Source organism: Tympanuchus pallidicinctus, unplaced genomic scaffold (genome assembly GCF_026119805.1).
Source record: "Tympanuchus pallidicinctus isolate F22 unplaced genomic scaffold, pur_lepc_1.0 scaffold7, whole genome shotgun sequence".
In the NCBI taxonomy this organism is placed as follows: domain Eukaryota; kingdom Metazoa; phylum Chordata; class Aves; order Galliformes; family Phasianidae; genus Tympanuchus; species Tympanuchus pallidicinctus.
Window position 1 is genome coordinate 14,635,791 of NW_026294791.1, and position 109,983 is coordinate 14,745,773.

Below are 109,983 nucleotides of genomic sequence, written 5' to 3' on the forward strand. Positions count from 1 at the left end.
ACGACTTCCAGTTAAGCACATTTGTTGCTTTACACACAAAGAAACACTGTCGAAACACAGCTACTTTTCAAAGCTATTACAGTTTGAGAAGGGCTGAACAACTTCTGCCCTTCACTTCTTAGCACTCGGTGGAGAAGCAAAGCAGAGACATCAACAAAAATCAAGGAGAGGCTGTGCCAAGGGCAGGGCTGATTTTCTCAAGTCTGGAGATCTTTAGCAACAGTTACACAAATATTCAAACTGCTTTTCACCAGAAGTTTGCATTCTCAAGCTTTTGCTCAAGTCTTCCCCATTGCAAATTGCAGCTAACTGCATAAATTAAAGCCACACTAAAGATTAATCACGAAGGGGAGTCTTGTGACAAAATCTAAGCATGAAGCTAACTCTACCATTCCATGGTTTGCATTCCAGTTCTCCATTTGTGGAAAAGTATGTGTGTGTCAAATTGTAGTGACATCCACAAGATCGTAAGTGTTTTTGGAAAAGTTTATTTGGGAATTACATAGTATTTTCAATTTTCCAAAATACATTTTACTAGATCCCTACAAAAGAAATCTGAATAAGTACAATAATATGAAATTAAGTTTGTTGCAACAGTCATTAAATATTTACTTCCACTAATATATACATACAAAATGCCACACAATTAGCTTGTTTACCTTGGAATGTGTGCTGCATTCCAGCAGTTATGCTCAAATATCCATATCCTCCAGTTCCACAACATGAAGACTCAATATTAACACTTTGTACATCCTTTATTATAGGCAAGAATCTTTTTTTTTTTTTTGTTATTAGAAATTAAAGTAACCTTCAGCAACTTCACAGCTGTGGTAGCTTGTCTACTGGAGTATCAAACTTGAAATCTGCTGGGAAGAGATCAGGAGCTCGAGGATAGATGAGCCTGTATGATTGTCTGATCGTAACATCAGCCACACCAGCAATGTCACCAATTTCTAAGACAAAAAGCAGACAAATGAATAATGCTTTTTAAATTTTTGCCATTTTTACTGAATAAAACAGCATATGTTTGTTTGGTCTCCACTGCATGCCATTGGAACAGCAGCTTCCGAGTCTACAAAAAACATGAGTTGTCTTTTAAGCAGTGAGATGTTAAAGAAAGTTTTACCTTTTTGCGTCCTTTTCTCTGCAGAAGCTTGTGATGCCATATAAATAGCTGCAGCTGCTACAGAAATAGGGCTTCTCCCAGGAACCAAATCTAATTCCACAGCCTTACGGGCAATGTGTGTTGCTGCCATTTGTACTTGTTTGGGAAGACCCAGATTTGAACAGAATCTTGACATGAAGTCTCCAGTTGTAATCAGATCAACACTGGTTTCAAGAGCTTTCAGAATAAGTTTAAAACACCGACCTATTTCCTTCTTTGAAATCCTGGACACTGCACATATTTCTAAACAAAGAGGAAAAAATAAACTTCACATTTGACAGTATTTTCTGCCCGAAAATACCTGCATTTGACTATATGTAGGTTAACACCACAAAGCAGGCCAATGTGATGCAGGCCACTACACCACAAGCTTTGCACATTAATGAAACTTCTAAATCATGTAAGTCAGTTCAAACTTTCCATGAGAAGCTAAAGAATACAGATTACTTAATAAGGGAGATCTGATACTCTCAGTCAAAGTTGTCCCCTCAGGATCAGGGAAAAGACGCATATATTTACTGCAGAGCTTTTGGCAAAAATGCAGTTGCAAGAGTCCCCATCTCCATCAGATCAAGCAGCATCTTAAATATCACCAATACTCAGAATGAATCTCAAATGCCAATTTTAAAATATATTATCACCAAGAACCCATGCCTGAAAGCCCACTCGCATTATGAATGTAGCAAACTTTTTGCAGACCCCTCCTCTTCTCCCCAGGCCCAGCAAGGTGGGCTTTCACTGCAAACAACCAACTTGGCAAAGTCCAGACATCTGAAAACTAACATCCTATAATAACAATAACTAGACACTTGAAGGCAATATTGAATCTGTACCAGTGAAAACTTACCTTTAAATGTTCTTGGAACACCTTCTTGCCTACAAGCTATGTAGAGACAAGCAGAAGCTATAGCATCATTACTCCTTCCCTTCAGGCTCTTCTGCTCATACACTTGCTTGAATAAATTATTTGTTCGATCCTTCAAAGCAAGACGATTAAATTTAATTAACTCCAGGCCATTTAATTAGCAGCAATATCAAAAATTCATGTGCCCATTATATTATGCTAACTCAGTCAACGCCAGAACAATTTAAGACAGAGACATGAACTTACAACTATATTTCTAGGGAGGTTGATTCTGTCTGCCATGTTTGTAATTTCTTTAAAGGCGTTCATCATTGCACGATCAGAGCTACTCATCGTTCTGCGATTTTGGTACTTTGAATTCCCAAATTCATCAAAACTTGCTGCACCTGTGCCCTGAAAAAAAAATACATATAGTCAATGAAACAGTTAAGTTCTTCCTCATTTCAAGAACAAACATCCACCAGCTTTATAAATCCTAAGTCAAGGCAACACATTGGAACACGCAAGTACATGTGGCTGAAGTAAATCTTAGAACTGAGCCTTGTCCCAGACATCATGCTCTACATTCTGCACAAGTCTTAAAACACCAGCTGGCTTCCGAGCACCACTGATTATGTGAGAATGAAACATGAATAGCACATAGCCAACGCGTGTCTGTCAATATGCCTACTGCCACTGTCCAGGTCCAAGATTATGTTTCTGTATGTCAGTTAGGCTACCTTTGCATCACAGCAAATATAGCCAATTCAAAACAATTTTATGACCAACTGGAAACCAGCTGTTACAGTAACAACTCAAAAATGGAAATAAAAGCATAGACGAAGAGAATATCCAAACCAATGACCAATTCAAAACTAATGTGATGCGTTGCCTGCTGGCAGCAGTAAGCATTAGTTGTGGCAAGATGTAAAAATCCATATATTCTGCCTTTTCAATAAATCCAACAGCCTCTTAAAGGAAAATCCTTAAGTCCTCCTGATGAGGTCACATCCACCTCATAATCTGATGGCTACTTCTGTTGTTGAGACCCACATCTGGCACGTGCACACTTTGGTACTGCTGTGAAAACGTAAGACCCTGGCACAGAAATCCCTCTCACAAGTTTCCCTATAGGGTGGCTCTTTGAACAGGCCTATGACAGACACTAGAACCCAAGACTGTTCTTGGCTTTTTTCATACTCTTTCCAGCACGAGTACCAGTGAAAGAACCAGCTACAAACAACCATGGCAGCAGAGAGACTGCTGAAGGCAATCGTAGTGATTTGACTGGATGAATCTGTCCAACTACCCAAAAGTCACCAGAGAGTCTTAAGGAGAAACAAAGAGCAAGAAAGCACAGAAGACTTCAGTCCTCAAAGAGCTTTAAAAACATGCCTTCAGCAAGGTTTCCCTTTTAGAAACTATTCCAAAACAACATTCTTTGCCTAAGATACACACGTCTCAGGTCTAAAGGCTCCTTCCTGGTCATCACTCACACCCTGCTGCCTGCAATGTTCCCCACAGCACTCATGTGTATCGTAGCTTCCTGCACCGGCGCTATGCACAAATACTTAGAGGAACTGTATTTCCTCAAAATCCTTTAGCTGCCAAGGAAATGACCACAAAGGCCCATCATTTTTGACAGCAGGTTCCCAGACCCTGTGTTCAGACCTCACACTAGGTGTCCCTTCTTTTCCAGAAAACACTGCTCTGTTCTGAGGCCACCAAGCACTCCCCTCCACCACGCAGATTTTACTTTCCCTGGTCCATTATACACAGCACCTGGAAGATTTATTTCACTGTTTTCTAATTTTCTCCTACATCTCCTCATTTTTCACTTTCTTGGCCATTACTTTTTCCTTTGAATGTCTGCTTACACACATCAAACTACCAACACAGCTACACACAAGTACTGTTAGTCAGAGGATTTCACACTGCCAGCACCTTCCAAGAGCAACCCCAATATACAACAGCTCACAACTATAAAAGGGTTGGAAAATACTCTTCCATTTCAACTGCTTAAGTTAAACCACAGCAGTTCTCCTGCATTTGCTATTTAAATGCATCATCTACTTTCTTTCCAGATCATTCAATTGAGGGACAATGCTTTGTTGGCTTCAGTTCTTCACAACCATGTTAGGAAATACCTTTTCCTGCATGGAAAAAAACAGAAGCCCTATAGTTTTAACTGGTATATCCTCCCCCTTAAGAGCAGAAGGGAGAAGCTTCACCACCACCACTGACTGGAGGCTATCCACAGCATCAAGGAATGCACCCTCACCATGCAGAAGGCTTGCCCAGTACAGCCCGCTCTTTATGTGGTCTGGAGGTAACCATGGATCCTTTCTTCTTTTACATTCATCTCGCCACTACTTATCAATAACAGCACTTTCAGATACAGGCCACACAGTCTGACAACACCCAGCTTCCTCTCAGAGCCACCTGATCAAAGCATAGAAATTCGATACCAAAAGCATACATCAGTTTCCTTTTCAACCAACCTACATTCTCTCATAGTTGCAATCACTACAAAAAGGAATGAATTAACAATGAAGCATAACAAAAGACAACTTTTCCCACACGATCTGTAGCAGAACTGCAAGTTTTCTTTCAGATTCCAAGAAAATACACTGGTGTATAAGGAACTGGCTCATCTCTTTCTCTTGAATTTTGCATGAAATTACCATGATAGTTTGACAATTGAATCACAACTAATGCCAGATGTCACCACGTCTCCAAAAGATCTGCACTGTCATCAAGTGAGTTGCAGCATGCTATCTACTTGCAGAGAAGTACAGTTCTGTGTCAACACCCTTAAAATCCTCCTGAAGAATGCAAGCCACTTCCACCACAGCTAACTACGCCACTCAACTTCCCCTTCACAAATTAATCTTTCATCTAACACAACCTTTTGCTATCTCAGACAGATGGGTCTCTGGCACTAAATTGTACTAAATTGGTACTAAAACCAATTAGGAATTAATCTTTTTTGCACGGGCAAAAGAGCTTCTCTTTGGTTATTAGCAGGAAAAGAATGTATTTCTGCAGCAGAAAGGAGTCCCAGAGCAGTACCTCTCAGTTTCAAAGAGGAAACTATGAGAAGCCATTTTGCGAAGCAGAACTGACCCAATCCTTTCTTTCACAATTTAAAGTCCCGTTCTAACAGGCATGTGGTTTGGACTCCATCTTCATTTACATCCATCCCTATGAATGTAGGTGCCTTCTATAATATTCCATGAAAATAATTCACCTTCACTTTTGGATTTAACACAACATGAGTTTTATTTCTGTTGTTCCAGCTGGCATTTTAGCTCATTTGTTTAAACAATCCGAATAACAGCAGCTCTACCCCAAGCAGAAAGGAGCTTCCTATCCAACAGGAAAGGAATCTCGGGCACATAGATGCGGAGTCCCCTCCAGGCCATTCTAATTCTAATTGTTATTAACCGAGAAAATACAATCTCATCCTGCTTCACTGTGTGGAACTCATGAAGGCCATTCTTTATTGTTCCAGATGCCACTTATCTTCTTCATGCCTACACCGATCTCACCATTATTGAAACATCTCTTACTTCAAAGTTAATTCTCATGCCCAATTACTGTTGGCACTGACTTTAGAACACTGCTCAAGAAACTGGCTGATCTCTTGGTTCTGTTATTTTTGCTGCAGAACTCACATCCTTTGCACATGGATAGAAAATTTCTTCAGAACCTTTTGACAAGCCGTTCTCTTTCTTCCAAATAACTGAGGAAAAAGGCAGCTCCCAGCGCTCACAACATCCAGAGCTCCTGTTCAGTGGCAACACAAACACAGGAACTCTTGTCCAGAACACATCCTGGTTTGTCACAAACAACTTCCTGTAGAAAATAACGTCTGTTCTTTGGTTCGTTCCCTTGCAAGTGAAATACCTGCAGCAGGACAGATTGTCCTCTGAAATTCTCCCTGGTGGTTCTATGATTTGGACGTTTTTGCTCACGGTTCTCATCCGTTGTGCCTCACTGACAAGCCTGCAGCTTGCTATTCAGAGAATACAACCTGCTATAGTTACTTTAGCCCTGTCTACTCAAGGATATTCTGGTTAACAGCAAAGCTATTGCATTCAATGAATCCTTATCCCTGAAAATTTAAGTTTTTCATAGATGTTTCTTTAGGTCTTTAATTCTCTCCCTGGGACTACTAACCCTCTTATCCTAAATAAGGCACTGAACTTCAAACAGGAAGAGGGTTAACAGGTCGTGTTAGAATTTGTATCCAGCTGAACTGTATCTCCTGCTGAAATACCTTTTTTCTTTTCCAACATGCAGGTTCTAGAAGAGTTGAAAATGTCATCCTACTTCAGAATCAAACTGAGTTCCCAGAAACAAACCCTGTATTTGCACAGTTCCAAAATGATACAGCACGAATTTGGAATAAGCTGTCCATTTCTCCATTTATGAAGGTGCATTTCTAATCTTAATCGTAGCTTACCAAATCTGTAACAGAAATCCAAGTCCTGAGAATTACAATCCTCCTGGACCTATTATGGTATCACTAGAAGTCCAACAACTCCTAAAGCACTGCTTCACAGAGCTACTTAGCAACACCCATTTGTTTAATGAAGAAGTGCAGAAATTTGTTTGAAGGGAGGCCCAGTATAATGCATCCCAAAATCTGGTTGGAAAGCAACAATGCCAAGATTAGCTGCTCCTACCAGAGTTCACTAATGGTCATCCTCTCTTTGAAGAATTCCTAGCTGAGAAGTATGGTGGCACATTCTCCTATGTATACCCACATGTTTAGATATGCCTATTTCTTCATTTTCCATGGAGGACTGTTTTCTGTTAGGATTCATAGAAAAGAGGGATAGAATAATTCATCAAAAACACTAACAGCTCTCTAAGTATCCACATGATTGCTGTGAGTTAACTGCAGATTTTTTTTTCTAGGAATTTAGGAAATTCACTAAGTTAGTGAAAGATAACCCAAACTTCAAACTGTTTTCAAAAATCAACTCTATTTCTTTGGTTATGATTAAATATTACACATTTCCGATTTTAAGGGCTGCACACCAGCTCCCTGTTTAACACAAAAATGGAACAGACACTTTCTTAAAAATGAAGTGGAAATGCTGCACTGAAAACAGGCTACTGATTTCATTAAGTTATTGTGAAAGATATCAGATGACAATTGTCAAAATCAGACAGCATGAAACATTCAGGAAATCCACAAATATGAATCTGAATCCTGCATTAGAAAATATAACAAAGCACAATGAAAGCTTATCTGGGTCACTATTTCATTAAAGGGAGGGCATTTGTGTTATTAATCTTGCTTTCCCTTTCTCATGAACATCTGACATGGTTGTACCACAAAACTTCAAGCCAAACATCCACTCAATACTTTCTTCTGCAATACTTGCACCATAGAAGAATTCTGTATTTAGTGTTTTCATGTAACATTCACTGAGAGAGCAGGCACAACATGCATGTTGCTCTCCATGTCTCCAATACTAATCTGATTCAGACATTATTACAAAAAAGCTAGCTCATGTTGCAAATCAAAGAGTGGCAACTAATCCTACAGCACTGCAAACTTCTGTCTTGTCAAAAAATTCTTTCTTGCTGCCAGCCAAAAACAGACGCATTTTAGAGATTACTGAAAAGCAAGAGTTCAGTTTCAACTAAATCTCTTTGTAAATGCATTCTCTGAATAGCTTCCCTACGGACACACAAATATGTAGTAGACACAAAAATGAACAAGCTTAGTAGCATTTAACATTTAACATTTTACCTTTCCAATCATTGTACTCAGGTCACCGTCGCTCAACAAAGGATTCTGGGTATCCCCAACTCGAGATGGGTCTTTTGTTGCTTTATCATTGCTGAAAGTTCTCCACTCCGACCCTACATCTATGACACGATCACCTGTGGTTACAGAAAACAATTGTTTGTACCAACATAATATTGTGAAAAGCTTCTGAAACATTGAGTTACACAGCTGAGCTCCCAGTTATAAAATGCAGGCTGTTACCAAGCGCAAACAGGATGTAGCTGCAGGTCACACCAAACACACCAAAATTTTTAGGTTTTTCAATTTTAAGTAGAAAGCAATAACAGGAGCTGCAGAGAAGGTTTAAATAACTAGATAAATGAATCCAGAGAACAGTTGCAGCCATCCTTAAAGACTATCATAGGTTATTCAATACACAAAGAAGGAGCTCACAGTTGTCCATAAGCATTCCCAGTGACAGACAAATGAGTAAGTTATCTTACCTTTGACACTTAATAAAAGTACTCCTGAATTAGCTATCAAGCACAATCTCATCAAGCAGTAGCACATTGCTTTTCTGAATGAGCTCCAGACCCTTGGTACTCAGAAATGAATATGCCACCTTCTGAACCATCATAACAACCTTCTGCAGCTCTGTTTTCTTCCTTAAGGGATGCCTGACCCTTAATGAAAAGGACTTTCCTTGGGAGTCCTCTCAAATTCACCTAAATGTTTCCAGTAGCATCTATTCAGATTGAGAAATATCTCTATCCAGCATTAATACAGGCAAAAAGTCTGCACTAATCACAATATACAAATAACAATTAACAAAAAAGTTCTGTTTGTAGTGCAGTTCGTTCCACTCACAGGTCTGGTAAAACCAGCACCTCCAAGGCATTGACTCCAGAGCTGTACTACAGCACTACACAGAATTTTTAGGAACATGGGTAGAGAAAAGCATTAAGAAAAAAAGCATTACAGTTCTGTGCAGACTATCAGAAGTCAGTATAACTGTCACCTCTGCTTTGCTAAACCTGAGAGAAAGTTCATTATCTTCATCAATGTTTAAGTGTTGTGAATTCACAAAAATAAATGGCACTGACAGCAAGAAAAAATTGAAGTCCAAGTATGAAACAACAGAGGTTGCTTTAATCTAGTAAAAACGTAAGCAGACTGACAAAAGCACTCCCTACCAAACAATGATAACATACAATATGAAGCTGGAAATAAAAAAGTACAGGAGCAATGCACAGAGTGGAGGAACTTCCCTCTTAACACATGATGATGCAAGGAATGTGCCTGAAACTGAAAGGTGCAAATGAATCTAAGTCAGGCCAACTTGAAAGGAACAGATTTAAGACAGGAGTACTCTCACTAGTATTCATCCGACTTGCTCACGGCTATGCCCCACTCTTATCTCATACTCTAAAGAAGGCTGAGGGAGTGGAGGTGGAAGTAACATAAGTCAGAAGATTAAGAACACCACAAAGTAAAAGACAGCACAGATGCATTCTTCCTACTAGAGGCCGGTATCTTGCAAGCTTTCATTAGCAGACAGCATGCTCCTCTGGCTCCTGGACTCTTTGTAAATATTTGATTCAGTAATGCACCTTCTATGGTCTAGCAGTGACTTTAAGACAACCCCCCAATACTGTTTACAGCATCTAAAAAAAGCAAAATGTACTTAAAATTCTGGCATGGTATAAATAGAACACTGAGCACAGGGCAATGATGTAATATTTTTTTCCACAAGTAGAAATGACCTCAATGACTCACTCAAGGATCTGCCTCTTGTGAGTTATGAACCATTCCTGCTCTAACAAAAAAGTGTTGTATCACTGCCTGCTTTGGCAAACGTACTACAAACAGAGAATTGAGACTACTATTTCAAAGTGAGAAAAGATTAAGTAGAACAAATCCCTGAATATAAAGCATTTGTGGAATTAAGATCCAGTGTGTAAATACCTTCATGTTGCCAAGAAATCTGCTATTGCAAGAAAACAGTTCTCCTGGATAATCTTTACTTACAAAGGTCCACGGAATCACATTCCACCTTTCAAAAGCCTTGCATAGAAGCCTGACACAAGCTAGAAATAACAACAAAACTGGAACAAATAGGCCAAATGTTTCCACAGATGGAAAATATTCAACTGCAAGCAGCTAATTATCCTATCCCACACACAAAAGAAAGTGTAGCACTAAGTATTCTCTTAACCTTTCAAAACAGAAAAATCACTTCAGAACTGTTGCCTTGGTATGTATGCAACAAAGCCCCGCCTGTAAGCGACAGAAACAAAACCTTAAATCCCAAAGTCAGTTCTACAGAAAGCAGTGCGATATCGCAGCACTCGGAGATCAGCTTTGAACACTGGTTGCTAAGTTATCATTTCAAGCTCTGCACGGCATTTCCTGGCTCGTAGCCTACTGATGTGCTCTCCTAAATCATCTGGAAAATGCACCTGGGTGGCAAACAGTAGAGCAAGCAAAAGCTCCCAAAAAACACCATCTAAAATCCCTGCTTTCTCCCGTTGTTACTACATACGTTTGTCAACTGTATCCAGCTGTGATAGGGCTTGGGTCTGGTTGCACATCCACTACTTCCTTATGATGCCATCTTTTTGAACAGAAACAAACTTCACAAGACATGGTCACATTAAACATATCTTTAAAATCAAACGTGAGTTCATCCCTTTCTGCTCTGAAGTAGAAGCAAAACACACTTCAAGGACCAAATCTACACAGACACCCATCTCCAGCATGAAGCATCTTCATGAACACAAAGATTTTCTTCACTGCATTATTTAATTCAAAAACTCTTCTCCCAGTATATAACCAGTCTTTAAAACGCAGTCTAACTGACACGAGAACTGCAGAGCAAATACAACAAACTTCAGCAACTCAGTTTACATACCATCTAAAAATGCACAACTGCTGTTATTCAGAACAGAAGACCTCAGACCAGTTACTTTTCTTCGGAACCAATAAATACAATGAGCAAGTGCTCCAGAAATGAAAGAGTGAACTCAGCTTAGCATCAAAAATTAAAATACAATTTTCAAAAGTTTTTAGTAATTACCTTAGCATGACTATAAAACACAAATATTGCACGTTTATTTCATGCAAAAGTAGAAAGCAGTTTATTAAAGGAAACCACTCTTATTTGACAAGTTCTGCATTAACAATTACATGTTTTCAGACAAATAATACCAGCTCCTTCAGCAGCACAATCCACTTGAAATACCCGTGATGCATGAGTCCTGTATTCTCTGTTTGCATTTTTATTACCTCTTATATTAAATACACACACACACACACACACACAGCTGCAGACTGAGGAGGTTTAATCAAAACAATAAGATGGAATTGGAGCCTCAAATAATGTTATCTTCCTTATTCAGTCCTAAAACGTTTTCAAGATGATATGGCTTAATTCATTGTAGAGGAGCTATAATGGTAGATGTACACTGAGTCAAGCTCTGCATATGAACAACTAAGATTATAACCTCAAAATAAACAGTAAAATAATGCTTATTCACAATTTAAAACACCAAACAGCCACAGTTTCTAACAATGTTTGGCTCACTCTGACCATTAGTTAAGGAATCTGCTGCCATCTAGTGAGCACATACATGGAAACACTTTTAAGAACAACATGCTTAAAAACATACATAGAATTCTAATTTCAGCCAACTCCTTATCATGGAGAGCACTGAGGTGCTGAGACAAATTACAGTGAAAAATCCAGGTAGAAGATTCAAGCCAAGGAAAATTATGAAGCCATAACTGCACAGAACCAGGCTGAGTTGAGCCTTCCTTCAAAACTGAACGGTCTTCATTCACTCATACTGAGAATACACCTGCCCGTACATCACTTTTGTCACTTTCTGCTGCACTTGCTCCAACAAGCCGGAATATTTCTTGCACTGAGGAGCCTGTAGTTGGCCACGGTATTCCACACGTGTACACCCTGTCACACTCTGTTTATTTGCTTATTGTCAACAACCTGGGGGCCAACGTGGCCCACTTCTATGAGCAACGGTGTGAAGGGACTCACAGGCACACGGCCCGGGGAAAAGGGAAGGGAAAGAGAGAAAAAGGTAGAGAGATGGGCCTAAAAAAGGTAGAGAGATGGGCCTAAACAGCAGCAACGAGCCAAGGGAGAAAACTGATTTAATAAGGATGATATTGGAATCAAGACAATACAATATACTGCAATACAACTGGAATTGAAGCTGATAAATAAAATGCGTGTGTCCAAAAACCGAAGGCCTTACTCTAATGCTGAGGTGAGACGGCTGGACACTGCAAAGACAAGAAGTAAAAGAAGGGGACAGTCTCGTGACTTGTGAGCAGTTTTATCTTTCCCTCTGAACTGATAATGGAAACAGAACAGTGAAAGTCTTCTGGGAGATGTAGTTCTCTTCTGAGAACCTGGTACCTGGAAATATCAACAATCTGGCCTGGAGCATTAATTCTAACTGCCAGTGCACTACATGATGTTACGATGTGGAACACTGATAACAAAAATCATGAAACCGCGACACTTACGTATTGCCAACACAGTTACACTCAACTTCATTTCAGTTTTTAGCAAGCAAAATTACTTTCCTTGAGCTCAGCCACACAACATTTTAATAAATCTAGTATATTCAAGTTAACAAAGAATAATTGTTGTGAATAAACAAAACCAAACCCTAACTTCACAGTCGCGACTTCTTCTAGATGGCTCCCACAGAAGCCTTGATTAGGCACACAATCCTGTGAATAGCTTCAGATATCAACACCGTATTATTAGCAACATTCCCCAAACATTCCATGATTCAGAATGTAGATAATCATAATATTTAGTCTAATGGAAGTACTCTTCATATTGGCTCTGAACCATCTTTGGTTCCCAGCCTAGAACCTACAAACTGTAAAACCTTCCACATCCTTCAGGAAATATCATGCTAACAACAGTGACTGCAAAGCTTTGCCAAAACTGCCAGGGCTTCTGCTCCTCATGTCTTAGCAAAGACTAAATGATGACAGTCATGTCATGGCTGCACGACTCACTACTCACACCATCACTCAGGCTAGTGGATGGACAACGTTTGCCACTGCCTTATGAGATTTGGGGATCAGGCATCTTCAGCAATCCACATCCAAAAGACAAACACAGGCATTTGTGGAAACTTGTGCTGTTTACAGCAGATACAGAACTGAAGTGGGTCAGACTTAAGACAGAGATCATTTGAAGTGCTGACTGGAAAGACTTATGGGTGGCTCTTCTCATACAACAAATTGCCTATGTAAATTCAGCACCCACGAACACTCACACATTCAGCCACCCAAAGTTTCTGCAAGTATAAGCATATCTTGTAATTAGCTTTTCCATGGATGCAAAGAATTTTACTTGCAAGCACAAACTTTTATCCAACACTTTCTAGTACTCTGGGCACCAAGCATAAAAGCAGTAACTAACTATAAGGTGCTAATATACATCCATATCTAAAGCTTTTTGTCCATTTAATTAAAATCTAAAATCTCCAACTAAAATCTTAAGTGTAGAATGTTAACAGTATTTAGAGAAAGACGTAATCATCAACATACATACAGATACAGAAAAATGGATACATTTTTCACCATTTGGAGGTTTAAAGATTTTACAACAGCCACAAAAGCCCTCTACTTGATCAGAAATACTTAAGTACCTTCTTCACTTCCAGGATACTACCAAAAATAAGAGAAAAAAAATGAAATCATTGGTTTATTTCAGAAAAGCATCACATACGTAGAGATGCAATCAGTCTTGTCCCTGAATACAGACATAGTAATGGTCTGAGTAATGGAGTGACCAACAGATACAATTAGGAAATCCACTCCTAGTCATTTGTTGTATCATAATGAAAACAATATATGCAGAAAAGTTGAATCTTACCTATATCATATAGGCTGTACTTTAAGACTAGACATTTACATCTCAAACTTTTCAGAAACATTAGCCAACTAAATAACGCAACAGAACTTTGTAAAGCTCTGACCACAAACTATGGAATGTTTTCCCACAAACTCTGAACAGGTATACAGGAGATGGAACAAACATCTGCATATCGCTCATAACCTTATCCTAGTTTCCTGTTGTCTCAATCTTTTTCTGTTGCCTTTCTCTTCCTTTTCAGCTACATAACCTCTAAATGCAACGTCAGCCATAACAGTAATAACACTGATTTCATTACACACCCATAGAAATGACAATTGTCAAACTTTGGAATCAGTGTATCAGCTACTTTAACCAATAACATAAGGAAAAAAAAATAAGAAGAAAAATAAACTTTTCCTCAAAATACGTGATGTTTTAGTGCTCTGCCACAGCAAGCAGGAAAAACATCATGTGGAAATACATTAAGCTTTGTCAAAAACTCTTGGATCTCATTTCAGCCATCTTGAACAAAAACAGTGGCCAAGTCATGCCACTACAGACTTTGTAGCAGTGGAACACACCCATGTTCAGCATACACCATTCTGCCACTCTGGGACACAGGCAGTTCTGCAGACACCAGAACCACAGTATTTTTAAATGGAACTGTGACAGTAATTTGGCTACAGTCTTGCAGTTTCTTCCACTGTTCTAATGGGTCCCCCTCTAGTAGTAAAAAACTCATCAAATTTCAACCCAGCCCTAAACCCATGGTGAGTAACACTTGTACGTACCAGCTACACCTGTGTAAACTTAGGGAAATCAGAATGCAAATCTGTGACTGACTTCACTGTGTAGAAAGAAGTGAAAGCACTACTCTCTTAATGGGAACATATCATGCAACTTGCAACAAATACATACAACTTTGACCATTCAGAAACAAAATGTTGTCTACCCATTGTACATCCCTTTCTCCTCGCATCTCTAGAAGAAGAGACATAGAGAGTAGGATCTGATTTTCTCCTTCTCTCGATTTCCTAACAAAAGAAGGACTATTAAATATTCACACTGTTGTTTGGTCATGCACTCTTCAATTATTTATCTACTTGTTTTTCAAACTAGCTGTTGGATACTCAAGCTAATGAATGGAACATATGCAGGACAACTCAATTACTGAAGGACGGCAGAACAAAATGAGAACAATCAGCACAACAGTAAATGTTAGAATATTTTAGTGATAAATCCATGCAACAACCTGCTTAAAAAAATACACCATGCTTACAGAAAAAAAAAAAAAAACATTTTGCCCCAGCAGTAATGTTGGCTCTAAAGAAGACTAAGTTCAGTTTAAACATATTTTGAAAATGTAACTTGATGAAAGTCTGCATTAATATTCTAAGAATTTTTTTCTCAACTTTTTTTTCCCCATTTTAAATACTCTATTATAATTATCAATACAGTTTAGCCTCTGTAAGTTGCTGCCATGCATACAGTGGAGAAGAGATCAGGAGAAAACTGGTATTAATTTTGTGTGGTATTAAAAGACTTAGGAGAAGTAATTAACAAAAGCAAGTATTGGCAAGAATACAGAGAATCATCCTTCAGGACAGAAAATAACCACCAACCAGTGGGAAACAAGAGTTGCTCTGGATTTGTTTATGAAGCAGAATTTTTTTTTTATTTTACTAACTGGAATAACAAAATAACAGTCATAGTTAAAGACAGAATACTGGACTAGGTGACATAATATTCTAATTCAATTTAGCAAAATATTTCAAGATTTCAATCTTTAAAACATGTTTGTTTGTTTTTTCCAATTTTCCACAAGAAGTTTCCAGAAGAAAGGCTATTAAAAATAGCGTTTAGCAAAGAGATTGTCTTGTAACAAAACATTTAGGTATCAAGACAAAAAACTAAAGGCTCAAATTACATTCCCATGTTGTGGAGAAAAAAAAAGAAAAAAAAAAAAGAACAAAAAACCCATACAGATCTATATGCATAATGAAGGTTACATAGTAATTCACAGTAATATGAAATCCACTTACCTACTACTAGCCCACACTCTGAACAAATCATATCACCAGCTCTGTAATCCTCCACTAAAATGGAATCTGGATGGTTTGGGCAAGTCACCCTCGGAAGAGCATCCAAACTACAAAGAAAGAAAAAAGAATTAAATTGTTATCATCTCAGTCAAGGAGGGTGCATCCCAAAGCACGAGCTCACTGCTGAGAAGAATGATTTACGGTGATCTGAAGGACTTATTATTAACCTAAAACACCTGAATATCTTAAATTGCAACACTTTTGCAATTTATCTCATCACAGAAACATAGAAAGCTTCCAACGAGAGCATCCAAAACTTAAATGCAGTCAGGATTTAGCGTAGTCCACCTTGCAGTCTACCACTAACTGAAGTTCCTGAAGAACAGAGAGGTGATTACTTCATGCTAATGGGCATTTCCACTCATTCTTATCAAACCAATATAACTTATCAGGTCCTCAATTCAGGAAGCAGTGGGCACACATTTATTTGAGAACATATAATTCTGTCATTTTTTTCAAGGGTTAGAAAAAAAATGCCATCCTTAAGTTAGGTTAAAAGTAGAGCATTAAATTAAGCAATTCATTAGTTGTGAGATTGTAAAGGAGAAACTACCAGCTCATGAGAGGGATCGGGCAACAACTGCTTCTGAGGACTGGAAACCATCCCTTGTACACCATATATCTTCAGCAGCTACAAAAAGCTTCCAATAAAGCCTTGTTGTTGTTTAACATGTGCACATATACAACAGCACCAAAGCACAGCAACAACCAATTGCTTCTAACCAAACATTGTAACAGTAAATACCTCATTTAAACTAACAGTGAATGTCCAGTAACTCCACTAAAACAACTTTGTTTCAAGGCTAGAGTTGTTTCCGCTTACTATTCAAAGTTTTATATTCAACAGAGCCATTTAATCGAGCTAAAAAAGCAGCAGGTATGGCAGCTGATCACAGTAAAATAAAACGCTGCAAGCACTTCTCAGCCTAAATGTGACGGCAACAAAAACACCTGCTAGTCCTTCAAACAGGAAGCGAGCCTTTATAGGAGTTGAATTCATCCGAGTTTCCTCCTTTCCCACCAGCCTGTCACTGCAGCTTAATCTACACAGTCCCAGCTCAATCTTCATGTTTTGGATACACCTGATGCGTCAAAGGAAAATAAACGTAACATTCTAAACCGACGGCTGTTCAGAAGAACCTCTACGATTCAGAACGCAGATTAAGATTCACCGGCAGCGTTAACCTCCACAACCCCCGTGCAGAACACGCTCACACACGACCTTCGGATGCAAACCACGTTGGATATCAGACACACGCGCTCCCTCCCGGCCCTTCCTCCCTCGCCCAGCGGCTTCACGTGGCAGACACAAGTGTTGACAAAGCAAACAGGGCGCCCAGCTGACATTCGGCGTTACGCAAAAGGCCAGCGACATGCGGAGCGAAAGGAGGAAAAAAAAAAAAAAAAAAATCAAACGAGAAGCTCCAAAGAAAACACTCGTAGCGCGTTGCTGCAGACCTCTCTTTCACAAATGACCACACGACAACCATTTTTTCTACCCAGGATTTAATTAAGCGATGCAGACAGACGCCCGGCCCCGCTCGGGGAGCGGCACCGAGCTCGGGGCTCCAACCCACAGCAGCCGGCCGCCGCGGCCCGCACGGAGAAGCCCAGGAGGCCCCTGCCGCGGGACGGTTTACGGTCCCAAGAAGCCGGGGAGGAACGGCGAGCCGAGGCAGGGGGCGGCGCCGAGCCGGGGCCGGTTAGGAGCGGCGATGGCCGCCGGTTCCTCCCCGGGCGGCAGTGGAGGCCGACGCGGCCATTTTCTCTGCCGGGCCGCGGACGGGGAGAGATGGCGGAAGCCGCGCCGCCCGCTCCTGGGGGTGAACTCCTCTGCGCGAGCCCCCGCGGAGCGCCGGGCCTCCCTTACCGGCTCGTGGACGCCATCTCACTCCTCCCGGCGGCGGCGGCGGCGGCTGCGCGCGGTCGGGAAGCAGCTCGGCGCACCTCCTTATGTACCGGCCGCGAGGGGCGGAGCCGCCGGCAGCTCGCGACGGGTCGCGCGAAGGGACAGGCGGCTCCGCGAGCGCGCGCCCCGGGCTGATGCGCGCGCCTGCCGCGAGCCCCGCGCGGCGCGGGCCGGGGACGGAGGCGACGCCGGGCGTCTCGAGCTGCGCGCGCCCAGAACGTGGCGGTTGGGAACCGACGCCACGAGCAGCTGCGTGAGGTGACAGAGCTCGCGCTGGCAGCCGCTCGGCGTGGGGCCGCCTGCAGGCAGAGATCGATGCCGCGAAAGGGAAGGAAGGACCTTTTTCCGTCTGCGATGACGTTTACTCAATAAGACCAAAGGAAGAAAAAACAACACCTGCTTTTCAAGGGGAATAAAGCTTGTTGTATTATGCTTCCCTATGACCTTTGAGATGTGAAGTAGCACTGCCTGCAACAGCTGCACCACACCAGCACTCAGCCCCTGGGGGTTTGCAGGGTGCGCGGCTTCCACGGAAAGATCTCCCGCCTCCAACCAGTGCCATCGGCAGGTCTCCCCCCCCTCTCTGCTCACTAAGGGTTCCATTTACACTACACCGAGACAATCGTTTGCAGAACTGTTGCCAAAAAAAAAAAAAAAAAATACAGTGGACCGTGCTTTGTTTTCGTTCCCTGTCTGCAGCCATATTTCAAGCGCTTTCCCCCCAAGCAAAAGCGTTTGATGTGGTAGACGAGAATACCGCTACCAGCAGTCTTTACAACAGATCTTTCAAATAGCTTATGGAAAATCCACCTTGCTGCCCCCAGCTACACCTGTTCTTTCCCATCACTGTAGTTACAACAAGAATCCTAATTTTAAAATGTTACTTAACTGGGCACTCTGGAGTTTCTTAAAATCTAATCCAAAGTTGTTTCATGCTGCCTACCATCAGCGATAAAAGTCAAAACGCTGCAGTTCTCACATTAACATTCCAACAATCATTCAATGGGATTTCAACTGCCTTTGTAAACACAACAAACAGTACATTAATGACAGTAAGTCATCAGATCTTACTTGTTTGTCTAAAGATCCTTTGCAATTGTTTATTTAGCCAATGTTCATTTTGTTAAAATATCAGATGTCAGTCAAATGCCTCATAGGAGCAAAAGGAGGCAACGATCAACAGCCAGAGCAGCTGAATCACGCTTGGTATATCAATTCATTTCTGCAATGCACCTTACATGTCCAGACCTTTAACAACACAAAAAAAGATTAGCAGATTACATCAAGTGCTTTGGAAGCAATGAGGCTTTTGTTCACAAGGCAATATAAACACAGTAAAGGGAGGCAAGTAGCATCCTAACACCTTTCCGCTTTTGTGAGGATGCACAGCCTCATTACATGCATGTTCTCATGCTACCAGCAAGCTATCTCAGGGAAATCTTAGACTGTAAGAATAGTCGTAGAAGTACTCAGAGAACTGTGCTTTTTTGCAGTTGTATTTCAGACTAGCATGACACAATGATCTTTATTTAGAAGTCTCTTTTGATATTATTTTTATCATCACTGTATACATATTACTTGTAATGACTTCTTGAAAATTGCAACTAACCATTTTTGTGGGGAGATCTGGAGAACAACAGTGCAAGGCAGCTGAAAAGACCCAGCTACTAGGCTACTGATAAAGCAGCCTAGCAGATCACAGTCTGATTTCCATATGATTCTTTTTGTCCTTGTCCATAGTCACAAACCGCTGGGATTCAGCTGGATTCCAGCTCTATAACCACAGAATAAGTAGAATAGTTGCAAATCTAGCAACAGAATTTCTTTGAGCTTTCCAGCATAAGGTCTGTGGGTTGAATACCAAACGAATATGAAGAATACAACACATTTAAAAGGTTACATACTTGGATTGCTTTCGCTTGTGGAAATCCTACCCAGAGATTAAAAGATTGCACAGAGAGGAGACAACAATGAAAGAACTCTCCACATCTACCTCATCTGAACCTATCCTTTAGCCACTGAGCTAGGAATAGTCAAAGTTGATTTCCATCACAGAACTACAGCACAATATCAGGCCCATCTCCATGTTCCCACTTGATCTTAAGAGTTTAAAGTAGGATTGTTGTGAAGTTACCAGTGGCTTTTGTGGACATGAAAAGAGCAAAAAAGAGATCATAGGATTAATTCACCTGATGGAGATGCCTCTATAGTAAGTCCTTTTATTTTGCTTTGCAGATTCATTTATGGAGTAAACAAGAGTCTAGAAATAAAAGAAATCCTATTCTAAATGCCACCTGCATAATTTTATTGAGGACTGAATACCCTCAGAACAGCACAAGACTACTGTGTAAAAAACCAAATACTGATTATTCCTTTAGATCTTGCCTGTATAAACACATAATTGATTTAACTCAATCATTTTAGTTAAACTGATGCAATCTATGCATGGACAGAGTAGACAGGTACATAGAAAGGCACTGTGGTTATCTTCTCTGAGACATATAGCGATTTTCTACCACCTCATGCCAAAAAACTTAAAATACCTACAACAATTTTTTATTTTGCAGTTCTAGAACTCTTCACATTTCAGTAAGACAAAGACATGTGAAAATAACCTAAGTTGCATTACAAATATCAGTAAATCATTGTTTTAACTCCTCAGCAGGTGGCAGTACAAAGTTATTTACAATATCATATTAATTCTGTACTGTATTAAGTAATTTGTTCTTAAGTCTGCAACAAAAGCCCTGATGTAAGATAATTATACCAGACAGAAGAGTTAATTAAGAGAAAAAATTTAAAAAAAGAAAAAAAAAAATCAAGCTTTCTGCTTCTTCCAGTTCTTCAGGATCACTTCAGCTGCATCCAGAGTGCTGTCTTTCTGCAAAACAAGGAGTATCACTATTACTGCAAGTGTGGATTCTTGAAAACAGTACCAGTCATATTTATATCCCAAATCAATATTTGGCAGTGTCACTTGCAACCTCTTAATAACCCAATTGATCACATTGTCATTAAAAGTTATAGCTACAAATCTACACTGCACAAAAAGTTCTGATTCCTTGCAAAGATTTATTAGATATGTTTGTTCCAAAAATAACATTTTGTCTCAATATTAGTATTATCAAATTTCATAATTTCATTTAAACTGGATAGTCCTTAAGTAAATATTCAGCATTTACACAGTGACACATTTGGCTGCTCTATACTGGACCCTTGTTAGCATAGTTTCCTAATCTTTATGTGTATAGGCGGGTTTTTTAAAACTTCATGCAACCAAGCTGTGCTGTCTACTTAAACATAAACCCTCTGAATGCGAGTAACCCACTGATCAGTTGATGATCAGCATGACTTGGCTACAACACAATGAATCATACAGGTAGTGTTTAACTTGTCGTGATTAGTGCTGTCCATCCTTGGCAAGCCATATTAACTATCAGCAAGTTTCATTCTGGTTGTTACTGGCTCTGTTTGTATCACTGTCTTTATACCTCATCCTAAGAGCTGTGATAACATGAGCAGAAATTCCCATTCATTACTGGACCAAGCAAATGTACAGATTCTTATACTAAAACAGAGTTGTCACATTTCATTATGTTGACACTGTGACAGAGCAATACGAGAGACATCTTACAGCACCCAGATTACCAAAGATTATGTATGTACGTGTCCCCACAGCGTTTTTTTTCAAGCACAGATTCAAGAACTGGTTGAAACACTGGGAAGAACATGTGAAAATCAGGTGCTCACAAAATCACAGATTCATGATTTCTCTTTTCTTTAAAAAAAACAAAAAACAGAAAAACAAAAAAACAAAACAGAGATGAGATTCCTTCCCATGTCTTTGTTTCTTTTATAGTTTACAGCTTTGTTTTCTTTCATAGTCTGCAGCTTGTGTAAAACCCTTGGTAATTTCAAGTAAGCTAAACTTCAAGCCGATTTATGATTTTTGTTGCTGGACACTGAACAGACATGCAGTACTTCATGCATATCATTTTAGTATATCATTTTCCTATACGTGGGAATTATTCCTTATTCTGGTTATAGAATCCACTGTAAGTGATTGCATATCCACCTCATACATTTTCAGTGTCATCACTGGTCAATAATGCTTTCACAAATCAACAAAATATCTATTTAAAAAAAAAAAGACCTAACCACCCAGTTGGTAGCTATGTCATCCAGATTTCTGGTTTCAAGTCCCTTGGCAAAAAAAGACTGTTGAAGCTACTTCATGCTGAATTATACACCAAACTGATTTTCTGTTTCTAAAATCATCCAACTCAGACTGTGGGAAAAAATGTAGCAGTTGTCTATTGCAGTTTTTGATGCTGCATTGATTTTTGAGTTTTGAGTCTTCATGGGACACAAATTTACCTTAATGAAGCAAAAACGTATATATTTTTCAAATTGCCTCTTTGTCTCAGGCCCACAGAACGCTGAAAGCGGAATTGCTGAGAGTTTCTGAAGAATTAAACAAAAATATTATTATACATATATATATTAAAAACAGATTTAAGCATGATTTTCTAAAATCTTCCAACATTCAAGGAAAATACAAGGCTGAATTTTGTTCTGAGTAACTAGGCTTAAATAATTTCACATTACTTTTCTGAGACAAAATATTTCAAAGGTTTTTTGTTTGCTTGTTTGTTTTTTTACAACTAGCATTTAAGCAGAGAAACAATTGCTGGAACTTAACACAAACCTATAAAATACATTACCAGTATGCTTAGCACTATTTAAGCCACATCATTTCCAAAAGATAGCATGAATACCAAACAATATTTTGAGTAAGCATGGTTGCACTGCTTTGGATTTCAGTGAAAAAGCATTTCTAAAACTAGAATATAACCAGGACACCTTACCTTGGATGATATCATCCATCGGACAAATTTATAATCATAAGGTTGATTCTCATCTACATTAGAGAGATCCACATCTAAGGAAAAGAAACTGTATGATTTTCCAGGCTCCAGTAGGAAGGCATCATGAACAGCATTACACTAACACTTCAATAAAGATGTATGCTTTTATTAAAGAAATGTAATTCAGATTATACTGGAGCAGCTAACAAGAGATTAAGCCAAATGCTTGGCTCTCAAATCGTTTCATAGTCATAGACCGTTAAGAAATAGACTTTTTTATCCACAACCTTTGCCCCTCCTAAAACTTCGCCAAAGCTTTGCAAAACAAGGACAACTGTTACAACTGCAAACAAAGTTTTCCTCAAGCTCATAAAATCCACCTACAGGCTAAAGTCAGATGGAAAATTTAATTCCCAATTAGAATTTCTGACCATGTCATGCGAACAAGAAATGAGAAGACATATATATATATATATATATATATATATATATATATATATAAGCTTAAATATATATATATATATATAAAGCTTATATATATATATAATATTATTATTATTATTATATAACATGATATAAAATATATATATATTTTAAGCTTACTTAATGTAGAAACATCTACAATCATAAAGTATCCTCCTTCTGGAATGACAGGTGTCAGCCCAACTTCTTGAAGTAGCTGAGCCATCCGATCACGCTTGCTTTCCAGCTCTCGAGGCAGAGAGTAAAAATAGCAGTCTGGGTCATCCATGCGTTTATAGTCTACCCAAAGTGCTTGTGCCAAAGCCTCCTGGAAACGACAATGTTCAAAATACTCATGGACACTCACATGCTTCCTAATGAAATTCTGTAGTAGGATCTGGCTCTTATTAAGCAAATCAACAAATATAAATTACACAAACTGCATCCAGTAGTGTAATTTGCTTGTTAACTTGCAGCAAAACCCAAAGCACCAATTGCTCACTAGGCATTCATCACATACAAAAGCTCTGAAGCGTTTACAAAATGAACTGAAGCTGAGTTTAGTGAAATATAATCATAAAAATACTAAGAAGTAAACTGTAAGGTAAAGATAACTGTCAGTAAAACAAGACCCTACTTGTTCATCAACTTTTACTTACATTTGGCAGGAAACCCCACAGATTGCTATGAGTGGTGCTTTCTGCAAGAAGCAGCAGTTTGTGTGTCAAAGAAGAAAGAATCCGCAAGACTTCCTTGGTTTTGTTTTAGGTTGTTTTTTATGTTTATTTTTTAAATGTCTGCTCAGCTGATGAAGATTATCATCTTTTTCTAGCAACCCAGAACACATATTTTGACAATCAAAAATTAGTTGTTGTGATTATTGTTTTATCATGGTGAGGTCTACAAGTTTGCTATGCCAGAAAATAACTTCTTTGGCTCCATCTGTACGTACCTGTAATGGAGTTGGGCAAGTATAGAGTGTATTTTGATGAACTACTTGCAAATGCTTAATCAGATTCTGAGGGCCAATAGACCAACCAAGCTACGGGAAGAAAAACATGCATATATTACACTTACAGCAACACCATTACTTCAGATTAACAAAGAATTGAAGTTAGAAAATGTCTCAAGGTTTTCTTTAACAATTATTAGTTTGTCCTAAAGAACTCAGAATAGAGTTAGTTTAACTTTCCTCTACAATGCATTTTTAAAAAGTCTAGGTATGAGACAAGAATAACAGCTTCACTTAACACTTCTCAAAGAATATCAAGCAAACTTTTAATTCTCCATATAACAAGTTAGAAGATAAACAGATCCTTTATTAGGAATGAGATTGCCAATTGTTCTAAGTCCATCTCATAGGCACCCATGTCAAGGGTGGTTCGAGCATAAAACAAGAGGTCATTACTGGATCAAATCCACTCTCAGCCAGACAGAAGTCAATTGTCATGGTTCAGTCTGACCACGGGCGATAAAGAAGAAAGCATTTAGCTGCCAAAAGGTTATATATTTTATTTTCCAGTATGTATGTTGAAGTCGGGCAAAATATTATTATCATTTAATATTTTAATAGCATTGAAAGAGAAACTATTCCAAAAGGTATTACATAAATTTGAAAACATCACCATCACAATACTGGATAGCATCTGAGTCTTCTCCAAGAGTTTTGAACAAATCATACTGTGTTTATTTATATATTTTTTTCCTCATAAGAACTCACTACTCAACAGACAAGAACAAAACAAAAGAGTTCAAGTAGTTGTTCCAGCTGAATGGTATCTTCACTTTTTAGAGACACACAGATTTGCCAGAAACTTTCAAACACAGGTAACAAAAATGCATCCTGTTATTTACTTAACTAAACCCTTATGCTGATTTTCCTTACCTTCCAACCAGTTACACTGTATGTTTTCCCAGCGCTTCCTATAGTTATTGTTCTTTCCCACATACCTGGCAACGTAGCTGCATACAAAATAAAATTAATTGGGTACAAGTGCATTCACATATTCCATGTAGTTTGCTCCTAGCTAAGAACTACAATGTGCTGATGTTTAATTGTAGTGAGAATATTTGAAAACCATAGCAACCGTAACAAGTGAGAAAGAATATATGGACCAAAGATCTTGGCAGAAAAACAAGATTTGGATAAAAGACAGAAAATGAGGAGAGATATAGTTGGTGAAAATGATGTTAGTTTTCCCCAGGTGCAGAATTATTCATTAAAAAAAAAAAAAATCTAAGAGGCTACTTATTTACCTCATACGGTATTATTTCTGATGCCTAGTAAGGGCACTGTACACAACATTAAACCAAGCACTCCCAGCCATTTTAACAGAATTGTCCAGAAAACAGTTCAGTATCATTCAGTACCTCTTATCAGAAAATGAAAATAATTCGTAAGGTTCTGGTTTAGAAGTCAGAAACCCAGTAGAGAGTAAATAAATTACATTTTATTATACAATTTGCACAGCCCTGATATTGAAACGCAGTAAGAACTAGGTAAGGTGTCCGCAAGCATTAAGGGATACAAGGAAGCTTATCTCCATCTTTGTATTTGTATCTTGTAGGAGACCAAAATCTTTCCCTCCTTTTCAAAGTTGATGACAGGGCAAAGATCTCTTCTGTCAGCTTGCAATTTGCTACCAATGAATTTATCAGTTGTTAAATTCCCTCTCCAGAGAGATCAACAAACAGATTTTCCAAACAAACACTGACTTTCATAAGAAAGGTTTTGCCGCCATTACATTAATTAGGCATGGTAAAGGTCATTGCAACTCTTCAAAAATCTGCGTTGTATTCTTCTGAGCACACTTGCCAAGAAAAGAAACCAAACTAGCAGGAAAGAGACTTGTATTCTTATTAGCTCACCCTTATTCACTCAACTGCTCTGTGACCTTGAAAACATAAAAGCAGTTTGAACAGATGCATCTTGCAGCTAGCTAGGTCAAGAGTACACACTACTTCCTAAAGACAACTAACTTGCTCTCTGCAAAAATAATTGAATTTCAAAGCAAATGCCCTCTAGCAAGAAATTGTTTTGCCACATAGTCTTAGGAATTCAACCTTGGAGACAGAATGCAACAGCATTTTCAAACAACAGCAGCACCAAAAGAGCACAGGTGAAGAATCAGCTCCGTTGCTTTTTTACAAGTAGGTTTTAAATAAGCAAATCCTTCCGTGCTTCCATGCCAGATGGAAGCATCATTACATGACACCTTAAGAGACTTGGACTACAATTTACTATCAAAGTGCAAGCTAACACATATAAGTCTGTTACCTGGGCTGGCACTCAGCTTGCTGAGACGTCTGTTCTCAATCCTCAGTTACAATATGCTACCTCTAAATCCTAATCATTACTTAAAGAAGGTTCACTGTTCTTACAAAGTCGGATAATGATGAGAAACATGATGAAGTGCACCACACTACAGAAAACAGCCTTAGTGACAGCACAAAGACTGTACTAATTTTATGATCTGTGTTGAGCAACTCTTGTTAAATTATATTAAGGCACCACCACCAGACACTGTAAATTGATGCAATATCTATTTTGTATCTCTAGAAAGGAAGCGTCAGTGCACAGATGGAGTGTGGAAAGTTTAATATGAAAAGACAGGAGCTATCAAATAGAGAAATAGCACATGCCATTTTTTCTTACATTTTCTTTTTGTAGATTTAAAGAAGTCTAAGAAACTGAAGTTAAAATGAACAGATCTTGCTTCTTTTACTGAAGCAATGTTATTTCTCACAGTTTTATGGAAGTTTTATGATCATCTTAGCAATAAAGTTAAAGATGATGTAATGGGATTGATCATAGAGTACATGCTGAAATGAATGAAGCTGAGTAACCTTTCAGGCTTTACCTTTTCTCATAATCGCAAGGGATTTTTATTTTGCATGCTGAACTACAGAAAGTCTTCAGTTCAGTTGTAAACGTTTTGGTTTGAAGCATTAACATGACAATAATACCAATAAAGTTACTGTGTTTTAAGAACTCAGCACCTGTCCACTAAGACAAAGCACGACTGACAACATGAGTGTTCAAACCTGTTGCTATGGCAAAGGAAAAAAATGGATTACCTTACACCACCCACAGTGACTCTGGTTCTGAAGATGGCTATTTGCATGAACCACCTGCCAGATCTATGAAGAAAGCTATAAACTAAACTCATTTTACTTTGTAATCGGAACAGGATAAAGCACCAGTTACTGTGGTAACTTGGTACAATGCACTGACGCAAATTACAATCACATGAACCCAAAACATTCCATTTTCTCAGCATCTGAAGGTCTTCTAGAAGGTATCAGACAAGCGAAGAATCTGGAAGGTATCACCACAACAGCCACGAGGTTAGGCCACTTTCAAAACAGACTCACAGCCTATGCATGGCCAATGCAATTAACATACTAAGCTGTACGATCAGTAGCTGTGTAGCTGAGCTAATAAGCATTCCAAGGTCATTTACGTATAACTTCCTTTTCATTTTTTATAAGAATCAATTTCTACCATGATGCTTCCACTAGAGCCCTCATTAATGGAGTTTCTCCTATTGCTACTCTTGATATTTTGAGATAGTAAAAGCTTAAAGTTTGAACTTCTTCCAGCAAACATTATTTTAGGGGTAAGTTTGCAGTATCATTCCACAGCAGCTTCTAATAGATAAGTACCTATTTTTGTGTGTTTACTTCCCTTGTACACCAGCCATTCATACACCTCGTCACTGATGCACAGAGTATCATGCTTAATACAGAGATCAGCTATTATCTGGAGTTCTTCTCTGGTAAACACCTGGGATGCAAGAAAGTAAAGGCAATGCATTAGTCACAGTATTTAAGGCATACTCTGAAATTATAGCAGTGTTAAAGCAGGACTCTTACCTTGCCTATAGGGTTGTGTGGGGTATTCAGAATAATGGCTTTTGTTTTCAAATTAAATTTACTTGCAAGTTCAGCTGGATCTAAGACCCAATCAGCACTGGATGCAGAGTTTCCACCATTTTTCTTGGAAAAACAAATAAAAACAAAAAATGCATTACTGGAATGCAACTTGCTACTGCCTAAACTGAGGTGTCCAAGTTACCATCCTCAGACACTTTACTAACTACACATGACAACTTATCCAACCTGTTCTGCTTCCCTGGGAGGAGGTGCTCCCAAACAGTCAGGAAGCTAAGATCAAGACAAATTACTGTGACAATGGCAGTCTTGTCCTGCTTGACGCCTGTCTCACAGCTTCCCCAAGAACCAGTTTCCAGGATCTGGTTACTCACACATATAGTGTGTAATGCAGGAAGTGCAATCATATGACAGTAGAGTTTATGGCCTTCCCATACATTAGAACAAGTTATGTGTGTGCTTGGCTGGAAATCACCCCTAGACTAGGATTTTAGCTCCTTCCCTCCTTATCTATGAGAAAACAGCCAAAGAGTTAAAAATATCTACCACTGAGGCTCTGGACTTACACCCTCAGTGTACATGAAGATGACAGAAGTTTGGGTCAGTTTCTGCTAATATCAAAGAACATGGCCAACTAATTTTCTGATATATGCCTAGAAGGAAAGAAAAGCAGTCACTCAGCCCTCTCAGCAAGATCAACATCTTGCATCCATAAAAATCCATGCAACCTGCCAACACGATGCCAGAAGTACCAATATGCAACTTAACCATATGATAATTACTCCTTTTTTTACCAATAAATACCTCAGCTACCTCATAATCATTTCTTATTAAATAAGTGGATTTTAGAAAATAAATTCTACTCTGTCACTACATGAGTCACCAAGAGGATCAGAAGCCAAATATTCTGAAACACAACAGATACAGAATTTGCACTGGCATGACCATCCTTCCCCCATTTCTACTGAAAACATTTTCTGATCCCATCCAAACAAAGGAATGTTGATCAGCTTTCAGACTGCACAAATTAAAGTAAATGAGAAAATGAGAAACACTCTCCTACCTTTTCCAGCATCAATAAAATATTTTATTTGCTTTGGATTATCATTATCTCAGTCTTGCACTGCAACAATCAATTTCATTTTTGTATAATTGAATATTTTGAAACACTGCACAGAAAAGCATCTCCTATAAGGTTTTCATCAAATTGTATTAGGTATAGAAGTTTCATATAATAAACAATTTTTAAAAAGCTACTCACATATCTCAGTGGAATAAAAACAGGCTTTGCACCCGCCATCTTTACCATTGGTTCATAACAGTCATAAAATGGTTCTATTATTATTACCTGAAATTACAATAGCAATATCAGAAACAGAAAATCTTCAGTGCATAATACCATCATATTTCCAGATTTGCTTTGGTAATCTAACTGGATAATGTTTCTGGCACTCCATCCTGATTTAAAAAAAAAAAAAAAAAAAAAATCACAATGTTCTTCCTTTCCCAGAAGGCCAACAGCATCCTGGGCTGAATCAAAAGAAAGATGGCCAGCAGGGCAAGGAAGGCAATTGTCCCTCTCTACTCTGCCCTCTATGGGCCCCATATGGAGTACTGCATCCACATCTGGGGCCCTCAGCTCAGGAAAGATGTGGAGCTTTCAGAACAGGTCCAAAGGAGGGCCATGAAGATGATCGGAAGACTGGAGAACTCTGGGAAGACCTGATTGGGCCTTCCAATACTTAAAGGTAGCTTATAAGCAGAAGGAAAATCAACTTTTTACATGGGTAAATAGTGATAGGACACAAGGGAATGGTTTTAAACTAAAAGAGGGGAGATTTAGATTAGATGTCAGAGGGAAAATTTTCACTGAGAAAGTGGTGAGATGCTGGAACAAGCTGCCCAGAGAAGCTGCGTGTCCCATCCTTCCAGGTGTTCAAGGTCAGGTTGAATGGGCCCTGCGCAGCCTGATCTAGTGCCCGATTTAGTGGCTGGTAATCCAGCCTGCACAGGGGGGTTGGAACTAGATGATCTTTCAGGTCTCAAAAAATAAGAGCAAAAAAAGCTCATAATATAATAATGCCCTTAGACTAAGCATAATAAGCTCTACTCTTCTTATTCACAACACACACTGGCTGTTATTCTGTAGTTACAATGTTACAAACACTAACATATAACACCTGGAATGTTTGGGGCCTTGTTGCACAGATGTAAATGTGCAGGACAAAGATGGGAGATAACTACAGCAAGTTTTTGAACAGCACAGTGCCCTAATTAATGACATTCCAAGTGGAAGCAAGTATGCACTCGCCATGTCAGATGGAACGTATTCTTTTCAAAGACATGGATTCTACCTCCAACACAGAATTTCCAAACATCAAGGAAATCCCAAAGAATGGCCTGCAGTCTTTAAATTCCAACAGGAAAAAATTTAAATTGGAAAAAAGGACAAATTCAAGGAAAATTGCTGGGCAGAGGCTTGGAAATATGAAAAGAAAAAAACAAAAAAAAAACCTGCAACCACCAACCCAAAGAAAGCTTAGAGCAGAGAACTAAGAGAACTGTTAAAAAGACAGAAGTGAATACCAAAGCAACAAAAAAGAAATAGAAGATAGAAAAGTGAACACATTATTTAAGTGAAAACAACAAAAGGCTGAAAGCAAAATGTGCAACACAACAAAAGAAGCTTTTGCTCACTGCAGACCCAAAGAAACATTCTCCCAAACTGACATTTAGTATCATTACCAAAAAGACTGAGATGAGTAGTGATGAAGAACTTTTCTGCTTTTGTTGCCATAACTCAATGGTTCAAAATAGAACTTGACATACAGTAGCTTTTCACAGGCAGTACTTTGCATCATGCTTTGTTTTCTATTGCAGACAACAACCCAGACATTTTCTTAAATAAACATACAATATCATGTCATCTAACAATAACAGTAAAGAAACCACTACAGGTATTGCCAAGCATGAAAGAAAAGGGTCTGTAAGCTGGTGAACTGACAGGGAAGACATCCAAAGGATGCTTCTAGATCTGCAAGTCAAATATGCAGAGGTCTGAATTACTTCCTGTAACTTAAAAAATTACTAGAAATCAAAAAGAAGCCCAAACATTAAGTGGACAAACAGCTAAAAACAAACAAACAAACAAAAAAAAAAAAACAGTGAAATTCTCTTTTCAGTGCACATAAGTGAATGTTTCAAATAAAAACTTACTTCATCGCCTTCTTCAATTAAAGCCTGTATCGTACTAAAGAGAGATCCATAACCTCCTACTGTCACCAGGATATCTGTGAGAGGGTCAATCTTTCTTCCACAAACTCTCTCATATACTTTAGACAAGACTTTCACCAATGATGGATGCCCCTGTTCAAAGCAAAGAAATGCATCTGAAAGAGTTTACACACTGTCAGGAGCACTCCAGTGTTTTGGGGCGGAGGAAAGGGGGGTTGTTGCCCATCCTCCCACAGATCAAAGTAACATGTTTTGAAACAGAAAAATGTGAGATGGACCCTCAGTGTTAATATGTTTTAACAGGCAACATAGCTTAAAGCATTTGTACATTGGGTAAGCAAAGCTATTTTATTTGAATTTACTAGGAAATTCTTTTTGCATAGCTAATACTTTTGAATTTCTATCTTACCATCATATCTCAGGATAACTTTAGGTAGCCTGTAGGAGAGCTAGGACAAGAGACAGGAGGAGAGAAGGGAATAAACTGATACCAGTTAATCTTCCTTACTTCCTTCCTTATCTGCTTCTTACCCACTCATATCTCCATCTGAAGCACCTTTCATTTTCATTAACTTTCAACTAAAAATGTTTTGGCGCAAGGAAAATCTTTTTATCTTGGTTATATACTGCTGGTAAACAGCTCCTGTGATCAGAATGATAAGTCATATATTGCAAACCTCAGACCACCTTTTGCCAGTTGACACAGGTTCATGTACTCTTCCCAAAATGTGCAATGAACAAGAAAACAAACATAAAACGAAGACCATCTATGATACAGGAATAAAAAGGCACAACTCTGTTTACTCAGGAAGACTAGAGGTTTCCTGCCATGAAAAACCTTTTTTTCCTTCCTTTTTGGATACTTGATGAAAAGAGTGAAAACAGTTCTGGGAGAACATTCACCTACATAACAAATATCCTCCTCTAAATATTGAACACTGTAGCTCTGCACATAAGGCATAAAATTATGAACCTCTCTGTAAACAAAAACACTGCAATAATTTAAGACCTATAAGTCATTTTTGATTAAAATTACAGCCACTTCTTCCCACGAGTGTGTCAGCTACACAGCAATGCTGCACCAGCCGAGTTACTCCACAACCAACTCACGACCAAAGTGCTACAATACAAGTTACACACTGCATAGTGACCATCCTCCAGAGGGGAAACTTCCTCTTTCTAACACTTCCTAATCTCCACTCAGATCTGCTGATATCATGGGTGAATCTTTTCTTGAGGCACTGTCTCAACTGATAGTGTACTTTCTTCACTTACTGATCGTGACCTTTCTCATGCTAGTATTATCCTACCCAATTCACGTCCACGCTGACCAAATAAAAGGAAAACGTGTAATTTACAATCTTTTAATCTGTAAATTGATTTATATTGTCTTTAAAGGTCCATGCAATCTCATACACACACTACCATTTTGCTCTTGAGCAAGTATTCTGCCTTAAGGAAGACTGCACAGTCTGTTGTTTGGTAACAGATAAAACTTAATTTGAGACAGAAAAGCATGAACTACCAGTAAAACCAACTTAAAGCAAAGTCATATTTTTTTTTTCTGTGGCAAGTTCTCCACTGATCTCAACTCCTCAAGTTCCACAGTACTTACAAAGCCTCGTGTGTACTGGTTCAGTCTGTCAACTGCTGCTGCTTTTGCCAGCTCTTCTTTAACATAGCTGGGAGGGCATATATCAGGGAGGCCTTGACCAAGATTAACAATTGAAGGATCTGCTGCCACCTTTGTAAATTCAACCCTAACAGGAAAAAAAAAAAAAAATACACCTTCAGTTTAACATATCAGATAGAATTATCTTTCCCTTTAAGAAAATTAGAAGACAAAAGTATTTTGCTTTGCCAAATTCACAGTACTGGAAACAGTTTTTAGTAAAGTGCGTTCATGCTGAGAAATAGTCTGGGATAATGTTAAGTAACCACAGCAGTCAGAGAACCCAAAAAACAGTTAATTTATTCCCCACAGAATAACTTTTACCAGCAGAATGGTGCTCGTATGCACACACACACAAGCGTACAGTTTTTCTGCATAGAGGCAGAAGTGAAACAGTGCCCTCTTTGTAAAATGAAGTAGACCTGAATGAGAACAGGGATATCACATGATTTAAAGGCTAGATTTTGTCAAGTGAAGGGTGTCACTTAAGCTACCCAGTCCTCTCTGAGGATTGTAACTTCTTCTTTTTGTGACTTTAGGCAATGGATTGCTAGAAGCTTTTTGTTAACTGTTTCCAGTACCCTGTCAGAAACTAAGCTTAAAACTCTTGAACAACTTTGTTTGTATGGATGTTTTTGGGTTGTTTTTTTGTTTGTTTGTTTGTTGTCTTTCACTCTTGTTAAGATGTAGGTAGTCAGGAAAGGGCAAAATGCAAAATTTACCCAGGAAAAAAGGAAAACAAGCATCACAGTTCAATCAAAATTAAAAACAAATTGCTAACAAAAAAAGAAACCCCACCATCTGAGGCTGGATGACCAAAACAACATCGTGTCTGTATATATGCATACTTACACATACACGTACATACATACAAACATAAGCCCCAAGCTGTTTTCATTAACAAACAAAATCCCACCTTTACCAGTGATGATGATAGTGCTTTCTGAGCAATTTAATAACTAGCAAAAAGCATACTAAGAATAAGAACTTAAATTACAAAGACAAGCGTAATAGCTTAAAAATAAAGTCAAATTCACTTGGTAAACAAGAAGTGAGTATTACTGAGATAATTATTCAACTCAATTAACATTTAAAGTTGAAAGCCAGTTATTCTGCCACACCCAAGAGCTATAATTGTCTTATGTGGTTTACTAGATGCACAGAAGCCTGTGCCTAATGTCTCATGCACAGAAATAATATTAACAGAATTTGGATCATTGCTTCTTCTTTTAAGCAGGTAACAAATATATTTCAGCAGAGACAGCAAGAGCTGTGCACTTTCTTATTGGCAATAATTATCAACCTGGAAAGAAAATACATCAGCCAAAGGCCTTTTCTGAAATTAGCTGATATTTTCCTTTTACTTACCACACATTGCTATCAAGGCCTTCAATTCGTCTTGTGTTTTTGTGTCTAAAGGCCATTGTCTGCAAGATCAAAATATACAGATAGGAGGGCTTTGTTAAGAAAGACAAAGTACTACATTGTTGAATCCTGCATGACAAACCCTCCTTCATGCCTTCTGAAATATACCACTGCCAACTGAATTCAGTTCTTACTCAAAATTATAGACACGGTCTTTCATTAAAGCTTCTGTTAAAGCTTGAACACAGACTAAGAAGAAAATACATTAAATGCGTCAGAAATCCCCATTCGTCACGATCTAAAACTGAATTGGCAGCAAGGATGGATGAGGAGCATCGTTTAGCTCAATAGCTTCAAAAAATGATCTAAAAATAAAAATTGGAATAAATACATTCTTTGTTTTTTCTATAATACGCTAATATCTTAACAGCTGGTTTTCTTTCAAGCCCGATACAGCTTGGAAGTTTCTTTTTCAATGTAACTTTATTTTCGAATATGATGGTTAGCAAGAAAACCTTTCCTTGGAAAGGTGGTTCATATTACAACACAAACACATTAGAATGTGTCTTTTTGCTGTATATTAAGACCACTACTGAAGGTCTTAGGAAACTGCTCTAGAATAGACCTCACAGTTTTCCCTGTGAGGGAGGGAGCAGTGCATGTCCATTTCTGTCTGGAAATCAGCTTTACACTTGAAAAGCAATTCACATAGAAAATAAGACTCTTAGGGCCCCAAACACTACAGTTTCTTTGAGTCAGAATACTAATTTTACTACTTTACTAATTTTAGTGACTTTTACCACTGTTTGGTATTATTCATTTATGAAGGATTCCAAAACCATACTCCAGCTACCACAACTTTGAGAAGGACTAAATACCTGAGTTGCCATTACGTTTTAAGTTTCAACTTTGAAACAGTGGGATTGACTCACAGCTGTCATTTCATGCAGGTACGTGTTTGTCCTCAATCATTTTACAGTAATGAAGCTCCTACATGTGTAACAATTGGAAACATGGGAAAACAATTAATAAACTAACATATTTTGCTGCTCATTTGTTTTCTGCATGGATCTAATTCTGACCTCATCTGTAAGAAACAATCATCCAAAGAATAACACATAGGAGGACATCTTTTGTTTATCCTCAGGCAGCAAACAGTAACTAGACAGACATACACCATAGTTAAGAGTGAGTTTTGACTGGGTGATCAGTACTGCATCTATTAAAAATCTATGCAGTTTAGAGGATGAATCCAATTTTACGTTTGTTTTGGTAAATACGATTAATGTCTGCCAGTACTGTATAAATACCAATAATACAAGTTAAACTGAGCCCTTCTCCACATACACTTCCTTTTTTGTTCCTCTCCACATGCAGCACTACTATTCACACTATAACAAATAAGAAACATTCTTTGAAACTTTCCAGCTAAAAATGAGAATTCTGTACAGTGCCATAGGAATTCTATTGATCAGCTCCTCCTAAAATTGTCTCAATTCACTAAAAGTCTTTCCACTGTAAGACTTTATCCTCAACTGTAACATAGATCTTAACTTCAGTAAGTAATTTCCCATAGCTAAAAATATGTAGGCAAGTAAAGTAAGCCTGTTACAGTCCTCACGCTACCTTAAGTTTAAACTCTTAGTACTTCAGGTCTACTTTTTTTTTTTTCTGCCTTGAAAATAGCTTCAAAACAGAGCAACTAAACTTATACCAGTTTTCAGATGTTCAGCTTACAGCAGAGTTCACAATGCCAGCTACTTCGAGAAAGTGAACAAATAACACTTATGAATGATACCCTAAGGAGCATTCTTTCTTCTAAAAGGTCATGAGAACTCTGAAGGTTCCTTTTTAGTGTAGCCCAATTACATCACAGCTTGATAATCTTCAAGCCTTTTTTGCGTGCAGAGCAAGGACTGCCATGAATTTAAGATCAGTGTTAAACTAAGAGCCATGTCCTTATCAAGCTCTAACTCTAACCTCCTGCTTTCCCTAACACTGATTGCTTTAGATGGAAAGTCAAGTGCTGCTCGTATTTATCTTTCTTCATAATAGAAAGAAACTTGTGAGCAAATTGAATGGCAATACTGTTTGTGTTTACTGCTTAATGACAGAAACACATATCTGTACATAATTAAATTGTGGAATTCAATGTCAAGAGCTGCAGATGAAGTCAAAATCTTAAGTAAATTCAAAAATAAAGATAGGATGACATTTCAACTTGGTCAGTAAGAACATCCAGGTACTTTAAACAGAATAAAAGTACAGCACAGGAAAAATCGACTTAAGCCAAATCTGACTTCCCAAGTGACTTATATGTGAAAACAAGCCTCTCACTTGAGCAAACTATGCTACAGTTATCTGCATAACAGCTTCAGCAGCTGTTCTATAGGATCTGACACGTGCCTTGGTTGATCGAGCTTGCTAACTAGATGAACTGCTCTGTGACCTGGGAGCACAAATGACATGCCAGAGTTCCATACACAACACCAAGCTTAACCTCTAGGCACACACCACATCACAATGCTTGTTTTCTCTTAAGCTGAAGTTAAATAATCTCAAATGCAGTTAAGCAGGGAAATTGAGATTCTATAAAAAATTAAGCTTGCAGTGCTTTTATATCCCTTGCTATTGCAGCATCAAAAAATCACAGCTATCCCTGCTGAATTAACATAAAGCTGAGATACAAAGGAATTGATGCACCGAAGTTCTGTGATAAAGCTGGCAGGAATCACTCCTACATCTCAGGCTAATGCTCTAACAGTTAGGCAATCCTTTCAGCTCTTACCTGTAGCACTGACCTTAAAAACTGAAATGGTTATATAGAGCAATAAGTGCCAAATTCTGTTGTGTTCACGAGGTTAAATATTTAACTTGTTAGAAAACTTACTTTAGTCTTAATATTAAATGCTTGGGTCAAGGTAACTAGGAGTAAAGAAAATACAGCTGATGTGTATTTATTGGCAGCATTACAAAATCAGTGCTTCACTAAAACATTGCACAAAGTAGTTTTATCGATGAAGTAGATTGAATACTTACATCAGAGGCTGAAAGCTTGATGGACCTAGAAAGTAAATTTGTTTGTAGATGGTACGTTCCAATGCCACGGCAACAGAGGCTTCGTGAAACAAAAAGCATGCCTGTATAACAAGTAAGTAATCTGAAAAAAACCCTTATATTGCCAGAACAAGTTTCCTAAACATCACCAAGCATTTTTAAATGATAAAACCTTCTCTTCCTGTCAGCATTTTTCTTTCTTTGAAATCAATTCTAGTAAATTATTACCTTATTACATTCTATATGAATCAAGGATGAAACTGTAGCTGACAATTAAAGTTAAAATCTTTCTGGCTGTCATACAAAATGAAGGTTTCCTCTATTTGAGAGCAATAACCTTTCTATTTTTTTCCTTACAATGAAAATTAAGACTTACATGCAATTGAAACTCTCTGTTAGAATTGTGAAAATGCATTTGTCTAATACAAATTGCTATCAGAGTTGACAATTTATACACAATATAAAAAGGACCCAACATTAAAACCAGTCTCAATTTTCAGGTGTTTGAAATTCAGCATTCAGAAACTGAGATAATGGAAATGACCAGTCACACTGGAGTAGCAGGTCTATGCAATTTATGTAAAACTAAAGAGTTTTGCCTCAATGACTTGGGCAAACATTAAATATGCAGCATGGCTGAAAATAGCCAGTAAGGATGTTCTGCATGAAGTAACAGATTGTTCGCTGGCTGCAAAAAACAAGCCCTGTTAATCAATGACTGCAAAGAGACATATGAGCAGATACCTCAGGTAGCTACTTCCAAGTTTGTTTAAACATATGCATCAGACGGCAATGTGAAAATGAACTGAATTTGTAAGACAAAAACATAGGAGCTTTTCATTAGGAACAATGGATTTATTCCCATAAAGCAGTGTTCCTTACACTGAAAATGTAAATAAAGACCACCTCCTTTTAAGGATGCCTCTTATAATACGTTTTAAAAGTATGTTATTTTGCCTTTCTTTTTCCAGTACTACAAACTCAGTCTCGGTTCTGAAATTAAGGTCCTTCTGACACGACACTGAGTTGTACCTAAGACAATTAGAACCTTGGGAATATCCATAGAAGCCCATGGCATTTAGTGATCTGCAAAAATGTAATTCACTGATTTTCCTTTAAAAGCAGAAACAGTAGCAATGTCCACAACTCTGGTGGCCAAAGGACTAAAAAAATACACAGCCATTAAACATTTCACACCAGTCAGCAGATACCCTGAGAGACACAAAAGAAATATATATGTTTAATAAAATCTGTAACTACATTTAAAGTTACTTTAAATAACAGCACTTAGCATATTTGACATAAACTTTGGTAGCTACAAAGACAAAAAAGATTGTGAAGCCCTCCTGGTTGTGTGTAACGTACAGATTCTATCACGTTGACTACAGCAACAGCACTAGTCTCCCAGGGTGAGATGAGTGACAGAGATAACCTTACTTTTACAGCAAACAATTGCAGTAGTTATTGCAGTGTGACAAACAGGCAGATCTTTACCTGGTCATTTTATACTGAGGAGTAGCAAGATGATATAAAAATTTTCCAAACTCGACATGCAAAGTTAACTTGCAACCTCAACAGAAACAAAAAAAAAAGGAGTCTGTAAGTATCAGTAGCATTAGTGCCACGCTGCACTAAAGGGTAGTGTGATATTTGACAAAGCATTACTTGCTGTGAGGCAGTCATGCAAAACTATAGCATGGCATGAAGAGCAGCAGACCTGTATCACTGCAGTGTGGTCAATCTCTGAAGATACAAGAAGAACATCTGAAGTAAAAATTGATATCCACCTTTAGTGACAGACAAGCATAGAAACTGAAAGTTTTATGAGGAACAGAAGGGAAAAAAATATTTCTGGAATACATGGAAATAGTGGGAAAAAGTGAGGAGAAAAAAAAAAAAAAAAAAAAAAAATAAACAGCTTCAACAAGGAAAGTCAAGGTTTCAGTATGTAGTTCTGCTACACTGAAATACTTGTGATGCTTTTCCAGGAAATGCTCTTCCCTCATCTGCAGCATGGAATGCTTGCTCTTTAGCAAAATTTTAAGGAAATAAAGGCAAAGGACTGCTACAGTCTCCAGATCTCAAAAAGAAAATGATTTGATGACCTACTCTTCTTTCTCCATGCACACACACACATTCCCATTGTTACTGTATATAACACGTTAACACAGGCTCAAAAGAATTATTACTTTTAGAACCAGCACACACTTAATAATTAGCTCTGTCTATGTTTTATAATGCTTGCTGGTAACTTTTTCTCATCCCAATAAAGTTTCTTCCAGTAAAGTTACAAAATGCTTCTGATGAACTCATTTCCTCCTTTCAAACTACAGGCCAAACGCTGCTGTCCCTTTATATGTACCTTCAGCTATACCACCCCTATAAAATACATCCACTGTTATACTTCTGCTTAACATCTGTTACATACAGAAACGTAAAAGAATGCGGTATCTTGGGCAACCTTTATGAATTCTTTGAAAAACTGCATCATTGTACAGGGCCAGAGAAGGAAAGCGTCAGGGAAGAGAGGATGCCTCCTTACAGACTCCTCACCACAACACTTTTTCTGCCACACAGAAGCCATTCGTGACAGACCAGGCCAAGAGAACTGCTGCTGAAACTGCTGAACTGTGGCAGGCTGGGTATTTTAACAAAGGTCACTGAAACTTAACAACTGCTGCACGCGACAACGTTTCGTCCCTCTCTTGTCCATTCTTTGCAAAACGAAGACAACCGAACGCGGAGAAACAAACTTCACCACGCAAACAGAGCAGAGGGATCAAAAGGGGCTTCGCCGATGGCTGCAGCGCTTAGTCATCTCACACTGCGCTTATCGTCACGCTGACACGCACCTACCAATGCGTACTCTCAACGTGAAGCACCCCGAGCTCACAGCTGGAAACGCGCCAACACCCCGCCCGGCCAGCCGCCTCGGCCCCCGGCTGCGCAGAGGCGCAACGAGCCGCTCAGGGAGGGGCCTTCTGCAGTCCTCTCAGCCCTGAAGAAGCAGCAGCCTGCTGCACTTCCGACGGTCCGGGACCCGCCCCCCGCAGAGGGCCAGCCAATGGGCCAGCCAACCAGCCAACCAGCCAGCCAACCAACCAACCAGCCAGCCAGCCAGCCAGCCAGCGCGCCCGTTCCTCCCGCCCAGCCGTCGCCGCGCTCCGCATACCGGGAAGAGCCGGGTAGCCCGAGGGGAAGAAAAAAGCCCTGCTGTCCTCTGAGTTCCCGCCGACTCCCCTGAGGGAAATGGGGACTGCGCGGTGCCTAGAGCTCGCCAGCGGGACGGGCCTCAGAACGGGCCGCGAGCGGCCGATCCGCGCGGGCCGAGCGAGGCGCGGCCCGGGGCCTCACGAGAGCGGGAGGGCGGCGACGGCGACTCCGCCGGGTGTCCCGCGGGGAGCGATGCTCAGCCCGCGGCCTTGGCGTCCCACCTGAGGGCGAGGTGGGCGCCGGAGCGCCGCGTGGAGTGTTATGCCGAGAAAGGTGGCTGAGGTGGAGCTGGGCGCGGGCGCTGCTGGCGTGTGGTGAGATCCGGGGGAAAGGCTGGTGCTTACAGAGCGAGGCATGGGAACGCGGCTGAGCATTTTAAGAAAGTTGGTGCTTTCCAAGTCGTGGCGAACTATTGCCAGTTTGAATTACGATTGCCCAGATAACTCATACTCAAAAGTACTTATCTTGATAAGAAACCACATACAAAAGTAACCTCCTGAAAAACATAAGAAGTGACAGTAGGCCCATGCAAACTGTGCTGATTACCCTCCTGGACTTTTTTTTAGGAGGGAATTAAATGTCCATATTGTTAACACAGACCTCATAAGTTCACCTCTTTGAAGAATGAGATTTACTCGAAGTGTCCCATGAATTCACAGGATTTACATTGCTAAGCTTCCACACACACGGAAGCTACCCCACTATTAAATGAGAGCTGAAGTCACTGGAAAGTGAAACTTCAGACAGCTGTGGGTACAATCATTTGGGAGCACCCTGACTGCTTTGAGTCTTGCTACCATTAGGTGTATGACATCACAGAAAGTTTCCTTTAATTGTCACTAAATTTGATTATTTACTTAGGGAAAGTTACACTTAAAATGTCTCCTTCCCAACCTTGTTTTTACAAATCTTGACAAAACCGGTTTCCCTTCTATCAACATCACCATACAGAATTCTAGGAAGGAATGAGCATGTTTTGCAACATTGTGATCTTATCATCTAGTATCTCAGACTGCTGCAGAGCCAAAAGAACCTCACATATCAGATTCTTACAGGGGTAGAAGCAACAGGACATTACATGTCAAATTCAAATTCACTCCTTGCTCTAAAATCTGATAAAGAGAAATATTTTCTTAAAGAACTGTGCATAAGATACTTTTCATAGCAAGTCTTACTTGTTTCGTTTTTAAATTTTAGAACTAGAAGAGTTCTTAGTGTACCAGTAACAGTCATGAAGAGGTGGGTTAGCAGACAGAATGTTAGCAGGTATTTTTTAAATCAGACATAGAAGGAATATCTATTACTTGGATATCATTACTGCATGTGTCATATTATGTATATAACCATTATAGGTATTTATGTATCATAAAATAACAAGAGCAGATTGACAAAAAATTTGTCATAGGGTGAACTAGAACATGTCTACTTGGATGTAAAAGCAATCTCAAAAAAAGGTAATATTAAGGAGATCTAACTGTGGTTTTGATACTAAACATAGTACACAAAAAAAAACCTTAATACTTTATTATTTTATTCTCTTTAGTGCTTTTTTAGAAGTTTAGCTGTCTCAAGCACAGTGCTCCTGCTGCTGCAGTTCTGCACTTTTAGACGTAATCTCTACAAGTATCCATTGGAGGGCAGCAGATCACAAACTTTGTCTTGTCATAGCACAGTTTTTTAAAAAAAAAAAAAGTTCAGCTTTCTGTTGGCTATTTGCAACATCGGTGCCCAGGTTTTTCACAGTCTCTTGTACAAGGCAGGCATAACTGGGAAATCCATACAATGGTATTTTCTCTAGGTCTGACTTATGTGTCAAAGTCCACTGTAATGGTAGCGCCCTATAAAAATCTCAGTGGGTACTGCTAACACTCACATTAAGTTGTTTTTTGGTTTTTGGTTTTTTTTTTAAAGACATCCCAAGTAACTCACATTCAGTTTAGAAGCACCTCATTCATTTTGTGACTGCAGTGTAAGGCCTCCTGGTGTTTTTGGTTTTTTTTTGCAAAATTTATGCATGGTTGTCATAACTGCATAAGACATCTTCATCCACTAGAAGTAAGATTTAGTGCATTTTTTAATTAATTTATTTTAATATAATCCTGCTGCATCTTATTCGTAAAGAAGAAATGGGAGCTGGGAATCTGTACACTTTCAAAAAGCCTAGTGGGAAGCAGTTCATTTGAAGAGGAGATAATTACTTTAGTAGATGCCAAATTACTTGGCATCTGTGGATGCTATTAACAGTCCATAGAAAAATCAGCTGACTGCAGCTAATTTTTGTCTGCTGAAGATTTCTAGCCTAGTTACAGCATGTAAGACTAATTAAACTGGATATTGGTGAAATCAGGTAGAGATGAAAAACAAGAAATTTAGGTCAGGTTTCTCTTGGGATATAGCCAGTATCATGTTATGCAAGTCATAAAAACAACTTTACACATGATAGTACAAAAATGGGTATTATTTCCTTTATATATAAACTTAAAGTGCCAGCTTTTTTGTCAAGAGGAAAAAGTACTCAGTGATGGGATGCATAGATCTCGGCTGCTAACAAGAAATGGATAAAATCCTGTTTTTCTGATCAGGAAAGTGACCAGACAACACGTGAGAGATTTCTTTGCTCATGATTCCTCTATTTATTACTTTTTCTTTCTCAGGACTGCACTGCTATCAATTGTGCTAACAATCCCCTTCCAATCAAAAGCACAGGAAGACACGCTGATGTCTGCAGCATTTTAATGCCAGTCCTACATCCATGCTTCTGCAGTAGGTTAGGCAGGACACCCACACATCTCTAGACACAAGTAACCTGGAGCCTCTCAGCTCCAGGTTAGGGAGGCATCTACCTTATTCCCAGCCCACTGCAAAGCCGACACTTCAGTCTGCCTTTTTGTGTCTGTGAGCCCTATTCAAGAGAAACAATGCGAGTATTTTCTTTAGGAAACTAGAATACGGTAATGAGCAAAACGTGCAGTAATGCAGGTTAAGGAATACTGACCAAATATCTTGCAGGCCCAATTTTATTCCTACTGAATCCAGCCAACATCTGGACCGGGGAGGTTGTTAATACCTGACTGCTTCCATGCTTTGTGACTAGCACTGGATTGCACCATGAGAGTCTACCAAGCTAGAAATATTTCAGTGAGTATTCCCTGTATTACTCAGTGTGCAGCATTAAACAAATGCATAAGAGTTTTCAGTCATTTGAAGTGAGGTGTTCAACTTGTGTCTAGATATTTTTATGTTTAAACATCCCAAATATGTCCTAAGGAACATGTCATATGACACCAGGCTATAGACATTTATTGTTTATTTTTATTCCCATTCAAGATAAATGTTTGGGTTTGGCTGTTGGAGGTTTGTTTCTTTGTTTTCCCCTTGTAAGCTATACTATAATAATGTACTTACCACTTGCACTATTTTAAAAAAATGTATCATAGCTAATTACCTTGACCTCAGAGTTCAGATTACACTGGCTTTATTGCCTCTAAAGATCTAATCTTAACAGGTAATGGGAACACTCCAGTTCTAAATTACCTCATATGCTGTGTATATCTAAGAAAACTGAATGCAACAGCAGAATGAAGGTGGTGGTGGATAACTGGTATTTCTTATTATCCATAAACAGATTAATGCTCATTTATTTAGATGCTTTTCACACTGATAAATCTGATTTTGTGCTGACAGATTCCAGAGGTGCCTTCTCTGATTATGAACTTAGGAAAAGATGCTTCAATATAACAAACCTTAGATTAGAAATACCTTTCTAATATTCTCCAGGAAAAAAAAAAAAAAAGGAGAATTTCTGTTTGAGATGTAGGATCTAGTCATCTACCAGGAAGGAAGTCTCTGGCATTTTTACTGGTAGCAGCTTCAAATAGTACAGAACTGGTGTTTTACCCTTCTGGAGGAGTATCTAAAATAAATTTCTCAGTTAAATCATTGGTCAAGCCACACTTCAGGAAAGGAGACTGAAGTGAATGAGAAAGGTCCAGAATGAAAGTGTGCTGGAAGGAAGAAATTGTTTTTTATCTTTTGACCTAGAATCTCTGAGGATCTGAGGCCACATGGTACCAAGTAAATCCTGCTATATTTTAAGGTCAAGTTAAATGAAGAAGATCTTACACTGGCTGATCCCAAATTGTTTTTGTTGTTGTTGATTCAATCAATTTTAGTCAAAATAAATTGAGGAGTAACATCCCACATATGCTAAATTGCAAATTCTATCATGAATTCCTAGAGCAAAGACAGCTGGGGACTATCATTACCAACAGGAGCTTAGTTGAAGGAAGTGACTCTCTTGAGCTGTCTCAGTTGACATTAGGGCTGTGTGCCTACAGCCTAACAAGTAAAGCAACATTAGTTACATAGAACACCATAACAAATAGTTCCTTACTGGAGAACTCTTAGTTTTCAGTTTGTTAACATCCACAGTAAGCATGAAGCTGTCTCCAGACAGGTTCTGGATTGACTACAAATACAAGGCTCTGCAGAAATACTAGGCAAACAGAAACACGTTAATAAAGTATTTTCTATAAAGTTATTTTGTCTCTGTGTAAAGAGAATGAAATACAAGAATTAACACAGAATAAATGAAAGGAAGACCTAGGATGCTTGCAAGTAATTTGAATGCATAAGAATATACTGAAAAGTATGTGACACAGGCTTTTAAGAGCTGGAATCTTAACTGCAGTTTTATTGAATTGTAGTTATAGTGTACAGTGGAGTCAGAGCATTTGTAAACAAGAGCAAATAGCAGTACATAATACTATAACGTGATAGAAAGTATAGCAATAACAGCAGAATGAGACCAAGCCCAAATACAGCAGTTATAGACACAGAAACAAATGAGAAAAAGGGGAGGGGAAAAAAAAAAAAAAACCAACAACAAACCACCTACTTACCTTTTTACCTTTAAAAGACCCCTAACACATAGAAATCTCTACTAGGATACCTTTGCCTCCACTGCCAACCCTTAAATGAGGTCTGGGAAGGGGTGGATCTTGGTTCCACCCCTTCCAGTCACTTAGGGGCATTGCTTGCACCTGAGTTCCCCTGCGTTGGCCCTGCCTTCCCCCCAGGTGCTCAATCACTGTTTGAGGCTATGACTTGGCATTTCTGTTACGCAGTAGAATCCCAAAGCTTAAAAAAAAAAATAATTTTTGTTAGTAGAATATGAGCATGCACTGATCAGTGGTAAGTAATGCGGTATTAAGTGTCATATGTGAACTGTTAATGCTTGTAGAGTTTGTAGAACTAATAAGCACTTACTTTGGGTTGAAAGCAGTTAGGGAATAAATACTTGTTGTTAGCTGCTGTGTTTACTTGAAGTCCACCTCCAGATTTCTTGAAAAGTTTCAGACAAGACTTTACAATTACTCAGTAAAAATAAGGTGCTACGATCACCAGGACAAAAGAATGCAATGCCATGTAAAAGAAGCAGAGAATAACCTTATTCTTTGGCGTTTAAAACACAGATGATGACTGGAAAACATCCTGCTTAAAAACACTGTTTATCCTATATTATGCTGTATGTTTTTTAATTTCCTTTCCCTCTCACTGTTACTCACGATGTCTCCTTGATCCCAACATGCTAGTTTCTTGTTTATTCAAGCCTTTTGTTTCCTCCCCAAACTCTTTGAAAACATTTATTTCACAAGAGATATTTCTTGTACAATATTTTCTAACTAGCCTTTCTCTCTGCTTAGCACAGGCTTTGTTCTGCACCTAGAAATTACCTACTGTGTAATCACCTATTTCCTGTCTTTGAATGAAGGTTTATTCCATATCACCTCAGTACAGCCTTCAGCATTGTTGCTCGTTCTACCTTTCAACACTGCATACCACTTTGATCAAATCTTCTGACAATTTTTTTTTCTGTGGAACTTCTCTGCCTCCTGTTCCAAAGTACATTTCTCTGACTAGGAATATTGTTTTAGGATTGTATCTTTATTATCTGCTCCCTTTAAACTATCTTTCATCTATTCATCATCATCCTGTGTTTTGAAGTCCATCAAAAGCCTTCGTTGAGCAGAGTATGTGAACAGAATCGTTGTTCAGCAAAATGTGTTGTTGACTTTATGTTGTGTTTTCATAACTGAGTTAAAAGCACATGTACTCTTGCACTGGGACCAGTTGCTAGAGATGATGAATGAGGCGCAACCACACTCATTTTTCTCTGCAATCCCTTCTCCTCTCCCTCTGACTCTTCCTCCTCCCTCACTTGGGGGCACTATTCCAACAGATTTGAACTTAAGACAACTATATTTGAAAATGAAAGTTTCCATCAAAAAGTGCTCTGAAAAGTGATATGCTGGTTATTACTGTTTGGAACAGGTGGCCAGATAAGAAGCATAGCACTCAATTAAAATTCACTCCACCACTTTTCTTGGTTTCTATTAGAGTCTTTTAAGGTGTGGCACATACCCATGATCAGCTGATGCTGGATCAAATTTTTATGACTATCAAATTAATTTGATAAATGAGGAAGGCTGTTGCTAGATTCTTACTATCCAAAGCTGTCAGAAGGGAGCATCTCTTGCTGTGCCTGGTGGCACAGGACCTGGGCAGATCTCTCCAGAGTGAGTGCAGCTGTCACTATCCACAGATCCAGCAGAGGGAAGTGTTGTTCTAAAATATGCACCCCCACTACTTGTGGGTAGTACTTACAAACTGCAAGTCACAGTACTGCACCAGGAGATCAATGATCTGGAGCGTATGAAATATGTGATTTATAAATTCTCAGAAGACAAAGAAGCTTTAGCAAATGCCAGAAAGAGCAAGCACGATAATAATCAGGATTTGGCAAGGACAGAAATGAAATTATCTATAGATCTTTGGAGCTTAAATGTTTTTATTCTCTTTTGGAGAGCAGATGTTTGTGTGGCATTTTAGAGATTAAAGGGTTATGATCTGATGGCTTGTGCTTCAGCTAGCTGTGAAGCTTTCATATTAAAAGATGAGATGTTGAAAAACACGTGATCCAAAATATACTTGGTGATCACAAGACAAGTTGTCTTAGAAAGCTTTATTCAAAAGATCTGGGTTCATTTCAGATAATTGCTTCCAGAGCAATTGTCATTCATGATGCTGTTGCTCCAACAACTCCAAGCAGCACTGGAGGGCAAAAAGTCAAGTATAATGTCATCTTTGTAAAAGAAAGTTCAATTAGAAATATTTTAAAGTGAAAATTCAATGTCAAATATTACCCATCTAAATATATAATACCCTGTGTAGCTCTGTCTTACTTATTCCATCAGATTGCCAAGGAGTGTGTGAGTGAAGAGACTGAAGTGCACGCTCAAGACAGCCATTAGTCATGCATACCATTTGAAACTGTAATTTCTTCTGAAGCTCAGAGCTGGTTTTGTAACACCTAAGCATCAAGTTAAGAAATATCAGGGGATGGCATGATGTGTAAAATGAAACTCAGCTTTTCTTAGAGTATGGTAACTGTGGAGTCAGTGATTGAGCACCTGGGGAAAAGACCTGGGAGCACAGGTGAAGACAATTCAGCTGTGTGACCGGAAGGGGCGAAGCCTGGCTGCACTTCTTTTAGACCTCATTTAAGGGCTGGCTGGGGGTAGGGAAGGTTTTTTGGTTGGAGATCCCTTTCTTGGGAAGTTTCTATTGTAAGCCTAGGTTTTCAGAGACAGGTGAGCACTTTTACTTTTGTAATATCTTTCTATTATGTTTGTCCCTTTGTCATTGCATCTCTTGTGTCGTGTCACAGTTCTATCATGCTGGTTTTTCTGGTGTTTTTTTTTTTTTGGTTTGTTTGTGGGTTTTTTTGGGTTGTTTTTTTTTTTTTTTTTTTTTTTTTTATGTTTAAATTGTAAGATGTTGGTTTTTGTGTGTCTTGTAAATGTCTGAGATGAACTATTAAAGCTTGAAGAATGCTTTCCAGATAATGCTGTTTGAAAAATATCAGAAGGTGCTCATCCTAATATATTAGCTTTAGAGCAACTCTAAAGATGAACTTACCTGTTGGGTTTACAGCTGGGAGTTGGGCAGTGTGGGCTCAGATACCTATGGGGTGTGATAGATGGGTTGAGTGCTCCCTCTGTGGATCCTCAGGAGCTGTTCAGCAGTAGAATAAATAGAACCAAAGGCAAATTAAGTTGTAATCTGTTGCTCAAGCAATTAGAACCTCATAACTATTAGGTGAAGTTCCAACTTAATATTTTTCCTGCTATTTTTATCACAACAGAGTGTCCCTGGTTTTGTAATCTAATGAGATAATAATTTATCTTCCTAGCCTATTACTGATAAAAAAAAAAAAGGTGTGGCAGGTCTGGCAGACAGACTTTTCATTCTTAGTAAGTAGGAATAAAAAATATAGAATATGATTATAGAATAAAATATATCTATTTTGCTCACAAAAAGGGTAAATAGTTCTAATATGGTAAAATAGATTAAATCATTAATCAGGGAAATGCTAGCAGAGGAGGTGATTCATATTGATGTTGCAGTCAGCTGAGGAAGATGCAAGTCAGGAAACAAATAGGACTGCTGGCCTGACTGATGTTTACCAAAGTTCAAGAATGATTTTTGAAGAAGAAGCTGCAGAAAATGCCTTGTTACCATCAGTGTAACACACTGTAACACAATAGCATCTCCTCTGAGGTTAAAATACCACTAATTGGAGTCTACCACTGCAAGTGAAAGCTATCAGCCTGAAGTAAATACAAAACAAATACATTCTGCACCATGATAACAATATGGCTGCAAACCAGGAAAATGAGCATGCAATTTTTTACGATGTATCTGTTTGTATTAGTGGAGGTTCGGATTAAAGTGCAAGCTTCAGTTTCAGTAACTAGTTTCACTTTGGACTCAATTGTCATGTTTGAGTTTCAAAACATTTTTTGCATGGCAGTATATTTTAATAGCTCTTCTAAAAGCTGAAACTAACAGTAGTACCTACACGTGTGCTCAATATGTTTTAGAAATTATTATTTTCACAAAGATTTGTGCCAGTGCTGCCTAAATGAGGGGAGGTTTGTGCAGATGTGAGGAAAAGGATTGCTTTGAAAATAGATGTGAAGCTGGTGACAAGACAAAGGGCAAACATTTTATATTAGAATGTAAGGAACATAATTATGTTGTAACTAGGATTTTGAGTAGATATTTGCAGTGGAGTTAGTAAAAATGAAAATATTGCAGGAGAATTACTTGAGTACATTCAGCTGTTTGTGTGTGTAACTAAAAGAAGGTAGAAACAACCCATTTTTCCCAGCTCTTTGTAGGAATCGAGGCAGAACTCCAATTTTTTCTTCTGGACTTCATGCATTTGGCCCAGAAGCAGCAGCCTTTGCAGACATGCTTGAGGGAGGGAATCACCTGACAGCTGGAGAAGGAGGAAACAGGAAAGTCAAATGAACTTCTGGCGGTTTTGAAAGTGTTGTGTGTACTTGTGGCTTTTTTAATGTCATCTGTTTTTGACTGAAGTTGAATAGCTGAATTAGGGCCTTGCTGTGCAGCGCGGCGGCTTTCGGCTGTCCCTTTCATGAAGGAGGGCGCTCACTGGGCGTGCCTGACCACAACAACGGGGCTGCAGCTCTGCAACCCGTGCGGAGGTGGGAAAGCTCAAGCTCGCTTTGTGCACGCATTCACTTTTTATTTGTTTTAATGATCGCGGCCGGCAACGGTTGTTTTCTCCCCTCTTTTACCTCCCACTTTACCTTGTTCGTTAGTCTGAACGCGGGGGGGGGAGAGGGGGCGGCAGCCTCCGCGCCACTTCCCCGGCTCCGGCCGGGCCTCGGCACGGGCCTCTCATCGCTCCCCGGCCGCTTCCGCCCCGTGCGGCCAACGCGGCCCGGCCGCACGGCGCGATGCGACGCGAAGGGAACCTGGGCGGGAACCGCCCTACCGGGCGGGCCGCAGGTGCGCGGCCAGGGGCGGGCCGGGCGCGGCGGCGCTTTTGTCCGCTGGAGCCGCCTCCCCGCCCTGGGGCCCGTCAGCGGTTCCGCCGCACGCGCCCCATTGGCCGGCGCGTGCGGTAACGTGATGGCGGGGCGGGGTCGGAGCCGAGAAGCGCCGGTTGGAGCCGGTGCCTCGCGCCGCGCTGCGGGTTGCCGCGCGGACGGGGCGCGCTGCTGTGCGGACCGCGCCGGGCGGGAGGCAGGAGGGGGGCGGGTGAGGCGCTGCGGGCAGGTAAGCGGGGGCGGCCGTCTCCGGCAGCGCCGCGTCTTCACCGGGCGGGAAGAACGAGACGGAGCGGAGCCACCGAGGGCAGCCCCGCCGGAGAGCGCGCGGCTCGCCTACCGCCCGCCCGCGGGAACGGGGCCCGCGAGGCCCTCGGGGCTTCCGCACTTCCTCGGCCGCGCGCTGCGGCGGCGCTCACCTGCCCGCCCCGTGGGCCGCCGGGCTGGATGCGGACCGGCCCCGGGGATCTGGGTGCTCGCCCGTGCCTGCCGCGGGGCCCGGGGGGCCGCCCCGCCTCGGGCGGGGCCGGGAGGAGAGCGCTGCTCCGCTTTGCATAACGGCGGCCGCACGTGTCCTCGGGTGACCGCCGGACGCGGGTCGCCCGCCGCTTCCCCTTTTTCGCCCCGGTGCGGCGTCACCTGCACCCGCGGGGCTGCCGCCTGCTCTCGGGCGGCTCGGAGCTGAGGCCCGGCCGTGCGTGGCCGCCCGCGCCCTGCCCCGGGCTGCCTGGTCCTTTCTTCCTCAGCCGGTGCCTCCAGTCCCCGTCCCGGCGGCGCGCTCCTTCCGTGTTCTTGCACCGTGGCTTTTGTTTGTCCTCGACCGGGTGGGTTTGGTGGTGCGAGGCTGACTTCGTGCTGATCTGCTCTGTGGTGGAACTGAGGCAGCTCTCTGGCTCCAATTAGGACTTTGTGGTGAGCACTGCAATCAGCCGTTTTTATAGGAGCAAGGAAAGATTGAAGCTGCTTTCCCTGAAGCTTGGCTTTATACGGAGGTTGTCATTAGCGATGCTGGTCAGGTAACTGAACTGACGCCTAGTGTGGACATTTAAAGTACTTTCGAGGTAGTTCTTGAACAAAGTGGGAGCTGTGTGGTCATTTGTGATTTCGAGCATTGATGCTCCAAGTTCTGTTAGCTCTCAGCTTTCCTCATCAGTTTGTTGGAGCGATAAGGTGAGGCACTGGCTGCTTCCCGGTGTCTTAGAGACCTCCCTTCTGTACCTTCTTAGCAGTGAGGGCATTTGGTCACAGAGATATTGGTGTGAGTCCTTAAATGTTTGAGGAGGTGCTCCAAAGGCTTAAGGGTTACAGTCCTATAGGTTATTGCTCATAAAACTTGGTGTGGTGTTTATGTGTGTGGTGTGCTTCTTTCACCTCATGCCACTGAGCTGGCAGAAGGATGGTGGAGTTCTCCTGCACCATGCTTTCCCTGTGTAGGGTGCAGTACTAACCAGCACAAGGGATGTGGCAGGAAGAGAGGGGCTGCGGCATAGAGCCAGCAGCCAGAGTTGGGTTCTGCTTCTCTGAAGCATTTTTCCCTTGTGTACTAAAATGCTTTGTTGTAACAAGCAAACAAAACCTGAGTTCTAGCATATATTCTACACAGTAAAGAAGTATTTTACACAGTTACCTACATTCAATTTCAGTAGGATTTCTGTAATCCATGAGAATTTGCATGTTTGTTCCTTTGTGCTCCTGAGAAATGAGCTTCTAGTCTGATTTTGCTATTACACTTTTTTAGGAAGATGGGATTCTGATCAGGGAGAAAAAGTTGCCTTTTGTTTCTTTTCAGTTACTAATACAACTGTTCTCTGAATTTGATGAAAGCACGTTGAGTAGATTCTAGGCAAGGATTGGTAGTGCTGAAGAGGCATCCCTCAGTAATTCAGCACTATGGTATGAGCCTCATTGAGCAGTGTATCGCTGCCAAAGAAGCATTTTTTAGTGGATTTCATGAATGAAAGGGAGGGAAGAAGGAAGGAAGCCTTGTGTTCCTTTAGAGGTAGTGAAGGAGGCTGTGGCTCCAGTACTGCTACTACAGTGTACAATACCTACTGCTAAAGCCATAAATCTTTACTCAGCTAGGATTAGAAATGGGTATTTAATGCCCCTAAGGGGATAGAGTTTGCTTTATACTGGTCTCCATTGTCTGTTTCACGCTGCTATCTGTATCCTCTGCACTAACCTGTTGGGCTCTATTTGTTGTTCCTGTAGGCATCCTTGTAGCAGCTGTTCAGCTGTTGTCCTGCAAATAGTGTTACTGTGCCAGTTGCTCTTACAGTTCTTTTTTAAGAAGTTAGAGATAATTTGTCTGTATAACCAAAGTAGCAGTGTAGAAGAGCAGAGAGTGTGAAGTAGTATTAACATTTGAGTGTTTAAAATTGATGTGATGTTAATGCTTAAGTGGGATAGATTGTATGTTACTTTAGGAACAGAAGCGTTTTTCTTAGTTTGCTAGTTAACAAATTACTTGCTTGATTCTTTTTAACTGGCAATAAGTTATGGTATGCCCTGTCTAATAAAGGCTTGTGTTATGTGTGTGCAGAGCCACACATCACAAGTTTGTAACTGTGCCCTGTGGTAGCTGCTAAAAGCCGCTGAGAAACTGTGGCCTTCATTTTGTTCTCCCTGCCATCGCCGTGTGGGCGGTCAGTGTCACTAATATCAGAAAGCTTGTTATGAGTCATGTGATCTGAAGTTACTGATAACTAAATGGCACACTTGTATGCACTGTATTGTGTATGCGTTCCAGTAGCAGCCTTGTATGCAATCTTTGTTTTATTATAGTTATACTTAGACTTTTTTATTCTTTTCTCCAAAAGCTGTATAAAAGTACTATCAGTTGGATTCAGATTCTAACCAGTTCTAATCACATTGTAATTCAATACTGAACTAAAGTTTCAGAATACATATCAATAGTTTTCTACACTAGTTAAAACTTACTAGTATGAAAAGATGGATTTCTGGTGGAGTAGTACACTGAAAAGAAGGTAGACAACATAGCTATCAACAGAGCTATTGCAAATGTGGCTGAGGTGTAATACAGGCATGCTCTCCTTCAGTGCACACCAGAGAGGGTTTGGGGGCTTTTCAACAGTTGGAAGAGGATTGTGGAAAGAACTCATAATGGAGTGTCTTCCATTTAACTCTTGCTTTTGCCACTTGGTTTCAGAATACTGTGTTCACACACAATTCAATTGTCCGTGCTCTTATGAGTAGTGCTCACGTGCTCTGTATGTTTTATTACTGTAAATGGGAATGCAGTTTTTACATTCATAGGTTGAGGGTTTAGCTCATTGTAAGAAGCAGAAGAAACTGAAAATGCTGATAAGGAATCTAATGGTACCAATAAGGAATATTGTAATAAAGCAATCTGGTTTTGTTGCTTCTATTAATAAGCTTAGGACATTGTTTTGGATTGTCGCGTTACAAATGCTATTTACTTGTTTGGAGATACTTATCTGAATTATGGTTTTAGTTCGTATGGAAGCTAAGCTTTGGTTCTGTGGCGTAACAGCTGTAAAGCTATGGCCCTGTAGTTCATTCAGGCTTAATGAGTGACATCGATTTTAAAGCTTTTATTCAAAAACCTAGGAAATGTAACCCTTGATGCCCCAGACCTTACTGCCTTATTTTTCTGATGAAAATATTGTTATTTGCTGAGCAGTTCAGGATTTCAGATTCTTATCCAGATGTTGTATGGTAGATAAAGTTCTTCATGCAAATGTATACATGTACTGAGCTGGAATTTGAGAAGTACAAGTTTGGACTGTAATGCTAATGTATTTTTCGTTAGCCTAATTGTTTCCTATGAATGCTATAGTGCAATCTGATGTATTTCAAGAAAGGAGCACTTTAACTGAAGCTGTCTGTTTCACAACAGATTTATATTATTAACAATATAATTTAAAATTATTAACATAATAATTTAATAATTAAACATAAATTAAATTATTAACAATATAACAAGGGTAGTGATCTTTGACTCATAACAAATGGAAACGTGAAAGTGATTATCACTTTGTCAGTGCCTTTGCAATGCAGAAAAACTTTTCTGAGTGTCTTTTATTAAACATTAACGTTGCTTAAATACTAACTTTGCAATGACATTGACTCAGTCAGGAAAGCACCAAAGCTTTGCTTGTGTGGCATATCCTGCCTCACTTTAGGTGCTTTACTGAACTGGAGTTGTTATTTAGTTCTTTACAGCTAGGGGGCCGGAGTTTTTTTTTTACTTCAGAGCTCTTATTGACTCAAGTGATGGTAAAAACCTTGACTTGAAGTTATTACATTTTGCTTCATACTGAAAAGTGGTTTTTGTTCTTGCAGTAAAGCTGCATGGAAGAAAAAGAACTTGCCACTTTCTAGGTCTTTTCAGACAATCTGCTCATAAAGAGGTTTTGGAGCACGAAGGGCTGCACAGCATGGTTGGGTTTGATGGGAAGTATAAAGAGTAAATTTAAGTACTAAGCTAACTTTGCTCAGTTATCAAAGCAGGATTACTGCTGGTTTACTGTAGCATTCAATCCTGATCACTTGTACTTTGTTCTGAAACAGTATTGTTCTAGAAGATGTTTCTGGTAGATAAAGTTAGTGTTGCTTTTAACTGTCATGCTTGCACGTGGATGTGTGTTTTCAGAAAATGCAATGTTGCATAGTATATGCGATGTGGATATGAGTCCTTCAATCCTTTAATTTTATTAAAAGAAAAAATGTAGCTGGGTGCTTTGTCCAATTTATAAGTACGTAACAGTAAGTAATAGAAACAGATGATGGGAGATAGGAATGACTGTTCACAGCATGCTTTCTGCTGGAGTGTTAATAAAACTCCGCTTCCATTTCAGGGGAATCAAAATTATGCTCTATTATTACTAGAATCAATACAAAATGATTTCTGAGATCAGGCAAAGATAATAACAAGGATAGCTGTTTGACCCTACTGGGAGTAGTAACAGCATGTGTGCTTCCAGCTCTGTCAGAACCTAACAGAACCTATTGTACAGTCCAGAATCCCCGGATTAGCTAGTAGTATGCCACATTTAAATATTTCGTAAAGAATTTGAGAAAGTGCTCTATGATTTTACAGTTGAAAAACTTGAGACAAAACGATGAGCAGCTCTATGCAAGTTTGATCAGAGGTAAACAGCCCTGTTAAAAGGGCTATGTGTAGAGACTCAGTATCTACACATAGTAATATGAGAAAGCAGCTTGTGATCTAGGAAAATAATGTAGAATGGAGATTCTGAATATATAAATACACTGAATTTCAGTATTCTGCTTTTAGAAAGCTGGGAATATTTCCTACCATATACAGGATGTTGTCCAGCTCCGTCTTGATCTCAGCTCAGTGCTGCTGAAGTCCTTATAGGCCCTTTATCTAATAGTACCAAATGAGAATGTGAGCATGCTCTAGTTAACACATCAGTACATGTGGTGTTAGGTGTTAGATTACAGTACTGCCTTGTTATAGCAGTGTGATATCCTTGACGACTGCAAATCTTACCTTGTGCTTACCTGACTTCTTGAGTAGACTTTGTAGTGCACTTTGTTCTGCTGGATCAGCAGTGCTGCTCATGCTAGTTGGACAACTAATTCAGAGCTGGCTTCAGATGTGTACACATACTCCAAGGTTCCCCACTTTTAGAACAAGTGAAATGCTAGTTGTCCAGCCAGTTGTCCTTAGAGGCATTCAGGGGCAGGCTGGACTGTGGGCTGGTCTCTGTGCAACCTCATGAAATTATAAGTGTCCCTCTTTATTGCAAGGGAGTTGGGCTATAGATCTTTACAAGTCCCTTCCAACTCAAATGATTCTGTGATATTTCCTTATTCCAGACTGTTTCTAGTGAGGTTACAGGAATCATCTTAGCTATGTCTAGGATCTTTGGCCACTTATGATTTTGAGAATCAGTTTATTGAAAAGTATACTGAAAATGGAAGAGCATCTATGTGCAATTCCCTGCCTTTTCCCAGAGGGAAGATGGTCTTTAGGTAAATGGTCAACTTTTGTGCAGCTGGCCTCTCTTGTACTTTTACTGCTCACGAAAACTGAAGATGATAATCTGTACGATAATGAAAAATTTCCTGGTAGAGAAACCTTGTAGCATTTAAGTAATGAATATTCTCTAGTGCTTTCTTAGTGTGCTTTGCTTTCTGATGTCCTGAGCGTAGCAGCACAATGAATGGACATCATGAGAATCTGTCTGACTTTTGGAAACTATGAGGATAAAAATTAATTTTCTATTGTAGTGCTTATCTTGGTATGCAGAACAAAGTAGATACTCTTGAGACTTCCTTTAGAACGCTGGAGGGATAGTGCTGATACCATTGTTTTATGGTTATGTATTCATATTTCTCAGCATGAGGAAGACCAAAGAATATAGTTATGAGAATAAAAAGGCACTAAAAGTAAGCTTGAAAATCTAATTTAATGTGGCTGGAGGAGGTCTGACTCAGTACTAGTCATGTTGGTACTGGGATGAAAGACTTAGTGTGCTGTTGAGTAAGGTGCTTTCTGAGAAAGTTATAAAATGTACAGCATACCACAGACATCAATCTCAGTCTAGACATTGTTGGGATTGCTTTTGGTATGATTTTGCTTAGGATAAAGAGCAAAGGAGACTTTTCCTACTTTCTGCTTCAAACTTGCCTGAAGATTTCTTTGGAACCTGGAATTACAGACTGTTTGTAGTTTTGACACAACTTCTGTTTTCAACGTTGCTGTACTGATTTCAAAATTTAAGTGGGACGTGGGGGAGCAGCAAAGGAAGACTATTCGTACATCTTCTTACTCATAACTTGAGTGTAGTCTGTGCTATTTGCCTTACATCTTCCATGGCAGGTATAGGCAGATATGTTTGACAACATGGCACGCCTGCAGTCACCTCCTCCTGCACTGGTTTGGATAAGCATTTTAGCTGAGCACTGATGAACTGTGTCTCTCCTAAGGAGGCAGATGTATTTCCCATGCTGTTCTATTCTCTCTTCTCCATCCCCAGTATTCTCACTCATTTTTTTCCTGTACTAGGAAGCCAGGTTTCTTTAGCTTACTTGCTTAGACTCTGTGAAGTATCATTTGAAATGCTTTTTATCAGAGCTAGCACTCAAAAGAGAATGGTATAGATAATCTTACATCCCACTGGAAGCTGAAAACTCTGAGTTATGTAGCATCAAATGATATTACCTCATTTTAACCATTCCAGCTGTTATAGAATGTTCTTACAAGAAAACAACTATGCAGAATTTCCATGGTCAGACAGGAAGGATGTTCAGAGGAGAACTTACTTGCTGCAGCTCTTGATAAAGACAAGGACATGCAGATGGTGTAATTGCCAGTACCAAGTGGGAGCTGCTTGTGGCCTCTGCTACCACAAGCTGGCTAAGCTTACCCTGTGGCCAGGAGATGAGCATGGAGCAGGCTGAAGGGCACCTTGGATGTTTGGCATAGCAGGTTTGCGGCCTGCTAATGAGCCTGACTGGATCCAGAGCTCCTTAGTGTTCAACGGTCTGGCAGTCTGCAGAGCTACATCTTGTTTATGCTCCCTTTAAAAAAAAAAAAAAAGCCTCTGGAAATCTTTCTAGTTACTTTTTGTACTTGAATGGATTTTGCTGTGCTTCTTGAGGAATCGTCAAGCAGAATATTGATGGTAGAGCTTTAAGTAGCTGATTGTTTTAAGATCGTAGCATCTATGTGAAGTTTTGGTACACTATTTAAAATTCCCTTTTAGCGGAGAGCACATGGAACATACAAGTGTTTGAAGAAATGGAAACTAACACAATTAAAAAAAAAAAAAAACTTAGTGGAGAGAGTTTTCCCTGAGAAATACATATTAAATAAGTTGGTCAAATTATTACCTAAATGCTAGGAAGGAACAAAATGTGAATTTACCTTTTGAGTTCTTTGTACAACCAATGCAACAAAGCTCTGCTTATTTTGTATTTATGGCAATCAATATTTTAGATGCTAGTAAGCTTAATAAAAGATGCAAATTAACTTATTTGTAGTTTAGAAGAATTAAAAGGCTGTGAACGTGAGCGGAAAATAAATCCATAGTCTAGCAAAATGACTGCATGCAATTTGGCTGAAAATTTACATTAATGTGAAAAAGGAGGCCTCGATGCTATAATACTTATCTGTATAGTGGAAATCCTTCCTCTGTCATATTTGTATCCCTGCCTGATATAGAATTAATATGTTTTTTAAAATATACATCTGAGTTTGCAAGTAGTGCTGGTCCACTAAAGCTATACAAGCTGTTGCTCACTACTAGAAAAGTACACCAGAACTGATTCAGTCTGGATTCTGCTTGGTTTGGTAGGGACCTTGGAAAGCACTGTGGTAAAACATCACTGTGAATTAATACCTGCCCAGAATGCAGAAAACTTGCTTTCAAAAAGATCAGTTGCATTGATGCAGTGACTTGTAAAACAGACAAAGCTGGTGTACTTCATTTTATTTTAGTTTTCTTACTGTCAGTGGCTTGCCCATTCAGCTTTAACGTGCCATCCAGAAATGTGGCTCTTAACTTGCTGTTTTTTTCTTAGCCTTGTTTTGCACTGTTTTTTGTGTAGGTTGCTTCTCTCATCTGCTATTTGGTCTTGAGCTTGGACTGAAGCTGGGAATTGCATTTCTGTTTTTATCATGTATGCCTAGATGTTTCTCACTAAATCAGGCCTTCCTGGGAGCATATGTTTTTTAGCTAGAGGGCAGTCTGCCTTCCAGATGCTGAGGTGACATCTTGAACTTGTCTGGGTAAGTGCTACTCTTAAAGCTGAAACATGAACATCTGAATCTGAGTTTGTATTTAAAATTGCTCTCCAGCCAAGACCACTATGAAATTAAATGTACTGATTTTTTCTAGATGCACATATCCCATAGCTTTGCAATAGTTTCATAATGAAGTTTAACCCTCAACATATTTAACTTGGTTTCTTCCTACCATCCATCCTCACGATTAAGCTCAAGTAATTTGAAGCACTTAAGCAGAGCTCAGATACTCAGTGGCTCGTTGTTGTGTTGCCTACAAGTCTATAATTTGAACTACCTGTGCAGCCAGAATACTTGGAGATAAACCAGTCCCCGGCAAGTTTTTGACCAGTGACATATTTTGCTACCACAGATTAATTCTTTACTGGTCTTGTTTAAGGAGAACTGATTTAATCTTTATTTGTGGCATTTAAGGAGAAGTTAACAACATATGGATTGAGGAAGATAATGGTCTTTTTTGCAGTGCTGCAGTATAGCTTGGAAATGCACAGTATGATGTACCTAGTCCTACTTAAATTTCAGTAATGAGTCTTTTGTTTGTAAAGCAAATCAAATTAGAGTTTAGATTAGATTACAAGATAAAGTATCTTGCCTGCATTAAGTGTACCAGAAAAAGGAAGTAGTAAAAATCAAGACTGCTTCTGTGTTTAGGTGAAGCTGTCTTCAGGATAACTTTTTTTCCTGCTCAGAGGCTACCTATCTTGAACCTGAGAATGTTCAATCTTCTGGGTAATTGGGAGAACTATTCACAGCATCTTTGCCAAGTTGTTTGCTAATCCAGTTTCCCAGCTTGCTACAAGAATGGTAGTGACACTGCTGGATAGTAGTTGGTGAATTCTGCAAAACTTTTGTATCAGCTTATGTGCTGTGCAATTACCTGAAGCAGTAGCAGAGGAGGAGGGTAACTCATATGAAATAAAAGTGGAAGCATAACCTGATTTACTAAATTTTATACTAAAAATGATTGCATTTTCATCCAGAAATGGATGGACCTAATAGCCTTATGTAAGCAGCCTTCTCTGGAGAAAGGATTGTTTCTCAAGCAGCATAGGACTATTCCACGTTTTGTTCAGCACTGCTGTCCTGTTCACAGGAATGTTGAGGAGCTGTTAATCCATACAGAGATGATTGAGATTGTCTAATTGTTGTGGTTAAGATCTTTGAATTAAAGATCTGTAGGCACTTAATGATTTGAAAGGTTGATATGGAAAGTATAGCACTGTTGTTATGATAGCCCTGAACATCCTGTGGTTCTGGAATGGTTTTTGAGAAGTTTGGGAGTGACTTCAGGCTTATTTTGAATGGAAAAGGATAATCACTTGTATAAGTTTAATCATCACTCGTGACCTCTTCAGAAGGAACTGGAAAGAAGCTTTCTCTAATCTCGTTTGCGTGTTGTTTATGTTCAGTGGAATACAAAACTACAATCCCCATCTAACAGATCCTAAAACTAAAAGTTTTCATGTGCACGCAGGTGGTCAAAGTACATATTCTGGGAGGCCACATATCAAACATAATGCTTGAGTTGAGATCCCTTGTCAACAGAAAGCTGAAATTGAAAGAAGCTGCAGGTGTCTGAATCTTTAAAGAGTCTCTAAAAGCTCTGTAGTGATCTCATTCTTCATGAAGTCAGGGCTGCCCCAGAACTCTCCCTGTATACCTGGGCTTTTTTGTTGATTATGGTCACTTGAAGGAGGAGTTGGTGGCATGCCAATAGAAGGGGAAATTTTAACCAAATGTTTCAGGGGATGGGTATGGATGGGTGTGGGTTGTTCCAATTTTCCTTCAAGGATATTTGTGAGGGTCACTGGGATACCCCTTGAAGTATGCTTTAGTTTTATACATCTATTTTTATTAACTCAGTGTTAGAAACAACAGTCAAATTTAAAAAGTTAAGGCTGCACTGGTTTTGTAAATTGTTTAAACATAAAACCTCCAATCAGATATTAGCTTTTGGAGCCCATTTTTGTTTGGGGGAATAAGAAAAGTTGTCCCTGACTGATTGTCTAAAATTATGTAAGCAGCAACCCAATTACAGGGCAATACAACACTAAGAAACCTTTTTGGGAGAAGGCATTTCTGGCAGTAATAGACATTTTTCAAAATGATAGCCTCATTCCTGTTCTAGATTTGTTTCTCTTTATTAAATTTGTAAATATGAAGTAATTAAAAATTGCCTAGATATTAGCGAATGTGATTGCTTTGTCTTTATGGCTGAGGCATGATTCTAGTCTGGGGTAACTCCTGAAGTCATCACTTAGCCTGGGGCTATTTTTCTACGTCTTGTCTTCTGAGAAAGAGTGCCAATTGAATTTGGCTACTTTGAAAAGCTTTTATGGCTTTGATATGGGTTGAAAGCTGCTGGGGATGGGAATCATCAGACCCATTACACTCCGACATTATTCCATTTGTTTAGTCGCTCCTGGTGCACAGATGGGATCTGAAAGAAAGCTGTCTTGTGCAAAATTATCATTAATAATTCACTCTTGTATTACACTTGTATGTACTCTGTATTTCTCCAATAGGAAAGCTATTGTATACCTGTTTTTGTATACCTGTAATTGTGCATGTGCTTCATCAGGAAGTTTCAAAAAGTAGTCATTGAGAAGAAGAGAGATTCAAGACGTAAACACTTACTATGGAGATGCACGTTTTTTGCTAGAAGTGTTTCAAAACCACAGTGAGAACATAGCCTTCTTTCTAGGGTATGCCATAGGGACTGGCAAGTTTGTACTTGGAGGTAGGGAGGTGACAGAGCATTTTATAGAAACAGACCTTAAAAAATTACAAGGGTCAGTCTCAAACTGAGTTCTTGGTCTACTTACACACAACTTTAGAACGCTATGACATTTATTGAAGATGTTTGGATTTATGCTTATACTCAAGTATAGTTTTAATAAGTTTGATTTTCTATTTTTCTAAAAGTAACTTTAGAAGAATAACAAACCAAAAACATTAACCAGTGTTAATGACAGTAGTATGACTCAACTGTTTCATCATACCCTGAATTTCGTAACTGATATTAAACAAGAGTCTGTCATGTTCCCTAAAATGGGTTTGTTATGAAGTTTTCTTTGTATCAAATAACATATATGCATGAAATTGTATTTCTTGTCACTTTCTCCAGTAAGTGCTTAATTGTAAAAGCAATTTCTTAAAATGTTATCTGCTCTGCCCCCTGATAAGGTCCTCCTGTTCTCCAGTAAGTGAAGTACTCCCATTCTCACAAAAATTTGACTTTTCACACTGTTTTAAATTCATCTAATTCTGTGACTTTTCCAGGTGTTTTCTTTGTTATGTATATTTTAAAAATATATACAAAATATATATATATATAAAAATAATTTAAAGATGCTTACAGATGTTTTTGCAAGTTGAGCTGGAGTGAATGAAGAAATTAATGCTTCCAGCTGTGGTTAGAATGAATCTCAGCATTAGAATTGGTAACTATAAATACAAAAGCATTTTAGCTGAAATGGCTTTTAAGCAGTGACAATGGAGTCAGCAGTCAGCAGTGACAATGGAGTGTTACTTCATCTCTGCTTCAGGAGAAGTATTTCTCAGATGGTGACTAAATATTTTACAGAGATGGTATCTTACACTGTTATACCTAGAGCTTCTGCTTATTGAATCTTTAGAAGTTCTGAACTGTTGTTGTACACTCAGTTACTGGGATCCAAATGTTTCATAACCTGATGATACCTTATTTCTTTGCAGGGGTGTATTATTACCATCCTGTCCTTCTTCACCTGCATTCCCTTGAGTGGGCCTGGTAAGTTTCTGCGTTTTCTTAAGTAGTCTTGTCAAAACAAGGATTAATTTGGTTTTGGCCATTCCTCTCCCTTCAAATGAGAATGTAGGGTAAGAATGTGGTTTTTACCTTAGACCTGCTATTTGTGTTGTTAAAGCCACTAGTCAGCTCTATTTATTGGAATTGAAAGTTGCATTTAGAATACATTAAGAAAAATGCAGTACATTGCCATTCCTTGTTATCTGTACTGCTTAACAAATTTATAGTAAGAAACTGGTAGTGCCTGTGGTATTGTGATTGGCACTGCATGTTTGATTAGTTTGTTTCAGTAAGTAAAGGCTGATGTTTCTGAGAAACCTATCTTTTTGCCAAACCTTGGCGTATCAAAAATGACTGATCTTTATTTCTTGAAGTCTTGTATGGCCTTTTTTATTTTCTTGTAGTTGTTTGTGTAAAAATTATTTTCAGTGAAATAGCGATAGCTGTAGGCTTTTCTCATTCTTGGTGTGATTGTGCGAGACTCTGACTTTACATTCTAGATTATCTTGCCTGAGCATGCTCTGTTCCATTAATGTAGCTGTAGCAATGCAGAGCTTAACAGATCTTGATGCTTGCAGTAAGGCAGAAACTGTGATGAAAACTGAAATGTTTGCCCTGTATTTTAATGGCTTTGCCTAAATAAAGAATACTTGATGCTTTTCCATCCAGAATGAAGACAAATGTAAAGATGGCATGTCCAAGGAATTTTAAAAGGTGTAGACCTCCTGACTGAGAGGTGCTGCGTATTTTATTCTTTTAAATAAAGTAAGTATGAATCAAGGCTACCCTGCTAGGGGCTAAATGTGCCTGTTTTATGTATGTAGCATGCACATGCTTGTATGTGGATGTATGACAGTAACAGACAATTTGTGTTAAAAAGCTACACTTTCATTAGTATGCTTAAATGTTGTGGAAAAAGTCTGGGAGTTATATATAAGATATATAATGTGAAACTGCTGTTTTGAGGTGGGTTTTTTATTCCTTTACTGATTAGGAGAGACTATTTAGTCCAGTATAAAATGATGAATTACAAGAATAGTGATTTTTACCATATTGCTTTGATTACTTTTTTTTTTTATTTTTGTAAGTGAAATAACTTAAAGAGAAGGATTGCTATCAATATCTCAGGTACTACTTTAACTCCTACCTGGTTATTTCTTTTACTTGACCAGTACCCAAATGTTTAATCAAAACACCCTGATTTCTTTTGGTAGTATCTTTTAAGTTTTTTGCATTTTGAGTAACTTTCACTAGAAAATAAAATGAGATCATGGCTAGGGTTAAGTGCCAGAAGTTCTTAAATTCTTTTGCTATACTGTGGGTGCTAAACCAATGTTGTGCTACATGCACAAATCATGAAAACAATCATAAGCTTCAAGCATTTAATACAGAGAAATGGTTTTTCACAATTCTAAGGATGTCTTTTTTTTTTTCTCTACCAGCTGCTGTTCTCTCACAGGTGAAAGTCATGATCACGCTAACAGAACTCAAATTCTTAGCAGATGCTCAGTCATCCTACCACATACTAAAACCATGGTGGGATGTCTTCTGGTATTACCTCACCATGATAATGCTGCTAGTTGCTGTGCTTGCTGGAGCACTCCAGCTTACTCAAACCAGAGTGTTGTGTTGTCTTCCTTGCAAGCTAGAATTTGACAATCATTGTGCTGTGCCTTGGGATTTAATTAAAACCAACCTTAACATGTCTGCTAGCTCTACTGCACAGATAATCATCCCACTTAAAATCCAGAATGATCTCCATCGGCAACAGTATTCCTATATTGATGCAGTATGTTATGAGAGACAGCTTCATTGGTTTGCCAAATTTTTTCCGTACCTAGTGCTTCTGCATACCTTTATTTTTGCAGCTTGCAGTAATTTCTGGCTTTACTATCCTAGTACAAGTTCCAGGCTTGAGCACTTTGTAGCAATTCTTCAGAAGTGTTTTGATTCTCCATGGACAACGCGTGCCCTCTCAGAAACAGTTGCTGAGCAGTCTGTGAGGAAGTTGCCAGTTGCCAAATCAAAAGCAGTGATTTCATCGCCTGGAAGTTCAGTAGATGTAGGTGCCAGCAGACAGTCCCTGCCATATACACAACCTGGCTTGGAAACAACCGGAAGAGAAACTTCTTCAAGTGTTCTTGACAAAAAAGAAGGAGAACAGGCTAAAGCTATATTTGAAAAAGTGAAGAAATTCAGAGTGCACGTTGAAGAGAAGGATGTCATATACAGAGTGTATATGAAACAGATCATAGTCAAAGTCATTGTGTTTGTAATAATAATAATTTATGTTCCCTATTATTTATCCTTTATTAAACTTGAAATTGATTGCATAGTTAATGTACAAGCCTTTACAGGCTATAAAAGGTACCAGTGTGTTTATTCGCTAGCAGAAATTTTTAAAGTTTTGGCCTCATTTTATGTTGTTTTGGTGATCTTCTATGGCTTAACTTGTACATATAGCTTGTGGTGGATGTTGAGAAGCTCACTTAAGCAATATTCTTTTGAGAAGTTGAGAGAGAAAAGTAACTACAGCGATATACCTGATGTAAAGAATGACTTTGCATTTATTCTCCACTTGGCAGACCAGTATGATCCTCTTTATTCCCAACGATTTTCAATATTCTTGTCTGATTTGAGTGAAAACAAACTGAAACAGATCAATCTGAACAATGAATGGTCAGTGGAAAAACTGAAAAATAAGCTAGTAAGAAATTCCCAGGACAAGGTTGAACTGCACCTTTTCATGTTAAGCGGTCTTCCAGACAGTGTCTTTGAACTGACAGAAATAGAAGTCCTAAGCTTGGAACTTATTCCTGAAGCGAAGCTTCCTTCAGCTGTGACCCAGCTAGTCAATCTCAAAGATCTCAATGTTTATCATTCATCAATAACTATGGATTTTCCAGCAGTGAGCTTTTTAGAAGAAAATCTGAAAACGTTGCGTCTGAAATCTAGTGAGATGGGAAGAATTCCATTTTGGGTGTTTCATCTGAAAAACCTCAAAGAATTGTGCTTAACAGGATATTTCATGCTTGATCATCACAACTCCATTTACAATGAAAGCTTTCAGGGGCTAAAAAATCTAAGATCAATTCACTTAAAAAACAACCTTTCTCGCATACCTCAAGTGGTTACAGATCTGCCTTCTTTGCAACACTTATCTATCAACAACGAGGGGAATAAACTCATAGTGCTAAATAACTTGAAGAAGCTTGTGAATTTGAGAACCTTGGAATTAATCTGCTGTGATCTGGAGCGCATTCCTCATTCCATTTTTACCCTAAACAACTTGCATGAAATTGACTTAAGAGAAAATAATCTCAGAACCGTGGAAGAAATCATTAGCTTTCAACACCTTAAGAACTTGTCTTGCTTAAAGTTGTGGCACAACAGTATTTCATATATCCCAGTGCAAATTGGTGCGTTATCAAACCTGGAACAATTGTATCTAAATTACAATAATATTAAAGATGTTCCATTGCAGCTGTTTCTTTGCAAAAAGTTACAATATTTGGATCTTAGCTATAATAAGCTAACCTCCATCCCTGAAGAAATCGGTTATCTGAGCAACTTACAGTACTTGGCTTTGACTAAAAACCATGTAAGTAGAACTTTGAATTACTTAAAGTATTTTTTAAATTATATATTGACTTTGCATTCCTTCTGTGGTAGTTTCTGATTGAAAGTGCTTTTTTGGTATGCATGCTTAAAGTAAACTCAGTGAAGATAAAAGTAAGTGGTAATTGCAAGAACTTTGTGGTGTCATCAAAGCTTGTTTAATACTGACTAAGTACCACTCTGGTCTTGTAGTGGCTTAAGGACTCTGATCCATAACTCAGGATAGTACCAGGTAGATGCTAAAATGTGCCTACTGTTTTTCACAGTTGTCTATTCTGTGTAGCATTTTAATGGAAATTGGCAGTGTGACATTTTTACATTGTTTTGTCACAGTGAAAGCTTGGCAAATCAACAGCTGGTTTATGAGCAGCACAGCTGCCTGGCTGGGATGGGGGAAATAATTATGCCTGGTAACATCATCAGCAATGCTAAGCTGACTGGCTCATTATTGTAGGGTCCAGGTTTGACTTAAGACTTCTCTTCAAGTTTAGAACTGTTTTCACTGGTGAGATTGGTTTTAGATGTTAATATCAATAACATGGATTGGGACTAATTACATCTATGCTGTGTGGTTAACTGCTTCTACAGGCTTCACAACACTGGAGCTGCTAATGTCTCTCCACAGAATCTGCTTCATTAAATGATTCTTAGGAAATAGTGGTCTGTTTATTCACCCCTGCCACCTGCATGCATTTGTACACACTTGAGTGTGCACACATGTATGTGCTCTCCCCTGCTGTGCTTCTGTTTTGACTTCTGCCAGTAGCTAAGCATCTTCACAACAAAGCAGGTACATGAAAACACTGAGGTGTTCTCAGGAACTTTCTCACTTAATGATAAAAACATTACATATTCCTTTCTGTATCCTTCCATAAACAAAGAGCTTGCTTACCCTAGAACAAAATTGGGTAATATGAGAATGTGCAGCAGCGTTAACAAATTTTAATGTATATTATTTTTCTCTTTTCTCTTCTTTCTAGATTGAAATGTTGCCTGATAGACTGTTCCAGTGCAAAAAGCTGCAATTTCTTCTTCTAGGAAATAACAGTCTGATGAATTTATCCCCCCTTGTGGGCCAGCTACTGAATCTTGTTCACTTAGAGCTCATTGGAAACTATCTTGAATCGCTTCCCGCTGAACTGGAAGAATGTCAGTTCCTAAAACGGAATAGTCTAATGGTAGAAGAAAGGTTGTTAAAAACACTTCCACCTCGTGTAAGAGATCGCTTGCAGACCAGCTCAGATAAGTGCTAAGCTTGAACTAAAACTCTGCATCAGTGCATCCTGTAAGCCTTCTTGCTTAATACTCTCTAAAGATCTGTATAGATGGAGAGAATAGCAGTTTACAGATTAGTCTTAAATGCATTGAACAGAGTTGATTGTATTGGGAAAGAAAAACATACTTAAACGAAAAATACAGCCTTTGACAGGTAATCAAATGTTTAGAAAATCTGAAATAGGAATTTCTGGTTGGATTCTACTGGTTGAAATAATTTGGTTAAATACTAATGTATTGGAATGCAAGAGTTTGATTGCCTGGCTATTATGAGTTTGTATATACTTTCTTTCCTATGAGGAAACTTTTTGCTGTTGGTAGTGATAATTTTAAACAGTTTCATCTCCTGCCATACGAGGCCTAAGAACTATCTGGAATTAGTTTCTAAATGCAAAGTCTTCACTAACTTAGAATGCTAAATAAATTTAAACTTTGGGAGCAGTTCAATTGCATGGGTCATACTGAGAATCTTTTTCACGGTACCTTAATTTTTGGAGGTTTTTGACAAGTACTGAGTGTTAATTCTATAATTGTGGAAGATGCTATTTAAATCTTCCTAGTAAAGCCAGTTGGGCAACAATACCTGAAACCAGTTTCAATATTTTGTCTTAAAGATAGTAAGTACAAAATAAAACATTGCCTAGAAATTTGGACGAATCAGGACAATCTAGAGTAAGTGTTGTGCATGTGTACTAATCAAATTTTACAGTACTGATCATAAAGTTGGCAAACAGCACAAAATTATAAAGTTGTCTTCTGTATGTTGTGAGCATCCCAAGTGTTAAGTGTAATGTATGTTGCAATTTAATATTTTTCAATAGCCTCTCATTTACTGACTGCCTCAATGTTTCTTCTCCGTGCCCAGTTATGATATTTTAGTGGCTGGGAAGAGAATGAAAGAGGTTTAAGACTGAAGACACAGTTAGAACATACCAAATAAATCACATGCTTAATAAGTACTTGAGAAGGAAAAATAAGACTTATAAGCCTTGTCTCTTCTAGGAATGGAATAACTTCATAAATTACAGTGATGAAATGAGTTCATATGCCATCCTTAATACTTCCAACACTGGATAGAAATAAAATGATTCCTGACTTAATTCATTCTTCTGCTCTGCACTATTTTATTATTTGGAGACTTAACTCTGGAGATGTCATGTTCACTTTGAAAGTTCTCCCTCTGGTGGGGATGTTGAGGGGGGAGGGGAGGGAGAAGTATGCTTTCCCAAACCCTCAGACTTGAAAACTTCTTGTAGTATCTTGCAGTTCTTGAAAACATAATCTGCTACAGTGAAATTGATAAGGTAAACTGTGCTCTTAACTACTGCGTTTTCATCAAATGTGCTAACTATGCATTCTAGTTTGTAAATATAAGTAATCACAGATAAGCCAGTTTTAGTACTAGGGTGCTTCTAGTCATCTCTTCCCATTTCAGTGTCACTTACATGGACAATAAGGTCTGTTTTGAAAACATAAGCAAATCTGATCAGTGTGAAAGCAGGAGATATCTCTATAATAGCAGTGCAAGAGGTATGTTTATTCACTGTACTGATGGTGTTCCAAAGACTTCTGTAGTTAGAACACTTTTTTTCTCAGGGAGCCAATGCATTGTAACTTAGATTTTATGTAGTTCTAGAAATGTTCAGTGTAAGCTGATTGACTGTATTCATGTGCAGATCAGTACAGCTGGAGTAATCTTTCATAGCATCCATATGCAGCTTTCTCAAACTACTTACATCTGATTTTGAGTTGCATAATAGTTCATAGGCATTGATGTGGTTTGCAAACAGAGCCAGTTGTGCTGGTCATGGTAAACATGATTAAAATGCAGTACACTGATGTGCACCCCTGTGGCTGGAGTTTTGTTAATAATTGCAGTGGATCCCTGTCAGGACTTTGTAACTTAACACTGGAGAATGCTTCGTGGCAGAATTTGACACGCAAGGCTTGCAGCCTAGTAATTTAAAAGAAAAGAAGATTAAGCAAGTGTTTTCTTTAAGGCTTTTTTGAAATGAGAAAGCTGTGTTGAAAGTTAAACAGGTGTGTATATCGCTTTGTCCAATACCTTCAACTTTTTAGTAGTGGATCTGTCCCCTTTATCAACACAACAGACAGATGAATGATGATATCTGTGTGCATTTCTATTTCACTATGACAAAACTAGCGTAAGCTTTGAATGGTACTTCATTTCTAAACTGCATAACCTCCAGTCCTTTGAACCAGTAAGAAATGCATGAGTATGCACTTGTTTTACAGTTTTAAATTGCATTTTTTTGTTCAGGATTATTTTTTCAATCTGAGCCACTTCAAGAGGATTGGATTTTTTTTACTGTATGCTTGAGTGTTCACAAGACATCCAGAGAAAGGCCAGAGTTTAATGGCTAGAATCTCGAGCCTTGTTTTCAATCCGCAATGTGCCTTTATTACCCATTTTGTACCATTAAGCACAATTCTAGTGCTTAGAAATGGAGACAAAAACAACTCTAAATTTCATACACTTATTTCAATTATGACCTTAATATTTAATATTTCTTCAAACTGAGGGGGTTTTCAGGGAATCAGTATAAATACACTATCATAAGCTTTGTACAACAAGCAGTGCTGGCATTTAGTCTTTGTATTTAATAATTGCTTTCAATCAAAAGTTTTTCAAGTTGTTTCAGTGTTGTGTTGACCCTTGTATTGTGATCTTCCGTATCTTGAATGCTTTTTTTAAAAAAATAAATTTTTTTGCATTACAATTCTATGAACTGTTTTTTATTTCCCTTGTGGTATTGAATATGAAGCTCAGAAAATCTGCTTCCAGCTATCTATATGCTAGCAGGTGTGTCTTCAGGAGAGCAGCAGTGGAAAATGAACGCTGTGCTCCATTTCAAAGAAATGTTCTCATGTTCTGGGCTTGGAGGAGAAGCTCCTAGAAACAAGTTTGCATCTTAATAGTTCTGCAAACTACAGGTCTTCCACTTCAGTTCTTAGGAGCTGAGTAAAAGTGGAATGCAGCTTGGAATTGTACTGAGAGATGTGGGGAAAGTGATGATTCTCTTCCCAGCTTGTCCTTTATGGCTGTCACACAGTTAAACTGCTAAAAATAATGCTGTTTGTATTAAGTCATGCATGTATTTCAAGTGCTGATTATACTGTGAGCTTGAGAATCTCATTTCTCTTGCCTAATAGTTTTCTTTGTGGGAAACTTTTTTCTCTTTTTTGAACAGAAGGAAAAAAAATTGTTGTGCAAATATTACTTGTTCAAGAGCTGATTTTTGGATCTTTTAAAACAAAAACCTTCCTTGTCAATTTTACAGTACTGTCTCTTGGTGATGAAATTAAATACCTGGATCTGTAGAAGCCTGGAACAACAGCTTAAATGAGATTCATTGCCTTACTTTACTGACATTACCAATGGATTTTCTATGAGCTGGTAAGAAGAAACAACAACAAAAAGAAAAACGTAATGTTAGTAAAGTAAGGCAATCAATCAAATCAAAGATTAATTCTCATGAAGTCAGATTATTGTATTTCTAATGACTTTTTTGCCAGTATATTTACATCATGCTGACAGACTTCATTGGTATTTCTGCACTGACTTTCCATCTTTTGAATGTGAGCTGAAGTTCTCTCTGTGATCCTTTCTAAGTGAATCTTTCCCTCTTCACTTTCTATCTCAATAAATGCTGGGGACATAGAAAACAATATAAGAGCAGCTTAAGTATATTCTAGTATTAATATGGCCCAAAATCCTGAGAGCAGAAGGCAGTGTGTGCAATCCTATACTTTATATCAAGGATTTCATGGAACTCTGGATGTTTCTGTAGATCAGTAATTGACTAAGCTGTTGCCTTATTTAGCCTTGTTGGGTGAGTCCTTTGAATGCCACAGTATGTTTTACTCAACCTGGTGTTGAGCTCTAAACTATCCTGATATTCTGTGTGCCCTGTGGGGGAAATATATATATCTAGTTGAGAACTAAGGTACAAAAATGATCCCATTTTCTCACAGCAATAAACTAAGGCAATTCCAGTTCTGCACATCGTTTGCTCTGTGTGTGTGTATTGTATCTATAGAGACACAGTGAAAAGATTTGCAAGTTTTTGAAGCTAGCATCAAACTAGTTGCAATCTGACTGTTACTGCAGCATGCTGTTTAGTTCCTAGAGGAGACAATTGGCAATAGCTTGTGTGTCTCAGAAGGTGACTTTCAGTTGAGCTGCAGAAACTGCAGCTTGCTTGCTGTCATGATGGAGTTGATAGCTAATGCAGACTGGCAACAGAGGAGAAATGGTACTTAACTGATTGGAAAAACTAAGTCCTACTCCAGTGCTGTCTGCTTGTAGGATATGGTAATGTCACTAGAATTCCTGTCTGAAGAAGTCACCAGCCTGGCATTACATGAGGAGTTCATCTCCTTTCTCTGCTGCCAAGACATATAGGTGATGGAGGGGCAGTAGCAGATCACTCTGGGGCTAGATTGGCCTCTGAAGGGGTTTAGGCATTAACTCAATTTAGTGTGTTTAGTAAATAAAGTGTTATATTTGTCTTCTTGCTTCCTTATGTTCTTCCATTTATGTGAATATATCTGTTCTTTGTCCAACCTCTAATAACTCAATCTATTTTTATCACATTTGTACATTAGTGTTCTCTTTGCTAAGCAGGAGCTGGCTAAAAGGCTTTCAAATGGATGGCCTTTGCATACAAACCCCAAGGAATCTAATGCTTTAGGAAGAAAAAACTGAATTTTAACTCTTGAAGTCATGGCAAGGAAGATTAAAAATCAGTCTTCTCCTGTGAAAGGAAGAAGGACTAGTTTTTCAGAGTAATGGGGAGGTATCTTGGAAGAATTGTAGTCAGTATCTGCTGCCCAGCAAAGCTATTGGGATCTGACTGGGAAGTATTGCTGGTAGGTGGTTATGATGTGTATGGTGCTTAATACAGCGAGGCATTAGTCGAAAGCACTTGTGGGCATGCTATTAAAAAGCCCAGGTGAATGTATTACTTAATATTGCTTTAGAAAATGCTACTGTATATCATAACTGATACTTCTGCTGTTTATAAGACTTACATATAAATGTTCCTTCATGAAATAAACTTCCCTTCTCTTTCTCATTCATGCATATCTCCATGTTGCAGAACAAGTGCTATTGTCAAAATGCTTTGCAAAGCAGCTAACATAATTAGTATTTGAAAAGCATGCAAGGATGAATACTAATTATAGTGGAGGGAATGCCAGTCACTGCATTCTCACTAATGACAACATGATATTTAATTTGCTAGTTTTCTGCCTCTTTAACAAGTTGAATTATCTTGGTGCAGTCTGACAAGTACCAAAGTTTATAGGAGAAAGGGATAACTAACAAGAGCCTTCTCTTATGATGGATACTTAGGGTACAACTTTGCACTTGCTTGCCAAGAAATTATCCTTTGTGGCTGCTTCTTATAGTACTTTTTTCCAATCAAGTGGCAATAATTTCTGTAGGTGAGCTACAATACAGATATGGATACTTAGGTACCTATAAGTATCAAATCCAGATCTAATATTAAATGTGTCTGGGGCACAGTTCTTATAGTAAATATGCTCTTCTATCTTAGTGAACCTCAAAATAGTGATTGAATGGAAAGTGAAAGCATAAAAGATTGTCGAGAATTTACAAGTAACATGCCTTGAAATAATCTTACTGGGTGGCAGGCATGCTCAGTTACCTTGGCTATGGGGTTCCCTGAAAATTTAGAAGTAGGAGGGAAACTAATGAAACCAGCTGCAGTAGCTGGTTGTAAGACATCACATCTGTATTCCTGAATCAGTTCCTTATTCTACTGGTGAGGGACACCGCTGGTTTTTATTCAAAGCAGTCTGTCTTTTTATAGGAAACTCATGAAGGAATGTAGGGCTATTCAAGGATTGATTCTGTGTGGTGCTGAGTTTCTGAGTAACTGTTCATGCAAATGTGCTCGACTCCCACCCGAAGCCTGTGGGAGTAAAAACTGAGACTTTTAAGTTAAGCTCTCAAGTAAAGATTAATAGTCAATAAGTGGTACTTAAGATATTTTTATGAAAAGCTTTGCATGTTTTATGTTGCCCTGCACTTAGTTCATAATATATCAACAGTGTTTCTGTTGGAAATGCAGAACCGTCAGTGGGAAGCTGGAGCAGTGGGCAGATGGGGAAGATGGAAAAAGCACAGGAGCTGAGTCTTCAGTCAGCAGTGAAACGGCAAATTGTACATGACAAGCTCTCTTTTAAGGCTTCAGGCTTAATCAGTTAAGATCTGTCATCTACTTTCCTTAGAGTATTGCTCTAGTACCTTGCAGGCTCAGGAAAACAGAACTAGAGCAGAGGGCTAGCCAGGGTTCAGGGGTTTTGCTTCCCTGAAAGCTGTGTTCTCTTTTGTAGCAAAGTAACGATGTCATGCTGCAGAAGTCTATGCTTAATAAGGCCTTGAACTCCAAACTGCAATATCTCTTTTCAGAATTCTCTGTTTAGGGAAAACCTGCTTACAAGTTGATTTTAGCCCTGCCTTTTCTCAGTGATGGCTTATTCTTAAGCGAGTTTTAAATCTAGTGATAATTGCCATAGGACAAAGGAATCTCCTACAACATCTAGGTGATGCTGAAAGTAATCTGTTGTGTTTACCTAAACATTGCATAGGTTTCTGTGCTGAAGGCAGGGAGGTGCTAATTGCTGTGGCTCCTGCATATGCCCAGCTGGTTATTATGGCCTGTTGTGTTGGAGAACTGCTTGTGTTGTAGGAGAGAAAGAGCTGGGAAGGGCGCAATAGGGCTGATTCTTTTTGAGGCAGTGCTAGTTCATGTGAGTTTTGATTGTTAGAATTATGTGCGTATCCAAGTGTAGAACACTGAGTATAAACTGAGAAAACTGGAAGATAAACTTAGTAATTATCCAGAAATTCTTTGCTTCATGTTGAAGCTGGCAAAAGTGGTGGGGGGGAATACTGTTTGGAGGTGAAAGCTTTGGTTGTGGAACATATAGGGAGTCCCTCCCTATATGAGCATTTACAGTTTACATTCTTAGCATTGGTTTAGCTGACAGCTGTGGTTTTGCCCTCTTCATAGAGTTAAACCAGTGGCTTCTTTAATAGATACCTAAGTTTGTAGGTCAACGGGGAGGGGGGTAACATTTATCTTAATTCTTTTTCAGATAAAATATGCTAAAGAATCAGGAGGCTTTATTGTGAGGTGCAAGGGGCATGCATCCTGTGCAGCTGGTGACCTGATGCATTTGGAAATGCCAAGTAATGCCTTTGCCTTTTCCTCTCAAAATGCTATATGTGCTGAGAACATAGCGAGCTGAGAGACAATATGCTGAGTAGCCCTAATAAAAGGATTGCAGTTAAGTGCTTGCACTAATGTATAAGGTATGTGTGTGGTAATTCATTAAGAAGTAAAGATTAAACTAGTAATAGCTCAGAAGTAATCTGCTATACCCAGAAAGTTGAAAGAAATGTTTACAGATACTACGTGCTCTTGCTTGTTGATGCTTTTCTACTTGCTTTATTTTTAAATCTCCTGTGTAAGTAGCAGATGTTACTTAAATGCTGCATAAGGCATTTTACTGTAAAATTTCTTTTCTGCTTTATGCAGCTTAAGGCATACTTTACTCTGTCTCCCTCTACTGGCATTATCATATGACTGAATGGAATTTCAAGTATGGACAATCTCTTTAAAAAGAGTGTTTAAAACATTTTGATACATTCAGTACGAATAATAACCTATGCCCTTTGAAGTTAGAATGTAAGCACACCTCACATTTCCAGTTGCTGCAGTACGGATCAAAGATATGAAAGCTTGGAGTAGAACCCTTATGAGGCACAGCAGCACCAGTTCATCTTCATGCAGGCATTTAGCCAATGTGTGCAAAGCAAATAGCAAAAAGAGGGGAAAAAAATCTTTCTGTTTGAGTGGCGATATATGCCTTTTCTTTGACTGGGTGTCTGAGATGTTCTGATGCTTGTTAGTGCAAACTTAGAAGTAAATGGTTGATACTAAGGGGATCAGCGATATTAAGCTCTATTGGAAAAGCTGTATTAAATATGTAAGCTTTTTTTTTAAAGGGATGGAGAGCCCTTTTTCCATTAGCAAACAACTATCTTCAGTTCAGGAGGAACTAAAAATAGTTTTCTTCTCACTTCATCTATGTCAGAACTTTTTCTTGTAAGCATGTTCTACTCACCTTTTTCTTTCTGCTAGTATCTGCATGGAGCAGTAGTCAGTATGCAACTTGGCCATTTGGAGTATCTCCTTCCTAGTCCTTGAGTCACTTTCTTTAACTTTTTCTTGAAAATCTATTTTCTTCATATGCTTGAGTGACTCTTCTCATAAGTACTTCATTTAATTTGGAGAAGTGGGAAATAAAACACTTATTTTGAAGCTATGGCTAAGATTTGAGTAACTTCCAAACGAATCAATTGTTTACTGTAGTTTTTATTACTTATCATGAATGTCCAGTGTAACATACTCTACATGATTTTCAAGCGATTAAGTAGTTCCATTATGGAGAATAGATGACATTAAATAATCAAATATGTAAGCTACTGATGTCTGGTGTCTGTGTTCCATTTCCATCTGGAAAAATATTGCATCTAATGGGTTATGTTAGGTAAGAAACAGAAGGTGAGTTGGCATGTATTTTCTTGCTGCCTTCCTTATTTACAGGGAGTCACAATTGTCTACCCCTGTTTCATTTCTGTGTTCAGGAAAATTGTCTTAGTCCACTGATTTCAGGAAAGATGTCTTCCTTGACTGACTGACTTTGTCTAGTTCTTTCCAATCTGTGCACCACTGTCCTGTATTTAAATCCCTTGGCATGTGTATAATGTAGACTGTATAGCAGCCCTGCTGGGGTCATTATTTTAGTTGGGGGTTTCTGTTCCATTGTGGGTATGTACAGTTGTGTGCATGAGGAAGGCAACTATTCTTATGTGCCAGCTGCAGTGAGATTTTTGTCTAGCTATTCACAAACATTTCACTGTAACTGTGCCACCAGGTATCCCCAGACTAGTCACTAGAGGTCAACATTATCATCTTCTAATAGAGAACTAAGTCTCACGTAATTAAAGGACAATCTCTTGCTTGTATCATGCTTCTAAATATTTGGTGTTCATGATGAGATGCTTCTGATACTGCCATTATTCCAGGTTAAGAAGAAAAGACAGGAGTTAGTAGTTTCTCTCAGTGTAGGCTTTTAAAAGATATCAGGAAGAAGGGATTAAAAAAAAAACAGATGAAGGTTTTTGCTAGTTGAGCCTGAGGTTACATCTGGTGAGTGCTTTGGAACAGTGACAGAACCGACAGGGTAGAACAGTGAAAAAAGCCTTTATTCTGGGGCTATTCATATGTCAGAGTTGTGTGATTGTACATCTAATATGTGTAGCCAGGGATTCCCATCTGTACAGTGCATGCTTTATTAGCATCATAAGAACTCCTGGAAATCCCACGGATTTCTCTGATGCAGAAGGTGTTATCTTTACATTCTTTCTTTGAGATACATTTTAGAGTTTCTAACTTGGATAGGCATACAGACTCCTTAACTCTCTGGAAAAAAAACAGTTCCATAACCAGATGAAGTTGAGAAAATTGAAACAGTGAAGAGTCCAGCACTGCATCACTTAACAGGAAGTTGAACGAAACAAGCCGAAGCTACAGATCAGTGTCCCCGAAGATTTCCTCATTGCTGGAGTATTTAAAAGTGACCTCCCTCTTACAGATTTGATGCTGTGTTCTCATCCTGAAGGCTTTCTTTTGGATAGCACACTTGCAGGATCTTTGTCCCCAATGTAGCCAACTTTGTCCCCAAAGTTGCCTATTTTCTTGCAACTCAAATGAAATCAGTTTATCTGAGATTTGTTTTTGTAAAACTTGCTTGAAATTCACCAGAGCATTAAGTGTTTAAGTTACTCATCGTGTTCTTTTAATACTCATTCTTTATCTGATATCCTGTGGGAATATGATGTGAACAGTCTTCATTCAAAAAATCTGCAGAAACTGTGTGTGTTCTGAATGCGGTATCCTCTGCACTGAATCATCCACCCCACTTTAACGAATTCTGCAAGAGAGCATGAATCAGTGTTTCAAGTGTGCACCTATATAAAATCTATTTGCAGCTTTTAACTTTACCTAGTAGGTCTTAAGAGGAACACTGAAAGTGAAGAAGAGGAGCTTGTCCTTGTCCTACCTACCTAAAAACACACAGAATAAGATTGCCTGGGTGTAATTATCAAGGCCTTGGTTAGGCATTGCTTTCACTGATGTTGCTGTTGTTTGGTTGTTGTTGTTGTTTTTTTTGAGAGTTACTCATAATTTCCCGTGTTTCGGTTTTTTCATAAAATCATGGTGTTCCTTTCAAATGTATAGAACTTAAGCCACTAATATACTTGTATTTCTTATACTGGGGGAAAAGAAAACAACTAGAAATGGTACTTCACATTTTTCCTGTAGGAGTTATTCTAACTGAGGTCAAGGGACATGTCAGGAGAAGGAATGCAGGCTGCCCTGTTCTGACTGAGCTGCTCTCTCTGTAGCTAACGCTGCTGTGCAGCTTCTGGGCTACAAGCTTATCCTCTGGACTGTGCCAGGCAACTCTCCATCCCTGCTCTGGTCTAGTTCAGGATCTCTGCACAATGGTGCCTTGCTCTGCAGTGAGGAGACGGAAGTTCACACCAGAGAGGTGCTGTGGATGTGATGGCAAAATATAGGTCTGGGGGACAAAAGTTTGGTTCCCATTTTCTAATGCATCTCCCTTGGTAGACTGACACCTCTGCTTTTTCCAAATGTGAGTCTAGGCAAGAGATGTTTTCTGGCATACAGTGCTTTGCAGGGCTAAGCTGAAATTCTATTAATAGTTTGAGCTGACACAAACTGATGGTACAGTGCTCTCCACCCCCTCCTGTGTCTGCAGATATTTCTGCAGCTGTGCAGACTACATGTGCATATACATGTGCAGAAGCCAAAGCACTGGCATCCTCTCTACCTGTACTGCAAATTGTAGTGTTGCCCATAGCACAACTTTGGGATAATCAGCACCCTTTCAGATGATGTGTGAACATGGCTCTGGGTGCATCACCCAGATGGTAGTTTGGTTTTTAGCCCTGTTGGTAGCAACAGGGGGGTGAGCGATATAGACATGTGCTGTTCTTTGCAGTACGTAGATGTGGAAAGTACCTATCATGTCATTGTTTGCTATTTAAGCCTTGATAAAGCTGACTGTATCTAGCTGAATATCCTTAAAAGTGGGTTTTTATATTCCTGTCTCTCTGTGCTAGACCAAAAAGTAAACAACCAAAAGAAATAGAAACACTTTTGTATGTGGTGAGAAGACAGACCAACAAAAGTTGGAAGTATGCAAGCACTGTGCAATAGCCATGGTGTCACCTGGGTTTGATATCTCATACCTTATTAGAAGTTGCAATCTTTACATAATAGTAATTTTTAGGACCTGAGCTATACTAGGTAAAGTAGAGAAGCAAACATTTCTAGCTCTGGAAATTACTATATTTCATACCTTGCAGATTGACCTTCTTTAAATGTCATTTTTCCTCCTCTGGTACGTTGTAGTAGAGGTTACCTGAATGAAGGGCTCTACTGGGATGTTTGCTTTCATTATATCCAGAGACCATTCTGTATGGTACTTCATTTTGAAAACACCCCGTTTGTCTTGTATCTTAGACATGTTTAGTTGACATGAATCAAGGCAGCAGAATTGATTTCTTAATTAGCCTAAATGGAGATATTTCCTATTGCTTTTGAATTCCCAGATGCACTGTTCTTTTCATGCAAAACTGCAGAGTTTACTTGTTTAGAAGGGATATTTGCCTCTGCCCTTATACCTAATGGCCATCAAGACATTCCTTTATTATTATTAGATGGAAGCACAAGCAAAGAGCTCTTAACACCTTCATTAGCGTTGAAATCAAGCTAAAAATGAATTTGGTTTCACAAGATAAAATCAGGGGCAGATTACATCTTATGCTGTTGTACTGTTTTGTTTCAGAGTTTTGATATATAGGCTTCCTGTTAGCCTGGTCTGCTTTCTTCGTTCTTCTTTTCACAAACTAAAATAGCCTAGTAGCGCAGAGACCATCGGCATCACCTCTGTTCCCTTGTTCTGCTTGTATTTTACACAATCTCCGGGAAACAATCCTATTCCTGGAAATTCACCACATTCCACACAGTTGTGTGGCCTCACTGATGGTGTTCTTCAACTGTTTAAAATAATTCAGTGGAGCTTCCATTTGTGTTTGGGATTCCTGGAAGGTTTGTCACATAGTGTGCTCTAAAAATGCCATGCAGCAGATGAAGTCACGCATAGAAAAATGCATGGTTTGAACTCTAAAATTGTCACTACCCAGTCTAAAGGGGAAGCTGTCTACTGCATAGCCTGCTGGCTATTAAAGGTCTCCAGTGAAAATGCATCTTTAGCCTTTTGCTGATCAAAAGATCATCTTACCACATACCACCCAACCAACAGCTTGGATTTCCATCTCCTTAGGTTGTTGTATAAGGCACAATTTTCTCTCTCATCACAGCTACAGGCAGGCTCCTCTTAGAAAGTATGTATGTACATATACATATAGTCTTCAAATACCTTTGTGTGATAGTTGTTCATATAGATTCAAGCTTATGGCAAGCTTATGGTCAAGAAGGCCAATGGTGTCCTGGAGTGTACTAAAAGAGCGTGGCCAGGAAGTCAAAGGAAGTGATCCTCCCCTCTGCTCTGCCATGGTGAGACCATATCTGGTGTACTGTGTCCAGTTCTGGGTTCCTCAGTTCAAGAAAGACAGGGAACTGCTGGAGGTAGTCCAGTGAAGGGCCACAAAGATAACGAGGGTCCTGGAGCATCTTTGATGTGGGGAAAGGCTGAGACCTGAGTCTATTCAGCCTGGAGGAGAGAAGACTGAGGGGATAGATTCGATCAATGCTTATAAATATCTAAAAGATGGTAGTCAAGTAGATGGGGCCAGGCTCTTCCTTTTTCCTTTTTTAAATATCTGGAAATATTCAAAACCCACCTGCTTACCTTCCTGTGTAACTTACTCTAAGGAACCTGCTTTAGTCAAGTTGGAAGCAGATGATCTCCAGAGGTTCCTTTCAACCTCACTCTGTGATACCTGCATACCTCAAGAGGCTGTTACAAGTTTCCTAACACTGCTCACAGCTTCTTCGGGGACTCTGTCCATTGGGGCTTTTGTAGCAAAGAAGTGCTGCATCAGTGAAGTATGCTGTCTTTTGGATTGCTTCCCTGCTGAATTAGTATGAAGTAGCCAGAGCTGAAATTGTGAACTTAAACTTAAATTTTGGCATTTTTCTTCCCAGAGTTGGAATCAAATTGGTTTGTAATAAAGTGCAAGGCTAATACATGTGACTGAAAGAATCTTTTAACCATGGGCAAGTCTGAACATAAATAATGGCAATGGGCTCAGAGGCATTCCACATAAGCAAATGTCAGATGATGAAGTTTCATATGAAGCACAGCACAGGATGTATGCTGACTTCCCCTGCTGGAAGTAGTGTTGATCTGGACCGGTGTCACACACGTGTAAGCGTAAAATGTCTGTTCATCAGGTGCAAGAGTTTAGTGTAATGATGCTAAGGAGAATGTTGGGACCTGTTTTCTGTCATTACAGTACTGATTTGAAGAATGATAATAGCACTAAGCTAGGATGATGTGAAGATTTTCCTTCTGCTGTATTTCCTCTTGCAACAGGATGCCTTGCAAGCTGTAGTTTCACACTGGGTGTGGAAATCAGACGAGATCATAATTTTAGTGTGTAATATCTCAGTGATGCTTAGTACTACAAATTCAAAACACGATTACTTTCATCTGATGAAACACTTCTGCATCAAGACTCCCACAGCTCTTAGAGCTTCTGAGATCCCAGAGGTGCTACCAAACAACACTTTGCTTTTTGTTCCTTATCATCTATGATTGTATCAGATTATTATCTTTGCAGGTAAATTGGTAGCTCATACCCTATCCATGAGGGTCCTGTCCTCCTCTCTCCTGCCAGGCACCACGTTTCAGAGTCATTCAGTGGTCTGGTATTTCTCAATGTTGATCTGTTCCAGCAATTAACACAAAACATTTTAAGTTTAGGCAGCCAAGATCACTGCTGTGTTTTAGTACTTTCTAATTTTGAGGACCTGTTCTAATCCTGACCCTTTCCTGGCTAATGAGCATACCATGTGTCGGATTGCTTAGGTTCCAGTGCAGAATAGGAAATTGAAAATTCCAGATAATTAACAAACTTTTTTTTTAATTTTCAGATCACTTTTAAAATATAACGAAAGTTAGGGGCCTGTTTTACAAACACTTACTTGATGTGTAAAAAGATATTTTCACTGAGAATGAGCTGCTTGTTTTTCATTTGATTTATTGACACAGTTTTGCTAGCAGTAAATGATCTGCAAATAACTGTTGAAAGAGAGTGGAGAAAGGAATAATTTCCCAGTGGAATTTATTGGTGTAAGAGTAGAAGAAACTGCAAGCTGAGATGCAATGACAAGAAAAAACTGGGATCCTCTGAAATAACCAAGCATGATGCAAAGTGGACCACAGCTGAGTCTGTTATCTCTTACCATGATGTAACCCGGGGAGCAAGCCATGTAAGCAGTGATTCAGTCTCATACAGCTTCATAACCACGTTACCAGTCAGGGTACTTCACTGCTCTGACAAACAGACACTCCCCTCGGAGTAGAGCTGCTTTGTGTTAATGTATGGGTTCTCTGCATTAGTTCAGCTGGCTCTGAGCACCACAGCCATGCCTGTGTGAGGGGTAGAGGAGTGCTGGGAAAACTAAGTGTAAGAAAAAAAAACCATCATTTAGATTAAGCCATCCCAGTGCTGGACTGAGGGTAAGAGGTAATGCCCATGCAGGAGAAAAGGCCTGTGTGCAAGACCAAGCATGGCCATTCAGCAGAGAACCTCAGAGGCGGCAGAGCTGGGGGGGCTAGGAGGCAGCAGTGTGAGGGCTGCAAGCGTGGAGCTGCGTTGTCTTTGAAATCCTCCCATAGATGTCCATACTGTTGCTTGTTTGTTCAGTCACACCAAAGAAGATGCACTTGTAATAAACTGTTATTTGAAAAGCGGTGTTTAGCAATCACATAAAGTGCTTGCTGTGAGCTCTGGTTGCTGAGCTCCATCACTCCTGCCTTGTATGAGCCACCCCCACGGAGTGCATCTAAAACTGGATGACAAGACGTCATGTCCTGTGGAGTGCACGGCTGGAAGCTGCAGTCAGGTCTGCGTGTAGTGGTGCAGCTCGCTGGTTAGGCCTGCAGGCACGCTGATGAAGGAAGCCCAGCCATCAGAAGGGATACAGAGGGAAAGTGTCACTCACATCCAGGAGCTCCAGTTCAGCCAGAGGTCAGAAAGAGGGAGTTAGCCCTATGTCTTTTGGTGAAAAGTTAGCTCTCTGTTTTCTCAACAATACAAGGTACGTGCGGAGTGCTGTCAATAGCTATTCCACAGAGAACTAGTCAGACCAAATTCTTCCCTGGTGTAATGGTACTGTTTTCATTGTAATCAGAAGTACGGAACGTGGCTCCTCTTTACTTGGGAGCAACAAAAGAGCTCAGGAGATGAAAAATGATTTCATTGTTTACCTTCTGATTAAAGCAGTTTTTAATACATAAAAAATGTTGCGGGATTAGGAAATGACAGCTTAATCTTCACCTTGTTCTGAAGCTTTGCTTCTCCTATCTTGATTCAACCCCTAGCATCCATGCAAGTCATTTTGAAAGTATTCTCAGCACGCTGCTATTGTTTAAACATCTGCTATATCCAAAGTCATGTTTTAAAAACACTGCTGTGACAAGGGGTTAAAATGTAAATCTGGAGAAATGTAAACCAGGGAAAAGATGAGCTGTGACAGAAACTTCAAGCATCTGAGAAGTGCTGGAGCTATCAGAGTACGCAGTTCAGATGTGAGTTAAGTCACAGAAGTAGTTTCTCAGTACTTCGTCTGAAAGCAATTTAGCTTTTCTGTGTTAGCAGATTATGCTGTTTTCAACAGTTGCTGGGAGGAGATGACTGATGGAAAGCATTTCCATTGTGTGTCTGTTTCCAAGAACAGTCCAAGCTCTTGCATTCAAGCTGTGGTTTTCTTGCCCAGCTCAGCTTCAGGAATGGTTCTGCCAGGCTCCAAGCAGCAATGTCCCCTTGCTCCCAGTTTCAGGGCTGCTCTTGGGACCCAAGGCTCTTAAGCACAGAGTGAGTCTTTGAGTAGGATTTAAAGATTTGGGGTTGTATTCTGGTAGATGCTGTGCTGGTGCTAAGCAATGGCTTCAGGACTGTGCGTCTCAACCCTAGGTCCCAGCAAGGAGTTGGCCCTTGGGTGGGTGTGTTCTGGCTGCCCAGTGTCCCCTGCTGCTAACAAAGCAGTGCTGCAGCTGTCTTGCTGTAGCGTAAATACCGCAAGGCAGCACATGGTAGCAAGCAATAACACCTCTGGCAATTTTTCAAATAAGTTATAATTTTTTTTTTTTTTTTTTTTTTTTTTTTTTTTTTTTTTTTTGTACCATGCTTCTGATTAAGTTCTTGGAGCTGCAGTTGTGTGTTTAATATCAGGTGTGAATTGTGGGTTTCCTCCCACCAGCAGCCAACAGAGCAGTGCTGCCCTGAGCCTCTGTCCTCTGGGCATCGTTACCTGGGCACACTGCCTTTCCTGTGAGGCGTTGGGGTTTTGCACAGCCCTCACCACACAGCAGCTACTCCGAACAAAAATAACCCCAAAGTCAACAACAGGAAAAGTTAACAATGGCAGAATTACTCCCTACCATGCCGCCATCATATAAATGAGCAACTGCGAGGGAGCTGAAAGAAAGGCAGCAGTGTGATTAAGGGAACAGGAGGGACTGACTGATGAGGAAAGATTAAATGAGCTCAGCGATGACGGCAGGGTGAGCAGAGAGAAGAAACCATCCAGGCCAGGGAGGGATTCTCTAAGCTGCTGCCAGGAGTTAGGAGTAATGGAAAGAAACTAATAAAATGAATGCTGCAGTCATGGTAACGGCTTCTTTAGCTCAGAAACGAAACCCAGATGGAAACCTTGCTCGTTTGTCCCGTTTTAATCTTCTGCCACATACCCTTTACGTGTGGGGGTAGCCGTGACACCGTGTACTGGTGAAACGCTGCAGGAATCTTTCAGGCTGGCGGCTCCGCAGGGACGGAACTGCGCCAGCGGTCGCTCAGCGCTCGGCCTGCTGCGGCCTCGAGGTCCCCGCAAAAAACGCGACGGGGGGGAGGCCCGGCCGAGCCAGGTGGCTCCGTGCTTGGGGCGGGCGACGCGCGAAGCGACAGCTGCTGTGCCGCCCGGCGGATCCGCGCTCCCGAACAGCGCCCTGCGCCCGGTCCGCAGCCCCAGCAGCCGGCGAAGGGAGGGAGGCACACGAAGCAGGAGAAGCCCCCAGCGCTGCGCTCCCCATCCCGGCCCAGGGAGCGCTATGCAGGCGGGCAGCTGCGGGGCCTCACGTCCTGTTTGTTTCCATTAACTCCCCCCTACGGGGTTTATGTATTTGTGCTTCTCCGTGTTTACATAGCTGTGCCGTCCCTCGGGGATCACGCGGGCTGTCCCCAAGGCCGGTGGCGGCCACAGAGGACGAGTGCCCCCCCTCGGCTCGCTCCGTCCCGTCTCAGTTCCGCCGGAGATGTAAATCTTTCTTGGAAACGTTGGACAGAAGTCCCTTAGAGCACGCTTCTCCTTTCAGCAGCGCTTTTCGGTCTGCGCGTTCTGAATCGCTAGGCTGGAAGTTTGTGTTTCCAATTGTCGCTCTCCGAGGCTCTTTCCTGCGGTTAAGGCGATGCCAGCCGCGGCGCAGCCCTCTCTCCGCAGTCCGCTCGCCGCATCGCGCTTCAGGAAAAGGACGTCCCCCACCCGCGGCAGCTCCCGGCGGCGATGCCGCGGTCCCCGAGGCCTCGGCTGCCGTTACGGGCAGCGGCCCCCGGCTCGGCCCGCGGGGCGGAGCGCCCGGAGCTCCTCCGTCAGCAGAGACCTCTCGGCCCGCGCCCCCGGCCCCGCCGCCTGCGTCAGGCGAGAGACGTAGCCCGGCGGCGGCAGCGGGGGGGCGGAGCGCGGTTGCCGGCGGCCTCCCCGCCCCTCCCGGCCCCTCCCGGCCCGGCCCTGCCCGCCGCGCTCGGCCCCGCTCCGCTCCGCGGCATGATCGCGCCGCTGCTCGGCCGCCGCCCGTGAGCCCGCCGAACGCGCAGCAGGTAGGACGGGGCTCGGGCACGGGGCCGCGCGGGGCCCGGCGCTGCGGAGGGGTGGCAGCGGGAAGCCCGCGGCGAGATACCGCCGGGAGCGGAGCCCCGCGGTGGCCCCGCTTCTCTCCCGGAGGGGCTGCCCCGGTCGGGCGGGGCCCCGACGGTCGGGCGGCCGCAGGGTGCCCGGCAAAGAGCCAGGCGCGGTGCCGCGGAGCTCGCGTTGCTTTATTCCCGCAACCCCCGTGCCGCGGAGAGCCCGGAACGCTCAGCCCGCCGTGCCGAGTCGTGCCGAGCCTCCGGGCTCCCTATGTGCGCGGTGCCGGGAGCGCGGGGCTGGCCCGGCCTGGATGCAGAGCGGGGCGGGAGGTGCTCCTCGGTGCTCCTCGGTGCTGCTCGGTGCTGCTCAGAGCGGTTGGCCCAGAGAAACGGGGGTGATAGAAAGCTGCCGAATGCATCTGCTGCAGTTGCGTTAGGATGGAGGTGTTTAAAGGTGAAGGATTTTACTGCCGGTGCTAAGCGTGTGAGTTGTGGATTGCTTTTTTTCATTTTTTACTTCAGGAGTAAGTACTGCCTTTAAAGAAAGATGTAGTGTTCGTGAGCGGCCGTGTGTGAGCACGCACGTGTCTGCATTTGCTCCCATGGAGCTCAGTAGGGCTGATGATGCTGTAAAGTAACCCCGGGGAGGCAGAAAGGCGCTCTGCGAGGTGGTGGTAGGGAAAAGGCGCGGCGTGGGAGATGAGGCAGGAATGCCTGCCCGATCCCGATGAGCGGCCGTGCTTCCTCCCACCCCGCGATGTTTCAGAGCTGCTTTTGCTTTTCCTTCTGGCGCGGGCAGTGGCCGCAGGGCAGCGCTCCCCCCGGCCTGTCCTTCCCCGGAAGCCCCGTGTGGCCGCACTGTGGGTCGGGGGCTGAGCACGATGTGAGCGGTTCCTCGTCCCAGCCAGCCTCCAGGCCCTCGCTGTGCCCAGCCTGCGGTGCAAAGCACCTGTGGTTTCTGAATCATTTCCTTTCTCGTTGCACTCTGAGTTTGCTAAAATGTGTGGCAGCCATGATGCTGTTTTCTTCCAGTCTGGATGCTAACAGGCCCCATTGATGGCTTTAAAGTAATATAACGTTCCATCTCTTTTTCTTTCTTTTCTTTTTTTTTTTTTTTTTAATTATTATTTACCTTTGTAATAAGTTTTTAAAAGGATGGAAAGCCTATAAGCCTAGCGACTACATGTCCAGCTCTGGACGTGGTTGGTGCTGATGCCAGTGAAGAGAAGCACTGGAGGTTCTTGAACTCCTCTCTGGAGCTCTGTGCTGTGGTGCTGGGCTCTGCCTGGAGCTGGATTTTGGTGCCTGCTGGCTGCTCCCCACAGCTCCACTGCCTGCCCAGAGATGCTGCCACGGGAGCGATGTCGCACCAGCCCTGTGCCCAAATGGCAGCACGGTGTGGCCCCGTGACGGCGTAAGCCAAGGAGCAATTCCCGCAATTGTTTGCTGACCTCCGCTTGCACTGATTCAAGTGGCCGCTATTCATTTCCCAGCCCAACTCTTTCAATGCTGCAGGAAGCAGAAAATCTCTGATGGTACTCCAAACAATTCACAACGTCAGGAGCTTGGGTTTAATTGTACAGGTTTTTTTCTCCCTTTGGGAAAACCCAGAGGGAAGTCTCCTCCTGGCTGCCACGGTGCTGTGTGAGGCAGGGAAGGGGTGTGGAAGTGCCTGAAGAGGAAACATTCTACACTCAGAAAAAAAGAGAAGAGTCCCCAAATACTTCCCCAAAAAACCTCATGTAGTAAAGCAAAGAAGCCATTTTCCCTCCAAAATGATTTATCAGAATGTTGAGAAGTGTTGGATTTCACATGTTTAGAATACCAGAAACTCCTGTCTCACCTCCAAGTAATGTGCTCAGGGATTGTGTGTGACTGGTGTGGTGCAAACTCCAGAGATGGTGCATCTGGGCATAATGGGAGGTGTGCTTCACCTCAGGCAGATGTGGCTGTGCCACCTCACCAGCCTGTAGCTTCTGGCTGTGGCGTAGGGCCGCGTTGTCACCTCCCGGCCCTGCGGGTGAAGCAGCGGAGCTGCATGGGGCCCAGCAGCCCCTGTCTCAGCTTCCTGAGTCAGAGCCTCACTTGAGGGGCTCAGCTGGTGCAGAGCAGGACTTGTAAGGCATCGTGTGGAGAGTCCTGAGCTTCGATAGGGATGGGATTTTTTCTGTGTTTTTTGACACCGTGGAAGTTGTGTTGACTGTTTTCATCTCCCAAAGTGGAGAGCTGGGGCCTGGGCTGGCACAGATGATACGACACAGCTTGCTCCACAGGGCAGTGCTCAGGATGTACTTCTCTCTGTTGAGGTGAACTTTTACTTTTCTATTGACTCCCAGACAGGCAGCATGCAGCCTTGTCTACCTGCTTCAAATTCTGGACTAGGTGGTGCCCTGTTGAAAGCAGTGAGACGGGACCTTGCATCTTCCTTCAATGGCAACAGCACATCATTGATTTTGTAAGGGTTGGAATCTAAAACCCAGCAAGGTAGCAATAAGGCTGCGAACCGCTCTGAGAACACTTCCAATTTCAATTGCTCACTCCTGGAGCTGAGATGGGAGCTTGGATCGCACACTTGCCCTGGGCCACGCAGCGGAGCACAGCGCAGCCCTGCCCCTGCAGTGGGGCAAGGTACTGAGACACACGTGCTTTGTGTCACCCTGTGGCAATGGCTCAGGAGCAGGGACTGCTGTAAGGAAGCAGTTTCGGTATTCAGAGAGCACTGTCTGAAGCTTATAGAGCAGGCTGGGTGTTTACACGCAATATTGTCAGAAAAAATCTTTGTAAAATGTAATGTGACTAAAAAGAGTATTTGCTCCTTGCCATCGTTTACCTATGACAGTGTGATCTGACAGATACACACCTGCTGTGACATGGCCAGAGTGCCATGCAATGACTTTGCTGTTGATGGACTCAGCCTTCCTGCCCTGTGGAACAGCCATGGCCTTTCTGATGGAGCAAGCTTTGAGCTCTTCCATCTTCAGCAGGCCACGGCTGGATGTGGAACTGAAAACATCTGACCAATTTAGCAGATAGCTCTGGTTTTCCAAATCTCTGAGGTTTATAATCTTTAAAAGCCTTCCTGCATGGGTAGAAATTCAGGTTCTGTAGCTGTTCGTGCTTATCTCTGAGCGCATGTAGATTGTATCCACTTCATGTGCTGGAATTTCTATGCGTTAGGCTTTTCATTTTTTCAGGATCGCAGCTAAGACTATGAGCTATATTTTCATTGTTGGGGATTTTTGTCACAAAAGATGGTTTGGGGGCAGGAAAACGCATCAGCAGTGTGTCAGGCTGAGAATATTCACGTGTTTATTAGGGCGTTCGGGGATTCGTTTTTTATGAGACCGTTGCAGAGTTTAGAAAGCTCTCTTGTGCAGCATGCGAGCAGGAGCAGAAAAGGTCCTTTATGTGAAGGAGCCTCACAAATCACGAAAGCTGCATTTCTTTAATGTTTTTGGCTCAATCACTGCATAAAAAGTTTTTAACTAACTTTTCAGCTGGTTGAGCTGCTTAGACTCAGAATGGAGCCTTTGTGCTTCCTGTCCTAATTAGGAATTAATTTTTAATTATATCAGCTGAACACTTTTTATGATGAGTGCTTGTGTTAGCCTGGAGTCCCTCACTATTCCTTTGGCAATGGCTGGTACTAGTTCATGTAATATTATCTGTCCTACAGTTTTGTTCCTGTCTTTGTTATCTATCTGAGTATCAAAGTGTTTTGGATAGGCTGGTGTAACTTTGATTCAAGCTTGATCTGCTTTGCTTTACTCGATCATTTGGACCTATTTCTACAGTACTAGAATAGCACTTTCTGAATAGTTTCTTGCTTGTGCTACAGTTTGCTGTTAAAGGTTAGCAGTCACATTAAGAATATTTTGCAGCTCTGGAAAGAGAGCCCTCAGCTGGAGTGATAGCTCTGATAAACTTGGGTCATGATTCCTAAAGTTGAAAGGTGGGGAGTGGTGCTTCTGCAGTAGTCTTTGACATGGAATGTGTAGTGTTCACTTTGCTTTGAATTTGGACTAATAGTTCAGCATCTCCGTGCAGGGCTATCATAGAATGCTATGGTACAATAGAGCTCCTATTGATTTCATGCAGATCTTATCTGGCAAAATCTGGCCCTGGACACTTTTTTGTCTTCAGCCCAGCTAAGTGGAAGTCAAAGAGCTGCTGACAATAGGAAGTATTTTTGGTGTGGAACGCATGAAAAAGGACTGTGGCTCAATTAAAACAAACAACAAGGTTATTGTTTGGGATGCCGCCACCAAGGCGGCACTTACTGGATGCGTAGGTGGAAATTGCAGCATATACTTTGACATGCAATTCATTACAGTCACTTCCTCGTTATTTTCATCTCTCGCATCTCTGAGCTCAGGGCTGGGAGCGGCTCTGGGCACTGCGGCAGAGCCGGTAGGTCGCTGCTGGCTGCAGGGGCACCAGGCTGCAGCTGTTGGCATGGGGTCCCGTGGGCTGGCTGGGCTTCAGTCACTGCCTGCACTGTGTCTGAATGCAGCTCTGGTTGCATCGGGCATCAAGTTGGCTTCAATGGCTCTGAAGGGGAGTTTTGGCTTGCTGTCAATTCAAACTCAATCATTTGCAGAAAATCAGAAAAAAGTGGTATTATGACCTCGTAGCACTATTTGCTCCTATCCCCCACCACAAGTGGTGAGGGAAGCGGGCACCTTCCTATTGCAGACGGGCTCCTGAGGCAGGGCCATGCAGAGAACCCTTGGCCTAGTCCTGGGAGCCCTGACTCATGCCTGTCCATGCTTCTGGACACATTTCCTTGCTGCCCCGAGAAGATAAATTTCAAGTAGCTTGCTTGACAATACCTTAAACACATGCCTTTTAAGAATGACTTGTTTGTATGCAAATGGATTGGTTTTAATGACTGTCCAGTTCCTCAATGTGGGCTTTATGTTTGAGCAACAGCATCATTTGTTTGTATTTCTGCCAAATGATGGTATTTCTTACTTGTGGAAACTTCCGCTGTGATCATCAGAATACAAGATAGCCCGTGTTTGAAGTGGCAATGTGCAAGGCCTTTCTGCTGTGTTTCCAAAAAGCCAGCTTTTAAAGTCATTTTCCCAACAAGAAAAAATGACAGGTTTTGTTTAATTTTTCAGGAAGTACCAATAGCTGTAGAGTCTAGTGGGGGAAACTGGCCTCCTGCAATACCTCCTATGTAGGGAGTGGCTGCTAGTAGAGATGCTGCTGTGTGCTACATGGGATCAGACCAAATGATGGACACTTCGGTCAGTGCAAACATACAGCAAAGTAATTGCCAACAGCAAATGTCAGGGAGTTCAGACACCATTCCACTGCACGTACCATGTGTGTGAGAACTCAGATAAGGGTGTAGTGTCAAACCCTTAGGATTTAGGAGTTGCTAATTCCAGCCCTGAACATTTCATTTCCCTCTTAGTCTTGTCTGTTCTCCAGCCTGGAAACCCCTCCCAATTAGATGATGAAACAGGGCAAGTTTATCTGCAGTGCAGGGAGCTCTGGACACATGCTGGAATCGAGGCTTAGCCCTTGCAGTGGACATGTGCAAAGCCATGGTTTCCAAGTGTTATGAATTAAAACTAGCCAGCTGTGGGCAGCTATTTACAGTGCAGTAAGAAATGCTTCACCCGTGCCTCGCTAGCCAAATTTGGGGGCTCAGCAAGGCACTGACATGAACTCCTTGCTTCGTGTAGTTGCTGCAGCCTCTGTTAAGTGTGCACTGTGCTCTCTTCCTTTAATGAAGATGAATATGCTATAAATCATGTATGGGAACTAGCCCAGAAACCTACTTGCAGCTGTATTCCCAAAAGGCATTTCATAATTTATTCTAACACATGCAGTATGTTTAAATCAGCAAGGAGAGCTGGGTTAGCCCAGCCCATAGCTTTCTCCTGTTGATAGATCTCTTATGTGCAGGGCTGCACAGTCTCAGTTGCAAGTTCTTCAGTCTCACCCTGCCCTTTCCACCCAGCACAGTGCTGCCAGGGCTTGAGACTGTGGCTCCAGGGCTCGGTGGTGTGTGGTTCGCCCTCTGAGGGACTAAAATGTGTTCCAGTGGTGAATAACTTAAATGTCTTTTCTAGTTGGCGTAAGAGATCTCACCAACTTCTTGTGCTTTCCAGTTTTAAGTTTCACTTTTTCTGCAACCTTACCTCTCTCCTACCGCAGTGCTTCTCCTCCTTTCTCCCTCTGGTCTGTTATTTGTGCCCTACCCCTACTGAACGAATAAATTCTTGCTATTAATTGCCAGTCCAGCACCCAAGGACCCTGTTTCTGGTGCAAGGCTGTGGATGTTAACCTGAAACAACTGATGGATGATGGCAAGTTCCTTCAGTGCATGGCAATGTAGCTGAGTAACTGCTGGAAGAGTAAGGTAGCACAGGGCCTGAGTTCTTGAGACAAACACCTGTAGCCTGCACACACGACGTTTCCAAACCACAGTCACCCATGTACAGAGCAGTACTGGCCATGCTGCCACCTTTCTGCTGCACAGCTGTGCCTGGTGTGGGCCCATCTTTGGGCCTCTCTGTGCAAGGACATGGTCTGCTGGGCTGGCAATGTCGAGTGCTGCCTGCCAGGAGGTGTCTTTCCCTTCAGGGTTGGGCCAGTCACCAGCCTGGGGACAGCAGGTAATGGTCCTTGGCCAACACGCTGTGTCATACTGGGCTCTTGGTACTGAGCTGGTGCTGGCAGACCTACAGAAGGAGATGGAATGAAGGCAGGGACTTCAGTTCTCTCTGTTTCACTACATGTGCCTTTTTCAGTCACCATACCTGACAGAAGCCATGCCTCTGGAGCTTTGAGTGCAGGCTGCAGCCAGCGCCAGCATTTGCCATGGTGTTCAGTCCCTTCAGCTGGTGGTGGGAGTGCATCCGTTCAGAGGTATGCTGTCTAAAATGAGTTAAGCTGCTCCAAAAGAATCTGCTTAAAAATAGCAACAGTCACTTAGCAGTGCTAGAGCGTGGGGCCCGGAAGCTGTGAGGGGCCAAGAGCACGTTTATTCAGGGTCATATCAGAGATGCACACCCCTGAGTGCTACAGGCTCTGTGAGTGTAATGATGCAGTGTCTCCTGAGGTGCTCTGAGGCAGCCTAGGAAGGGAGAGCTCTGGCTTGCTGTGGGTTGCCCCATCAGCTCCTGCCCACCCAGCCCCTGCACAGTGGCTGCAGTCCATGTGCACAAGGCCCTTCCTGCTGCTGTGCCCACCCTGCTCCCAGTGCTGCCACACTAGGTAGCTGATGAGTTAATTTCCTTTGCGTTCTGTGCTGTGTGTCCCTGCCTCCTCCCTGCATTTCCCCTGATGAAACCCAATTGCTCGGGAGCTGCTCTGCTGGATGGCCGTTTTGGAGTCATCCTCTGATTTAATCTCTTGTTTATTAAGGCTAATTTGTGTCCAGTACTTTCCTTTCTCACTCGGACGTACTTATTCTCCTCAGCCATTTCAGGTCACATCAAGTCATTGTGCTGTGCTGCTCATTGCCCATGCATCAGCTGATGTCTCCGGTTAGATTTCTGCAGCACTAACTATCTGATATTTGGCTAGAAACTCTTCCTGTTTACATCAGTGAAGAGTTTGGATCTGACTGGGTTTTCTGTGGTTTTGGCTTTTTTTTTTTTTTTTTTTTGTTCTTTTCCACATCCCTTCTAGCAGTAACTGTATTTGCTTATTATCTTCAAGTGTTTGCACGTCGCTTCAGGGTACTGTATTTGACCCTAATTTTCCTTTGCAGTGGAGATCAGGTATTCCTTGCACATCTTCCTGGATTATAGCATTCTATCTTATTATTACATATTCATTTTTCTTCATTGTCTCTTCTTTATTTTGTGGAAGTAAAGATCATCACCAAAAAATGACTAATCACCATGTTGCTGTCCACCTGTCTCTTCCCTGCAGTACTGCAGAAGAAGGCAGTACAGCTCTTTGATGCAATTCCTTTTTGACTTCCTTCTGGTAGCAGAACACCGGGTGGTTTATCTCATGGGCAGTTTTCTTTTCTGTAGAGATGGAGGGCTGTTGGAAATACAAGAGAGAAAAAACAGTAAATTCTGATCTTAATCAGCAATCAGTCCAGTATTTAGAACTCAACATTTCCTATGGTGGCTTAGAAGGATATTTGATGCAAGTCATAGTCCATGACTCAGGTGCCATGTATTTTGCCATTAAGTAGCATTTTGAATGTGGGTGAACTGAAGTAAGTTGTGCTCTGTGGCAGTCCTGGCAAGCCTGTGTACCTTTCCAGCATTTTCTCTTTATCGCTGCTGCAGCAAAAGAAGCATTTCTCTGGAGAATCTTTAAGAAGTTATCCTACTTCTTCATGTTGATCTCCACTTAACATTTCTTGTGAATGTCTCTTTTTCTCAAGTTAAAAACGTACCCTGTCACCAGACACTGCTGGTAAGTTTACTTACCATAATTATGTGCTTCAGTAATGCTGTTGTTGAGTAGCAGCTTTGTCCTTTTTTTAACAGTATAAGTGACAAAGAGGTTCTGGTGGGGGACTGCAGAGCTCCTGGTAGGTGGACTTGGGTAGGTGGGCTGTGCATGCGGCTCCGCGCTTGGGTCGTGGTGGTGGCTAGCAGCGTGTGTGCTGTGCTAATGAGGAGCTGCACTATGCAAGCAGCAACTGCTGAAGGGAACAAGGGATCACAGCAGCTTGTGTTTGCACTGCCAGAATCTCCTTCATCTAAATTCCACACACATCGCTTACAAGAAATAAAGCAATCCTATAGCACAACAAAGACCCCTAAAACTACAAATGAAATCTATCAAGCGTAGAGGCCATGCTGCACGGTGCATCCTGAGGACCGCCCCTGGGAGAGCTGGGCACCTGAACCATGTTGGTAGGTTCCACTGTTCGGCTGAATCAGGAGTGCGAGCTCTTAAAATGTGGCAGTGATAGGTGGTGATTGTGGTGAGCATTTACGGTATTAGTCAAAGGGCACTTCTCATTAATTGTCCTTGGGAGTATTTCTGTTACATTCCCATGTGGATTTATCTTTCCATCATAACTTACTGGGGAGTTTCAGTGCTGGTTTGATCTCAAGGATGCATTACACAACACGCTGTAGGCTTTCGTATCAGTGTCTCTGCCCGTGCATGCTTGTCTGGTGGCTGATTTTTCAGAGGAGTTGGTGACGTCAGCCAGACATCTGAGGTGAAGATAAAGCCCTTGATCTGCCCATAGCACCCGCAGTTCTGGTTAGCTGAAGTGCTCTAGCAACTTGCACTCAAAACATAGTAGGTTTAAAACCGCGGTGAGTATGCGCACAAATATTCCAGCACATCTCAGAAACCACTATGAATGGCAACAGAGGTGAACGAAACACAACAGCTAAAAGGGCCTGTGAAACGTGAGCACATGGTAAGGCTGTAGCCAGCATCTGAGATCACAGCCAATATAGAGCTGGAAGGACGCAGAGGCCGCGCCAAGCCTCTGGTGGGGGTGGGAGGCTGTGTGGGACCAGTTTGTCTCCCTGCACACACAGGGCCTCAGTGCCGCCATGGGACACATTGAGATGGGTGTCAGAAGGACCAGGTCGGAGGCAGCCAGGGACCTGCTGCCACATCACGTCCTGGATGGATTTCAAACCTTGCAGAAGGACTTTCTTGCTATCTCATGTGGCCGGGGAGTGCTGGCTGTGGGAGGCTGAGCTCTGGCCTTGCTCTTTTTCCAGGAGGATGATTCCCGTGACCGAGTTTCGGCAGTTCTCAGAGCAGCAGCCGGCGTTCAGGGTGCTGAAGCCCTGGTGGGATGTGTTCACAGACTATCTCTCTGTGGCCATGCTGATGATCGGCGTGTTTGGGTGCACACTGCAGGTAAATCGGCTGGGGCAGGGATGGGCGGTTCTTGCAGAAGTGTTGGGAGAGCGGTGATGCCATGGGTTGTTAATCACTTGAATTTGCAGTGAACAAAGCAAAATTTGCAGCTCCCAGGATTAAAGCTGTTTAGGCAGAAACATCAAATAGCACAGCCAGACTTTCCACAGCTGCAAATCAGTAGAGCTGTGCTAGGGTCAGTGAAGTGGTGCCAGCTTAGATAAGAACTGTTGGTTTGGTTTGTGCCTGGATGCCTGTTTTCACCACAATTTGGCATGACAAAACAGATGATCAAATTAAGTTCTTACATATTATCCCATTTTTGCTTAGGAGCTTGAAAAAATGCAATTCTGTAATTTCTGTTTTTCCTTTATTTGGCAAGCATTAATACTTTTTGCTTTTATGTTTCAAAGTGATTTGAAATGGATGTGCTTATTTTATTAACGCCACCCACAACTAATATAATGCTTCCTCCATTCCAAAGCAGCTCCGAACATGCTTACATGTAAACAATTGACATTACTGTCACTCACTGTAGCCAAATTTTGCTTAAGAGCCAAAAGCTGAAGAGAGATGGAAAATACTGTCTGGGATGGACTCCACACAAGCAGTTACAGTACTAGCTCAGACATGGGTCTCTCAGTTTTTGCCATGACTCAGAAATGGAGCTCTCATACTGATAGAGCTCTTATTTCAGGAAGGTTTTGCTCACGTATGTGGCATAAGATTTTCACATATTATGTCCCATATTTAATGTGGAATCTACTGTGGTTTTACCTGGATTCACCATTTCAGATATTTTCACTGAAGAACATACAGTGTCCATGTTTAAAAACCTCTCCTATACAGTGCTGTTTTTTTCCATCAACAGCAAAGTGTTTGCTTAAGCACATGATGTAAAGCTTCTTGGTTTTAAATATATCTGCTTGATTGGATGAAGCCCACTGGAAAACACTGTGAGGAAACGCTTCAAACTTATTCCAGCTTATTACCAGAGGCATGAATCCGGGGTGTAAGTAATGGTGTATATCAGAATAACATTTACAGGCAAAGATTAACAGTAAGAGTTTCTGAAGTGTCGACAGTCACTGTTAGAAACATGTAGTCTCGTCTCCCTGCACCAGGGCAGATTGTCAAGGAGGACCTGTTTTGGAAGCTCTTGTTGCATACTCTATTCATAGTGCTTTCAGCAACCACCATGTCAAAGGGTACATCCACAATACAGAAGAAGGCACGTTCTTAGTTCAGGATGATCCCAGTTAATCATTCAGGGCAAATAACAGGACTCCTTGGTTTGTCACATGGATTCATATTTTAAGTTCAGACCTCTGGGGACTGTGGCAAGTAACTCAGGCTTATCCCGAATTAAACCAAAGGTGATTGGTCCCTTAAGGCAGTCTCACCTGACTGCCAATGTGGATGGACAGCCTAAATTAAGGAAGTTGCTCTTTTTTGTGTTACAGACTCAGGAGCAGAAGTACTTTATTCCCACTGGAGTGTCATAGAAGAACTCTATATGAGACGCTGAATAAAACAGTGCCCATGTGCACATGTATAAAACACAACGCTCTAAGTATCCCTACCTGGCCTTACTAAGACTGAAGATAAAGAATGTCCCAGCACAGATGTGCTCATGTTGACTCTGTCAGCCATTTTGGATGTGATAGACATCACTGTTTGAGTGTAAAGTCACACAGATTCAGTCACACTGCTTTCAAGCCTAAGCTGTATGAATGCCATGTTGCACTTTGCTAGGGTGAATATACCCAGTGAGAACAGTCTGTCTCTGGAGAGAGCAGTGTAAGAGATCCCTGGTCTTTTGTGAAAACATTACTCATGTTTTTCCTTTTCCTGGTTTATCTCAGTGCCCCCTTATCCAAATAATGGAATGCTAACCATCAATGAAAAGGGGTGACCTAGTTCTTGGCATATAGAACAAGTATCTTGTTGGGACCGATAACAGTAATAGTCATCTCACAGACTGTGGGACCAAGAGCTAGGCTATGGGGTGGAATGCCTGACAGCTGGAGGAACTCCAGGGGCAGTTACCCAGTCATACTGCCATCATTGTTTGTACATCATTTTAAAAGATATCTTTTTGTGTGTTTCAGGTCATGCAAGACAAGATAATATGCCTTCCAAAGCGAGTCCAGCCTTGCCAGAACCAATCTAATACTTCAGTCGTAATTAGCACAATCCCAGATACAACCCCTCTTCCTCCACCCAAGCCATCAACTCCTCCAGCTACAGTTGAAATGAAAGGACTGAAGACTGATTTGGACCTTCAGCAGTACAGCTTTATTAATCAGGTGTGCTACGAACGTGCCCTGCACTGGTATGCCAAGTACTTCCCTTACCTTGTCCTTATACACACGCTGGTCTTCATGCTGTGTAGCAACTTTTGGTTCAAATTCCCTGGATCGAGCTCCAAAATTGAACACTTCATTTCAATACTTGGGAAATGTTTTGATTCTCCGTGGACAACAAGGGCCTTATCTGAAGTGTCAGGAGAAGACTCTGAAGAGAAAGATAACAGGAAGAACAACATAAACAAATCTAATACTACCCAACCAAGCACTGAAGGCACTTTGGTCAAGACACAGTCTTTAAAATCAATCCCTGAGAAGCTGGTTGTGGATAAGGGAACACATGGGGCACTAGACAAGAAAGAAGGTGAACAGGCCAAAGCACTGTTCGAAAAGGTGAAGAAATTTAGACTGCATGTTGAGGAGGGGGACATACTCTATGTCATGTATGTTCGCCAGACTGTACTGAAGGTAATTAAATTCCTTATTATCATTGCTTACAACACAGCACTTGTCTCAGAAGTTAATTTTACAGTCGTCTGTAATGTTGATATAGAAGACATGACAGGATACAAGAATTTTTGCTGTAATCACACAATGGCACATCTATTCTCTAAACTGTCATACTGCTACCTGTGCTTTGTAAGCATCTATGGCCTCACATGCCTTTATACTCTATACTGGCTGTTCTATCGCTCACTGAAAGAGTATTCCTTTGAATATGTCCGGCAGGAGACAGGAATTGATGATATCCCAGATGTCAAGAATGACTTTGCTTTTATGCTTCATATGATAGATCAGTATGATCCTCTCTATTCGAAGAGGTTTGCTGTCTTTCTGTCTGAAGTCAGTGAAAATAAGCTGAAACAGCTGAACTTAAACAATGAGTGGACTGCAGATAAACTAAGACAGAGGCTACAAATGAACTCCCATAGCCATTTGGAGCTACAGCTTTTCATGCTCTCTGGGCTACCTGACACAGTGTTTGAAATTACTGAGCTGCAGTCTTTAAAACTTGAAATCATTAATAACGTAATGATACCAGCAACCATTGCACAGTTGGACAATCTCCAGGAGCTGTCACTGCACCAGTGTTCTGTTAAGATCCACAGCGCTGCCTTGGCCTTTCTGAAGGAGAATCTCAAGATCCTGAGTGTGAAATTTGACGACATCAGAGAACTTCCGCACTGGATGTATGGCCTCAGAAATCTGGAAGAACTCTACTTAATTGGCTCCTTAAGTCATGATATTTCCAAAAACATTACATTGGAATCTTTTCGGGAACTTAAAAGCCTTAAAGTTCTTTACATAAAAAGTAATTTGTCAAAAATCCCACAATCTGCAGTCGATGTTTCAAGTCACCTGCAAAAGTTGTGCATCCATAACGACGGCACTAAGCTAGTGATGCTCAACAACCTGAAGAAGATGGTCAACTTGACACAGCTGGAACTGGTTCACTGTGATTTAGAGCGCATACCTCACGCAGTCTTTAGCCTTCTCAGTCTTCAGGAGTTGGATTTAAAGGAAAACAACCTCAAATCCATTGAAGAAATAGTAAGTTTTCAACATCTGAGAAAACTGACAATCCTAAAGCTGTGGTACAACAGTATAACATACATCCCAGAGCACATAAAGAAACTCACTAGTCTCGAACGGCTTTCCTTCAGCCATAACAAAATAGAGGTTCTTCCATCCCACCTGTTCCTATGCAACAAAATCAGATATTTGGATTTGTCTTACAATGACATTCGCTTTATTCCCCCTGAAATAGGAGTCCTGCAGAGTTTACAGTACTTTTCTATTACTTGCAACAAAGTGGAGAGTGTGCCAGATGAACTATACTTTTGCAAAAAACTTAAGACTCTGAAAATTGGGAAAAATAATTTGTCTGTCCTTTCACCTAAAATTGGTAATTTGGTATTCCTCTCCCACTTGGATATTAAAGGCAATCATTTTGAAATTCTCCCACCAGAACTTGGTGAATGTAGGTCTCTGAAGCGGACTGGTTTCACTGTAGAGGACACTTTGTTTGAAACGTTGCCTTCTGATGTCAGGGAACAAATGAAAGCTGAATAAATAGCTTCCTCTTCCTCAGTTTTACAGAAATAACGCTTCTACCAAATACCCTGTAGAAAGTGCATACTCTGAATATGCATTCAGTTTGTTATCTTTTTTTTTTTTTTTTGCCTTTTCAAAAAGTCCTTTCTGTACAAACAAATTTGGAGTAAGGAGTACATATATTTTTAAAATAAAATTTTCTTGTATTTTTTCACTGTTTTAAGATATTTTAAAGTTTATTTTGCCCTGACAGCAAGGGTGTTTGTAACTTAATTTTTACTAGCAAAAGTAAGTGGTTTTATCTGCTGTTGGTTGTTTTTTTTCTTTTTTTTCCCTCTTTGGTAAATCCCAATAGGGAAATTGTATTTAAACTGTATGTTTTGAATTGCATAATTTGTAACAGGTAATTATATTGTCTTCCTGGTTACTGTTAATCTCTTAGGATGAGGTCTTCAACAGGTAGTACTGCAGGTGCTGAATGCCTCATTCCCTCTTTTTTTTTTTTGTGGGAGCTGAAGGTGTTCAACATCTAACAAGGTCTGGGTTGACCTTTAATTTATGGCACTGTTTTCTCAGATGGTCAAAGCAAGCAGATACGGTTCTTTCCATACAAGGGCTGGAGGTATTTTCATAAGTTGGAGGGAACATGCAGAACTTCTCCAGGGCCTTTTGGAAAGCGTAGTCTAGGTCTGTTTGCCTGCTGTCCGAGCAGGAGGCACTGACTGCGATTTCCGCTCCGGAGCCGGAGGAGTAAGGGCACAGGTCAGAGAGGAGTCCCTACCAAAATGACTCATGCTGAAGATTTTATGAACAGTGCAAAGGGATTCAGCTGCCCGTTTCCTGCTGACGTGAATGGAAGGGGTGCAATGAACTCGCAGTGTTGAAAAAGTCAACCCAGGGAGATAAAACACTATTTTCAAAAATGCTCTACCCATCTTCCACTTAATGTGCGGTCCTGCAAGGGAGAAAGTGTCCTCTGTGTCTCTCAGTCACTTCCCACAGGGATGCTTGGCACCATGCAGGACCGGGATTCAGAAAAAGTGCAATCATCTTTAGCTTGTGAACCTTCTGGCAAGGAAATAACATTATTTTTAGCAGTGAACATGCTCCTTATTTAAGCTTTGGTATTGCCAAGCCCAACACAAGAACATTTGCAGATTTGCAAAAATGGGATTCATTGAATACATTAACTTTTTCAAAGTCTCAGCCTCCAGAGGACAGTGATGAAGGCTCTGTTTTCCTCTCCCAGATAGTAATTAAATCAGAGGTCATACATTTGGAGGTCTGTCTGCTTTTTAAAATAATTTAATAGACAATAATATCTTTAGTGATTATGCTTCAAGTTGGGAACTTTGTCCTCTGAAACTGTTCTGTTTATTTATCCAGCTGCTTGCTTTCTTCTAGGCAAGCTTGGTAGACATAGTCCATGAACACTCACGTGCTGCTCGCAAGCTAATTTAAGCTAATAAAAAATGACCATATGATTGCAAAGTGCTTGGCTGGGAGGAGATCTTTTCATCCTATCCAGCAATGCACATTGAGTCAGATGCAGGCACTGGATAAATGCTTTGCAAGAATATCTAGGAGTAAGTACTTCTTTCTCTAGGAGCCAATGCTGTTCATAAGTTGCAAATTGTTCAAAGTTCTGTAAAATAACTGCTTGACTATGGCTGGGTTGGTTGCTCTTAAATGTTTTCTAGCTGCAATCAAGTGTTTTGAACCACCATCGTTCTGAGTTCTTGAGCTTATTGTTGTTTTGAGTCAGACTTACACAGGTGGGGAGACAAAATGAGTATTTCCCCATTCATTCAGGGTGTGATGCACAATCCAATAAGTAGGTTTGCCCCTAGACTCAGTGAGTAATTTGTTGTACTTGAGCGTGTTCTGGAGAAGATCTGTGTGATTAATCAAAGCTGGGTCAGGCTTTGATTCATGAATCAAAATGATTTTTTTCCAAGTGGTTTGATTTAGTTCTATGAAAGAGCTATAACTGATGTAGCTGTTGCAAGAGCTACTCTTAGTCATATATGGAAAGCACTTATTGGAGCAGCTTGGCAGTATATATATATTCTAAATGTGTTTCACTTTGATGTAATGTGAGGGAGAGAAATGTTTCGTTGCTCATATTAACCTAATTATGTAAACCAAAGTGCTGTTGTCCCTGATGAATGTAAACTGTTTAAAATGTCCAAGTAATCAGTGGAGCTGTATAGTTGTCTTATTTAGATTTGGAATACGGGATTACATTTGAAGTTTTGTTGTTTTTTTTTTTATCTTTATATTCCTAGATGTCGCATTTTAAGCCTATAATTTATTTTGTGTCTAATGTTGTTCCATGTGCAGCGCTCTGTCTTCTGAACGGAAATTATGCACACCTCATAACTGAAGGCTGGAGATTTGTTCTGTTCTCTGTTTTTAAATACATCATAGAGGATGTGGGGGTTTTCTTTGCCACTGATTATATTTATGCCATTGCAGTTCCTCATGTGGACGCAGTTACATGAGTATAAAGTGCCTTGTGCTGGTATTTCCGTAATCACTTTCTGCATAGGAATAAATCTTACCAGCCTAAGCACTTTCAAGTTAATAACTGTATCTTCCCCAATGGCTTGGTCTGCTGGAACAGCTTATTCAATGGAACAGCTCGCTGCCCCTGAGGAGGAATTTCCTTGGTGTCCTTCCTCATCCCCTGCTCCCATTCCACAGCATCTGACTGCTTCGCTCGTACCTTTATGGTTCTGGTGCTTGCCTGTTTCCTCCACAGGACAAATCAACATACTGAGCCAGCAGAAAACAAAGCCAGTAAGAAAAAAAAAAAAAAAGAAAAGGACACATTTGCTGCAGGCTCAGCTCTCTGAAGGATCGATGGCAAGGGCCCGGGGCTGCAGCCAGGGTCTGTGCCTGGAGCAGTTGGATGGGTCGCTCTGGAGATGCTAGGTCAGCTCAGCACTTGGAGAGCCGTGTGCTGTGTCTGTAACAGAGTCAGGTGGCAGCCTTTCGTGGGTAGACAGCCCTCAGGCTTGTGGTGAATGAAAAAAATATCAGATCACTGTTAAACTGATTGAAACAAACTCAGGTAGCTGCACTGCTGACTTTTCTATACTTACTATCTAGTCTGTGGGGTGCATTTTCCTAAACTGTGTTACAGTATTTTAGAAGTGTGTCAGCACAGAGAAGATTGTTTCCTAATTCTGTATGACCTCCTGGAAAACATATAAAAGTGCCATATTTACTCAGTGATTCATGTACTGCTCATATGTATATTCATGTGCAATTGTGTACTAGAAAACTTTTCTGTGAACTACAGTATTTGGCTTGGAATGGATGGACTTTTTATGGATAATCAGGCATGGTTTGTATGAGTTCATATAATTAATTACACTAATCAGGTGCCTAATGATAACTAATACAATGGCCAGAATATAAGAGAGTCATTTAACATTATTGCTTTAAAATAATGCAAGTCTTCCTTGGTAGCAGAAGCAGAGGCGACAGCATGCCTCAAAAAAAAGAAGACAATCTTAATTGTGCATTAAGCCTGAAAAACAAAACTACTTTGAGATCAAAATTGGACAGTGTGCACTTCCCCCTTTGTCACAGTTAGGATGGATATCATGCTGACCTTGTGCATCTAGCCAATTCAGCAGCTTCTGCAAATGGTGATTGTGAAGCGCCCGCTCCAAGTCTCATATTGCGGTTCTGGCACTTCCACTTCTTGGGTTGAGTGGTGACAGGTCCTGTAAGAATGCCAAGGAAAAACTCTGAGATTTGACCAAATGGACAAACACCTTAATTCTGTACCAAGAATCTGAATTTGTCAATAGATCTGCCTAGTGTTACATTGCAATATAGTGCACCCAGGAAAAAGTGAAATAAAACATTCTTTTATAATAATGAGCACGGTCAGACTGCAATGTGTTTATTTCTTGGGAAACATTTTGTTTCTGGGCTCCCCATAGATGAAGCACAACCATCTTTTAGGTTTGATCTCGCGGGAGGGAAGTCAGGAAAACATGCTTGAGAAAACATCGTTAGGCGTGACAGGATTTACGGTGACACCGTTTGGCTTCCTGCACTCCTTCCCTTCCATGGCTCCCAGCTTGAAGGCACACAATGAAGCCGTCCCTGGGGAGCAGCTCCCTGCCTGCGCCATGTGGGAAATGATGCTGCGAGCCCTGGTGCTGACGCAACCCTCGATAAATCTCTCTGCTCAACGCGATGCACTTGTGCTGCTCACACTCGGTATGGTATGTGTTCCTCACTTCTTTAGTTGGGAGCAATGACACGATGTAGCAAGGATGTGGAGGGCTGGGAGAGCTGCTCCACTCCCTGTAGCCTCACAGGAGATAGCATCTTGGGTCTCTCCCATTGGGATGGGCACGGAAATGCTGGCCAAATGGTAAAGGGGTCCCTGGGGCAGCAAGGCCACACTGTCAGCGCTGATGTCACCTGTTCTTTAAACTCTGTTGTTGCAGGGCAAGCTCAGGACTGGAATGAGCTGAGCTCTGACAAACCTCATCTTTCAGTTTCCTTAGGATGTGGCCAGGGAAGGAGGACCTAAGGAGCCAGAGTGCAATCAGCTCGTGAGGCTGCGCCTGATCAGCAGCAGCTTCACATGCTTGGCAGCAGACTGCAACAAGACAAGAGCCAGTTTGTAGCTGTGGGGAGCTGTCAATAACCACTCTGGAAGGTTTGTTGTAATAAGCTGCATGTGAAAGTGCAGACAACCAGATTGCCTGTCCTCTTCTCATTTGGAGTGTGTGTTAAACCCAGAAGTGAAGAAGAGCAGTCTTGTTTCTTTTTCCCTTGTGATTATCTCAGAAATGCCCCTCCTGCCAAGGGCGGAGATCTTCCCCTTGCCATCTCCTTCCCAGTCAGCAGTGGGAGAGATGGTCCTCATATGAAGGCTAGGGTCACTGCAGGAGCACAGAAGCAGAACCAGGAGTGCTGGGAGGGTGAGGACAAGCCCTCATCTTCCTCCTGCAGCTGGGACAGCGCCAGGGCAGGGCCAGGCAGACTGTCCTGCTGGGGGGTTGCTTGGCAAGACAGGTCCATGCAGGCCCACCTCCACCCACCAGCACCCTCACAACCCCAGGTTCTGATCCCGGTTTCCCATCTCATGTCCTGCTCTTTCTGCAGCCAAGGACCTGGCAGTCAAACTCAGGCCAGACCTGTCTTGTCTCCCCACTGGGATAAGAGAAGGCCTGTGTGCTGCAGGCAGACACGAGGTTTGGCAGAGGTGCAATGGGTGGCAACTGGTCCAGAGCTTCCACAAATCCCAGCCCATCGTGACGACTTTGCTTCCAGCCTCCTGGCTCCAGGTTTGTCTGGCACAGAAGTTTTTATCACTGTCTCAATACTAAACAGGCTGTCCTGTGACTGGTCTGTGGCCAACTGCATTTGCTCTGTCAAGTAAACTTTGATGCTAGTCATGGTTGTTTGCAGGGCCATGGTGGGTCCTCACGTTTGCGCTGTCTGTAGATGCATAGGCTTGAAACGGTCTTCCACTGGGCCAGGGAGGGTCTGGATGTACCCAGATGTTGTTCCTCCAGTGAGAAAACAAAGACCATAACTTCAAGGAGCACTACAGTCATGACCAGAGGGGTCTGGTGGCTCTTGGCCAGGGCAGAATTCCCAGGCACTAACCACGGACTGTGCAGGCAAGGTGTGTAATCCCAGGGTGTGGAGGTAAAACACCTACACTGCAGACAAGCTTGAACCTTTCTGCTGTCAGGCATGATTTTATCAGTCCATCCTCTCCTCTGCTGCCAGGACTCATGAAGCTGCACCTAAACTGGGGGAGAGTCTGAGCGGCTCATCCAGCAGCACTGTCCATGTGGCATAGTAGCAGTGGCATGGGCACTGGAAAAGGCAATGGCCAGATGGTGCTTCCTTCAAAACCATTTGAGTATCTACAGGACGGTTGGGATACGAGTGTCTGTGCTCCTTTACAATATTGCCATGGCTGGCTGGCTGGCACATGACACAGACGGGCCCTTAGTTACTTCCAATGACTGGCAGGTCCCCCCGCACAGCACAGAGGTAGTGAGGGAATTCCCTAAGATTGCCAGATGCAATGAGAGCCACAGAGCACGTGGAGACTGCAGCCAGGAATCTCGCTAACACACGTCTTGCTGCCAGCCTTGCATGATCCTGCAGACGTGCACTGACTTGATTTGTTGTGCTTTTGCATTTCTGGAGTAAGAGGGCTACTCATCTGCCAGAGGTATTTTTTCACATGAATTTTATGGAGTGCGGTAAATAAGCGTTGATGCTGTGTTGAATTAAAATTGAACTAAGATGTAACCCTTGCCTCTTGCCAGTTGGGGTCATGTGGCACTGCTAAGTTGGCTTGTGGAGACTGAATGAAATTGTATTCATTCAGTAAAATATTTTGGCAAAGCTATAGCATCCTGCTTCCATACTGTGGGCAGAGAGTAGTTCAGTGAGCAGAGAACTCCGGTGCCGTCACAGGGTTACCCTTCAGACTAGTAGCTGGCTGCAGCTAAAGGCTAAATGGGATTTTTACAATTCCAGAACAAGTTACAAACCAAAACAAAGTGCAAAGTAATCCCCCTGGCAGACAGTTACTTGGGGAAGCTGAAGTGTCAAGAGCTGGTGAGCTCTGCAGCCTCCGTGCCAGCCTCTGCTTGAAGATGATGCTGCAGTGAAGCAACTTCCTTGCCCCCTTGGCTGCAGCAGCTCTGCACTGTGGGTGCTGAGCAGGAGACTGCCATGCCCAGTGGGATAGGATTTATCGTTGTCTTTAAATATCCTTTAAAGCAAAGTAAGCCTTTGGGGAATTCTACCCCCATTGTTCTAGCAAACTGAAGAGTTTCTACAAAGCCAAAAACCTGAGCATCTGTTTCATACCTTCAAACAGAAGTGTAATCACCTGAGCCATGTTCTGCAAAGCGTGCACTCACCCAGTGGAAGAGCAACCCAGCAGTTTGGATTTGGGGCTGGGATGGGCAGTGCCCGCTCCTCCTGTGCTCACGGGGTCTTCATGCCAAGGGTCTCCATGTGAATGGCCTGATGTGCTGCCGTGGGAGCCATGTCCTTACCTTGCCCAGGCCAGTGACTGTTTCTGAGGCATGGGGGACCAGTGTCCACGGGCTTTGTTGGAACTCAGGCTGCTCCTGGGCCCATGTTGATGCCGCAGGGAATGGGGAAGTGGGAGAAGTAGCAGCGTTGCCATGGCAGTGTGGCAGCAGGGATGCAGGCTCTTTTTCTTCCACTTTTTAACTCACTGGGAGCCAACACAAAGGGTTGTGAGGCCCTGGGGAGGCAGCAGGATAGGGCTTGGGCAGCCCCAGTGCCAAGATGCAGCATGGCCTTGCCTCCCCAGCACTCAGTCTGCCTTTAGGACAACTGGGGTTTTCATGTAGGGAAAAAGTAGTCTGTGTTTCCAAAGCTTCTCTCCTCTCCTTTTTTCTCTTTTTCTTCCAATTTTGCAGCTGTAATTCCCATTAGGAAGGCTGATTCCTGCTGATAAGGGCAGGAGGCGAGGTCATTGCTCCTGAGGGAAGTTACACATAAATATGAAAGATGTTGCTGCTCAAAACTTAGAGATTTCAGACCTGATTGTTTCTCTGTCCCAGATTTTGCAAAACATTTATTGACATTTTTTAGTTTTTCCTGGGAAATTAACCTGACTCCTCTGACAATCTAGAAGATGACTGAAGTAGTGCATCTCCTGCGGCCAGTCAGGCTGCCTGTGTGTCCTGATTCCAGCAAGGGCAACATGCCTAAACACACCGGTAACAATGTGAAGAGGTCAAGTACAGGTGGGGCCCATGTCAGGTGTTCCCACTGGCAGTGTCACCATAGCTCTCCTTCTCACTGCTGCAGGTGTGCTCCTTCTGCCAGGAGTGAGCCCTGACCTTGTTTTTGCCTGAGGATATTATGAGTTAGGAATTGGAGGATGAGGAATAGTTGTTGGCTGAGCCATTCAGTAGCTTCCAGGGATAGGAGGCTCAGTGGTACTGGCAGGGATTGGGTCCCCTGATCAGACCTTTTGGTGGGAGCGCTGCTCCCTCCTCCTCCTCCTCTCTGGTTCTTGGCTGCCACTGGCTGCAATGGGATTCTCAGTCCTAAGTGCTTATAGCCCAAAGTGCCCACAGTCAGAAATTGCCCTCCCTGGGTGCTGAAGGGTGTTTGATTCCAGCAGTTGGGTGTAACCCTCTGTAATGCAGAAATCAGCTGAAAAGTTGCAGCCAGGATTTTGAACAGGCTCAGACACTGCCCAAAGAAAAGTGAGCAACGGCCCCCAGATCAATCACTAATAACAATTGTGAATGTTTTCCCCTGACAGGAGCAGAGACAAGCTTTAACTTCATCTAAATCCCATTTAATCGGCTTTCCAAAGCAGCCTTAAAGAGAGACTGGAAACCCAATCAGAATCCATCCATTTTGTGCAGTGCTTGTTTAGAAGTTACGCCTGCGAGATCCGCCCAGTGTGTGAGTGTGCCTTCCTCACACAGCGACTGCCTTAACATCATCATTCTATCAGAGATCACTCAGCTGTTGGGGATCTGTGATAACAATGACTTAGAACCAGGCCAGCAAGGAATTCAGACAAACTGCTCCAAGCTGCCTCCATCGCATGTACATTTCCATTTTTCACACTCTTTGTGTCTGCAGCATAGAAGGTTCTTTTCACTCCTATAGTTATGTGTTTACAGTTGCTCCAGGCCTCCAAATACACCTGGCATCAAACTCTCTCTAATTGTATAAGAAATGCTTTCAGTTTTAGGAGCTGAAATCAAGTGCCATTCCTGCTGTGCTCTGCCTGCCCTGCAGCTCCACGCTGGGTTTTGGTTCCATCTCAATATGTGTTCTAGTGCTTTGGTTGCCTTCCAAAACAGCCAGGCTGACTTGCAGCTCCTTAATAATGTGGTGTCCCTGAGCACTTTGTTTTAAGGTCTTTAATGTATTATTTGCCACGGGGTGCAGAGAGAAATGCAATAGATGCCAGATTTATTATGCCTTACGGAGCATTCTGTGATTTTTTTCCTCACTGCAGTTCACGTGAAGAAGCTTGTTTATATTGCAGAACTTCAAAGCATTTGAATTCAATTTTGCTTTTCCTTTTAAGGCTGTGGAAGAGAGAGGTGAGACCCCAGGGTGTGGGCTTCAATCGTGTCACCGAGGGGCAGACTGGGGACTATGGGCACCATGGAGGCTGGGGGGAGGAATGGGTGGGACGCTTCATTGTGTAACAAACTCCCATTTGATCCAAATGGCAACTGCAAATACACCAGACACTAGTTAATCTGATGTGTCGTGGTAGGAAAGGCTCAGGTTGGATATTAAGAAAAGTTTCTTCTCAGAAAGAGCAGTGAGGCACAGGCATAGGCTGTCCAGGGAGGTGGTAGAGCGAATGTCCCTGAAGGTGTTCAAGAACTGTGGAGATGTGGCACTGAGGGATGTGGTCAGTGGGCATGGTGGGGAGGGGTTGGATCTGAGGATCTCAGAGGTCTTTTCCAACCTTAATGATTCTATGGTTCTGTGAAATGCAACTCCAACTCTGATGATCCATCCAAAGATGATCTCTGCTCCTTCTGTACTGTTTCCAACACCACACTGGCACATGTCCCTTGTTGAGGGCACACACACACTGGGGCCCATCTGGCTGACCCCAGTGGCTCTGCATGGCCACACAGATGCTGCAGCCCACCCTTGGCACTGTGGAGCTATGTGGGCATCCGCAAAGGGCAGAGCTGAAGTCTGCAGGGAAGAGGAAGGAGGTTTT

The 109,983-nt window shown here is 41.2% G+C and overlaps 4 protein-coding genes across 19 annotated transcripts; 2 read left to right on the forward strand and 2 right to left on the reverse strand.

The window, feature by feature from the left end:
• Positions 1–470: 470 nt before the first annotated feature.
• GTF2B (general transcription factor IIB) lies at positions 471–17,757 on the reverse strand. 2 transcript variants are annotated; one of them, XM_052666621.1, is made up of 7 exons: positions 17,633–17,757; positions 15,703–15,809; positions 7,780–7,913; positions 2,277–2,423; positions 2,013–2,142; positions 1,127–1,408; positions 471–953 (listed from the first exon to the last, which is right to left on the reverse strand). In XM_052666621.1, exons 1-7 carry the CDS (start codon positions 17,647–17,649, stop codon positions 820–822), a joined length of 951 nt encoding a protein of 316 aa, XP_052522581.1. In that variant the 5' UTR covers positions 17,650–17,757; the 3' UTR covers positions 471–819. The 2 variants fall into 2 exon arrangements, with proteins under 2 accessions (XP_052522581.1, XP_052522582.1); XM_052666622.1 differs by lacking the exon at positions 17,633–17,757 and adding an exon at positions 16,508–16,527.
• A 2,094-nt stretch (positions 17,758–19,851) lies between these two features.
• On the reverse strand, positions 19,852–48,511 carry KYAT3 (kynurenine aminotransferase 3). Of its 11 annotated transcripts, none has more exons than XM_052666614.1 (15): positions 40,079–40,255; positions 38,940–38,986; positions 37,205–37,305; positions 34,169–34,227; positions 32,744–32,888; positions 31,111–31,260; positions 29,156–29,242; positions 27,877–27,999; positions 27,667–27,787; positions 24,887–24,963; positions 23,954–24,043; positions 23,143–23,329; positions 22,540–22,613; positions 22,049–22,135; positions 19,852–20,552 (listed from the first exon to the last, which is right to left on the reverse strand). In XM_052666614.1, exons 3-15 carry the CDS (start codon positions 37,301–37,303, stop codon positions 20,490–20,492), a joined length of 1,362 nt encoding a protein of 453 aa, XP_052522574.1. In that variant the 5' UTR covers positions 37,304–37,305; positions 38,940–38,986; positions 40,079–40,255; the 3' UTR covers positions 19,852–20,489. The 11 variants fall into 11 exon arrangements, with proteins under 11 accessions (XP_052522574.1, XP_052522572.1, XP_052522576.1 ...); XM_052666612.1 differs by having other exon boundaries at positions 40,075–40,255; XM_052666616.1 differs by lacking the exons at positions 38,940–38,986; positions 40,079–40,255 and adding an exon at positions 48,416–48,511.
• LRRC8B (leucine rich repeat containing 8 VRAC subunit B) lies at positions 48,003–68,900 on the forward strand. Of its 4 annotated transcripts, XM_052666606.1 has the most exons (6): positions 48,003–48,087; positions 62,837–62,891; positions 63,579–63,674; positions 64,352–66,510; positions 67,508–67,812; positions 68,805–68,900. In XM_052666606.1, exons 4-5 carry the CDS (start codon positions 64,378–64,380, stop codon positions 67,778–67,780), a joined length of 2,406 nt encoding a protein of 801 aa, XP_052522566.1. In that variant the 5' UTR covers positions 48,003–48,087; positions 62,837–62,891; positions 63,579–63,674; positions 64,352–64,377; the 3' UTR covers positions 67,781–67,812; positions 68,805–68,900. The 4 variants fall into 4 exon arrangements, with proteins under 4 accessions (XP_052522566.1, XP_052522562.1, XP_052522564.1 ...); XM_052666602.1 differs by having other exon boundaries at positions 67,508–68,900; XM_052666604.1 differs by lacking the exon at positions 48,003–48,087 and adding an exon at positions 50,490–50,587 and having other exon boundaries at positions 67,508–68,900.
• Positions 68,901–85,900: 17,000 nt separating this feature from the next.
• LRRC8C (leucine rich repeat containing 8 VRAC subunit C) lies at positions 85,901–104,123 on the forward strand. 2 transcript variants are annotated; one of them, XM_052666601.1, is made up of 3 exons: positions 85,901–86,016; positions 95,724–95,865; positions 97,977–104,123. In XM_052666601.1, the coding sequence occupies exons 2-3, from the start codon at positions 95,728–95,730 to the stop codon at positions 100,245–100,247; spliced, it is 2,409 nt and encodes an 802-aa protein (XP_052522561.1). In that variant the 5' UTR covers positions 85,901–86,016; positions 95,724–95,727; the 3' UTR covers positions 100,248–104,123. The 2 variants fall into 2 exon arrangements, with proteins under 2 accessions (XP_052522561.1, XP_052522560.1); XM_052666600.1 differs by lacking the exon at positions 85,901–86,016 and having other exon boundaries at positions 94,807–95,865.
• The last annotated feature ends 5,860 nt before the right edge of the window (positions 104,124–109,983 follow it).

Excerpts from the sequence above, each read along its gene's own strand:
- LRRC8C (XM_052666600.1), top strand. The coding sequence starts at position 95,626 with ATGGATTTCAAACCTTGCAGAAGGACTTTCTTGCTATCTCATGTGGCC. Across the intron at positions 95,866-97,976 it reads TGTTTGGGTGCACACTGCAG|GTCATGCAAGACAAGATAAT; the intron begins GTAAATCGGCTG and ends TGTGTGTTTCAG.
- LRRC8B (XM_052666602.1), top strand. The coding sequence starts at position 64,378 with ATGATCACGCTAACAGAACTCAAATTCTTAGCAGATGCTCAGTCATCC. Across the intron at positions 66,511-67,507 it reads TGGCTTTGACTAAAAACCAT|ATTGAAATGTTGCCTGATAG; the intron begins GTAAGTAGAACT and ends TCTTCTTTCTAG.
- KYAT3 (XM_052666609.1), bottom strand. The coding sequence starts at position 39,806 with ATGGCTTCTGTGTGGCAGAAAAAGTGTTGTG. Across the intron at positions 34,228-37,204 it reads TCAAGCTTTCAGCCTCTGAT|ACAATGGCCTTTAGACACAA; the intron begins GTAAGTATTCAA and ends TTGATCTTGCAG. Across the intron at positions 32,889-34,168 it reads GGCCTTGATAGCAATGTGTG|GGTTGAATTTACAAAGGTGG; the intron begins GTAAGTAAAAGG and ends TTTTCCTGTTAG.
- GTF2B (XM_052666621.1), bottom strand. Across the intron at positions 2,424-7,779 it reads TGAGTACAATGATTGGAAAG|GGCACAGGTGCAGCAAGTTT; the intron begins GTAAAATGTTAA and ends TTTTTTTTTCAG. Across the intron at positions 954-1,126 it reads AGAGAAAAGGACGCAAAAAG|AAATTGGTGACATTGCTGGT; the intron begins GTAAAACTTTCT and ends TTTTTGTCTTAG.